This window comes from Mobula birostris, chromosome 12 (assembly GCF_030028105.1).
Source record: "Mobula birostris isolate sMobBir1 chromosome 12, sMobBir1.hap1, whole genome shotgun sequence".
Classification (NCBI taxonomy): Eukaryota; Metazoa; Chordata; class Chondrichthyes; order Myliobatiformes; family Myliobatidae; genus Mobula; species Mobula birostris.
The window spans coordinates 5,390,224-5,534,402 of record NC_092381.1 but is presented as its reverse complement, the minus strand read 5'-3'; the positions used below and the strand labels follow the sequence as shown (position 1 = coordinate 5,534,402).

The 144,179-nt window shown below is 47.9% G+C and overlaps 2 protein-coding genes across 3 annotated transcripts; both read right to left on the bottom strand.

The window, feature by feature from the left end:
* Window positions 1-42,103: 42,103 nt before the first annotated feature.
* Window positions 42,104-54,697, bottom strand: c12h1orf52 (chromosome 12 C1orf52 homolog). Its single transcript, XM_072273278.1, has 3 exons — window positions 54,358-54,697; window positions 47,258-47,450; window positions 42,104-43,012 (listed from the first exon to the last, which is right to left on the bottom strand). The coding sequence occupies exons 1-3, from the start codon at window positions 54,613-54,615 to the stop codon at window positions 42,852-42,854; spliced, it is 612 nt and encodes a 203-aa protein (XP_072129379.1). The 5' UTR covers window positions 54,616-54,697; the 3' UTR covers window positions 42,104-42,851.
* Window positions 54,698-63,638: 8,941 nt separating this feature from the next.
* bcl10 (BCL10 immune signaling adaptor) lies at window positions 63,639-138,540 on the bottom strand. Of its 2 annotated transcripts, XM_072273276.1 has the most exons (4): window positions 138,292-138,539; window positions 113,173-113,257; window positions 74,097-74,382; window positions 63,639-68,110 (listed from the first exon to the last, which is right to left on the bottom strand). In XM_072273276.1, exons 1-4 carry the CDS (start codon window positions 138,315-138,317, stop codon window positions 67,740-67,742), a joined length of 768 nt encoding a protein of 255 aa, XP_072129377.1. In that variant the 5' UTR covers window positions 138,318-138,539; the 3' UTR covers window positions 63,639-67,739. The 2 variants fall into 2 exon arrangements, with proteins under 2 accessions (XP_072129377.1, XP_072129378.1); XM_072273277.1 differs by lacking the exon at window positions 113,173-113,257 and having other exon boundaries at window positions 138,292-138,540.
* Between the last annotated feature and the right edge of the window lie 5,639 nt (window positions 138,541-144,179).

Sequence of the window (144,179 nt, the reverse complement as noted above, 5' to 3'; positions counted from 1 at the left end):
ACACTGCACTCCCTCAATAGCAAGAATGTTCTTCCTCAAATTTGGAGACCAAAACTGCACACAGTACTCCAGGTGTAGTCTCACCAGGGCCCTGTACAGCTGCAGAAGGACCTCTTTGCTCTTATACTCAATTCCCCTTGTTATGAAGGCCAGCATGCCATTAGCTTTCTTCACTGCCTGCTGTACTTGCATGCTTGCTTTCAGTGACTGATGTACAAGAACACTTAGATCTCGTTGTACTTCCCCTTTTCCTAACTTGACTCCATTTAGATAATAATCTGCCTTCCTGTTCTTACCACCAAAGTGGATAACCTCACATTTATCCACATTAAACTGCATCTGCCATGCATCTGCCCACTCACCCAGCCTGTCCAAGTCACCCTGCATTCTCATAACATCCTCCTCACATTTCACACTGCCACCCAGCTTTGTGTCATTAGCAAATTTGCTAAATGTTACTTTTAATTTCCTCATCTAAATCATTAATATATATTGTAAACGGCTGCGGTCCCAGCACTGAACCCTGCGGTACCCCACTGGTCACCGCCTGCCATTCCGAAAGGGACCCGTTAATCGTTACTCTTTGTTTTCTGTCAGCCAGCCAATTTTCAATCCATGTCAGTACTCTGCCCCCAATACCATGTGCCCTAATTTTGCCCACTAATCTCCTATGTGGGACTTTATCAAAGTCTTTTTGAAGGTCCAGGTACACTACATCCACTGGCTCTTCCTTGTCCATTTTCATAGTCACATTCTCAATAAATTCCAGAAGATTAGTTAAGCACGATTTCCCCTTCGTAAATCCATGCTGACTCGGACCGATCCTGTTACTGCTATCCAGATTGAGTGTCCCTCTATTCTGAGGCTGTATCCTCAGACAAAACCAGTCTCCTCAAACTCCTAATGAAATATAGACAGTGTCGTAACTTCTTTTTGATTCTGTCATATTGGGCCCAGGACAGATCCTCGGAGATGTTGACACCCAGGAACTTGAAACTGCTCACCCTTTCATTATTTGGAGACTTTGCATATATAATTTGGAGTTTGTAGAACTGTTGCATCTCAGTTCCAGAGACCCCAGGTTCGATCGCAACCTCTGGTACTGTCTGTGTGGTGTTTGCACAGGTGAGGAAGGAGGAATCAATGGGAATGTGGGGAGAATGAAATGGAGTTAGAGTAGGGTTAAAGTAAATAGGTGGTTGATAGACCCAATGGGCCATATGGCCTGTTTGTGTGCTGTGTGATTACATGACTCTATGAATACAAAACTCAGACATTTATTGCATGTGTTGGATTCTGATGTTTTGAATCCAAGTTTCTATCGTGTCAGGAAAAACGTTCAAAACTTGTTCCTTCTTGATCTTTTTGTTAAACGTTAATGGGCAAAGGAAGTTGAAAATGGACAGTGACAGAGGTTCAGGATGTGAAGAGAAGGAGAGGCAAAAGAGAAAAAGAAAAAGACAAAAGGAGAAGAGTCAAAAAAGGGCACCTCTTTTATATGCATAGATAGGAAACATCCCATTCAAATTTGTTAATAAAAGTTAGCCAATCAGATAGCCCTTACTTAAATTATACAACACCAGAGAAGCTTCCAGAGCTTTCCGGAATGATACAAAGAACTGTAACCATGAGAGGACACACTGAACAACTGCATATACATACCGTGACCACTAGGGGGACACACTGAACAACTGCATATACATACTGTGACCACTAGGGGACATACTGAACAACTGCATATACAGGCAACACACAAAATGCTGGAGGAACTCGCTGGCCAGGCAGCATCTATGGAAAAGAGTAAACAGTCAACATTTCAGGCTGAAACCCTTTATCAGGACAGGAAAAAAAGATGAGAAGTCAGAGCAATAAAATGGGGAGAGGGGAGGAAGAAGAACAAGGTGGTAGGTTACAGAAGAAACCGGGAGGGGGGAGGGATGAAGTAAAAAACTGAGAAGTTGATTGGTGAAAGAGATAAAGGGTTGGAGAAGTGGGAATCTGATAGAAAGGGTAGAAGACCATGGAAGAAATGGAAGGGGGAGGAGCACTTGAGGGAGGTGATAGCCAGGCAAGGAGATAAGGTGAGAGAGGGAACGAGAGTGGGGGAATGGTGAAAGGTGGGCAATTACAGGAAGTTTGAAAAATCAATGTTCGTGCTGTCAGGTTGGAGGCTACAAGGTGTTGTTCCTCTTACCTGAGTGTGGCCTCATCGCGCTAATAGCGGAGGCCATGGACATGTGAGAATGAGAATGGAAAATAGAATTGAAATGGGTGGCCACTGGGAGATTCTGCTTTTTCGGACAGGTGAAGCAGTCTCCCAATCTACATCGGATCTCACCAATATACAGGAGGCCACACTGGGAGCACCGGATATAGTAGATGTCCCCAACATATACATATTGTGACCACTAGGGGACACACTGAACAACTGCATATACATACTGTGACCACTAGGGGACACACTGAACAACTGCATGTACATACTATGACTACTAGGGGACACACTGAACAACTGCATTTACATACTGTGACCACTAGGGGACACACTGAACAACTGCATTTACATATTGTGACCACTAGGGGACACACTGAACAACTGCATGTACATACTGTGACCACTAGGGGACACACTGAACAACTGCATTTACATACTGTGACCACTAGGGGACACACTGTACAACTGCATTTACATACTGTGACCACTAGGGGACACACTGAACAACTGCATATACATACTGTGACCACTAGGACAGTTACATGCACCTAAAATACAAGCAGGTCATTAATTGTTAAGATGCAAAGAAAATAACAAACACTCTAATCCAACACATTGATTGTTAATGGGAACGCCATGTGGTTCAATTTTATAGATACTAAGAACAAACATAAACATTCAGGAATACATAAATTAAGGGAATGGTGAAGACAAAATCATTACTAGAGAAACGGGGCAAGTACTTGAAGAATGTTAACAGGGCTACAATTAAAATAAAATGAGAATATAGATAGTGAGCTGTAAAGATTAAAGATCTTTAAAGATTAGCTTTATTTGTCAGATGTACATCAAGACAATGAAACACACAGTGAAATGCATTATTTGCATTAACAACTATCACAAGTGCCATTACAACAAAGGCACTGAAGCATCTTTGCTTTCTTAAAGGTTTGTACAGATTCAGCACATAATCTAAAATTTTGACAAATTTCTATAGATACGCAGTGGAGAGTATCCTGATTAGTTGCAACAGGGCCTGGTACAGAAACACCAAAGTCCATGAATGTAAAGTCCTATTAAAAATGGCGAATGCAGCCCAGTCCATCACAGGAAAAGCCTTCCCCACCATTGAGCACACCTAAAAGGAGCACTGCCAGAAGAAAGTAGCATCTGTCATTAAGGATCCCACCCATGCTCCCTTCTCAACGCTGCCATCAGGAAGGAAATACAGGAGCCTAGGGGCCCACATCACCAGGTTCAGGAACAGTTATTACCCCTCAACCATCAGACTCTTGAACCAGCATGGGTAACTTCACTCACCTCAACTCTGAACTGGTAGCATCTGCACGATTTTCTCTTGTTTGTGATTGGACCACAACCTATGGACTCACTTTCGAGGACTCTACAACTCACTTTCTCAGTATTATTTATTTGTTTGTTTTTATTTACACAGATTGTTTACTTTTGTACATTGGCTGATAGTCAGTCTGTTTATTATTGATTCTATTGCATTTCTCAGTTCTACTGTGAATGCTCGCAGAAAATAAATCCCACGGTAGTATAAGGTGGCATGCATGCTTTGATAATAAATTTATTTTTAACTTTGAACAATTAACACAGTCCAAAGATGTGCTGGGGGCAGCCCACAAGTGTCACCAAGCTTCTGGCAGCAACATAACATGCTCACGACTAACCCTACCCTGTATATCTCTAGAAAGTGGGAGGAAACCGGAGCACCCAGAAAGGACATACACAGTCACGAGGAGAACACACAAACAACGGCAGAAATTGAACCCCGATCGGAGATCACTAATGCTGTAAAGCAATACGTTAACCACTACATTACTGTATCTGTACCCAGCATACATGTGATGGAGTGAATGGTGCATCTCGTATTGTATCGTTCTGCGGCTGGACAGCTGGACGTGTTTTTGAGCTGTTTGACCAGGAGAACACACAGGCTTTTGGTATTTCCAATGGAATCAAAAACTTTGAAAATTCACCTCGATGTTTCAGAGAATTGGGTAGCATTTGCAGGTATAGAACATTGAATAGTACAGCACAGTACAGGCCCTTCAGTCCACGATGTTGTGCCGATCCTCTAACCTGCTCTAAATTCAATGTAATCCTTCCATAGTCATAGTCATAGTCATACTTTATTGATCCCGGGGGAAATTGGTTAAAATTCCCTCTCACATATCCCTCATTCTCCTATCATCCTTTTGCCTATCCACAAGTCTCTTAAATGTTCCTAATGTATTTGCCTCTTCCATCACCCACCACATACTGTATAAAGAGACCCACCTCTGACACCACCCCCCCCCCACCGTACTTTCATCCAATCACATTAAAATTATACTCTTTTGTATTAGCCATTTCCACCCTGGGAAAACCTCTGTCTATGCCTCTTGTACATCTCTATCAAGTCACCTGTCATCCTCCTTCACTCCAAGAAGAAAAGCCCTAGCTCGCTCATCCTATCCTTATACGACAAGCTCTCTAATCCAGGCAGCATCCCGGTAAGTCTCCTCTGCACCCTCTCTAAAGCTTCCACATCCTTCCTATAATGAAGTGATTATTAACAAATCATTAAAGCAGGTGTTGTGAGTTGGAAAGGTCGGGATCTTTACACACAGGAAATGTGAATGAATTAATAATGCCCCCACCCCCGTTAAATGTCAGGCTACAATTTCAAATTTCCCAATTTTTAGTGGCTGGTTTGTCCATGGAGTTCAACACATTTTGCATTCAGTGCACCTGGTAAGGCAGGAGTGTTCCAAAACATTTTGGGTCTCTCATTGCTGCAGTCGAAAGTTCTGACCTGCTTCAAAAGGGCAACAATTATGCCAGTGCCCAAGAAGAGTAGTGTGAGTGGCCTTAATGATTATTGTCCAGTAGCACTCACATCTACAGTCGTAAAGTGGTTATGGCTAGAATCAGCTCCTGCCTCAGCAAGGACCTATTGCTACAATGGGTCAATGGCAGATGAGATATCATTGGTCTCAACAGGCCTTGGGTTACCTGGACAATACAAATACCAATGTCAGAATGCTTTTATTGAGTATAGCTCAGCATTTAACACCATCATTCCTACAATTCTGATCAAAAAGCTCAGAAACGTAGGCTTCTGTACCTCCCTCTGCAACTGGATACTTGACTCCCTAACCCGAAGACCATGATCTGTGCGGATTGGAAATAACATCTCCACTCACTGATAATCGACAATGGTGCATCACAGGGACGTGTGCTTACCCCACTGTTCTACTCTCTCTACATCCATGACCCTGTGGCTAGACACATCTCACATATTATCTATAAGTTTGCTGATGATATAACCATTGTTGACAAAATTTCAGATGTTGAGGAGAAGGCGTACCAGAGTGAGATATGCCAACCAGTTGAGTGGTGTTGAAGCAACAACCTCAAGTCAAGACAAGTTACTTTTTATTGTCATTTCGACCATAACTGCTGGTACAGCACACGGTAAAAACAAGACGATGTTTTTCAGGACCATGGTGCTACATGAAACAATACAAAAACTACACTGAACTATGTAAAACAACACAAAACTACACTGGACTATGGACCTACCTGGGACTGCATAAAGTGCACAAAACAGTGCAGGCATTACAATAAATAATAAGCAAGACAATAGGCACAGTAGAGGGCAGTAGGTTGGTGTCAGTCCAGGCTCTGGGTATTGAGGAGTCTGATAGCTTGGACGAAGAAACTGTTACATAGTCTGGTCCTTGCTCTCAATGTCAGTAAGACCAAAGAACTGATTGTGAACCTCAGAAAGGTAAGATGAGGGAACACACAGCAGTCCTCATTGAGGGATCAGAAGTGGAAAAGGTGAGCAGTTTCAATTTCCTGGGTGTCAATATCTCTGAGGACCTAACCTGGGCACAATATCGTAGCCAGCTATAAAGAATGCAAGACAGCAGCTCGATTTCAATAGAAGTTGTGGAGATTTGGTATGTCACCAAAAGCACTCAAAAATTTCTACAGATGTACTGGCATTCTAATTGGCTGCATCACCATCGGGTATGGGGGGAGGTGTGGGGCTACTGCACGGTATTGAAATAAGCTGTAGAGAGTTGTAAAATTAGTCAGCTCCATCATGGACACTAGCCTCTGTAGTATCCAGGATATCTTCAAGGAGTGGTGCCTCAAAAAAGGAGGCGTCCATCATTAAAGACCTCCATCACTCTGGACACGCCCTCTTCTCATTGCTACCATCGGGAAGGAGATACAGAAGCCTAAAGGCACATATATAACAGCTCAGGAATAGATTCTTCCCCTCTGCCATCGGATTTCTAAATGGACACTGAACCCATGAAGACTACCTCACTTTTTTTTTTGCACTATTTATTTAATGGTTTGTTCTTCATCAAATTATGGTATTGCTTTACACTGCTGTAACTATATGTTATAATTATGTGGTTCTGTCAGTGTTATTCTTTGGTTTGTCCCGTTTTCTGTGATATCACTCTGGAGAAACATTGTATCGTTTCTTAATGCATGTGTGCATTTCTAAATGACAATGAAAGAGGACTGAGCGTTCTCATAATCTAACTTTAATTATTTAATATGTATGCTTCCTGTAATTCAGTTTTCCTCTCTATTGAACTGCTGCTGCAAAGTGAACAAATTTCATGACATGTGACAATGATATTAAACCTGATTCTGATGCTGATTCATATTAGCCACTTTTGCCCAAGTATTTGAACAACTATTAAAAAAAAAGATAAAAGCAAAATATTGCTGATTCTGTAAATTTAAAAATGGGTTTCAGAACCGATTCAGGGGAGTTTATTGTCACAGGCACCTTCTTCTTAAACCTGTCACTCTGGGGGTACAGGCTGCCAACAGCAGCCCAGCTGAGTCTGACCTCTGTCCTGGGCCACTCTTCCAGGTTTTCGAGCTGCCACCCATCGAAGATACTTCCTCCCTGCGGGATGAGGTCTTTGGAGCTACTTCTGGCATTTCTGTAGCTCTGGGTTTTTACAGGATGGGGCTACTCACACCATGCCCAACCCTCCTCCTTTGGCAGCCGGGCTTGGGGCCGTCCATGCCACACTCACACTTGGTCACAATGAAATTCCTTGCTCGTGTGAAGTTCGCAGAGGGAAGAGCCAACACAGTTACAATATATTCAGCAATAAGCACAATAACAGTGGAATAGTGCAAAGTATAGAACTGAGGGAGTGAAAAGTGAAATGTCAAAGTGACAATACTGAAATGCTGGAAAGATTCCATTACGCTGGAAAGAGAGAAAAGTAAATTTACAAACTTGCTGCTGAGTTATGGAAAGGTACTGAGTTATGGAAAGAGGTTGAGCAGGTTTGGGCTTTATTTTTTGAAGAACAGAAGAAAAGGGGGTGATTTTATAGAGATGTGTACAATTATGAGGGACAAAAATAAGATGAATGTCATAGAATCATCAACCGCTACAGCACAAAGACAGGCCTTTCGCCCCATCTAGTCCATGCTGAACTATTACTTTGCACTGGCACTAGCCTCCCCGGTTTCAATAGACAATGCCCCAAAAAGACAATATCCATCATTAAAGACCCACCATCACCCAGGACATGCCCTCTTCTGATTGCTACCATCAGGGAGGAGGTATAGGAGCCTGAAGACTCACACTCAATGATTCAGGAACAGCTTCATCCCATAAGACCATAAGACAAAGGAGCAGAAGTCGGCCATTTGGCCCATCGAGTCTGCTCCGCCATTTTATCATGAGCTGATCCATTTTATCCTATTTAGTCCCACTGCCCCGCCTTCTCACCATAACCTTTGATGCCCTGGCTACTCAGATACCTATCAATCTCTGCCTTAAAGACACCCAATGACTTGGCCTCCACTGCTGCCCGTGGCAACAAATTCCATAGATTCACCACCCTCTGACTAAAAAAATTTTTTCGCATTTCTGTTCTGAAAGGGCACCCTTCAATCCTGAAGTCATGCCCTCTCGTACTAGACTCCCCCATCATGGGAAACAACTTTGCCACATCCACTCTGTCCATGCCTTCTAACATTCGAAATGTTTCTATGAGGTCTCCCCTCATTCTTCTAAACTCCAAGGAATACAGCCCAAGAGTGGACAAACGTTCCTCATATGTTAACCCTCTCATTCCCGGAATCATTCTAGTGAATCTCCTCTGTACCCTCTCCAACGTCAGCACATCCTTTCTTAAATAAGGAGACCAAAACTGCCCACAGTACTCCAAGTGAGGTCTCACCAGCGCCTTATAGAGCCTCAACATCACATCCCTGCTCCTATACTCTATTCCTCTAGAAATGAATGCCAACATTGCATTCGCCTTCTTCACTACCGACTCAACCTGGATGTTAACTTTAAGGGAATCCTGTACGAGGACTCCCAAGTCCCGTTGCATCTCAGAACTTTGAATTCTTTCCCAATTTAAATAATAGTCTGCCCGTTTATTTTTTCTGCCAAAGTGCATAACCATACACTTTCCAACATTGTACTTCATTTGCCACTTCTTTGCCCATTCTGCCAATCTATCCAAGTCTCTCTGCAGACTGTCCGTTTCCTCAGCACTACCGGCCCCTCCACCTATCTTCGTATCGTCAGCAAACTTAGCCACAAAGCTACCTATTCCATAATCCAAATCGTTGATGTACAATGTAAAAAGCAGCGGCCCCAACACGGACCCCAGTGGAACACCACTGGTAACCGGCAGCCAACCAGAATAGGATCCCTTTATTCCCACTCTCTGTTTCCTGCCAATCAGCCGACGCTCTATCCATGTATGTAACTTTCCTGTAATTCCATGGGCTCTTATCTTGTTAAGCAGCCTCATGTGTGGCACCTTGTTAAAGGCCTTCTGAAAATCCAAATATACAACATCCACTGCATCTCCCTTGTCTAGCCTACTGGTAATTTCCTCAAAAAATTGTAATAGGTTTGTCAGGCAGGATTTTCCTTTAAGGAATCCATGCTGAGTTCTGCCTATCTTGTCATATGCCTCCAGGTACTCTGTAACCTCATCCTTGACAATCGACTCCAACAACTTCCCAACCACCGACGTCAAGCTATCAGGTCTATAATTTCCTTTTTCCTTCCTTGCCCCCTTCTTAAATAGCGGAGCAACATTTGCAATCTTCCAGTCCTCTGGAACCATGCCAGAATCTATCGACTTTTGAAAGATCATCGCTAATGCCTCCGCAATCTCCACAGCTACTTCCTTCAGAACACGAGGGTGCATTCCATCTGGTCCAGGAGATTTATTGACCTTTAGCCTATTCAGCTTCCTGAGTACTTTCTCTGTCGTAATTGTGACTGTGCACACTTCTCTTCCCTGCCACCCTTGAGTGTCCGGTATCCTGCTGTCTTCCTCAGTGAAGACTGATGCAAAATACTTGTTCAGGTCCTCTGCCATCTCCTCATCTCCCATTACAATTTCTCCAGTATCATTTTCTATCGGTCCTATATCTACTCTCACCCGTCTTTTACTCTTTATATACTTGAAAAAGCTAGTATCCTCTTCGATATTATTTGCTAGTTTCCTTTCATAGTTAAACTTTTCTCTCTTAATGACCTTCTTGGTTTCCTTTTGTAAGGTTTTAAAGACTTCCCAATCCTCTGTCTTCCAACTAATTTTTGCTTCCTTGTATGCCCTCTCCTTAGCTTTAACTTTGGCTTTGACTTCTCTTGTCAACCACGGTTGCATCCTTTTTCCACTCGAAAATTTCTTCTTTTTTGGAATATACCTGTCTTGCACATTCCTCATTTCTCGCATAAACTCCAGCCACTGCTGCTCTGCCATCTTTCCCGCCAGTATCTCTTTCCAGTCAACTTTGGCCAGTTCCTCTCTCATGCCACTGTAATTTCCTTTACTCCACTGAAACACCGACACATCAGATTTCAGCTTCTCTTTTTCTAATTTCACAGTGAACTCAATCATGTTATGATCACTGCCTCCTAAGGGTTCCTTCACCTCAATCTCTCCAATCACCTCTGGTTCATTACACAATACCCAATCCAGAACAGCCGATCCCCTAGTGGGCTCAACAACAAGCTGTTCTAAAAAAGCCATCTCACAGACATTCTACAAATTCTCTCTCTTGAGATCCAGTGCCGACCTGATTTTTCCAATCTACTCGCATGCTAAAATCCCCCACAATTATCATAACACTGCCCTTCTGACAAGCCTTTTCTATTTCCAGTTGTAATTTGTAGTCCACATCCCTGCAGCTGTTTGGAGGCCTATAAATAACTGCCATCAGGGTCCTTTTACCCCTGCTATTCCTTAGCTCAACCCATAAAGATTCTGCACCTTCCGATCCTATATCACCTCTTTCTAATGACTTAATATCATTTCTTACCAATAAAGCCACGCCTCCCCCTCTGCCTACCTTCCTATCTTCCGATACACCGTGTATCCTTGGACGTTCAGCTCCCAGAGACATGCATCCTTTAGCCAGGTCTCAGTGATGGCCACAATATCATACCTGCCAATCTGTAGCTGTACAACAAGATCATCCACCTTATTCCTTATGCTGCTTGCATTTAAGTACAACACCTTAAGACCAGTATTTGATACTTTTTGCTTTGATTTCACTGCAACTTTATTGCACTGCAACTCTGACATCAGATTCTGAATGGGCATTCAGCCGTGTACACTACCTCACTACTTTCCCTCTTTTTGCACTGCATATTCAATTTAATATTTTAAATATGTGTACATACTATAATTTATAGCTTTTATTGTTATGTATTTCACTGTACTGCTGCTGAAAAACAACAAATTTCACAACACTTGCCGGTGATAATAAACTTGATTCTGAAGATTTCCAGCATCTGCCAAATCTGTTGTGATGAGATAAGCTGTTTTCTTGGTTAGCTGAGACATGAACTGGGGTAGATTAATTCAAACTATCATTGCCTTGGGATTATAGGGGTTTTATCCATGGCAGGTTCAGTCTGCCCTCACTGTTATTTGCAGGACAGAGCCTGCGGGCCTGGAGAGTAATGGACCATCTTCATTTGAAGTTCACCCTATCGCCTTTACGATCTATCCAGACCAGTTTAACAAGCACACTCCTGAACTGCTGCAGCTTTGCCAGGAAAAAAAGCTATTGTCTCACATTCTCATCAATGCAACCAGCATGATCCAATCTTGTATTCTGTTCTGTTGACCGGTTGGCACACTGGTACTGAAGCTCGATCAGACCACGGCTGGAGTCATGAGTACAATTAATGGACATTGCATTTTTGAAAGGGTGGCCTTGCGAAGAGTACAGAGCAGATGCAATATCAGAATCAGATTTATTAACACTGACAGATATCATGAAATTTGGCATTTTGGAGCAGTGGTACTGTGTAATACATAAAATATACTATAACTTACAATAAAAATATATTTTGCACTGCTAATTTTAAATTTTATAATATGTGTAAGTATAATATATCAGGGTTGCTTGATGTTATTTTTATACACAACTGTAAGAAGGACTAAATAATTGCTACTCCGGATCCGATGCAGCACAAAGTAAGACTATAGAACTATCCAACCAAAAGATACAGTATAGGAGAAGTAGGACATTGTGCCGATCGAGTCTTTTCTGCCATTTCATAATGGCTGATCCAGTTCTCCCCTCAGTCACAATCTCCTGCCATCTCCCCCCGTATCCCTTCATACCCAAACCAATCAGGAATCTATCAACCTCTGCCTTAAATATACATAAAGACTAGGCCTCCACAGTTGCCTGTGGCAAAGAATTCCACAGATTCATCACTCTCTGGCTAAAGAAATTCCTCCTCGTCTCCATTCTATAAGGCTGCCCCTCTATTCAGAGGCTGTATCCTCTGGTCTTAGACTCTCCCACCATAGGAAACATCCTCTCCACATCTACTCTATCAAGCCCTTTCACCATTCAACACACATCAAAGTTGCTGGTGAATGCAGCAGGCCAGGCAGCATCTCTAGGAAGAGGGACTGTATTGGCGCTGCTTCCTGCGCGCATGCTGAGCTCGTTGACTTTATTAACTTTGCCTCCAACTTTCACCCTCCCCTCAAGTTTACCTGGTCCATTTCTGACACCTCCCTCCCCTTTCTAGATCTTTCTGTCTCCATCTCTGGAGACAGCTTATCTACTGATGTCTACTATAAGCCTACTGACTCTCACAGCTATCTGGACTATTCCTCTTCTCACCCTGTCTCTTGCAAAAATGCCGTCCCCTTCTCGTAATTCCTCCGTCTCTGCTGCATCTGCTCTCAGGATGAGGCTTTTCATTCCAGGACAAGGGAGATGTCCTCCTTTTTTAAAGAAAGGGGCTTCCCTTCCTCCACCATCAACTCTGCTCTCAAATGCATCTTCCCCATTTCACGCACATCTGCTCTCACTCCATCCTCCCGCCACCCCACTAGGAATAGGGTTCCCCTGGTCCTCACCTACCACCCCACCAGCCTCCGGGTCCAACATATTATTCTCCGTAACTTCCGCCACCCCCAATGGGATCCCACCACTAAGCACATCTTTCCCTCCCCCCCCCCCGCTTTCTGCAGGGATCGCTCCCTATGCGACTCCCTTGTCCATTCGCCCTCCCCACTGATCTCCCTCCTAGCACTTATCCTTGTAAGCGGAACAAATGCTACACATGCCCTTACACTTCCTCCCTCACCACCATTCAGGGCCCCAGACAGTCCTTCCAGGTGAGGCAACACTTCACCTGTGAGTCGGCTGGGGTGATATACTGCGTCCGGTGCTCCCGATGTGGCCCTCTCTATATTGGCGAGACCTGACACAGACTGGGAGACTGCTTTGCTGAACACCTATGCTCTGTCTGCCAGAGAAAGCAGGATCTCCCGGTGGTCACACATTTTAATTCCACATCCCAATCCCATTCCCATTCTGACATGTCTATCCACGGCCTCCTCTACTGTAAAGATGAAGCCACACTCAGGTTAGAGGAACAACACCTTACATTCTGGGTAGCCTCCAACCTGATGGCATGAACATTGACTTCTCTAACTTCTACTAATGTCCCACCTCCCCCTCGTACCCCATCCATTATTTATATACACACATTCTTTCTCTCTCTCTCCTTTTCCTCCCTCCGTCCCTCTGACTATACCCCTTGCCCATCTTCCCCCCCTCCCCCTTTTCTTTCTCCCTGGGCCTCCTGTCCCGTGATCCTCTCATATCCCTTTCACCAATCACCCGTCCAGCTCCTGGCTCCATCCCTCCCCCTCCTGTCTTCTCCTATCATTTTGGATCTTCCCTCCCCCTCCCCCTCCCACTTTTAAATCTCTTACTAGCTCTTCCTTCAGTTAGTCCTGACGAAGAGTCTCGGCCCGAAACGTCGACTGTACCTCTTCCTAGAGATGCTGCCTGGCCTGCTGAGTTCACCAGCAATGTTGATGTGTGTTGCTTGAATTTCCAGCATCTGCAGAATTCCTCGTGTTTGCCTTTCACCATTCAATAGGTTTCAATGAGGTCACCCTCATTCTTCTGAATTCCAGTGAATGCAGGCCCAGAGTCATCAAATGCTCTTCATATGAAAAGCTGTTCAATCCTAGAATCATTTTCAAAACCTCCTTTGAACCCCCTCCAGTTTCAACACATAAAGGGCCCAAACCTGCTCACAATACTCCAAATGAAGCCTCAGCGGTGCTTTATAAAGTCTCAACATTACATCCTTGCTTTTATATTCCAGTCCTCTTGGAATGAATGCTAACATTGCATTTGCCTTCCTCCCCACAGACACAACCTGCAAATTAACCTTTAGGGAATCCTGCACAAGCTCCCAAGTCCCTTTGTGCCTCAGTTTTTTGTATTTTCTCTCCAATTAGAAAATAGTCAACTCTTTCACTTCTATCAAAATGCATGACCATATACTTCCCGACACTGTATTCCATCTGCTGCTTCACTGCCAGTTCCCCTAATCTGTCTAAGTCCTCCTGTAGCCTCTCTACTTCCTCAAAACTACCTGCCTCTCCACCTATTTCGTATTACCTGCAAACTTTGCAACAAAGCCATCAATTCCATCATCTAAATCATTGACATATAATGTAAAAAGAATCGGTCTCAACACAGACCCCTGTGGAACACCACTAGTCACCGGCAGCCAGTCAGAAAAGACTCCCTTTATTCCCACGCTTTGCCTCCTGCCAATCTGCCAGTGCTTTATCTATGCGAGAATCTTTCCTGTAATACCATCGGCTTGTAGCTTGTTAAGCAGCCTCATGTGTGGCACCTTGTCAAGGGCCTTTTGAAAATCTAAGTACACAACATCAGCGATTCTCTTTTGTCTATCCTGCTTGTTATTTCTTCAAAAAATTCCAACGGATTTGTCAGGCAAGATATTTTCTTGAGTAAACCATGATGACTACGGCCTATTTTATCATGTGGAGGTATTAGTAATAGAGTCCCCTGAGACTCCAACATCTTCCCAACCACTGAGTTCAGACAAACTGGCCTATAATTTCATTTTTTCTGCCTCTATTCCTTCTTGAAGAGTGGAGTGGCATTTGCAATTTTCCAGTCTACCATAACTATTGCAGATTCTAGTGATTCTTGAAAGATCATTACTATACTGTACCTTCCTCTGCAATTGGATCCTCAACTTCCTAACCGGAAGACCACAGTCTGTGTGGATTGGTGATAACATCTCCTCCTCGCTGACGATCAACACTGGCGCACCTCAGGGGTGCGTGCTTAGCCCACTGCTCTACTCTCTGTATATACACATGACTGTGTGACCAGGCATAGCTCAAATACCATCTATAAATTTGCTGATGATAAAACCATTGTTGGTAGAATCTCAGGTGGTGATGGGAGGGCGTACAGGAGTGAGATATGCCAACTAGTGGAGTGGTGCCGCAGCAACAACCTGGCACTCAGTGTCAGTAAGACGAAAGAGCTGATTGTGGACTTCAGGAAGGGCAAGACAAAGGAACACACACCAATCCTCATAGAGGGACCGGAAGTAGAGAGAGTGAGCAGCTTCCTGGGTATCAAGATCTCTGAGAATCTAACCTGGTCCCAATATATTGATGTATTTATAAAGAAGGCAAGACAGCGACTATACTTCATTTGGAGCTTGGCATGTCAACAAATATACCCAAAAACTTCTATAGATATATCATGGAGAGCATTCTGACAGTCTGGTATGGAGGGGCTACTGCACAGGACCGAAAGAGGCTGCAGAGGGTTATAAATCTAGTCCTCTTCATCTTGGGCACTAGCCAACAAAGTACCCAGGCCATCTTCAAGGAGTGGTGTCTCAGAAAGGCAGTGTCCATTATTAAGGACCTCCAGCACTCAAGGCATGCCCTTTTCTCATTGTTACAATCAGGTAGGAGATACAGAAGCCTGAAAGCACACACTCAGCGATTCAGGAACAGCTTCTTCCCCTCTGTCATCCGATTCCTAAATGGACACTGAACCCTTGGACACTACCTCACTTCTTTTAATTACAGTATTTCTGTTTTTTTGCAATTTTTTTAATCTATTCAATACACATATACTGTAATTGAATTACTTATTTTTTTCTTCAAATTTTGTTTTTTTTCTTCTATATTATGTATTGCATTGGATGTTCGAAATTCTGTGTTCTATATTCGGTGTTCTATGTTCTATGTTCTCTGTTCGAAGTTCTGATTTTGATGTTCTATGTTCGATGTTTTATGTTCAATGTTCTGTGTTCTATGTTTGATGTTATGTGAAGTCCTGTGTTCTGTGTTCTATGTTCAATGTTTGATGATCTATGTTCTATGTTCTGTGTTCCCTGTTCTATTACACAGTGTGGCTTGCATTGCCTTGACTCTGGCGATGTGCTGGGAGCCACCCACAGGTGTCACCATGCCACAGGTGTCAACATAGCATGCTCACAACTTAATAGCCCTTACTAATCCATACATCTTTGGGATGCATCTTTGGGTTAAGGGTGAAAGGTGAAGTGTTTAAGGGGAACCTGAGGGAAAATTAATCATTCAATGGATGGTGAGGGTGTGGAACAATCTGCCAGTGGAAGTGATAGATATGGATTCAATTTCAACATTTAAGAGAAATTTGGATCGGTACATGGATGGTGGGGGTATGGAGGGTGATGGTCCAGGCACAGGTCGATGGGGACCAGGCAAAGTAATAGATCTGCACAGACTAGATGAGCCAAATAGCCTGTTTCTGTGTGTAGTGTTCTAAGACTCTAATCGCATCAGGTGCCAAGTTCAAATACTCGGATCTCCTCTGAAGGATTTAGAGATTGGAAAAGAGTCAGTGCTAGTGGTCAACAAACAAACGACAGTGTCACACATTGATACATTCTCATCCTGTTCACTTTCCTCTGGTGGCAACAGAAAGATCTCCTCTTGTTATTTTTGGTTGAGTATTATTTCCTCTACGGAAACAGTCAATGTATGATGACTTCCCGAGCAGAACTGTAGAATTGTATGGCAATTTGAAATGCACTTAAGATGAGAGAGGCAAGTTCTTTTACACAGAGTGGTGGTTGTCTGGAATGTGCTGCCTGGGGTGGCAGTAGAGGCAGAAATATTAGAAACTTTTAAGACTCTAATGAATGGGAGGAAATTGGAAGGATAGGGAGATTGTGTAGCCAGAGGAGATCAGTTTAGAATACTGATTTATTTGATTTGGTATAACATTGTGGGCCGAAGAGCCCGTTCTTGTTCTTGTTCTATGTTCTATGTTCTCAGTTGGATTGTCTTGCTCACATGTGAGGGGGTTAATATTTCACCCAGTGTAACTTCCAATAACCATGGGGCAGGACTTTCTCTGCTGGGGATAAGTTACTGAGAAGCTAGAATGAGGGGATTAAACATAGAACACAGAACATAAAACATGGAACACTACAGCACAGTACAGCCCCTTTGGCCAACAACGTGAGGCAGCACAGTGGTGTAGTGGTTAGCAGGGTTCAATTCCCACTGCCGCCTGTAAGGAGTTGAATATTCTCCCTGTGACCACATGGGTTTCCCCCAGCTACTCTGTTTTTTTTCCCCATCATCCAAAGATGTTCCAGTTGGTAGGTTAATTGGTCATTGTAAATTATCCCATAATTAGACTGGGGTTGAAGTGAGGAATTGCTGGGCAGCACGGCTCGAAGGGCCAGAAGGGCCCTGGGGTCCACACAGTTTCTCAATAAATAATAAAAAAAACAGCGTTACACTGACCCTTTTGACCTACTCTAAGATCAATCCAACCCTTCTATCCTGCATAACCACCCACGTTTTCTTTCATCCATGCCCCTGGCAGTCACACACCCACCACACTATGTAAAAAAAAACTACCTCTGATATCCCCCCTATACTTTCCTACAGTCACCATGTCCTCTCATATGGAAAATGCCTTTGGCTGTCTACTCAGTTATGCTTCTGATCATCTTGTAAACCTCTATCAATGTTATGTTTTGTAACTCCAAAACTAATGGAAAGAAAAACAGAGGAGTCTGGGAAGACATGTCTCTGATTCGTTTTACTTTAGTGAGATGAGCACAAATAATGTGGTGGTGTAATGACGTATGCCATTCACTTACTTCTTACATCTAACCCATCATGAATTATGTAAACAAAGAAAGAATGCTTAATCAAAACAATATATTTACAATATCTCTCAAATATTACAGAAATATTAAATACACAACTCTCCCCCCTGTTTAGCTATAAACTCCAACTCAATATAGAATGCACCTCAACTACAATACGTTACGTATTGCTCTCTATATATACTGTAAACAATGTACAGCAACTATTATATAGACATCAACAGCATAATAAACTTTAAACTGTCTCAATCAGGCCTAAAGATTTAATTGCTGTGGAGGCTTTCTTACTCTTGTGGGATAATATTGTTCCTGACGAGAGAGGTCATTCTGCTTGGCAGGTGTGACCATAAGACCATAAGACATAGGAGGAGAATTAGGCCATTCAGCCCATCAAGTTTGCACCACCTTTCCATTATTGCTGATCCTGGATCCCACTCAACCCCATACACCTCCCTTATCGCCATATTCTTTGATGCCCTGACCGATCAGGAAATGATCAACTTCCACCTTAAATATACGCACGGACTTGGTCTCCACTGCAGGTTGTGGCAGAGCATTGCACAGATTCACTACTCTCCGGCTAAAGAAATTCTTCCTTGCCTCTGTTCTAAAGGGTCGCCCCTCAATTTTGAGGCTGTGCCCTCTAGTTCTAGATACCCCCATCATAGGAAACATCCTTTCCATATCCACCCTATCCAGTCCTTTCAACATTCAGTGGGTTTCAATAAGATCCCACCCCCTCCATTCTTCTAAATTCCAGTGAGTACAGGCCCAAAGCTGCCAAACGCTCCTCATATGTTAACCCCTTCGTTCCTGGAATCATCCTCGTGAACCTCCTCTGGACTCTCTCCAATGACAACACATCCTTTCTGAGATATGGGGCCCAAAATTGTTGACAATACTCCAAGTGCAGCCTGACTAGTGTCTCATAAAGCCTCAGCATTATCTTCTGCTTTTATATTCTATTCCTCTTGAAATAAATGCCAACATTGCATTTGCCTTCTCTACCACAGATTAAACCTGTAAATTAACATTCTGGGAGTCTTGCACAAGGTCTCCCAAGACCCTCTGCACCTCTGATGTTAGAAACTTCTCCTCATTTAGATAATAGTCCCCACTGTTGTTCCTTTTACCAAAATGTGTTATCATACATTTCCCAGCGCTGTATTCCATCTGCCACTTTTTTGCCCATTCGTCCAATTTGTCTAGGTCCTGCTGCATTTGCATTGCTTCCTCAGCACTACCTACCCCTCCACCTATATCATCTGCAAACTTCACCACAAAGCCACCAATTCCATTATCCAAGTCATCGACAAACAATTGGAAAAGTAACGGTCCCAATACTGACCCCTGAAGAACACAACTAGTCACTGGCAGCCAACCAAAAAAGACTCCCTTTATTCCCAATTGCTACCTCCTGCCTGTCAGCCATTCCTCTATCCATGTCAGTAGCTTTCCTGCAACACCATAGGATTTTATCTTGTTAAGCAGCCTCATGTGTGGCACCTTATCAAGTGCCTTCTGAAAATCCAAGTGAATGACATCCACTGCCTCTCCTTTGTCCACCCTACTTGTTATTTCCTCAAAGGACTCTAACAGATTTGTCAGGCAAGATTTGCCTTTACAGAAACAATGCTGACTTTGACTTATATTATCATTAGTCTTCAAGTACCTTGAAACCTCATCCTTAATAATAGATTCCAACACTTTCCCAAGCTCTGACGTTAGGCTAACTGGCCTATAATTTCCTTTCTTTTGCCTTCCTCCCTTCTTAAAGAGTGGAGTAACATTTGCAATCTTTCAGTCCTCCGGGACCATGCCAGAATCAGGTGATTCTTTTTTTTTTTTGGTAATATAATTTTTATTGAATTTTCAAAAGGAATACATGAAAAAATAGAATCTACCCTCCCCCCTCCCCTTAACCCTCCTCCCCCCCCCCCATATATAGTCCTACCTGAAAAGAAAGAAAGGAAAAAAGGAACCGCCTGGGTATTGGAAGGTTTCCACATGCTCCATGGGATTCAAAATAAATTTGGTATAATTATTCGTTACTTTCCCCAAGTGACCAGTCTTTATCGGAGCACTTAAATATGCCATCCTATCTTTTGTAAATAAGGGCGCCAAATATTCAAAAATGTTATATATTCGTCTCTTAAATTATAAGTAATTTTTTCGAGTGGAACAGAACTAGCCATTTCATTATTCCAACGATCCATACTTAAATACGAATCAGATTTCCAAGTAACTGCTATAGTCTTCTTAGCTACTGCCAATGCAATTTTTATAAACTCTTTCTGATACTTATTCAATTTAAGTTTCGGTTTTATCCCTTCAATATCACCTAATAGAAATAATACAGGGTTATGTGGAAGTTGAGTTCCAGTAATTTGTTCCAATAAGATTCTTAAATTTATCCAAAAGGGTTGAATTTTAAAACAAGACCAAGTAGAATGTAAAAAAGTACCAATTTCTTGATTACACCGAAAACATTTATCAGATAGGTTTGAATTTAATCTATTTATTTTTTGCAGTGTAATATATAATTGGTGTAAAAAATTATATTGTACTAATGTAAGTCGAACATTTATTGTATTTGTCATACTGTCAAGACAAAGTCTTGACCAATTTGTTTCATCAATATTAATATTCAGATCTGTTTCCCATTTTTGCTTTGACTTATGGGTTCCTTGTTTAATTGTCTGTTCTTGAATCAAATTATACATACAAGAAATAAATTTTTTAATTTTCCCTTTTTGTATTAAAATTTCAATTTCATTAGGTTTTGGCAAAAGGTGATTCTTGAAAGATCATGACCAATGCAACGTTATCTCTTCAGCAAATTCTTTCAAGACTCTGGGATGTAGTCCATCTGGTCCAGATGACCTATCCACCTTAAGACCTTTGAGTTTGCCTAGTATTTTTTCCTTTGTAATGGCAATGCCACTCGCTCCTGCTCCCTGACACTCATGGACCTTGGGAACACTGCTAGTGTCTTCCACAGTGAAGATAGATGCAAAGTACCTGTTAAATTCATCTGCCATTTCTTTGTCTCCCACTACTACCTCACCAGCATCATTTTCCAGTTGTCGAATATCAACTTTCACCTCTGTTTTACTCTTTATATAACTGAAAATACTTTTGATATCCTGCTTTATACTATTGGCTAGTCTGTCCTCGTATTTCATCTTTTCCCTTCTTATAGATTTTTTTAGTTGCCTCTTGTTGGATTTTAAAAGCTTCCCAATCATCCAACTTCCCACTCACTTTTGCTGTCTGTATGTGCCCTTTCCTTGGCTTTTATGCAGTCCTTAACTTCCTTTGTCAGCCACAGTTGCCTACCCCTGCCCATTTGAGAACTTCTTCCTCTGTGGTACATTTCTATCCTGTACCTTGTGAACTATTCCCAGAAACTTCAGCCATCTCTGCTCTGCCAGCATCCTCCTCCAATCCACCTGGGCAAGCTCCTTTCTCATGCCTCTGTAATTCCTTTTATTCCGTTGCAATAAAGATACATGTGAATTACATTTCTCCCTCTCAAATTGCAGTACGATTTCAGTCATATTATGATCACTGCCTCCTAAGGGTTCCTTTACATTAAGCTCCCTAATAAGATCCGGGTTATTACACAACACCCAGACTTGTGACTGTGAAATAATCTCAGGTCCTGGGGCATCTTCCATGGTGGTTATGGGAGTTGACTTTGGGTCTGCAGGAAGTAGTTCTGAATGGTCCGGCAAAGCATACACGGATCCTCTGCCAGAACAATGCAGGCCATTCCAGGAATGGAGAGGCACTGCTCTTGGCATCCGGAACAGTGCATGGCAAGCTGCTCAATCCGCTGATCTATCCCAGGCCACCAATCAAAGCTTTGAGCTAATAGCCAATGCTTTCATTGTGACTACACCCAGGTGACCAGCATGTAGCTCCTCCGACTCTTTAGATCTCAGCTTGCATGACATAACTCTCAATTGCCAAAGAAGGCAACCTCCGTCAAGGGCAAATTCATACCAGCGCTGGATTTTATGCTGTACATTCCAGCCATGCATGTCTGAGACAGTGTGGGGTCCTTCCTGGTTTCCCTTTGGATCATCTCTGCTGTAAAGTGGAGACTTTCGATTTGTATTGGGGAGAATTCGTCAAGAGGGGTGTTCTCTTTCGTAAAGTTTTCAGGTGTTTCCTTTTCCAAGGTACAGTGCCCATAAAAAGTATTCACCCCCCTACCCCGCCGGAAGTTTTCATGTTTTATTGTTTTACAGCATTGAATCACAGTGGATTTAATTTGACTTTTTTTGACACTGATCAACAAAACAAGACTCATGTGTCAAAGTGAAAACAGATCTCTACAAAGTGATCTAGATTAATTACAAATATAAAACACTAAATAATTGATTGCATAAACATTCACCCCCTTTAATATGACATACCAAATCATCACACGTGCAGCCAAATTGGTTTTAGAAGTCACATAATTAGTTAAGTGGAGATCACCTGTGTGCAGTCAGGGTGTTTCAATTGATTGTAGTAAAATACACCAGTATCTGGAAGGTCCAACTGCTGCTGAGTCAGTATCCCGGCAAAAACTACACCATGAAGACAAAGGAACACTCCAGACAACTCCACAAAAAGGTTATTGAAAAGCACAGGTCAGGAGATGGATACAAGAAAATTTCTGAGTGACTGAATGTCCCTTGTAGTACAATAAAATCAATAATCAAGAACCGGAAAGAATATGGCACAGCTGTAAATCTGCCTAGAGCAGGCCGTCCTGAAAAACTGAGTGACCGTGCAGGCAGGGGACTAGTGAGAGAGGCCACCAAGCGACCTATGGCAACTCTGGAGGAGTTACAAGCTTCAGTGGCTGAGACAGGAGAGACTGCACATAGAACAACTGTTGCTCGGGGGCTTCACCAATTGCAGCTTTATGGAGAGTAGCAAAGAGAAAGCCATTGTTGAAAAATAAACTCACATGAAATCTCACCTAGAGTTTGCCAGAAGGAATGTGGGAGACTCTGAAGTCCGCTGGAAGAAGGCTTTATGGTCTGATGAAACCAAAATTGAGCTTTTTGGTCATCAGACTAAATGATATGTTTGGCGTAAGCTAAAGACTGCACATCATCAAAAACGCTCCATCCCTACCATGAAGCTTGGCAGTGGCTGCACCATGCTGTGGGGATGCTTCACTGCTGTAGGCCCTGGAAGGCTTGTGAAGGTAGAGGATAAAATTAATGCAGCAAAATACAGGGAAATACTGGAGGAAAACCTGATGCAGTCTGCAAGGGGACTGCGACTTGGCAGAAGATTTGTTTTCCAGCAAGACAGTGACCCCAAGCGTAAAACCAAAGCTACACAGGGATGGCTTAAAAACAACAAAGTTAATGTCCTGAAGTGGCCAAGTCAGAGTCCAGACCTCAATCCAATTGAGAATTTGTGGCTGGACTTGAAAAGGCCTGTTCACTTACGATCCCTCTGCAATCTGACAGAACTTGAGCAGTTTTGTAAGGGAGAATGGAGAAAACTTGCAGTGTCCAGATGTGCAAAGCTGCTGGAGACCTATCCACACAGACTCAAGGCTGTAATTGCTGCCAAAGGTGCATCTCCTAGATACTGAGTTGAAGGGGGTGAGTAATTATGCAATCAATTATCTTGTGTTTAATATTTGTAATTAATTTAGATCACTTTGTAGAGATCTGTTTTTATTTTGACACGAAAGACTCTTTTTCTGTTGATCAGTGTCAAAAAAGCCACATTAAATCCACTGTGTTTCAATGTTGTAAAACAATAAAACAAGAAAACTTCCCGGGGGGGGGGGCGGTGGTGAATACATTTTACAGGCACTGCATCTGGAACAGTCCACTTGGAACGGTGTTGTTAATCTTCCTTCTCTGATTCTGACGAAAGGAGAACAAAATGATGGCAGATCACCTTCCTATCAATTCTCTCCACTCTTCTTCCCCTTCTCTCTCTCTTTATCTCTCTCTCAGCCCCTCCTTGTCCCTCTCTTCCTCATCCCTTGTCCTTCCTCCCTTTGACTCTCCTCCCCTCCATTTGCCCTCATCTCCTCTCTTCACTTCCTTCTACACCCTCTCCCACCCTCTCCTTTTCCCGTCCCCTCCTCCCCGCTTCCTTTGTATTTGCCAAGTTTATTGGCTGTTTGTCTGTCCCGTTGGGTGCAGCCTTTCACTGATTCTATTATCCCTGAATGTCTTTACTGTGAATGTCCATAAGAAAATAAATCTCAGGGTAGTATACGTACCTTAATAATAAAGTTACCTTGTTTCAAACAAAAGGAATGGTACATTACAAGATCAGACAGCAAGCTGATGGGTTCATCTCACGCTGCTGTCACGAACTGCCTTTATCTGGCAGCAAAATACTGGTGGAGAGCCTGTGCTTTCAGACTGCGGAGAACGTCAGGCTGACAGGCTTTCCCCTTCAAATTATCAGCGAAATATAACTGGGAAACAGTTCTAATCCCCACTCTGACACCACCTAGCGCAGTGCATACAGCTGCTCCGTCACGATTTCAGAGACCCGGGATCAATCCTGACCTCTGTCTCTGTCTGTATGGAGTTTGCACATAGTTGTGTGCCCATGTGGGTTTCCCCAGGTGCCCCCACACCCCAAAGATGTGCGGGTCTGTGGGGAAATTGTCCTTGATGTGAGTGAGGAGTGGAACCTGAGGTGAGCTAATGGGAATGTGGGGGTTAGTATAGGACTGGGGTCAATGGGGGCTTCTGTTGGTGAGAGTGGGGAAGTAAGGTGGGGTGGTCAGTCCTTCTGTTGTCAGTGGGGGAGTGGAGTGGTCAGTCATTCTGCTAGGGTCAGTGGGGAGTGGGGTGGGCTGGTCAGCTTTCTGCTGGTGTCAGTGGGGTTGGCGTTGTCGGTCCTTCTGATGGGGGTGGGGTAGTCGGTCCTTCTGCTAGGGTCAGTGGGGGAGTGGGGTGGTCAGTTCTTCTGTCAGTGGGGAGCGGGGTTGGGTGGTCGTTGCTTCTGAGGGTGTCAGTGGGGAGTGGTTTCTTGGTCCTTCTGCTGCTGTCAGTGGGGAGTCGAGTAGGGTGATTGGTCCTTCTGTTGGTGTCAGTGGGGGAGTGGATTTGTCTGTCCTGGTGGTGTCAGTGTGGGAGTGGGGTGGTTGTTCCTTCTAGTGTCAGTGGGGTGTGGTGTGGGGTGGTCAGTCCTTCTGCTGGTGTCAGTGGGGGTCGGATGGGGTGGTCAGTGCTTCTGGTGTCAGTGGGGGTGGGGTAGTCAACGCTTCTGCTTGTGTAGTGGAGGTGGGGTGGTTGGTCCTTCTGCTGGTGTCAGTGGGTCAGGGGTGGTCGGTCCCCACTGACACCAGCAAATCTCTGCCCTTACCAGTCCTGCACTGAGCATTATTGAACCAGGTTCCGCCTCCCATTGAGACAGCTCACTGCTCAACGACCTCTGGACCCATGACCCTCCTCTGTGTGCGTGAGTGATAATAAACCCGATTCCAATTCCGATTGAGAGTGTGTTCAGAGGGAAACCAACTCATTGCCTCCCCTTGAATTCTTTCTCCAAACCGATATCCCTCCGAAGGGTTAAGAGGGGATGTTTCTTGTCACACAACAGTTCTTGCAGAATATATCATTAGGTTGGGGTCACTAGAATAATACTGGAATGAAGGGTTTGATGTATGAGGGGTGTTTGATGGCTCTGGGCCTGTACTCACTGGAGTTTAGACAAATGAGGGGAGGATTTCATTGAAAGGACTAGATAGAGTGAATATGGAGAGGATATTTCCTATAGTGAGGGAGTCTAGGACCAGTGCGCACATTCTCAGATTAGAGGGACGTCCATTTAGAACAGTGGTGAGCAATTTGTTCAACCAGAGGGTGGTGAATCTGGAATTCATTGCCACAGATGGCTGAGGAGGCCAGCCACTGGGTATTAAAGTGGAGATTTATAGGTTTACGATTAGTCAGGGTGTCAAAGGTTACGAGAAGACAGGAGAATAGGGTTGAGGGGGATAATAAATCAGTCATGATGGAATGGTGGAGCAGAATTGATGGGCCGAATGGTTTAAATCTGCTCCTGTATCTTATAGTATAAAACCATGAACTGATCCCACTCCACTAGGTTAAGAGGGAGTTTTTTACCTCATGCAACAGATCTGTGGAATATACCCACCCTGCTCATGGACTGTTTGTCCCACTCCCATCTGGGAGGTTACACAGCATCCACACCAGGACCACCAGACTCAAAACCAGCTACTTTCCCCAGGCAGTGAGGCTGATCAACACCTCCACCCACTAACCCACCCTCCACACCCCCAACCACCACTACTTTATCATTTCCTGTCAGTCACCTTATGTACAGACACTCCTGTGCCTAGCGTCACTTTATGGAGATACATTTGATCTAGTTCCTAGTGCTAGTTTAATTGTCACTCAACCATGAATACAGACAAATGAAGCAGCATTACACTGGGGCCAAGGTGCAAAACACAGTACCAACAGCACATAGCACAAGGCATGTATAGCACATATCAGTAAAATACAGCCACACAAAAAAATTTGTACATGAATGTTGCAGAAATCTGCATTTGAACACAATACGGCTTGTCTCCTGCTAAGCAAGCACTGGGGGAAGGCACTGACTCCAGCTCTGATGCCACAACACACCACCTCCGGTGAAGCGCATCGACTCCCGTGCCTCCCTCCTAAACAGCTGTAAACAGGCAACACCGTGGCTTGAGGTCACACAGCTGTCCTGCCATCCGCCAACAAACCAGTGAATCAGACATGCAGTATTCCATATTGCCAATGTCCAGCAGGGTCTTGTGATCACAAGGAAAACAACTAAAACAATCACTGGCTATTAGACCGCACATTGCCTTCGCACACCAATTCTGATGCCTCTCTGCAGCACCACGGTCTGCACCAAGTCCAGCTCCTTCACTTCCTCCACCAACAAGCAACTTGCAGATGGGGTGGACCCATAGAAGCTGCTGCACCGCCATCTTTACTGGACGTGTGTGTGTGTGAATGTATATATGTATGTCAGCCATCTTAAGTGTTTATATTTATTTTGTTCCTTATCTTATTGTGTGTTTTTTGTGCTGTGTCAGATCTGGAGTAGACAATTATTTTGTTCTCCTTTACACTTGTGTTCTGGAAATGACGTCACACAATCTCAAATCACCAGATTGTGTCACATTTTCAGAATCAGGTTTACTATCACTGGCATATGTTGTGAAATTTGTTGTTTGTGGCAACCATACATTGCAATGCATAGTAATAAAAACTATAAGTTACAAGAAATATATGTAAAATTGTAGTGCAAGAAGAGAGTGAGAAGTAGTGAGATATTGAATTGACTTTATTTCTTACATCTTTCACATACACGAGCAGTAAAAATCTTTACGTTAGTCTCTGTCTAAATGTGCAATGTGCAATTATAGTAATTTATAATAAATTGAACAGTCATTGTAATATAGAGTAAACTCAAATCAGCGTGAGTTTTCATAAACAAGAGAAAATCTGCAGAAGCTGGAAATCCAGAGGAACTCAACAGGCCAGGCAGCATCTATGGAAAGGAGTATAGTCAACATTTTGGGCCGAGACCCTTTATCAGGACTGGAGAACAAAGATGAGGAGTCAGGTGGGGGGAGGGGAGGAAGAAACACAAGGTGATGGGTGAAAGTGGGGGGGGGGGGAAGGTGAAATAAAAAACTGGGAAGCTGATTGTTGGAAGAGGTACAGGGCTAGAGAAGGGGGAATCTGATAGGAGAGGACAGAAGGCCATGGAAGAAAGAGAAGAGGGGCGAATGAGCACCAGAGGGAGGCGATCAGCAGGCAAGGAGATAAGGTGAGAGAGGAAAAAGGGAGTGGGAAACAGTGAAGGGGGGAGGCATTACTGGAACGTTGGTTCTCAAGGGATATTGCAACTCTGATAAAGAAGAAGAGAGAGTTGTATGACATGTATAGGAAGCAGGGAGTAAATAAGGTGCTTGAGTATAAGAAGTGCAGGAAAATACTTAAGAAAGAAATCAGGAGGGCTAAAAGAAGACATGAGGTTGCCTTGGCAGTCAAAGTGAAGGATAATCCAAAGAGCTTTTACAGGTATATTAAGAGCAAAAGGATTGTAAGGGATAAAATTGGTCCTCTTGAAGATCAGAGTGGTCGCCTATGTGCGGAACCAAAGGAAATGGGGGAGATCTTAAATAATTTTTTTGTGTCTGTATTTACTAAGGAAACTGGCATGAAGTCTATGGAATTAGGGGAAACAAGTAGTGAGATCATGGAAACTGTACAGATTGAAAAGGTGGAGGTGCTTGCTGTCTTGAGGAAAATTAAAGTGGATAAATCCCTGGGACCTGACAGGGTGTTCCCTCGGACCTTGAAGGAGACTAGCGTTGAAATTGCAGGGGCCCTGGCAGAAATATTTAAAATGTCGCTGTCTACAGGTGAGGTGCTGGAGGATTGGAGAGTGGCTCATGTTGTTCAGTTGTTTAAAAAAGGATCGAAAAGTAATCCGGGAAATTATAGGCCGGTAAATTTAACGTCGGTAGTAGGTAAGTTATTGGAGGGAGTACTAAGAGACAGAATCTACAAGCATTTGGATAGACAGGGACTTATTAGGGAGAGTCAACATGGCTTTGTGCGTGGCAGGTCATGTTTGACCAATCTATTGGAGTTTTTCGAGGAGGTTACCAGGAAAGTGGATGAAGGGAAGGCAGTGGATGTTGTCTACATGGACTTCAGTAAGACCTTTGACAAGGTCCTGCATGGGAGGTTAGTTAGGAAAATTCAGTCGCTAGGTATACATGGAGAGGTGGTAAATTGGATCAGACATTGGTTCAATGGAAGAAGCCAGAGAGTGGTAGTAGAGAATTGCTTCTCCGAGTGGAGGCCTGTGACTAGTGGTGTGCCACAGAGATCAGTGCTGGGTCCATTGTTATTTGTCATCTATATCAATGATCTGGTTGATAATGTGGTAAATTGGATCAGCAAATTTGCTAATGATACAAACATTGGAGGTGTAGTAGACAGCGAGGAAGGTTTTCAGAGCCTGCAGAGGGACTTGGACCAGCTGGAAAAATGGGCTGAAAAATGGCAGATGGAGTTTAATGCAGACAAGTGTGAGGTATTGCACGTTGGAAGGACGAACCAAGGTAAAACATACAGGGTTAATGGTAAGGCACTGAGGAGTGCAGTGGAACAGAGGGATCTGGGAATACAGATACAAAATTCCCTAAAAGTGTCGTCACAGGTAGATAGGGTCATAAAGAGAGCTTTTGGTACATTGGCCTTTATTAATCGAAGTATTGAGTATAAGAGCTGGAATGTTATGATGAGGTTGTATAAGGCATTGGTGAGGCCGAATCTGGAGTATTGTGTTCAGTTTTGGTCACCAAATTACAGGAAGGATATAAATAAGGTTGAAAGAGTGCAGAGAAGGTTTACACGGATGTCGCCAGGACTTGAGAAACTCAGTTACAGAGAAGGGTTGAATAGGTTAGGACTTTATTCCTTGGAGCGTAGAAGAATGAGGGGAGATTTGATAGAGGTATATAAAATTATGATGGGTATAGATAGAGTGAATGCAAGCAGGCTTTTTCCACTGAGGCAAGGGGAGAAAAAAACCAGAGGACATGGGTTAAGGGTGAGGGGGGAAAAGTTTAAAGGGAACATTAGAGGGGGCTTCTTCACACAGAGAGTGGTGGGAGTATGGAATGAGCTGCCAGACAAGATGGTAAATGCGGGTTCTTTTTTAACATTTAAGAATAAATTGGACAGATACAGTGGGACTCGGCAGAAAATGGTTTGGCACAGCCAAGAAGGGCCAAAAGGCCTGTTTCTGTGCTGTAGTTTCTATGGTTCTATGGTTCTAAATCAATGTTCATGCCATTAGGTTGGAGGCTACCCAGACAGAATATAAGGTGTTGCTCCTTCAACCTGAGTGTGGCCTCATCGCGACAGTAGAGGAGGCCATGGATGGACATTTTGGAATGGGAATAGGAAATGGAATCAAAATGGGTGGCCACTGGAAGATCCCACTTCTGGAAGACGGAGCATAGGTGCTCGGCGTGGCAGTCTCCAAATCTACATCTGGGAGGCCACACCGGGAGCACCAAATACAATAGATAGAAACATAGAAGACCTACAGCACAATATAGATCCTTCGGCCCACAAAGCTGAACGTGTCCTTACCTTAGAACTACCTAGGCTTACCCATAGCCCTCTATTTTTATAAGCTCCGTGTACCTGTCCAGGAGTCTCTTAAAAGACCCTATCGTTTCCACCATCACCACCGGCAGCTCATTCCATGCACACACTTACGCGTAAAAACTTACCCCTGACAGCTCCTCTGTACCTCCTTCCAAGCACCTTAAAACAATGCCCTCTCGTGCTAGCCATTTCAGCCCTGGGGAAAAGCCTCTGATTATCCACACAATCAATGCCTCTCATTATCTTGTACACCTCTATCAAGTCACCTCCAATCTTTGGTCGTTCCAAGGAGAAAAGGCCGAGTTCACTCAACCTGTTTTCATAAGGCATGCTCCCCAATCCAGGCAACATCCTTGTAAATCTCCTCTGCACCTTTCTATGGTTTCCACATCCTTCCTGCAGTGAGATGACCAGAACTGAGCACAGTACTCCAAGTGGGGTCTGACCAGGGTCCTATATAGCTGCAACATTACCTCTCGGCTCTTAAACTCAATCCCACGGTTGATGAAGGCCAATGCACTGTATGCCTTCTTAACCAAACAGGCAACCTGCACAGCAGCCTTGAGTGTCCTATGGACTCGGACCCCAAGATCCCTCTGATCCTCCACACTGCCAAGAGTCTTACCATTAATACTATATTCTGCCATCATATTTGACCTACCAAAATGAACCACCTCACACTTATCTGGGTTGAACTTCATCTGCCACTTTTCAGCCCAGTTTTGCATCCTATCAATGTCCCGCTGTAACATCTGGCAGCCCTTCACACTATCCACAACACCTCCAACCTTTGTGTCATCAGCAAATTTACTAACCTATCCCTCCACCTCCTTATCCAGGTCATTTATAAAAATTACAAAGAGTAGGGGTCCCAGAACAGATCCCTGAGGCACTCCACTGGTCACCAAACTCCATGCAGGATATGACCCGTTTACAACCACTCTCTGCCTTCTGTGGGCAAGCTAGTTCTGGTTCCTCAAAGCAATGTCCCCTTGGATCCCGTGCCTCCTTACTTTCTCAATAAGCCTTGCATGGGGTACCTTATCAAATGCCTTGCTGAAATCCATAAACACAACATCTACTGCTTTACCTTCATCAATGTGTTTAGTCACATCCTCAAAAAATTCTATCAGGCTCGTAAGGCACGACCTGCCTTTGACAAAGCCATGCTGACTATTCCTAATCATATGCCTCTCCAAATGTTCATAAATCCTGCCTCTCAGGATCTTCTCCATCAGCTTACCAACCACTGAAGCAAGACTCACTGGTCTATAATTTCCTGGGCTATCTCTACTCCCTTTCCTGAATAAGGGAACAACATCCGCAACCCTCCAATCCTCCGGAACCTCTCCCGTCTTCATTGATGATGCAAAGATCATTGCCAGAGGCTCAGCAATCTCCTCCCTCTCTTCCCACAGTAGCCTGGGGTACATCCCGTCCGGTCCCGGTGATGTATCCAACTTGATGCTTTCCAAAAGCTCCAGCACATCCTCTTCCTTAATACCTGCATGCTCAAGCTTTTCAGATGACCCCAACAGACTCACAGGTGACGCATCGCCTCATCTGGAAGGACTGTTTGGGTCCCTGAATGGTAGTGAGGGAGGAAGTGAGGTACTTGTTCTGCTTGCAAGGATAAGTGCTAGGAGGGAGATCAGTGGGGAGGGATGAATGGACAAGGGAGTTACGTAGAGAGCGATCCCTGTGGAAAGTAGCAAGTGCTTGGTGGTGGGATCCCGTTGGAGATAGCGGAAATTTCAGAGAATTATGTGCTGGATGCGGAGGCTGGTGTGGTGGTAGGTGAGGACAAGAGAAACCATCTCCCTGGTGGAGTGGCAGAGGATGGGGTGAGGGCAGATATGCACGAAATGGAAGAGATGCGATTGAGGGCAGTGTTGATGGTGGAGGAAGGGAAACTCCTTTCTTTGAAGAAGGAACACATCTCTTTTATTCTGGAATGAAAAGCCTCATCCTGACAGCAAATGTGGTGGAGATGGGGGAATTGAGAGAGGGGGATGGAGTTTTACAAGCAACAGGGTGGGAAGAGGGATAGTCCAGGTAGCTGTGAGAGTACGTGGGTTTATAAAAGACATCAGTAGATAAGCTGTCTCCAGAGATAGAGACAGTGAAATCGAGAAAGGGGAGGGAGGTGTTGGAAATGGACCAGGTAAATTTGAGGGCCGGGTGAAGGTCGGAGGCAAAGTTGATGAGGTCGATGAGGTCTGCATGGGTGCGAGAAGCAGCACTACATCGATGTAGTGTAGGAAAAGTTGGGGAGTGACACCAGTGTAGGCTTGGAACATGGACTGTTCCAGGAAACCGGCAAGCAGGCAGGCATAGCTGGGACCCATATGAGAACCCATGGCTACACCTTTTGTTTGTAGGAAGTGGGAGCCAAAGGAGAACTTACTGAGAGTGAGGACAAGTTCGGCTAGACGGAGGAGAGTGGTGGTGGAGAGGAACCGGGTTCCTCTGGTATCCAGAAAGAAACGGAAAGCTTTGAGACCTTCCTGATATGGGATGGAAGTGTATAGGGACTGGACATCCATAGTGAAAATAAGATGATGGGGCCAGGGAATTTGAAATCATTGAAAAGATCAAGATAGTGTTCATGGTCCATTCAGAAAACTGATGGTGCAGGGGAAGAGCTGTTTCTAAAATGTTGAGTGTGTGTCTTCAAGCTCCTATATCTCGTCCTCGATGAAGAAGAGAGCATGTCCTTGGTGGGGGTCCTTAATGATAGATGCCACCTTCTTAAGGCATTGCCTTTTGCCAGGCTAGAGAAAACATACAGTGGACTGAAAGCTTTCTTTGAAAACCTCTCACTGAAGACAAAGGGGCCTCTGTGATTTACAACATCTGTTTGACATTATCTACACACACAACACATTCCACTCCGCTAACCGTCACAGACTCCCAGAACGGGCTTTAGGAGACCACCTGCCACTCACTGTGCCGAGCGCGTTGAGCGTGAGAGCAAACCGGCCGGTTGGCAGGGACTCAACAGGCTGTCACCTGGCTGATACAGAGCCGAGAGGGAGGGAGGGCATGGGGTGCAGGCTTTTCTTAAACCTATTCTGGGCCCGTAGCAATAACTGATACATATCCTCTTCTCATTGCTACATCAAGGTGGAGGGTCAAGAAACTAAAGACACACACCTAATTGTTGTGTGTTCAGTTATTTCAGGAATATCTGAGTGATCTTGTATGCATATTGTTTGATTATGCATTCTTGTTTGTTTAAATAATTCATGGTGGGTTATATGCATAAAGACAGGAATAGTATATGTCATCACGCCACCACATGATGCGTGCCAGCCTCACTTAACGTAAACATGAAGTTAGACCTGCATTTTGCACTCCCGTGTATTTCTGTCAACTAGTTTAACATTTCAAAGTTACAAAACATAACACCAGAGTTTCAGGAAATCTCCTCCCCCTCCATTGTCTGACTTCCAGATGGACAATGACCCATGAACACTACCTCACTTTTTTCTCTCTTTTTGTACTATGTACTTAATTGAATTTATATATATATATATATATATATATATATATAGTTATTGATTGGTTTTATTTATTTGTTTGTTTACTTACCTGTTCATTTGTTTATTGAGACCCAGCACAGTATAGGCCCTTTCAGCCCTTCGAGACACTGCCCCGCAACCCTCAATTTAACCCTAGCCTAATCACAGGACCATTTACAATGACTAACCTACCGACCCCCACGTCTTTGGATTGTGGGAGGAAACCAGAGCACCCAGAGGAAACCCACACAGTCATGGGGAGAACGTACAAATTCCTTACAGACAGTGGTGGGAATTGAACCAGAGTCGCTGGTACTGCGCTATGCTAACGTGCCACCCCATTGCATCGCAATGTATGGCTGCCACAAACCAATACATTTCACGACATATACCACTGACTTTAAACCTGATTCTGGGGATGGCAGCAGCAACAATAACCAGATTGACTGGATGCACCCAGTTTCAACAAATACGTACTCCGGCTGGAGGGAAAGGTCGTAAAACAACTGGAGTAGTTTTCTGTGGAGCGTCGGAGGCCAAGGTGAAACAGGGCCGAAGTTTATAACATTATGAGAGGTGTGGAGAGGGTAGAGAGTCAGAGAATTTTTGCCAGCGTGGGAATGTCTTGTACTAGAGCATATAGTTTGAGGTGATAGAAAATGCTTTCTGTGGCCACTTTATTGTGTACAGCTGCTCATTAATGCAAATAGTGGGCCGAAGGGTTTGTACTGTGCTGTAGTGTCCAGTGTTTGATGTTCACTGTCACATGACCCCTCTTTCCCAAATACACACAGCTAGACGTATTCAGCTGGGGTTCCCTTGTTTCTATTTCATCTCATGAATATTTTACTTACGGCTTTTAAACCTTTTGTGTCGAGTTGATTGGTGATGGGGCAGACTCGCCAGCTAACGCCAGCTCTCTGTCCAATGTTATAATTGCTCTGTGCGGTTAATCAACACAGAATATTCAGCTACCTCACCTCGCCTGCTGATGTGGACCCTCTGACCCGTCTCAGAGCTGTGAGCTTATCATGTACTTATCACCAGTGTTAAGAAATACCGATGTGAGATCTAATGAGCTTGTTGAAAGCTCTGCATTCGGTGGTAGCAAAATGGACTTCTTCATGTGCTGACACGAGGAAATCTGCAGATGCTGGAAATTCAAGCAACACACACAAAATGCTGGTGAACGCAGCAGGCCAGGCAGCATCTATAGTAAGAGGTACAGTCGACGTTTTGGGCCAAGACCCCTCGTTAGGACTAACTGAAAGAACAGCGAGTAAGAGATTTGAGAGGGGGAGGGGGAGATCTGAAATGATAGGAGAAGACAGGAGGGGGAGGGATGGAGCCAAGAGCTGGACAGGTGATTGGCAAAAGGGATATGAGAGGATCATGGGACAGGAGGCCCAGGGAGAAGGAAAGGGTGAGGAGAGCACCAGAGGAAGATGGAGAGCAGGCAAGGAGTTATTGTGAGAGGGACAGAGGGGAAAAAAGAGAGAGGGGGGAAAAAAAAGGGAAAATAAATAAATAAGAGATGGGGTGAGAACAGGAGGAGGGGCATTAACGGAAGTTAGAGAGGTCAATGTTCATGCCATCAGGTTGGAGGCTACCCAGACGGAATATAAGGTGTTGTTCCTCCAACCTGAGTGTGGCTTCATCTTTACAGTAGAGGAGGCCGTGGATAGACATATCAGAATGGGAATGGGATGTGGAATTAAAATGCGTGACCACTGGGAGATCCTGCTTTCTCTGGCGGACAGAGCATAGGTGTTCAGCGAAACGGTCTCCCAGTCTGTGTCGGGTCTCGCCAATATATAGAAGGCCACATCGGGAGCACCGGACGCAGTATATCACCCCAGCTGACTCACAGGTGAAGTGTCGCCTCACCTGGAAGGACTGTTTGGGGCCCTGAATGGTGGTAAGGGAGGAAGTGTAAGGGCATGTGTAGCACTTGTTCTGCTTACACGGATAAGTGCCAGGAGGGAGATCAGTGGGGAGGGATGGGGGAGAGGAATGGACAAGGGAGCCGCGTAGGGAGCGATCCCTGCGGAAAGCGGGGGGGGGGGAATGTGCTTAGCGGTGGGATCCAGTCAGAGGTGGCGGAAGTTACGGAGAATTATATGTTGGACCCAGTGGCTGGTGGGGTAGTAGGTCCCACCACCCTACTAGGGATAGAGTTCCCCTTGTCCTCACCTACCATCCCACCAGCCTCCGGGTCCAACATGTAATTCTCCATAACTTCCACCACATCCAACAGAATCACACCACCAAGCACATCCTTCCCTTCCCCCTCCCTTTCTGCTTTCCACAGGGATCGCTCCCTACGCGACTCCCTTGTCCATTTGTCCACCCCATCCCGCCCCACCAATCTCCCTCCTGACACTTTTCCTTGTAAGCGGAACAAGTGCTACACATGCCCAAACAGGAGGAATTCTGCCCATGCTGGAACTTCAAGCAACACATATCAAAGTTGCTGGTGAATGCAGCAGCAACTTTAATGTGTGTTGCTACACATGTCCTTACACTTCCTCCCTCACCACCATTCAGGGCCCCAGACTTCCTTCCAGGTGAGGTGACACTTCACCTGTGAGTCGGCTGGGGTGATATACTGCGTCCGGTGCTCCCGATGTGGCCTTCTATATATTGGCGAGACCCGACGCAGACTGGGAGACCGCTTTGCTGAACATCTACGCTCTGTCCGCCAGAGAAAGCAGGATCTCCCAGTGGCCACACATTTTAATTCCACATCCCATTCCCATTCTGACATGTCTATCCACGGCCTCCTCTACTGTAAAGATGAAGCCTCACTCAGGTTGGAGGAACAACACCTTATATTCCGTCTGGGTAGCCTCCAACCTGATGGCATGAACATTGACTTCTCAAACTTCCGTTAATGCCCCACCTCCCGTTCTCACCCCATTCCCTATTTATTTATTTATTTATTTCTCCATCCATCCATCCATCCCTTTTCCCCCCTTTTTTTTCTTTCTGTCCCTCTCAAAATAACTCACTTCCTGCTGTCCATCTTCCTCTGGTGCTCCCCTCCCCCTTTCTTTCTCCCTGGCCCTCCTGTCCCATGATCCTCCCCCTTCTCCAGCCTCGTGTACCTTTTGCCAATCAACTTTCCAGCTCTTGGCTCCATCCCTCCCCCTCCTGTCTTCTCCTATCATTTCGGATCTCCCCCTCTCCCTCCCACTTTCAAATCTCTTACTATCTGTTCTTTCAGTTAGCGCTGACGAAGGGTCTCGGCCCAAAACGTTGACTGTACTCCTTCCTAGAGATGCTGCCTGGCCTGCTGCATTTTGTGTGTGTTGCTTCATGCGCTGACGTTACACTGCCATCTAGTGTATCAGTGAGTCTTCCTTCTGAATCCCAGCATCCGCAACCCGAACTTTGTCTGCGTGTAAGTGAATGTGTTTCTATCTGTACGTATGTGTGTGTTTATCAATATGTCTATCTGTTTGTAACTGTGTGTGTATGTGTCCATAACTCCTTATTAATGTCGGTGAGCATATCTGTGTAACTGTGTGTGTGTAAGTAACTCTCTGTGGGTGTAACTGTGTGTGTGTGTAAGTAACTCTCTGTGGGTGTAACTGTGTGTGTGTGTGTGTAAGTAACTCTCTGTGGGTGTAACTGTGTGTGTGTGTGTGTGTAAGTAACTCCCTGTGGGTGTAACTGTGTGTGTGTGTGTGTGTGTGTGTGTGTGTGTAGCTCTTGTACAGTTGTAACTCCCTACAATTCGCCTACCGACACAACCAATCGACAGATGACGCAGAAGCCACTGCTCTACATACCGTCCTTACACATCTGGAGAAGAAGGATGCTTATGTGAGAATGCTGTTCTTGGACTACAGTTCAGCATTCAACACCATAGTTCCATCCAGGCTCGACAAGAAGCTCAGAGACATCGGCCTTGACTCTGCCTTGTGCAGCTGGATCCTGGACTTCCTGTCAGATCGCCGGCAGGTGGTAAGAGTGAGCTCCCTCACCTCCAACCCTCTGACTCTCAACACAGGAGCCCCTCAGGGCTGTGTCCTAAACCCCTTCCTTTCCTCTCTATGTACCCATGGCTGTGTTGCCACCCACAGCTCCAAACTGCTAATTACATTTGCCGATGACACTACATTGATTGGTCTAATCTCAAACATTAACAAGGTGGCCTACAGGGAAGAAGTCATCTCTCTGATACAGAAAAAAATTTCTCCCTCATTGTTGCAAAAACAAAGGAGCTGGTTGTGGATTACAGAAAGAATGGAGACATGCTAGCCCCTATTGACATCACTGAATTTGGGGTTGAGAGCATGAACAGCTTTAAGTTCCTCAGCATAAACATCACCGAGGACCTCACGTGGTCTGTACATATCAGCTGTGTGGTGAAAAAGGTACAACAGCGCCTCTTTCATCTCAGACGGTTGAAGAAGTTTGGCATGAGCTCCCAAATCCTAAGAACTTCCTACTGGGGCACAATTGAGAGCATCCTGACCGACTGCATCACTGCCTGGTATGGGAACTGTACCTCCCTCAATTACAGAACTCTGCAGAGAGTGGTGTGGATGGCCCAGGACATCTGTAGATGTGAATCTCCTGCTGTTCAGGACATTTACAAAGACAGGTGTGTAAAAAGGGCCCAAAGAATCATTGGTGATCCGAGTCACCCCAACCACAAACTGTTCCAGCTGCTACCATCCGGGAAACAGTACCGCAGCATAAAAGCCAGGACAAACGGGCTCCGGGACAGCTTCTTCCACCAGGCCATCAGACAGATTAATTCATGCTGATACAATTATATTTCTATGTCATGTTGACTGTCCTGTTGTACATATTATTTATTATAAATTACGATAAATTGCATATTGCACATTTAGATGGACACGTAACTTAAAGATTTTTATTCCTCATGTATATGAAGGATGTAAGTAATAGTCAATTCAATTCATTTTTAACGCCATGTGTGTAACACTGTGTCTGTAACTGTGTATGTATAATGCTGTATGTGTGACTCTGCGTGTATCCATGCCTGTGTATTTACATGTCTGTACTTCATTTTTTGTGTGTGTGTGCACGCGCACATGTGTGTGTATATGTATGTAGTGTGCCATGCGGTGTGTATCTATGTGTTATGTTTGTGTGGTGTGTATCTCTGTGCTTGTGTGCATCTGTGTGTGTCTGGGTGTGTATGTGTGTAGTGTGTGTCTGTGTGTATATATGTGTGTGTGAGTGTAAGTGTGTAATATACAAACGTATATCTGCATGTGTGTGGTGTGGAGGTGTATGTGGTGTGTGTATGTATGTATGTGTGCATGTGGTGTGTCTAAGTGTGTAATATATATCTGCGTGTGTGGTGTGGGTGTATATGTGGTGTGTGTGTATGTGTGTGAGTGTGTAGTATATATCTGTGTATGTGCGGTGTGGGTGTGTATGTGGTGTGTTTGTGTGCATGTGGTGTGAGTGTGCAATATAGATCTATATGTGTGGTGTGGGTGTGTATGTGGTGTGTGTGCATATGGTGTATGTGTTGTGTGAGTGTGCAATATAGATCTGTATGTGGGTGTGTATGTGGTGTGTTTGTGTGCGTATGTTTTCAATGTGGGGTGTGTGTGTGAGTGTGTAATATAAATCTGCATGTGTGTGTGTTTTGAAGATTTGCTCAGCACACATTAACAGCCAAACATCTCAGTCGAGGGAAAGATCTGGGGGCCTGATAGCTAGAGAACACATACAGTTCTCACGCTATCCAGCCCAAGGGGGGGGTTCGGAACATGTTGCAACATGGAGGCTCCCTGGGACAGAAACTTGTGCTTCTTACTGTCGAGGGCAGATAATAACAACCTCTCCTCAGGCAAAACCGTTCCGTGGGCAGAGGCCGGTGACTTACACTCCAACCTCCCTGAGTGACTCCGTGTACAGGGGGACCCTGGCAGCTGCAGGGATGCTGGAGTTTCTCTGACATATAGATATAAAGATGAAAGATTCGCTTCAGTTGTCACAGTATCTTTGATCAAAATCCGGAGACAGAAAACACAGATCACAAGTGATGTGAATCTCAATCCAGGTAGAAGAGTTGAATGTTTATTTTTTTTTGAATTTAGAGATCCAGCACGGTGACTGGCCCCTTCTGGTCCAATGAGCCCATGCTGCCCTGTTACACCCACGTGACCAAATAACCTACTGACCCCTACATCTTTGGAGTGTGGGAGGAAACCAGAGCACCTGGAGGAAACCCACATGGTCACGGAGAGAACGTACAAACTCCTTACAGAGAGCGGCTGAAATTGAACCTGGGTCGCTGGCTCTGTGAAGCGATGTGTTAACCACTGCACTACCGTACTGCCTTCTAATGTCTAATACCAGAGCGCAAGCATTTAAAGTGAGAGGGGTTAAGTTCAAAGGAGATGCAGGTTCGATTGAGAGGTTTGGATAGGTACGTGGATGGGAGGCGTACAGAGGGCTCCGGTCCAGGTGCCGTTGGGACGAGACAGAATAATAGTTCAACATGGACGAGATGGGCCAAAGGGTCGGTTTCGGTTCTATGAGGTGTGATGGGCAAGTTATTTTACACAGAGGGAGGAGGGTGCCTGGAATGCGTTGCCTGGGTTGGTGGTGGAGTCACCTACAATCAAGGCATTTAACAGGTTCTCAGACAGGCACAAGGATGTTCAGAGAATGGCTAACACAAGGGGCACTATTTTACCGTGATTGGAGGAGAGGACGAGGATGTGAGAGGTAGGGTTTTGTTTACACAGAGACTGGTGGGTGTGTAAAATGCCCTGGCAAGGGTGACGGTAGAGGCAGGCGCATTAAGGACATTTAAGAAACTCTAAAATAATCACATGGAGGATAGAAAAATGGAGGGTTATGTGGGAGGGAAGGGTTAGATGGCACTTGCAAGACATGGCGACACTGCAGGCAGCTAACAAAACTACTAATAATTCCACTCAATATACTTCAGAACGACAATCACTGTAATCTGCAGCCTGAAATTTCCTGCTGCAAGAGGTTATTTTGAACCATCTGTATGACCTGGTATTTTTGTGGTCCCTGACCGGCCTCTCAAGAATGCAGGTACGGCCCCAGCAGCCATTGCTGGAGCAGATTTAGGGCCAGGCCTGCAACAGCAGGGCCCAGGCTCAAGAATGGACAATGAACTGATTTGAATGAAATAGCCGATTTAAGCGCCAAGCTACATTAAAAAGATGAAGGCATTGAGGCCAACTGTGGAGGACAAACTGGTGTTCAGCTCACTGCTTTGTGAGGTTTTACTCACCTCAGCACTGAACTGACTCTGCAGCTGAGGCCTGCAGCCATCCACACTCGCCTTAGTGCTGAACCTGGCTCTGTGGCTGGGGCCTGCAGCCATTCAGTTCCTGGACCAGTTATTGTGTTGAACTGGCTCAGTGGCACTGAACTCACTTTCGGGGACTCTAGTCCAGATTCTGTGGTTTGTTTGCTTTTTTTTTAAATTGTTTGCACAATTTGTTCTTTCTTTTTCACACATTGGATGTTTGGTCTTTATGCTGTGGGATTTTTTATGGATTCTATTGTGCTTCTTTGCCTTGTGACTGCCTGTATGAAAATGAATCTGAAGGTTGTATATGGTATACATACTTTGATAACAATTGTACTTTGAACACTGTATATAATAAATATAGAAACACTCAGCACGTCAGTCAGCATCTGTACAGAGAGGAACAGTACATTCTTCATTTCCACGTTAACTTTTTCTCAGTTACAAGTTTGGCAAAACATCATGGCTGAAGGGCCTGTAATGTTCTATGTTATAGGTTGATAGATTAGCAAGTGTGTCGAATGTTACAGAAAGAAGGCAGAGGAATGGTGTTCAGAGGGAAAGTACACTCTGTGGCCAGGTTATTAGGTACAGCTGCTCATTAATGTAAGTATCAGCCAATCATGTATCAGCCACTTGATGCATAAGAGCATGCAGACATGGTCAAGAGGTTCAATTGCTCTTCAGACCAAACTTCAGAATGGGGACAAGTGTGATCTCAGTGACTTTGGCTGTTGGTGCCAGACAGGGTGGTTTGACTATCTCAAAAACTGCTCATCTCCTGGGGTTTTCATGCGTAATTATCTCTGGAGTTCACAGAGAATTATGTGGAAAAACAAAAAAAAAATACAGTGAGTGGTAGATTGTGGGCAAATACACCTTGTTCATGAGAGATGTCAGAGAAAAATAGCCAGATTGGTTTAAGCGACAGTAGTTCAAACTGACATTACACAGTAATCTCTAAACACACGTATCAAAAGTTAAAGTGGAAGGTCTACGGCAAAGAAGGAACAGGAGGAACCTAATAAAGTGGCCACTGAGTATAAATCAGCCATGATCGAATGGTGGAGCAGACTTAATGGGCCCAGTAGCCTAATTCTGCTCCAGTGTCTTAGGGTCTGTTCAACGCCCCTGGCAAGCAAGTCAAACACCTTCCTTACCACTTTATCCACTTACATTACAGACAAATTCCAGTAGCCATGATGGTAATATAGTTTTTGTTGATGATGTTTATATGCTATCTGTGCTGTGTGTGACTGTTGGTACAGTGGTTTTGCACCTTGGCCCCAGAGGTTTAGCTATGTCCATGTGTATGGTTGAACTTAAACTCGTTACATATTCAACATTCAGCAGACTAGGAATGCTGGAAAAAATACCTTTAATAGTAAATGCATGAAGAAAGTGGATCATGTTGTTAAGATGCCAGTTCACCAGTTACACAACAGAAAATGTGACCAGTCAACCTTCCGTTTGAGCAGTACTCTCTTCACTGCACCGTGCCCAGAAAACATCTCACGGTGCTTGTTAAATTAACAATGCGGTATCAAGTCTGTGTCGCAACGTTTGATAGTTTGCCTGCTATTGGCACGGCTTAAAGGAGTCTCTTCCCTATACACCTGAAGGAATCCAGTAATCGATACACACACTTCACCGGATATTTCATGTTCCACATGGAGTTGTATGAGGAGCGTTTGGTGGCTCTGGGCCTGTACTCAATGGAATTTAGAAAAATGAGGGGGGATCTCATTGAAAATTATCGCATTATGAAAGTGGACAGGACTTTTCCTGTAGTGGGAGAGTCTAGGACCAGAGGGCACAGCCTCAGAATAGAGGTTACAGGGAAAAAGTAGGAGATTGAGGTTGAGAGAGATAATAAATCAGCCGTGGTGGAATGGCAGAACAGAATTGATGGCCCAAATGGCCTAATATTGCTCCATGTCTTATGTCCCTTTGGCTGTGTCTTCCACACACAATTGACAGTCTGGCTCTGGCTTTGTGACAATAACGAAGCCTCTGGTTTGCGAGGACAGCAGCCACTGTGATTGTGGACAAGCAGAGGGAACTCAGTGTATGCTACGTTCAGCCACAGGTCACTTCACTCCTTGAAGCAGAACTCCTGCCTGAGGATTCGCTTTTCTTCCTCAACAAAACTCTTCTCCCTGTTGGCCTGCCCCTCATTCCGTTTCCTCTTCTCCTTCTGCTGGAACGTCTCCACTTTACGTTTCTTGCCAGAAGGTTCCTCGCTATTCTCCTCATCTGAAAGGCAGAGAAAATACCCGTCAATAACACCATAAGATATAGAAGCAGAATTGGGCTACTGGCCCATCAAGTCTGCTCCGCCATTCCATCCTGGCTGATTTATTAACCCTCTCAATCCCATTCTCCTGCCTTCTCCCCGTAACCTTTGATGCCCTGACTAATCAATAATCCCTGCTTTAAATGTTCCCAATGACTTGGCCTCCACAGTCGTCTGTGGGAATGGATTGCACTGATTCCCTACCCTCTGGTTAAAGAAATTTCTCTTCATCTCTGTTCTAAAAGGATGTCCCTTTGTTCCAAGGCTGTTCCCTCTGGCCCAAGACTCCCCCGCTATAGGAAACATCTTCTCCACATCCACTCTATCGAGGCCTTTCAATATTCAATAGGTTTCCATGAGATTTCCCCTCATTCTTCTGAACTCCAGCAAGTACAGGCCCAGCGCCATGAAATGTACCTCGTACATAAACCCTTTCATTACCGGAATCATTCTCGTGAACCCCCTCTGGACCCTCTCCAATGCCAGCACATCCTTTCTTAGAAAAGGGGCCCAAAACTGCTCACTAGCACCAGTAGCACTAGAGGTCCCAACAAACGAAACCTCTGTTGTAAGGAGTTTGTACCAGACAGCATTTCAGAAAATCTCATCACTTGGCTATCCTTCTCCCACCCACATAAGATAAGATAAAACTTTATTTATCCCAAAGGAAATTATTGTTGCAGGTTGCTCAGTCAGAAATATATACTTTAAAATACAAAACATAAACATTGAGGTATGAAAAAACACCATGTGCATTAAAAAGTAATAGTGCAAAATACAGACGTGCAATGAAACCATACACTTGTATACTTGAGGAGTTGTAGTCTTATAGCCATAGGGGGAAAGGATCTCCTGTGGTGTTCAGCGGTGAGCCTCGGTGGACTAAAGATGCTGCTCTGTTTGTCCAGTACGTCATGGAGGGGTGAGAGGGATGGTCCATAATGCTCCTCTCAGACACAGCCACCAGGGAACCCAGTTCCACCCCAGAACAGAAGCAGCCTTCCTGATGAGCTTCTCAATCTCCTTGGCATCAGCTGCTCTCACCCTGCTGCCCCAGCAGACCACAGCGTAGAACAGAACGCTGGCCACCACTGACTCGTAGAACATCTGCAGCATAGCACTGCAGACGTTGAATGACCGGAGCCTCCTCAGGAAGTACAGTCGGCTCTGTCCTTTCTAGTACCAGCCCCTATATTTTTAGTCCAGTCTAGTTTATTGTCCAGGCGAGTTCCCAGGTATTTGTAGTCCCAGATGACTTCCATATCCGTTCCCTTGATGGAGATGGGCATACAGGGTGGTTTCACCTTCCTGAAGTCCACCACCAAACTCCTTTGACTTAGTGATGTTGAGCTGCAGGTAATTCAGCCCAAACCACTCAACAAAATTGTCCACCACTCTTCTGTACTCAGCCTCTTGACCCCGACTGATACAGCCCACAACCACCGAATCGTCCCAAAACTTCTGAAGGCGGCATGAATCCGAGTTGTATCCGAAGTCCAAGGTGTAGACGGTGAACAGAAGGGGGCAGGACAGTCCCCTGAGGCGTCCCTGAACTACTAACCAGAGCTCACGTAGAGGCAGAGTAGAGCAAGCCTCCAGAATTAGGACAACCAAGAGGTGTTCGTGGGAGGCAGAGGAGAGGCTATGGGATTACTCTGAGTCGGCGGGCTGGGCCGTGTTCAAGGACTCGTCAGCGGATCTGAATGAATACACCACAGTTGTCATGGACTTTATAAAAACAGTCGTAGACGAGAGCATCCCCACAAAATCACTCAAGGTCTTCCCAACCATTTACTGACGGCCAGCTCAGAGGCATTCAGGCCTGGCGACCGAGTAAGAAACAAGAAGTCTAGGTAGGATCTCAGGAAAGCCATGTCACAGGCAAAGTGATAATTCCAGACGAAACCAAATCAGTGAGGAACGCTCGACAACTGTGGCAGGGCTTGCACGCTATTACCTCTTCCAAAGTGAAACCGAGCAGCATAGGTGACAACAGGGCTTCGCTTCCAGACGAGCTCAACGCCTTCCATGCTGGCTTTGACCGTTAACACCGTGATTTCAGTCTCTGAGGCCAACATAAGGTCTTCCCTCAGGAGGGTGAACTCAGGCCGGTCCGTGAGCCAGTCCTCATCGGAGGATCAGAGGTGGAGAGGATCAGCAACTTTAAATTTCTCGGTGTTATCATTTCAGGGGACCTGTCCTGGGCCCAGCACGGAAGTGCCCTTACAAAGAAAGCACGGCAGTGCCTCTATGTCTGTATATATAGCAGAGAGGAAGAAGCTGTTCCTGAATTGCGGACTGTACCTCCTACCTGATTGTAACAGTGAGAAAAGGGCATGCCCTGGGTGATGGGGGTCCTTAATAATGGACGCTGCCTTTCTGAGACACCTTTACTTGAAGATGTCCTGGGTACTTTGTAGGCTAGTACCCAAGATGGAACTGACTAGATTTACAACTTTCTGCAGCTTCTTTCAGTCCTGTGCAGTAGCCCCTCCACACCAGACAGTGATGCAGACCGTCAGAATGCTCTCCACAGCCATCTATAGAAGTTTTCGAGTGTCTTAGGTAACAAACCAAATCTCCTCACTCTTAATGAAGTATAGCTGCTGACTTGCCTTCCTTATAGGTGTATTGATAGGATGGGACAAAGTTCGATCCTCCGAGATCTTGACACACAGGAACTTGAAATTGCTCACTCTCTTCACTTCTCATCTCTGAGTATTGGTTCGTGCTCCCTCATCCTACCCTTTCTGAAGTCTACGATCAGCTCTTTGGTCTTACTGAAACTGAGTGCAAGGTTGTTGCTGCGACATCTAGCTGGTATATCTCGCTCCTGTACACCCTCTCTCTCGTTTCCACCCGAGATTCTGTACATCTATATGGAATGCTGTCGCAAGAAAGCAGCATCCGTCATCCGGGACTCTCACCACCCAGGTCATGCTCTCTCCTCACTGCTGCCATCAGGAAGAAGGTACAGGTGCCTTAGAACCCTCAGCACCAGGTTCAGGAACAATTATTACCCCTCAGCCATCAGGCTCGTGAACCAGAGGGGTAACTCACCCCATCACTGAACTGTTCCCAGCTCAAGATGGCAAAACCAGAGGGATGGGCATAGCCAAGCACACTCATTTGTCAATTGTTAGGAACTTTCAGACTATTCTAGTGAGTTTAGTATTGTAACTTTCCAGAGATTTACGTAAATATTGCTGCGTAGGTCTAATTGTTTAATGCTGCTTTAAAGTGACTTCGGGATGATATCAGTTGTAGATATTACTATCAGGACAATATACACCCTGTTCATGGTCCAAAGTTTTCAATTGCTCTTCTAATTCAGCATATTTCTGGTGTTTTCACTTACTGATCTCTGTATGGTATGTGCGTTTGGAATGGCTATATCTATTAAGTTCTTGATTGTTTATCCTGTAATATTATATCCAGCCGGTTATTATGGACTGTCCTATCTGTAATGACAGATCAGTCATAATATAATTTATAGGACTCTGAACCTAAAACTGCATCAGACTTTTATTTATAGTAAGGTATTTTGTCTCTTTTGAGTTTGTACTTTAAAGCAAGATTTTGGTGAATGATGCTGGCCACTTGATTGTGCTTGTATCATTATTTTTTTTCTCTTTGTACTTGTGGTTTGTGCACTGGTTGTCCGCCCTGTTGGTGCAGTCATTCACTGATTCTATTATAGTTACTGGATTTATTGAGTATGCCCACAAGAAAATGAATCTCAGGGCTGTACACCGTGACACATATAGGCATCTGTTAGTCTCGTGAGACCATGGATTTGCGCCTTGGAAGGTTTCCAGGGTGCAGGCCTGGGCAAAGTTGTATGGAAGACCAGCAGTTGCCCATGCTGCAAGTCTCCCCTCTCCACGACACCAATGTTGTCCAAGGGAAGGGCATTAGGACCCATACAGCTTGGCACCAGCATCGTCGCAGAGCAATGTGTGATTAAGTGCCTCGCTCAAGGACATATGGTGACATATATGTACTTTGATATTATGAAATTTGAACTCAGTGCTCAGTGTTGATTTTTGCACAGTGGTTGTCGAGTGCAGTCTTCCATCGATTCTATTGTGTGTCTTTGTAGTTATTGTAAATGCCTGCAAGAAAATGAACCTTGGGATTGTGTATGGTGATGTATATGTACTTTCATAATAAGTTCACTGAACTGTGATTGGGGCTGCACCCACCTGACCCAGTGACCTCTGCTGCCTCAGCAAGTAGGCCTGATGTGCGCTGAGGAGCATCCTCCCCATTGTCCTGGTACATGCTGGACCACCTCACCGCCATGTCTGCACCCGATGGCGCCTTCCTCTCCTCCACCGTGTAGGTTTCCGGTGGCGGTACGGCATTGCTTCTCCACACCTTGAACTCTCTCGGTGGCTGGCAATTTGAACAGAATATATAGGAGCAGAATTAGCCCATTTGGCCCATCAAATCTGCTCCGCTATTTCATCACGGCTGATCCAATTTTCCTCTCGGCCCCGATCTCCTGTCTTATCCCATTATGCCCCAACCAATGAAGAATCTATCAACCTCTGCCTTAAATATGCATAAAGACTTGGCCTCCACAGCTGCCTGTGGCAAAGAATTCCACAGATTCACCACTCTCTGGCAAAAGAAATTCCTCCTCATCTCCGTTCTAAGAGGATGTCCCTCTATTCTGAGGCTGTCTCCTCTGGTCTTAGACTCCCCCCCCCCCCCCCATAGGAAACATCCTCTCCACATCCACTGTATCAAGGACTTTCACCATTTGTTAGGTTTCAATTAGGTTTCTAGTGAATACAGGCCCAGAGACATCAAATGCTCTTCATAAGACAAGGCATTCAATACTGAAATGCTGATTAGAAATGAACTGAGCAGCCACAGAAATAAGGACGTTTTCTCGAGTTTTTACTAATCCCAAAGTACCAGTTAAGCAATTGTATATCGCAAGGTTGGTTTTGTGAAGCGACAGCTGCTTACTTTACAGCAGCCTCCCAGAAGGCGCCATGGTACTGTAACGGTTAACACAACCCTGTTACAGCTCAGGGCATCCGAGTCTGGCACCCTCTAAGGAGTTTGCATGCCCTCCCCATGGACTCTGCGGGTTTGCTCCAGGTGTTCCGGTTTCCTCCCGCAGCCCAAAGAATTACCGGTGAGTAGGTTAATTGGTCATTGTAAGTTGCCTTGTGATTAGGCTAGGGTTAAATAGATAACCCTAGTCCACACTGTAGCTGTAAATAAAGAAAACTAAACAGCAATGTGATAATAACTACATCTCGTCCTTCTGCCACCATGACAAATGCATGGTAGCGAAGTGGTGAGTACAACAGCATCAGCGATCTGGGTTCAATTCCCACCACTGTCTGTAAGGAGCCTGCACGTTCTCCCAGTGATCGCCTGCCCACCAGGTACTCTCGTTTCCTCCCACAGTCCAAAGTGAGTTTTGGTTATATTATGTTGGTGCCAGAAGCATGGTGACCCAGCACATCGTCGGACTGTGTTAGTCAGTGACACAATTGCTGCATTTCACTGTATGCGTTGATGTTTCTACGTACATGTGACAAATAAAGATCATCAGCCAGGACTTTTGGGTATCATCAACATTTCTAACTACCCAGCAGAGGGCTTTGTTTTGATGTCTTGTTGCCCCACTCAATACCACCTGACTCTACCCTGAGACTACTGACACCCGGACCTCGCCCTGCCCATTCTCCTAACCTCAGTCCTTCTGTAGCCTCTCTACATCCTCAAAACTACCTGTCCCTCCACCTATCTTCATATAGTCTGCAAATATGGCCGCATGCCAAACCATTGACATATAACGTAGAATCAGTCCCAACACAGACCGCTGTGGAACACCACGAGTCAATGGCAGCTTTATCTATACTAGAATCTTTCCTGTAACAGCATGGGCTCGCAGCTTGTTAAGCAGCCTTATAAGTAGCACCTTATAAAATGCCTTTTGAAAATCCAAGTACACAACATCAACAGTTCTCTTTTGTCTATCCTGCTTGTTAGTTCTTCAAAGAATTCCAACAGATTTGTCTGGCAAGATTTTCCCTTGAGGAAACCGTGCTACGGTCTATTTTATCGTGTGCCTCAAAATACCCTGAGACCTCATCATTAATAATTACTCCAACATCCTCCCAACCACTAAGGTCAGACTACCTGTCCTATTGTTTCCTTTCTTCTGCCTTTCTCCTTTCTTGAAGAGTGGAATGACATTTGCAATTTTCCAGTCTTCCGGAACCATTCCAGAATCTAGTGATCCTTGAAAGATCATTACTAATGCCTCTACGATCTCTTCAGCCACCTTTCAGAACTCTGGGGTGTAGACCATCTGGTCCAGGTGACTTATCTACCGTCAGACCTTTCAGTTTTCCCCAAGAATCTTCTCTCTAGTTATGGTAACTTCACACACCTCATAATCCCTGACACCTGGAACTTCCACCAAACTGCTAGTGTCTTCCACAGTGAAGGCTGATGCAAAACACTTATTCAGTTCATCCGCCATTTCCTTGTCCCCAATTACTACACCTCCAGCATCATTTTCCAGCAGTCCAATATCCCACTCTCCTCTCTCTTTTACACTTTATGCATCTGAAGAAATATTTGCTATCCTCCTCAATATTATTGACTAGCTTATTTTTATATACCATCTTTACCTTCTTAATGATTTTCTTAGTCGCCTTCTGTTGGTTTTTAAAAACTTCCCAATCCTCTGCCTCCCACTAATTTTTGCTCTATTATATGCCCTCTATTTGGCTTTTATGTTGGCTTTGACTTGTCCTATTAGCCATGGTTGTGTCATCTTTCCTTTAGAATATTTCTTCCTCTTCGAGCTGTCCTTATCCTGAGCCTTCTGAATTGCTTCCAGAAATTCCAGCCATTGCTGCTCTGCCATCATCCCTGCCAGTGTTCTTTTCCGCTCAGTTTTGGCCAGACTGATCCTCTCTCGTGCCTCTGTAATTCCCTTTACTCCACTGCAATGCTGATACATCTGACTTTAGCTTCTCCTTCTCAAATTTTAGGGTGAATGCAATCATCCCTAAGGTTTCTTTTACCTTGAGCTCTCTAATCAATTCCAGTTCATTGCACAACACCCAATGCAGAGTAGCTGATCCCCTGGAGGGCTCAATCACAAACTGCTTAAAAAAGCTTACTTGTAGGCACTCTAGAAAATCCTCCTCCTGTAATCCAGCGCCAACCTGATTTTCCCACTCTGCCTGCATATTGAAATCCCCCGTGACTATTGTAACATTGCCCTTTGCATTGCATTTTCTATCTCCCACTATAACTTGTCGGCCACATCCTTACTACTGCAGTTGGGAGTCTGTATACAACTCCCATCAGGGTCTTTTTACTTAGTTCTATCCACAATGATTCAACACCTTCTAACCCTTTGTCACCTCTTTCTAATGATTTGATTTCATTTTTTACCAACAGAGCAGCACCTTCCTGCCTGTCCTTTCAATAAAATGTGTATCCTTGGACATTAAGCTCCCAGTTATAATCTTTCAGCCATCATTCAGTGATGCCTACAACATCATACCTGCCAATCTGCAACTGTGCTGCAAGTTCATCGACCTTATTCCATATACTGTACGTATTCAGATACAACACCTTCAGTCCTGTATTCACCCTTTTTGACTTAGTCCCTCTTACACTGCAACTCATCCTGTTGACTGCCCTATCAACAGCCTCTCCTCACTGCACATTGCCACTGTCACCACATCTTCAGCACTATCACTCCAGTTCCCATCCCCCTGCCAAATTAGTTTAAACCCTCCCAAACAACTCTCACCAACCAGATGGTCTCTGGCCTAAGCTCCACGGCCTGTACTCTACGGTCTGTGGTCTATGATCTCTGGACTGAGGTCCACGGCCTGTGCTCTACGGTTTGACCCTCTGGTTTAGGTGTAACCTGTCCCTTTTGTACAGGTCATATCTTTCCCAGAAAAGATCCCAATGATCCATAAATCTGAACCCCTGCCCCCTGCACCAGTTCCTCAGCCACGCACTCACCTGCATATTCATCCTAGTCCTACCCTCAGTGGCATGTGGCACATGCAGCAATCCAGAGATTACTACCATAGAGGTCCCGTTTCTCAGCTTTCTACCTAACTCCCTAAGATCTCTCTTCAGGACCTCCTCACCTTGTTTACCAATGGCACTGGTGCCAATATGTACCTCGACTTCTGGCTGATCACGCTCACCTTTGACAATGCCATGGACACGATCTGAGATATCCCAGATCCTGGCACCAGGGAGTCAACATACCATCTGGATGTCTCTATCACACCCACTGAACCTCATCTCTGTTCCTCTGACTCCTATCACCACTACAGTCCTCTTCACCACTCTGCTCTTCTGACTGGGTGCCAGAGACCCGGTCATCGTGGCTTCACCTGGGTGGCCGTGCTCCTCTGGTATCTCAAGTTGTGTACTTACTACTGAGGGGAACGGTCACAGGGGTGCTCTGCACTGGCTGTGTGCTTCCCCTCCTTGTCCAGTTACTCACCTGCAGCATTCTCGCCTCTCCTTATTTGCACTACGTATTTATTAACGTGTATCTTCCTGTGGTTCATAGTTTTTATTGCACTGCTGTGGCAAAACAACAAATTTGACAATCTATGCTAATGATCCCTGTGGAATGCGTGGCATTTTTCCAGGCAGTCTGGTTTCTTCTCACAGTATAGTTTAGTATTTATTTGTCTATTTAGAGATACCACGTGGAGTAGGCCCTTCCTCCCTTCGAGCTGGGCCACCAGCAACCCCTGACAACCCCAATTTAACCCGAACCTAATCACAGGACAATTTATAATGACTAATAAACCTACCCGTTTCATCACTGGACCGCAGGAAGAAACCGAAGCATTCCACAGGGAGAACGTACGGAGACTCCTTACAGAGGACGAGGACACCAGGACTGAACTTCCAACTCTCGACGCCTTGCGCTAACCACCATTCCATGACACCCTCAGTAGGTTCATTAGTCATTGTAAATTGTCCCATAATTAGGTTAGAGTTAAATCAGGGCTTGCTGGTTGGCACGGCTCAAAGGGCACAATGGGCCTGTTCTGCACCATATTGCTAAATAAAATAAATATATTTTCAATCCGATATTCTGACCCTGAAACCACCCTCCAGGGACCCTGGCATCACCACCTCGATCTGTGACCCCCGCCCCGTCCCCTCCTCTCCTCTAGCCTCAGAGTCAGGTGTAATATCACCGGCATATGTCATGAAATTTGGTGACTTGGTGGCAACAGGACAATGCAATACACAATAATACAAAAAAACTGAATTACAGTAAATATATATTAAATTGTTAAGTTACTAGTGCAAAAATAGAAATAGAAAGGGTGGCGCAGTAGCACAGTGGTGAGCACAACACTTCCACAGTACCAGCGACCCAGGTTCAATTCCCACCACTGCCTGTAAGGAGTCTCTGCATTCTCCCTGTGACTGCACAGGTTTCCTCTGGGAGCTCCAGTTTCCTCCCACAGTCCAAAGATGTACCGGTTAGTAGGTTAATTGGTCATTGTAAATTGTCCCGTGATTAGGCTAGAATTAAATTGGGATTGCTGGGTAGCATTGCTCAAAGGACCAGACAGCCTCTCCCATGCTGTATCTCAATAAAAATAGTGAGGTGGTGGTCATGGGTGATTCAATGCCCATTCGGAAATCAGACTGCAGAGGGGAGGAAGGTGTCCCTGAATCATTGAGTGTGTGCCTTCAGGTTTTCTGTACCTCCTTCCTGTTGATAGCAATAAGAGGGCATGTCCTGGGTGGTGGTGGTCCTTAATGATGGCCGCTGCCTTTCTGAGGCATCACTCCCTGAAGATGTTGTGGATACTACAGAGGCTAGTGCCCATGATGGAGCTGACTGAGTTTACAACTCTCTGCAGCTTACTTCCATCCTGTCCACTCACCCCCCCACCACCATACCAGACAGCGATGCAGCCTGTTAGAATGCTCTCCACAGTACATCTGTTAAAATTTGAGAAAGTCTTTGGTGATATGCCAAATCTCCTCAAACTCCTAACGAAACGTAGCCACTGTTGTGCCTGCTTCACTGCTGCATTGATATACAGGACCCTGGTCAGACCCCACTTGGAGTACGGTGCTCAGTTCTGGTCGCCTCACTACAGGAAGGATGTGGAAGCCATAGAAAAGGTGCAGAGGAGATTTACAAGGATGTTGCCTGGATTGGGGAGCATGCCCTATGAGAATAGGTTGACTGAACTCGGCCTTTTTTCCTTGAAGTGGCGGAGGAGGAGAGGTGACGTGATAGAGGTGTATAAGATGATGAGAGGCATTGATCGTGTGGATAGTCAGAGCGTTGTCTGTGGTGGCCAGTGCTTTCATGTTTGCTGTTGTGTGCTGGGGCAGCAGGCTGAGGGTAGCAGACACCAACAAAATCAACAAACTCATTCGTAAGGCCAGTGATGTTGTGGGGATGGAACTGGACTCTCTGATGGTGGTGTCTGAAAAGGGGATGCTGTCCAAGTTGCATGCCATCTTGGACAATGTCTCCCATCCACTACATAATGTACTGGGTGGGCACAGGAGTACATTCAGCCAGAGACTCATTCCACCGAGATGCAACACAGAGCGTCATAGGAAGTCATTCCTGCCTGTGGCCATCAAACTTTACAGCTCCTCCCTTGGAGGGTCAGACACCCTGAGCCAATAGGCTGGTCCTGGACTTATTTCCTGGCATAATTTACATATTACTATTTAACTATTTATGGTGCAACTATAACGAAAACCAGTTTCCCTGGGGATCAATAAAGTATGACTATGAAATAGCAACACTAGAGGTCACAGTTTTAAGATGCTTGGAAGTAGGTACAGAGGAGATGTCAGGGGTAAGTTTTTTTACACAGAGAGTGGTGAGTGTGTGGAATGGGCTGCCTGTGGCGGTGGTGGAGACGGAAACGATAGGGTCTTTTCAGAGACTCCTGGATGGATACATGGAGCTTAGAAAAATAGAGGGCTATGGGTAAAGCCTAGGTAGCTCTAAGGCAGGGACATGTTCGGCACAGCTTTGTGGGCCGAAGGGCCTGTATTGTGCTGTAGATGTAGGTTTTCCATAAAAAGATGCTGATTCCATGATATACCCGGTCTCCACATCCCAGATTCCTTACGCTGCCCACAGATCCTCGGGATTCGGGACACGGACCATTGCTCCGCCCAGAGCCTCTGGCCCCGCCCCTTTGGCATGGCCCCGCCCACGCCGGTTGCTCCGCCCACGGACCTATGACCCCTCCTTTATGGACCCCTTTCCGCTCCCCCTCACCTCCTCCGGGGCTCGCACCAGCCGGCGCTCCCAGTCGATGCGACCCTTCCGCGGGTCGCTCAAGAAGCTGGGCCGGGACACGTGGCCGAACAGCTCTTCGGGGCCGGGGAGAGCGAGGCGCGGGCCCGGGAGCGCGTTGCTCTCGGCAACCCGGGGTTCCGGCGAGACCGGCTCCGGCTCCGGCTCCGTGTCCGACTCCGAGTCCGAGCTCCCATAGGCAGCGAAGTAGGACAGGGGGTCACTCGGCCCGTCTGCCATGCTGACCCTCAGCGCCGTTCAGAGCGGCAAGTAGCAGCCCGAGGCGGACTGTTGCGAGTACATAGAGATCCCGCGACGTCCCCCTCTGCCGGTTGGCGCCTGTAGCTGCACATTCCTCCTGGTAAGGCCCCCTCTGCTGCTTGGTACCGGTAGCTGCTCAGACATCCTGGTACAGCCCCCTCTGCCGGTTGGCGCCTGTACTTGTACAGACCTCCTTCCACATCTCCCTCTGCCGGTTGGCGCCTGTACTTGTACAGACCTCCTTCCACATCTCCCTCTGCCGGTTGGCGCCTGTACTTGTACAGACCTCCTTCCACATCTCCCTCTGCCGGTTGGCGCCTGTACTTGTACAGACCTCCTTCCACATCTCCCTCTGCCGGTTGGCGCCTGTACTTGTACAGACCTCCTTCCACATCTCCCTCTGCCGGTTGGCGCCTGTACTTGTACAGACCTCCTTAAACATCTCCCTCTGCCGGTTAGCGCCTGTAATTGTACAGGCAACACACATCAAAGTTGCTGGTGAATGCAGCAGGCCAGGCAGCATCTCCAGGAAGAGGCGCAGTCGACGTTTCAGGCCGAGACCCTTCGGGTCGACTGCGCCTCTTCCTAGAGATGCTGCCTGGCCTGCTGCGTTCACCAGCAACTTTGATGTGTGTTGCTTGAATTTCCAGCATCTGCAGAATTCCTGTTGTTTGTAATTGTACAGACCTCCTTCTACATCTCCCTCTGCCGGTTGGCGCCTGTGCCTACACAGATCTGGTACGGCCCCCCCCTCTGAATTGAATTCAAATTATTACTTACATCCTTCGTATGTATGAGGAGTAAATATCTTTAGGTTACATCTTCGTCCAAATGTGCAATTTATAGTAATTTGTAATAAATTCTACGTACAACAGGATAGTGAAGATAGCATAGAAATACAGCATGAATTAATCAATCTGATGGCCTGGTGGAAGAAGCTGTCCCGGAGCCTGTTGGCACTGACTCTTATGCTGCGGTAATGATCCTTCGGGCCCATTTCACACATCAGTCTTTGTAAATGTCCTGAATAGTGGGAAGTTCACAATTACAGATGCGCTGGGCTGTCCACACCACTCTCTGCAGAGTCCTGCGATTGAGTTCCCATACCAGGCAGTGATGTGGCCAGACAGGGTGCTCTCAGTTGTTCCCCTGTAGAAAGTTTTTAGGATTTGGAGGCTCATACCAACCTTCAACTGTCTGCACTGGTGTGTACAGACCACATGAGGTCCTCGGTGATGTAGATGCCGAGGAACTTAAAGCTGTTCGCCCTCTCAACCCCAGATCCATTGATGCCCGTTTCCATTCCTCCTGTAATCCACAACCAGCTCCTTTGCTTTTGCAACATTGAGGGAGAGGTTGTTTTCTTGATAACGTGTTGGCACCTGTACCTGCTCAAACCTGATGAAGGGACTTGGCCCAAAACGTTGACTATACTCTTACATTGTTACCTGTCCCGGGAGTATCTTGTGAGCATGATGTAATGGTCGTGATACTGGGATGATGTGATGGCATGTTCCAATCGGTATAAAAGGGGAGACCGCAGTTTGTTGCGTAGTTGTTTTGTTGGGGAGTCACAGTCAGTGGTTAGGTAATTGAGGAAAGAGAGAGAGCAAGAGTGAAGAATTTGCCAGCTTCGTACGCACCTAAGAAATCAATGGCGTTCTGTGTGCCTTGAATGTGACTGACATTTGGTATGGTCCATACGGGTATTGTGGCACGCACTTTTGGTTAACATCTGATGGTCTCGGGTGTTGTGTGTTGACCACCTCCTGCGAAAGGTCGGTTACTGTGAGAAATCTTATTCTTCGTGATTTCTACAGACAAGGCATTTCTCGGCTGGGATCTGCGTCAGCAGTTTCGTCTTTTCTTCATTGCTGGTTTGGGAAGTCTCTCCTCTCACTGTGTCAGCACCCTGACCTCCCCCTATCTCCCCCTCTATCGGTCAGTGACTGTGTCGGCACCTTGCCCTCCCTCTATCTCCCCCTCTATCGGTCAGTGACTGTGTCGGCACCCTGACCTCCCTCTATCTCCCTCTCTATCGGTCAGTGACTGTGTTGGCACCCTGACCTCCCTCTATCTCCCTCTCTATCAGTCAGTGACTGTATTGGCACCCAGACCTCGCTCTATCTCCCTCTCTATCGGTCAGTGACTGTATTGGCACCCTGACCTCCCTCTATCTCCCCCTCTATCGGTCAGTGACTGTGTCGGCACCCTGACCGCCCTCTATCTCCCTCTCTATTGGTCAGTGACTGTATCAGCACCCAGACCTCCCTCTCTATCGGTCAGTGACTGTGTTGGCACCCTGACCTCCCTCTATCGGTCAGTGACTGTGTCGGCACCCTGACCTCCCTCTATCTCCCTCTCTATTGGTCAGTGACTGTATCAGCACCCAGACCTCCCTCTATCTCCCTCTCTATCGGTCAGTGACTGTGTCGGCACCCTGACCTCCCTCTATCGGTCAGTGACTGTGTCGGCACCCTGACCTCCCTCTATCGGTCAGTGACTGTGTCGGCACCCTGACCTCCCTCTATCGGTCAGTGACTGTGTCGGCACCCTGACCTCCATCTATCGGTCAGTGACTGTGTCGGCACCCTGACCTCCCTCTATCTCCCTCTCTATCGGTCAGTGACTGTGTCGGCACCCTGACCTCCCTCTCTATTGGTCAGTGACTGTATCAGCACCCAGACCTCCCTCTATCTCCCTCTCTATCGGTCAGTGACTGTGTCGGCACCCTGACCTCCCTCTATCTCCCCCTCTATCGGTCAGTGACTGTATTGGCACCCTGACCTCCCTCTATCAGTCAGTGACTGTATCAGCACCCAGATCTCCCTCTAACTCCCCCTCTATTGGTCAGTGACTGTATTGGCACCCTGACCTCCCTCTATCAGTCAGTGACTGTGTCGGCACCCTGACCTCCATCTATCTCCCTCTCTATCGGTCAGTGACTGTATTGGCACCCTGGCCTCCCTCTATCGGTCAGTGACTGTATCAGCACCCAGATCTCCCTCTAACTCCCCCTCTATTGGTCAGTGACTGTATTGGCACCCAGATCTCCCTCTAACTCCCCCTCTATTGGTCAGTGACTGTATTGGCACCCTGACCTCCCTCTATCAGTCAGTGACTGTGTCGGCACCCTGACCTCCATCTATCTCCCTCTCTATCGGTCAGTGACTGTATTGGCACCCTGGCCTCCCTCTATTGGTCAGTGACTGTATTGGCACCCTGACCTCCCTCTAACAACCCCTCTATTGGTCAGTGACTGTATTGACACCCTGACCTCCCTGTATCGGTCAGTGACTGTATCGGCACCCAGACCTCCCTCTATCTCCCCCTCTATCGGTCAGTGACTGTATTGGCACCCTGACCTCCCTCTATCAGTCAGTGACTGTGTCGGCACCCTGACCTCCCTCTAACTCTCCCTGTATCGGTCAGTGACTGTATCGGCACCCAGACCTCCCTCTATCTCCCTCTCTATTGGTCAGTGACTGTATCGGCACCCAGACCTCCCTCTATCGGTCAGTGACTGTATCAGCATCCTGACCTCCCTCTATCTTGCTCTCTATCGGTCAGTGACTATATGCACTCTGTCTACCTGGTCTGAAACCGGATTTCCACCCTCCCCCTCTCTCCCACCGGCCCTTTGCCGGTTGCTGACTGTACTTACATGCCGGCCTCTCACTGTGACCCCTCTACCGGGCAGCAAACCTCCCATTACTGCACCCTCTGTTGGTCCTTGGAACCTCCGGCTCTGCTAGTTGTGAGGTGGGCAGATGGCGCTGAATGGAACAGGCAAAGGGACGGTTAGTGAGGTGGTACTAATGACCCAGACCCTCCATGTGGTCTCACTGGATTGGCCAGCAGGTCGCAGCTAAACACAAGGCCACCTTTCTTATATATTAGAAAGTGAGAAAATCAGAGAGGGAGTTCCAGAATTTGGGAATAAAATGCTATTAAACTGGAAAGTGGACAGAAAAGATTCATGAGGACGTTGCCAGGACTCGAGGGATTGGGTTATGTTGAGAGGATGAGCAGATTTCACTGGGGTACAACAGACTGAGGGGTGATCTTACAGAGGTGTAAAAAGACACTGTCTTTTTCTCGGGGTTTGGGAATCAAGAATTCAAGGGCAGAGGTGAGAAGGAAGAGCTTTAATAGGAACCTGAGGGGCAACATTTACACCAAGATGGTGGTATGTTTATGTAGCGAGTTACCAGGGGAAGTGTTGGAGGCAGCTGCATTAACAATATTTGCAAGACACCTGGATAGGTACACGAGATTCTGCAGGTGCTGGAAATCCAGAGCAACATGGAGGATGTGCTGGAGGAACTCAGCAGGTCAGGCAGCATCTGTAGAAATGAATAAACTGTTGCTGTTTGGGGCCAAAGGGCCTGTTTCTGTGCTGTATGACTCTGTGACTCTACAGGACAGTTATACATTGTCAATGTCAGCTGTCAGATCTGAAGTGATCAAGTGGCTGGGATTGACCGTGGGGATCTCAGGGAGTTGTGAGACAATGAAAGCAGTCACGAAACCAAAACAAGGGCAAAATATTTAACATCTGAGTCAGGAGGCTATAAGGCTCTTACTGTAATCACAAGTAAAAGATTGTTGTTCTTTAAACTTTAGAAACTAGTTGGGAAATTTAGTGAGAGTATCTGGGCAGATGGGGCTCATCTCAAAGAAGAAAGACTCTGATCTGAAACCTCTGCTGCCTTGTGCCTATACCCACTCATGGGGAAGGCTTTGGGAGTAAGTGCTGAAGCTGGAGTCCCTGAGGCAGTCCTACGTCAAGTTCAGCGCTGACTGGCAACTCCTGTGACACCACTGGTGCCAAACTGTATCGGTCTCTGTTGTTCCTTTGAAATGATCAGCTGAGTGGAAAAGGGGGAGCCTGCTGCATGGGCAACAGTACGATACAGAGAGCGAGCTGCCCTGGCTAGGCTATCATATAGACAGCGTGGACCCAACGGCCATGGTCGAGCCCCAAGCAAATTTATCCAGAGTGTCCCTATTGAGAGCAGTAGTTGATGGCTGTAGAAAAATCCCAGAGGAAGATAAACAAGGAAATATGGAAATTAAGAGTTGGTAAAAAGAGATGTTTATTTTAACCAATCAAATCCCATCACCCTTTGACTAGACACATTGATTGTGTAGAATGCAGGCGATTGTTAATCAATACATCACACAGAACTCATACAAGTCAAGTAATGATTGATAGAAGTGAGAAATTCCCACTGCCTTTGTTAACCTGAGTTAACTCTCAACTGATGCTACAGGTCAATGGGAAAGTCTTTGACACGTTACAGCAATTGTTCATGGTTTCAGTGACCCTACAAAATACACAAACTTTAAACACAACACATGACAGTTCTGGTCACTCCATTACTAGTCGAGGCACTGAGTGCAAAAGTCAGTAAGTTATGTTGCAGCTGTATAAAACTCTAGTTAGACCGCATCTGGAGTTCCGGTCACCCCAGTATGGGAAGGGTGCCAAGGCTTCGGAGAAGGTGCGGAAGAGGTTCACTAGGGTGCTGCCTGGATTAGAGGTCGTGGGCTATAATGAGAAGTTGGACAAACTTGGCTTGTTTTCTCTGGAGTGATGGAGGCTGGGGGGAGATCTGATAGAGGTTTATAAGATTATGAGAGGGATAGATAGAGCAGAAAGAGTATCTTTTTTTCCCAGGGTTGAAATGTCTAATACCAGAGGGCATGCATTTGAGGTGAGAGGGGTAATTTCAAAGGGGATGTCAGGGGCAAGTTGTTTTTACACAGAGTGGTGGGTGCTTGGAGTGGTGGTAGAGACAGATACATGAGGGACTTTTAAGAGGCGTTTAGATAGCTGCATGAGTGTGAGGAAAATGGAAGGATAGGGGCATTGTGTAGGTAGAGGGGATTAGTTTAGCTGGCCATTTAATTACTAATTGAACTGGGTCAGCACAACGTTGTGGGCGGTTGTGTCCCTGTGCTGCACTGTCCGATGAGATTCTGCAGATGCTGGAAATCCAAAGCAACACACACAAAGTGCTGGCCAACAGATCAAGCAGCGTCTATGGAGGGAACACACAGTCGATGTTTCGGGCTGAAAACTGTGTCTTCATTACCGAGCCAACTGTTTGCAAAAACGATGCCGCAGAACCGCAGTAGTGTAGCAGTTTAGAGCAACACTCCAACAGCTGAGCGTGTTGGAATTCGGAGTTCAATCCCGGCGCGTGTTCCTTCCTGTGTGCATGGGCTTTCTTTGGGTGCTCCGGTTTCCTGCCACAGTGCAGAGACATACTGGTCAGAAGGTTGTAAACTGTCCTGGGTTAAAATGGGTGGCTTACTGGGCGTGAAGAGCCTGTTCTGCACTGCCTCTCTAAATTTAAAAGAAAAGCTCCTTTCCTTCAGATTAGGTTCTGATGGTAATTAAATTGTGGGTCAGTAGAACCAGGGGTCATGCAATACCTTACAAGGGCCCATTTAATTCACAGCAGCCTGGTGGGGATGGCTGACCGATACCAGAAGCCACTGTTTCACAAATATCGGACAAGAAAGCTGCTTCCTGAATTCAAGTATTCAGTTACACAACTGTAAGTTCAGCCACAGATCGATCGGTTCGGAGCATGTCACAGCGAATTAAGCATTAAGAGAATTCTAGTTATCCAAATAAAGACTCAATTAATCGTCCCTGCTGTGGGAAAATTATATCCTCATTCACATCCGCCTTAAGTTAACGACAGAAAAACTGCAGTTTGAGCACTGAGGACATAGAAACATAGAAAATAGGTGCAGGAGTAGGCCATTCGACCCTTTGAGCCTGCACCGCCATTTATTATGATCATGGCTGATCATCCAACTCAGAACCCTGCCCCAGCCTTCCCTCCATACCCCCTGATCCCCATAGCCACAAGGGCCATATCTAACTCACTCTTAAATATAGCCAATGAACTGGCCTCAACTGTTTCCTGTGGCAGAGAATTCCACAGATTCACCACTCTCTGTGTGAAGAAGTTTTTCCTAATCTCGGTCCTAAAAGGCTTCCCCTCTATCCTCAAACTGTGGCCCCTTGTTCTGGACTTCCCCAACATCGGGAACAATCTTCCTGCATCTAGCCTGTCCAATCCCTTTAGGATCTTATACGTTTCAATCAGATCCCCCCTCAATCTTCTAAATTCCAACGAGTACAAGCCCAGTTCATCCAGTCTTTCTTCATATGAAAGTCCTGTCATCCCAGGAATCAATCTGGTGAACCTTCTTTGTACTCCCTCTATGGCAAGGATGTCTTTCCTCAGATTAGGGGACCAAAACTGCACACAATACTCCAGGTGTGGTCTCACCAAGGCCTTGTACAACTGCAGTAGTACCTCCCTGCTCCTGTACTCGAATCCTCTCGCTATAAATGCCAGCATACCATTTGCCTTTTTCACCGCCTGCTGTACCTGCATGCCCACTTTCAATGACTGGTATATAATGACACCCAGATCTCGTTGCATCACATCAAAATCTGATCTGAGTCTTTCTTATTCCAGCCTCTGGTTTGTTATTAACAGAAGTGATGCTGGAAATCCAGAGTAACACACACACCCACAAAATGCAGGAGGAACTCAGCAGGTCAGGCAGCATCTATGAAAATGAATAAACGTTTGAGGAAGGATCTTGGCTCAAAATGGCGACTTTTTATTCCATTCCATAGAGCTGCCTGACCTGCTGAGTTCCTCCAACTCATTAGTTCATTGATAGCATCTTTACATATCCACACATCCTTTTTTCCATTAGAGAAAAGCATTGTTCCTGCTCTAGAATCTCACGACACAGAAACTGGCCCTTTGGCCCATCTTGCCCATGCTAACCATGCCCAGTGAGCTAGTCCCATCTCCCCACGTTTGGCCCACAGCTCTCCAAACCTCTCCCACCAATGTACTTGGACGTGGACCCAGGGAGACTGTGGTGTCTTGGACACATGCTAGATAGAGTGGTGTGGGGAGGACGTTTGCTATAGAGGGGGGAGTCTAGGACCAGAGGGCACAGCCACAGAATAGAGGGGCATCCATTTAGAACAGAGATGAGGAATGTCTTTAGCCAGAGAATGGTGAATCTGTGGAATTCATTGCTACAGACGGCTGTGGAGGCCAAGTCATTGGGTATATTTAAAGCAGAGGTTGACAGGTTCTTGATCAGTTGGGGGTAAAAGGTTATACGGAGAAGGCAACAGAACATGGCCTTCTATCTAGAACCCATGAGAGACATTACAGAAATGGCAAAGAAAGGAGAACCCTTGCTTTCCAGTCCTGCTGAAGGGTCTTGGCCTGAAACATCAACTGTTTATTCCCCTCCATAGATGCTGCCTGACCTGCTGAGTTTCTCCAGCATTTGTGTTGCTCAGCATCTTCTCACCTGCCTATCACCTCTTTCCCTTTCTCCCATGGTTCAGTCTCCTCTCCGATCAGATTCCTTCCTCTACAGCCCTTTACCTATCCTGCCCTCCTGGCTTCACCAATCACCTTCTAGCTACCCTCCTTCCCCTCTCCTGACATCTTCCCTCTCCCTTCAGTCCTGAAGAAGGCTCTTGGCCCGAAATGTCGGCTGTTTAGTCATTTCCACTGGTGCTGCCAGATATTTAACAGAGGTATGGACAGTTACATGGAGGGTAGGGGTATGGAAGGCTATTGTCTCGGTGCAGGTCGATGGGAGTAGGAGGTTTAAATGGTTCAGCACAGACTAGATGGGCTGAATGGAATGTTTCTGTGCTGTACTTTTCTATGAATCTATGTGCTGGTGGCAGAAATCTCATCGCTGTGATTCTCTGTGAATGAATCATCTTGAAACATTGGCCCACCCTCAAACAGGTTCAGACAGGTTACACCGTCAGTACATGCCAGGAAGTGTGCTCATTCTTTCGAGGTAGATCAGCTGTGAATATACCGGATGAAAAATACAGCGGATTAACTCTTTCTACCTCCCAGCTTCTCCCATCATCTCCTCCCTCCCCTCCCCCCCCAGCATCACCATCACCCTCCAGCTTGTCGTCCCTTCCCTCCCCCCAGCTGTTTTGCTGTACTACCTTCCCCTTCCCCTCCAGTCCTGATGAAGGGTCTCGGCCTGAAACTTCCACTGTCGATTCCTCTTCCTAGATGCTGCCTGACCTGTTGAGTTCCTCCAGCAGTTTGTGTGTGCTACTCGAAACCACTGCACAAGTTGATAGGTGTTTAAGAAGGTGTATGGGGTTCTGTCCTCTAGTAGTCGGCAGACTGAGTTAAGGGCTGCAAGGTAATGCTGCAGCTCTATGAAACCCTGGTCAGACCACTCCTGGAGTACTGCGTTCAGTTCTGCTCACCTCACCATAGGAAGGATGTGGGTTTTCGAGAGGGTGCAGAGGCGATTTACCAGGATGCTGTCTGGATTAGACAGCGTGTCTCATGAGGACAGGTTGAGCGAGCTAGGGCTTTTCTCTTTGGATCAAAGGAGAATGAGAGGTGACTTGATAGAGCTGTACAAGACGGTGAGAGGCGTTGATCAACTGGTCACCAGCACGTGGAAATGGCTAATACAAGGGGGCATAAATTGATTGGAGGAAAGTACAGGGGACATGTTAGAAACATACATAGAAAATAGGTGCAGGAGTAGGCCATTCGGCCCTTTGAGCCTGCACCGCCATTTATTATGATCATGGCTGATCATCCAACTCAGAACACCGCCCCAGCCTTCCCTCCATACCCCCTGACCCCCGTAGCCACAAGGGCCATATCTAACTCCCTCTTAAATATAGCCAATGAACTGGCCTCAACTGTTTCCTGTGGCAGAGAATTCCACAGATTCACCACTCTCTGTGTGAAGAAGTTTTTCCTAATCTCGGTCCTAAAAGGCTTCCCCTCTATCCTCAAACTGTGGCCCCTCGTTCTGGACTTCCCCAACATCGGGAACAATCTTCCTGCATCTAGCCTGTCCAATCCCTTTAGGATCTTATACGTTTCAATCAGATCCCCCCTCAATCTTCTAAATTCCAACGAGTACAAGCCCAGTTCATCCAGTCTTTCTTCATATGAAAGTCCTGCCATCCCAGGAATCGATCTGGTGAACCTTCTTTGTTAGAGACAGGAATTTTTTTTCCACAGAGACTGTGGTACGCCCTACCAGGGATGGTAGAGGCAGATACATTAGGGACATTGAAGAAACTTAGAGAGGCAAGTAGATAATAGAAAAATGGGACAGCTATGTAGGAGGGAAGGGTTAGGTTGATCTTGGGGAAGGTTAAAAATCAGCACAGCACTGTGGGCCAAAGGGCTTGCACTGTGCTGTAACGTTCTGTGTCCTATGCTCTAATTTGGAATTCCTGGAGACACGAGAGACTGCAAACACTGGAATGTAGAGCGACACACAATCAGCCAGCCGAGCAACCCCTGGGTGAGGGGAGGAGCTGCTAATGTTTTGGGTTGAGACTCTGAACTGTGACCCCACAAGACACATCAGGCTGTCATCTCTCGCAGCACCACAGACCTTTACACGTCAGGTGACTCTCCCCTCCGAAACCCCACTTCCGTCTCCAACACAAGACCCCAGGTACAGGGTTCTGCACTGAAACTTCTTCATTCCCTTCCCCTCCCCGTGCATTCTGCTTGGGTCTCTGAGGTTCTCCCACATATTGTTTACAATTCCCATTTGATAAGCACTAAGATGACACCAAATGGCTGCCTCTTCGAGCTCATCTGTGAAGCAGTTTAAACTCCTCTCTTTAAATGTCTCTTCTTTTCTTTTCAGGGTGGCTGGGGTTCAGTCAGAGATCCCTGATCTGTAACGACATTTGAACTACGGTTTTTTACAGTGATGAATTCCCATTCTTGGAGCTCACCGACTAAACGGCCATTTTCCGCCATTCTCCCTGTGGACAACAGATTCCATGGTGGTGCCGCTGACTGAGGAACATCCGGATTTTGCAACAGGCAGAGGCCTCTGTAGTCGAGTGATCGTGCTCTCTCAATGGTGGTGGGGAGGAGTGGGGGAAAAGATTTTGCTGCCAATTCCGGAGTCGGAGAATTTTGAAATGAAAAGCAACCCAGCAGACTAACATTGTAACAGTGACTGTTGTTTTATTCTCCCATTTGTTGTGAAATGGGTGATATCTCTCTGTCCCTTGTTAGTCCGAGAGAGAGAGAGAGACACACAGACGGGGTGAGAGAGAGACACACACAGACGGACAGAGAGAGAGAGAAAGACACAGACGGGGGGGGAGACAGAGAGAGAGAGAGAGAGAGAGAGAGACACAGACACAGACATCGAGAGAGACACTCAGAGGGTTCTGTTTCTTGCAGATGTCTGTGAAGAGTGAGAATTTCCATTTACATTCTCTGATCATAAATGGAACCACCTGAACCACTTGAAGCTCAAAGCCTCACCCCCAGCCCTGTGGGGAGGACTGGGGCCTCTTTCAAAGAGGGACACCACCACCCCATGTTCCCCACTGGGCCGCACACCCCGCTGGCAGGGGAAAGTGTCACTTTTTTTTCACCTTCACTGGGTCTGAACGCTGGAAATTGCTCCCCAAAGACTACAGCAGTTTCTGAAGGCAGCTCATCCCTCCTCCCTCCCCACATGGTCCTGATGATAGTACACATGGCAGACAGTCATAGTAACCCAGGACAGTGACCTCAGTGACCCCAGTCTGTGGTAGTAACCAAGGAGAGTGACCTCAGACTGTCGTGGTAACCCGGGAGAGTGACCTCAGTGACCCCAGACAGTCGTAGTAACCCAGGACAGTGACCTCAGACTGTGGTAGTAACCCGGGAGAGTGACCTCAGTGACCTCAGACTGTCGTATAACCCAGGACAGTGACCTCAGTGACCCCAGTCGTAGTAACCCAGGGGAGTGACCTCAGTGACCCCAGACTGTCGTAGTGAACCAGGAGAGTGACCTCAGACTGTGGTAGTAATCCAGGAGAGTGACCTCAGTGACCTCAGACTGTCATGGTAACCCGGGAGAGTGACCTCAGTGACCCCAGTCGTAGTAACCCAGGAGAGTGACCTCAGTGACCCCAGTCCTAGTAACCCAGGAGAGTGACCTCAGTGACCCCAGACTGTCGTAGTGAACCAGGAGAGTGACCTCAGACTGTCATGGTAACCTGGGAGAGTGACCTCAGACTGTCATGGTAACCCGGGAGAGTGACCTCAGTGCATCTTGTAGGTGGTGCAGACGGCAGCCACGGTGCACTGGTGGGGAGAGATGAAACTCTGGGCTTGTGAACGATCAAACAGGCTTAACTCTTAAGCTCGTACTTTGATGGCTCTGGGCCTGTACTTGCTGGAGTTTAGAAGAATCGGGCGGGGGGGGGGCGCCACAGTCTCATTGAAACCTATCGAATATTGAAAGGCTAGATAGAGTAGATGTGGAGAGGTTGTTTCTTATAGTGGTGGAGTTTAGGACCAGAGGGCACCACCTCAGAATGGAAGGACATCCACTTAGAACAGAGATGAGGAGGAATTTCCTTAGCCAGAGGCTGGTAAATCTGTGGAATTCACTGCCACAGGTGGCTGTGGAGGTGAAGTGACTGGGTAGATTTACAGCAGAGGTTGATAGGTTCTTGATTAATCAGGGCGTCAAAGGTTACAGGAAGAAGGCAGGAGAATGGGGTTAAGAGGGATAATAAATCAGCCATGATGGAATGTCAGATCAGACTCGATGGACTGAATGGCCCAATTCTGCTCCTTTGTCTTATGGTCTCTTTGTCCTGGACAGTATTGAGTTTCTTGAGTACAGCTGATGCTGAGGTGATCAAGTGAGATGGCGAACAGTTCCTCACACCCCAGAGACTTGTGGATGACGGATAGACATTGTGATGAGGAAACGCTAACCACAGGCACTCATCTGCTCCCAAAGACCCAGGTGCTTCCGAGCAACGTTGAGCCGCCCTTGCCAGGACGGTGTAGATAGGCAGCACCAACCGCAGTCGTTGGCCCTCAGTAAAACCAAAATCCCAAAGAAGAAAGAAAGAAATTGTGTGGTTCTGAACCAGAATATAACAAAGATACAGAGAATGCCACGAGAATTCAAACCACGTAACCTCACTCCTCCATTCCCCCACAATCCACCGCAGACCTTCGAAAGACCTCTGCTCTTGTCGGGGCCGTGACAGGTCATGGGGAGCGGGACCGCAGGGGCAAGAATTCGGAGTCACTGGGGCTGCTGGAGGATCCCGTGGATTCGGTCTGGAGTTTGGGGGGGAGAGGTGGAGCTCCGGGCTCTCCTGGTCTGGGCAGAGTCAATGTCGTGGCCATGGTCTCCAAGTTGCTCATGACTGCAGTGTTCTCCAACGACGAGGTGGACTGTAGCTCCAGAGGGGAGAGGAGGGGCGAGGCAGACGGCTCAGGACTGAACTCCCCCTCTGGGTGACACAGAATGTTCACCTCCATCCCCTTCAAACTATTGGAGTCAGTCGAGCAGAACCTGGAGAGGTTGTTTCTTTTGGACATGTCTTCCGCTGGGTCATAGCTGCTCGAGAAGACTCCTGCAATGAAAGGGGATAAAACCAGTGTCAGCAAACACGTGCCACGAGGTTAGAATGCTTGCAAACATTCTCAAATTGGTGGAGTTGTGGATAGTGAGGACAAGATAGTCAACGGACACATCAAGACGTAGATCAACTGGAGATCTGGGCGGAGGAATGGCAGGCGGTCTTTAATCCATCCTCATGTGAGTTGCTGCACTCTGGGAAGACTAATGGAAGAGGAAGGGAACCAGTATGCAACGGGTTGTCTCGTATTGCTAGCACCGGAGGGCATCATTCGAAGGTGATTGGAAGCAAGTATAGGGGGCGGATGTCAGAGGTAGAGGCAGATACATTAGGGACATTTGAGAGACTGTTAGATAAGCACATGGATAATTGAAAAAATGGGGGCTATGTGGGGGGGGGGGGGAAGGGATAGATTAAGATTAGAGTAGGTTCAAGCAGACATCTCACCTCTCCCGGACGTTCCGGGAGTCTCCCGCATATTAATAGTGGCTCCCTGATGCCCGCAAATTATATACAATATCACAGAAATCAAATTTTTTGAGAGCGAGTGAGAGAAAGCAAGAGAGAGCGTGAGAGCAACCACGAGAGAGAGCACACACGAGAGAGAGAGCACACCATGGCAGAGTGTTCCAAAAAAAAATAAAATGTACGTCACCCCAGACTACACTAAAGTGTACCCCTGCCTAATAGGGGTCAAAATAATGACAGTGTTGCTCACTGCACTGTTTGCAACAGTGACTTTTCTATTGCCCATGGTGGGTTAAGACTGTAAAAGATGTGTTGAGGTGAGTTTAACAGGTGTCATTCGTTCATTAGCATAGATAATATTATTTAAACTAGCTGGCTAAGGAGCTACTCTATTGCAGACATCCCACCTCTCCCGGAAGTCTCCTGCAAATTGATGGTGCTACCTCCCTGAAATGAGCTTTTGCAGGGTGGGATGTCTTTTAAAGGATCAGCACAATGCTGTGGGACGAAGAGCCTGTGACGTTCTATGTTCTAAGTTGCAAGACCTTAAGGAGCACTGATGTACAGAGGGATCTTGGAGTGCAAATCCACTGCTTCCTGTAAGTACCTACACAAGTCGATATAGTGGTAAAGCAAGTTACCTTCATCAGTCAGGGCATTGGGAACAAGAGTCAGGGAGTCCCATTGCAGCCGTATCACACACTAGTCGGACCACACTTGGAGTACCGGGTGTGGTTCTGGTCACCACATTACAGGAAGGATGTCGGGGCTTTGGGGAGGGTGCAGAAGAGGTTCACCAGGACGCTGCCTGGATCAGAGAGGTTGGACAAACTTGAGTTGTTTTCTCTGGAGCGCCGGAGGCCGAGGGGAGATCTGATTGAGGTTTATAAGATCACGAGAGGCATGCATAACAGGAGACAGAAATAACCTTTTTTCCCTCCAGGGTTGAAGTATCAAATACCAAAGGACATTGGGTTTAAGGTAAGGGGGGGGGGGGTGGTTAAAGGAGATGTGTGGGGCAGCTGCTTTTACACAGAGAGTGGTGGCTGCCCAGTACAGATACGAAAGTGCTGTTTGAAGGGTTGTCCTTTTACAGGGTCAGTAGCGGAAAGGGTGATGAACTTCAGGTTTCTGGGTGTCAACATCTTTGAAGATCTATTCTGGGCACAAGTTACTGATACAATCATGAAGGAGACACGCCAGCACAACTAGATTTCATTAGGAGTTTGAAGAGGTTTGGTATGTCACCAAAGAGTCTTACAAATAGTGCCATGGTGAGCATTCTGACTGGCTGCATCACCCCTGATGTGGAGGCTCCCACGCACAGTGACAAGCGGCTGACGTGGGAGAAAACCGGGGCACCCGGAGGAAACCCATGTAGCCACAGGGAGAATGGACAAACCCTTCACAGAGAGCAGCAGGAATTGAACCAGGATCTCCTGCACACGAAAGCGGTGTACTACTGCTCTGTCCCACACATGCTGTATGACTTTCTTTTGAGAGGAAAAGAAAGCTCTCACAACACAAAGAGATTTGGTTGCATCAGCAATGAACAGGAGCGAGGGTAAGGTGGGGATTTCCCGGTGGCCAAACATTTCAATTCGTATCCCTGTTCCCGTTCCAACAAGTTGATTCATGGCCTCTTCTGCCATGGTGAGGCCACTCTCAGGTTGGAGAAGCAACATCTCGTATTCCTTCTGGGTAGCCTCCAACATGATGTCACGAAGATTGACTTCCCAGCTTCTGGTCATTTTATCCCCTCCCCCTTCTCTCTTCTTCTATTCCCAACTCTGGCCTCTTACCTCTTCTCCTCACCTGCCTATCACCTCCCCCACACCGCTGCCTATCACCTCCTCCCCCCACCGCTGCCTATCACCTCTCTTCCCCCCCCCCCCCCGGTGCCTATCACCTCCCCCCACCCAGTGCCCATCACCTCTCCCCAGTGCCACTCCTCTTTCCCTTTCTCTCATGGTCAGCTCTCCTCTCCTATCAGATTTCTTCTTCTTCAGCCCTTTACCTTTTCCACCTATCACCTCCCAGCTTCTTACTGCACGCCCCAGTGTCACATTATCAATTGTCAGCTTGTCCTCCTTCCCTCTTCCTTCCCAGTCCTGATGAAGGGTTTCAGCCTGATATCATTTCCGTTGATGCTGCCTGACCTGCTGAGTTCCTCCAGCATTTTCTGTGTGTGTTACACTCCCAGGAGACACAGCAATCCCATGGCAAGAATGTGGAACTGACCATCAAACACTGCAGATCTGTCAGGAGCTCAGCGGCTGTTTGTCAGTATGAGTAGACTTTACTCATCTGACTGACTGGCCAAGGCCTAGGGAGCCAGAAACCCATTTAAACAATTAATGTAGTGGGGTGGGGGGGAGGAAGTAGCAGAAATTTCCAGGTCAGCAGCACAGAAACTGCAGAGCCATGTCCTTTGCTTGTAAAACTATGGGAGGCATAGATACAGTGGTCAGAATCATTTACCCAGGGTTGAAATGCTGAATACCAAAGGGCAGAGATTTAAAGTGAGATGAGGAAAGTTTAAAGTGGTGTGTGGGGCTTATCAACAGAGAGTGGTCGGGGCCTGTACCCGCTGGAGTTTAGAAAGAATGGGGAGGATCTCATTGAAAACTTTCAAATATTGAAAGGCCTGGACAGAGTGGATATGGAGAGGATGTTTCCTATAGTGGGAGAGTCTCGGATCAGAGAGCACGCCCTCAGATTAGAGGGCTATCAATTTAGAACAAAGATGAGGAAGAATTTCTTTAACTAGAGGGTGGTGAATCTGAAATTCATCGACACTGATGGCAGTGCAGGCCAAGTCACTGGGTGTATTTAAAGCTGAGGTTGATAGGGTCTTGCTTAGTCAGGGCGTCAAAAGTTTCGGGGAGAAGACAGCAGAATGGAGTTGAGAGGATAATAAATCAGCCACGATGGATGGCGAAGCAGACTCGACGGGCCGAATGGCCTTATTCTGCTCCTGTGCCTTGTGCTGTTATGGACCAGAATGGGCTGCCAGGATTATCTGTGGAATTTGTTGCCACGAGCGACTGTGGAGGCCAAGTCATTGGGTGCATTTAAGGCAGAGATATTTTGATTAGGCAGGGCATCAAAGGTTATGGGGTGAAGGCAGGGGAGTGGGGATGACTGGATCAGCCCATGATTGAATGGCGAAGCAGACTCGATGGGCCGAATGGCCTACTTCTGCTCCTGTATCTTATGGTCTTACGGAGTGTATAGTGTAGAATATCAGGAGAGGTTGGACAAAGTTGGGCTGTTTTCTGTGGAGCACCGTAGGCTGAGGGGAGATCTGATAGAGGTCTGTATGATTACGAGAGGCACAGATAAGTCGGGTAGCAAGATGAGTTTTATTTGTCAGCTCTACGCAGTGAAATGTGTCATTTGCATCAACAATAAACACAGTCAGTAGATGTGCTGGGGGGTGGGGGGCAGCCTGCAAATGTCACCACACTTCCAACGCCGACAGATTACTAAACCCCAATGTTGAACACCCCTGGAACATGGGAGGAGACTGGAGCACCCGGAGGAAACCCACGCAGTCATGGAGAGAACACAGGTGCCATGTAGCGTAGTGGTTAGCGTGACGCTGTTACAGGTCGGGGTGTCGGAGTTCAGAGTTCAATCCCGGCTTCCCCTGAAAGGAGCGACTGTACGTCCTCCCTGTGGAATGTGTGGGTTTTCCATGGGTCCTCCAGTTTCCTGTCACAGTCCAAATCCACAGCGGCTAGGTGAATTGGTCATTGTAAAGTGTCCTGTGGTTAGGCAGGGGTTAATCAGGTTTGCTGGGGGTGTGGTTCAAAGGGGTGATAGGACCTTTTCCGTGCCTTATTGGTAAATTTATAAATAAATAACGCTCAAACTCCTTGCAGACCATTTCAGGAATTAAACCTCACTGGCACTGTGAAGCATTGTACTGAACACTACACTGTGCCCCTAAGTGCGACAGAGTTTGTATTTAAAGCAAGTGCAGGAAATGTGAAAAGGCCATTTTTACCCAGGGAGTGGTGGACGCCTGGAACTGGGGTGCTGGTGCAACTAGATACCACAGAGGCATTTAAGAGTCTTTTCGGCAGACACACGACAGGCAGAAAATGGAGGGTGATACAGAACACGTGCAGGCTGGTGGGATTCGTTAGTTTAGCATCACACAGCGTGGGCTGAAGAGCCTAGGGTTAGGGGTCTGTCTGTCTGTGAGAATATGTTGTGTGTGTGTGTGTGTGTGTGTCTGTTTCTGTGAGTGTATGTTGTGTGTGTGACTGAGTGTTTCTGTTGTATGTGTGTCTTTGTGTGTATGTTGCGTGTGTGGTTGTGTGTGTGGGAGAAAAGGGGGCTGTTTTGCTGTTGTTCGTGTAGTTCCACCAAGCAATGTGGGTAGGCTATGTTGGTGGTGGAATGTGTGGTGACATTGTGGGCTAAACGACACACTTCACTGTGTGTTCCCATGTGTGTGTGATAAGTGAACAATCTGAATCCGACCTGTTCCTGTTCTCTTTTATATTTTATTTTATTAACTCGCTGTGGCACTGGTGCAGGAGGTGCAGGAGCTCGAAGATTCAGGAACAGCTTCTCCCCCTCAGCCATCACACTTTTGAATGGTCCATGAGCCCATGAACGTGACCTTGGTATCCCTCTTTTACAGTATTTATTTATATACAGTACTATGCAAAATCCTTAGAGTCAAAGTACAGCACAGAAACAGGCCCTTCAGCCCATCTGGTCCATGCCGAACCTTTTCAACTGCCTGCTCCCATCAACCTGCACTGGGACCATAGACCTGCATACCCCTCCCACCCATGTACCTATCCAAACTTTGAAATCAAGCTCGCATGCACCCTTCATTCAACACCCTCATGACATATAAATCAGGGTGCCTAATACCTTTGCACAATACTATTTGTCACTGTGGACTAGAGAGTGAATTTGTAAATCTGGCGAGAGGAAAGAATGTTGGGAATGGTGAGGGTGGAGTGCCGTGGGGGGAGGGTGGTGGGACAGGTGGCAGAGGAGTGCCGGGGCCAGGGGGAGGCACAGTTGCAAACACACCCAGCCCTGAGACACCAGGCAAGGTCATTCGCTTTATGGATCATTACAGAATGTCTCTCCGGTGCTTCCCACTTCCTCCCATCTCGCTTCCCCTTTTCCTAACCGTGATTCGCCTCTCCCTTCCCCCTTCCCACCCTCGGTCCACAATAGAGACCCGTATCAGAATCAGGTTTATCACTCATGTATGTCATAAAACTTGTTTTGTTTAGCAGCAGTAGTACAGTGCAATACATAAAATTACTACAGTACTGTGCAAACGTATTAGGCACATAGTGGATATCTATAGTAGCTCAGTCACCTGAGCCTTTTGCACAGTACTGTAACTTTTGGAACACACTGTAATTTTCATGTCTTTACTTTGTACTGCTGCTTCACAGTGTATGCCAGTGTTAACAGAGTAGATTCTGACCAACCCTTCCAATGCCAGAGAGAACGAGGTCGAGTAATTTACCTTTCTGGAATAGTTTCTCATTTTTGATTTTCTGAACTTCATCTGTTATCTTCTGCACCAGGAAGTTCTGTGTTCCTTCCCTTCGGATGGAACAGATGAGAGTGTCCAGGCCCTTGGGGTTCTCTGTGAGATGGTCCAGCAGCTTTCCTGCCTTCCGCCGGCTCGATACCTGGAAAGAGATCTCCTCTGTGTCCTCCTTGCACAGGATCTTCTTTGCTCGCAGGTAATCGAAGTGTCGTTCGGCGATGAGCTTATCGCACAGGTAGGGGCGGAGTTTCTCGAGGGTCTACAAACACAAGGTTCACTCGTGAATACACACAGTTCTCGCTCCTGAACACTGTGACCCATTTTTATGCATGCACGTTTATGGCGGCAGCTTCTGAAAACCTTCACTAGTACCAGAACAAAAAAAATGCACCACCAGAGGAGGCCACTCAGCTCCTCGGACCTATCCCAGCATTCAGTGTGACCATGACTAATCTACCCCAGGACACACCTCCCTTTATGAACCAGTTCTCCATCGCCCTCAGTCCCCGATCTGTCCAACACTTTTTAAACCACCAAAGCCCCAGTGATCCAATCTCCACACCCTCTGGGGTGGAGAATTCCGGACATTCCCCTTGCCTCTGACCGAAGAAGAGCATTACAGCCTACGATGTTGTGCCAACCTTTTAACCTACTCTGAAAGGGCGTAGTGGTGTAGTGGTTAGCACAACGCTTTACAGTACAGATGACTCGGGTTCAATTCCCGCCACTGCCCGTAAGGAGTTTATACGTTCTCTCTCCGTGACCGCGTGGGTTTCCTCCGGGTGCTCTGGTTTCCTCCCGCAGTCCAAAGACGTACCAGTTGGCAGGTGAATTGGTCATTGTAAATTGTCCTGTGATTGGGCTAAGGTTAAATCCGGGGGGGGGGGAGGGGGTTGTTGCTGGGTGATACGGCTCGAAGGCCCAGAGGGCCTGTTCTGCACTTTATTTATCTCAATAAATACAGGAAGATCAATTTCATCCTTCCCTCTCACATAATCCTCCATTTCTATCATCTGTGTGCCTATAGGAGTCTCTTAAATGCCTCCTCCCTCTGTTACTTTACACTCCCTAGAGCCTTACCATTCACAGCATAGGTCCAGTGCTGGTGTGCATCACCTCACACTTAACCTGTATTGGAATCTATTTGCCATTTCCCTCACTGATCGAGATCCCCCTGTAATCTACAATAACCTTCTTCACTATTAACGCTGCCTAATTCCATATCATCCACAAACTTTTTGACCAAGCCTTGTACATTCGCATCCATAACACTGGTATAAATAACAAAGGTCCCATTCGACCATAAGCCGTTGGAGCACAATTAGGCCATTCAGCACATGGCATCTGCTCCATCACTCCATTATGGCTGATTTATTTTCCCTCCGAACTCCATTCCCCTGCCTTCTCCCCTTAACCTTTGACGCCCTGATTGATCACGAACCAATCAATCCCCACTTTAAATATACCCATTCATTTGGTCTTCACAGCTGTCTGTGGTAATGACTCTGGCTAAAGAAATTCCTCCTCATCTCTGTTCCCTGTTCTAACAGAACATCCCTCTATTCTGAGGCTGTGTCCTCTAGTCCTAGACCCTCCAACTAATGAATATATTCTCTCCAAGTTCATCCTATCATGATTTTCAACTAGGGCAACACTCACAACACGCTGGAGCAACTCAGCAGGTCGGGCAGCATCCGCGGAAAAGATCAGTCAACGTTTCAGGCCAGAACCCTTCGTCAGGACTGTAGAGGGAAGGGGCAGAGGCCCTATAAAGAAGGTGGGGGGAGGGTGGGAAGGAGAAGGCTGGTAGGTTCCAGGTGAAAAACCAGTAAGGGGAAAGATAAAGGGGTGGAAGATGGGAAGCAGGGAAGTGACAGGCAGGAAAGGTGAAGAAGGAATAGGGGAAAACACAATGGGTAGTAGAAGGAGGTGGAACCATGAGGGAGGTGATAGGCAGCTGGGGAGGGGGCAGAATGACATAGGGATAGGGGAAGGGAGGGGGAGGGAATTACCGGAAGTTGGAGAATTCTGTGTTCATACCAAGGGGCTGGAGACTACCTAGACGGTATATGAGGTGTTGCTCCTCCAACCTGAGTTTAGCCTCATCATGGCAGTCAACTAGGGATTTTGTGAGAGATCGTGATCTTAAAAAATAAACATTGTTTTTTGAACTTGGCGTGATGCTAGCGCTGGCCAGTGACCGAGAAGCGCCATTAGCAATCTCGTTGGCGGCCTCTCAGCCCAGTATGACAGTGCGCAGTAGGACCCTGTTTACTTGGCTGAGTCCCTTCTCAGTTATTGACACAAAGTAGGGGAGGCTGTTGATAATTGGTGAGCACTGTGTTGCAGGAGGGGAGAACGGTAGGATGATGGAAAGCGTGAAGTGCATTTTCCCAGCATCGAATGGAATTGTACGACTTAGGCTGTGACATCAGCCTTCCTCTGCCGAATTACTTCCCCCAACTTCCCCTTATGTGCCACTGACTGACTTACAGGAGTGAACAAACACTACTGGCGTAGTAGAAAATTGGAGGGAAATTTTCATTCTCAAGACGGTCCAATGTGGCGATTTTTGAAGAGGAGGCCTCGGCCTATGGACAATTCTGATAAGGTTGATAATGAAGAACTACAATCTTCTGAGTCATTTCACTGCACTAGTACAACAATGGACACAAAAAAGTCTGTCTTTACAATGAAAGCTTCTTGTCAATGGATATACATGGACTGGTGATCCAAGTTGTCCTATTTCACTGTGCCTGGTATGCAGGGGCGGCGCTAAGGTGGTGCTAGCTGGGGCTATAGCCCCAGCAGAAATTGCAATAGCACCAACGTAGCACCACCAAGAAATTAACTGCTTTGCTTTGCTTTGCTTTCTCTGTATAGTTTTGAATACAGCTTGTTTCTCCAGTTGATCTAGTGAAACAGCGCCCACAATTACCATAGCACTCACGCAGCAATAAAGTTATAAGCTCTCTCCGATCCACTCTACACTTCAGCTTATTCGTTCATTGTCAATGTCTTGCCGTTGCTGTCCACAGATCAGTTAAGCTGATCTAAGATCACCTAAGGTGGTGATGTCACTCACTCTCACTCACGCGAGAGATTGATAGTATACATCCAGGCGCAGATCCGTGGTCTCGTAAGACTGATGGATGCCACACGCGCAGATCGTGCTTTTACAAGCAAGCGTGGGCCTGGCACGTGCATTATTTTGGCCGGCGTGAAAAATGGATCGATTTTTAGTCAGAAAACGACCTCATCCAGAGGAATCAGTGGTGTCTCAGCCTGAGCCTGTCTTAATTGAAAGTGACATGCAGAAAGAAGTAAGTGGGGATGAGGACGACAACGGTTCATTGAAGGAGTGTGAGGGCGAAGTAGAGGAACAAGAAATGGAGCGGGATTCGGAAGAGAACGTGGATGAAGCTGCTCTTAGTGCTAGTGGGAATACTGTTAGCGATGTTAGCCAGCAGCCTGAGGAAGGACCTCATCGGCCAGCGTTGAAAAAGTACCCTTCGCAACAGTTTGGCAATCAGCAAAGGAGTTTTATTCATGGCTGGTTTGACCTGTACTCCTGGCTGGAATACTCAATCACAAAAGATGCTACATTCTGCTTCGCATGCAGGCATTTCCTGTGTGGAGGACATGGGTTCCATTCTGAGTCTACCTTCACTGTCACTGGTTACCGCAACTGGCGGAAAGCTACAACAGCTTTCAAAACCCACCATGTAAGTGCAGCTCATAAGTTTGCGATGGAGGCATGGGCCGAATTCAGATTGAGAAAATAAGACGGTTCAAGATTGGGAAATATGCTTGATAAAGGGCATGCAAAGATTGTCCAAGAAAATCATGAGTATATGAGAGCAACACACATCAAAGTTGCTGGTGAACGCAGCAGGCCAGGCAGCATCTCTAGGAAGAGGTGCAGTCGACGTTTCAGGCCGAGACCCTTCGTCAGGACTAACTGAAGGAAGTACATGAGAGCAGTGGTTGAGTCTCTACGCTATACTGCGTGCCAAGGCATTGCCCAGCGAGGACACCGGGAGGATGATAGATCTGGCAATAGGAGAAACTTTGTTGAGTTGCTCAGTGTAATTGGGAAGTTTGATAAGACTGTCGCTTAAAAAAATAGAGGACAATCCTGGAAATGCAAAAAACACCCATCACGATATCCAAAATGAAATTATGGGTATTATGGCAGATATGGTCAGATGTCAAATAAGTGCAGAAATCAAGGAGGCTGGATATTTTGCCATCATGGTGGAGGAAAGTAAAGACTTGAGTGAAAAGGAGCAAATATCAGTGGTGGTGCGGTATTTGAATAACGAAACAGTGCTTGAAGAATTCTTGCACTTCACTCCAGCAGAAGGGTTGGACGCAGAGTCGCTTCTTAAAAGCATTGAACAGACACTCGCCCAGTGTGTTATTGATAGAACGCATGTATGGGTCAGTGTTATGACGGGGCAGCAGTGATGTCTGGGTGCAATAACAGGGTACAAGAGAGGTTCAGGAAAGTGGTCCTGCAGGCATTTTTTATACACTGCCGTGCTCACAGACTTAACCTTGTTTTAGTGGATGTTGTGAGCAATGTACCACAAGCCAGTGAGTATTTTGAAACTGTAGCTGCTTTACAACTTGTTTCCAAACTCTGTTGCCCACGCTCTTTTCATGAAGAAACAGAGAGAACTGGAATCACCTGCACAGCCCGTGGAGTTGAAGAAATTGTCAGATACACGCTGGGCATGGCAGTATACAGCTTTGTGGGCAAGAAGGAAATGACTCCCTGCCATTCTAGCTACACTACAGGATATTATGGGTCAACCAAATGCACGGAGGCCAGAGCTGTAAATGGACTGATTGACGAGCAGTTTGCTTTACTTCTCACTCCATTTAAAGATTTATTCCGAATCACCAAGTTCATGTCAGACCAGCTACAATCTCCCAGTTTGGAGCTTTCAACCACTGTGGACTTGGCTCAGTCTGTTATCGATGCACTCAGCAAAACGGGGAGAGGAATCATGGAGTGAAATTCAGACAAGAGCCAGGGACCTGTGTGTCAAGGCCGGTATACAGAGCAGACCACATGAAAGGAGACAGGCCCAGCCACCCCGCCGCCTACATGATTTTGTTGTTGAGGCCTAAACTGAACGCACACCTGTCACATCCTCTGATGACCTTCACAAGCACTGTTTCTATCCGGTTATAGACAGACTTCTGACTGAAATGAAAAGATGGTTCTCAATTGAGACTGGGGGTGTTCTGACTGGAGTCTCAGCATTGAGACCCAAGAATTGTCTTTGGCCATTGGCCCAATACTATGGAGTGACTGAAGTGAACCTGACTGCAGAGCTGCATCAGGTTCGGCGTCTGCTGGAAATAAAACAAAAGTAGGAACAGACATTGAATGACACAGTGGAAATTCTAGCTCTAATGAGACCCTACCGCGATGCATTTATAGATTTATACAAACTAATCTACATATCACTGACTCTGCCTGTTACATCTGCCTCATGCAAACGGAGTTTCTCTTGCCTCAGACACCTCAAAAACTACCTAAGGAACAGCAGCAGTGATGTTCGGAACAGCAACTTGGCCCTGTTGGCCATAAACAGCTGGAGGACCAAAGCACTTGACATTCAGAAAATCATTGATGCTTTCGCCACCAATCACAACAACAGACAGATTGTGCTTCTCTGAAAACAGCAATGGTGAGTGCAGTTGATTTTTTAAAAATTTGGGCCAAGACTAATGCTGATTATTATTATTATTTTGTGGTGGGTACCACATAGTCCTTATGTTTCCAGCAGATACTAAAATATTACATTTACTGCTATTAAGCCAACTGGCTTTGCTTAGACTTCCAAGCGGTGATTCTGTTGAATTTTGTTTTAAGTTCAGTAGCTGAATTAATTGAGGTATGGCATGGTCAGAGTACGATTTGTCCAACTCCTGGTAAAGCCTTGCATCGGTTGTTTGCCTTATTTGACTTTAATAACGGTGTATCTTTTGGCATTGCTGTCTATGTAATGCGAATAGTAGAGGGTTCGTTTTGTGTTTTTCAGTCAAAAAGCACGCATTTGAAGCTGATTGCGGGGTTGGTGCGTGATTCACGTTGTCCGCTGTGGCTTGGATGCTCTGTTTGGTTTTTTTTTAGTTTATGCTCCGTGTCGCCCAGGTTGTCTCCGATGCCGTTGACACTGTCACAGTTCATTTCTATATTATATTTATCAATTGCTGTTGCTTGTGAATCAACACAGGCATTTACAGTAGGCACATAATGCTTGAAACTGACTTCTTAACGCCACGCGTCTGGCCTTGCGAATACATATTACCATACAGTGCATCCCTCAGCACCATCACTGAATCATTCAGCCCCACTGTAGCACCAGCAAGAAAAAATCTCTGGCGCTGCCACTGCTGGTATGTAACAAGCAACAAGCACAGATTTCAGAAGCTAGGCCTATGTTTAAGCCTGATCATGTCACTTGGTAAGAAAATGTTTTTTCAAAGTTTTGTATAAAATTGTGTCTTAGGCAATATTTTTATTCATATTGCTTTGGCTTTTGTTTTTTAGTAACTTTTTACTATTCAACACTGTCAATAATTTTCCTGTTGTAAATAGCATTAATGAAAGTCAATTTACAATGATTTAAATTAAATCTACAGAGTCTACCTTTAGAAAAATTTAATCCCATTTTGGCTTAAACCAGTTATTTGTCAGAAATTTATTATATCCTCATGAGTTTTTAAAATTTATGAAAGGGAAAGGAAGGTTAATTCAAGAAAGGTACGCTAAGCTTAACTACCTGTTTTTTCAAGAAAGGTTGGCTAAAAAATTCATTCTCTACTCAAAAGAGCATTGACAATTATTTTTGGATCATTATTTCGACAAATCACTGATCATGCTAACGCACCATGAGCTGTAGATACAATAATTTTTATGCAGGGGTTCCCTGAGACCTGAAAATTATTTCATGGGATCCTCCAGCGCAAGGTGGTTGAGAAAGGCCGATCTAGGCCATTCAACATTCGATAGGTTTCAATGACTCCCATGGACAATCCTTTCAACCAGAACTCTGAAGTGAGATGAAGTCTGACAAGATACTGACGTGAAACATTCACCTAGTTCCTCTCTCATGTAACATCTGCCCGATAATTTCTTTTTATACTCCACATAATATATGCAGCTTCCTTTTTATACATTTCCCAAGACGGTTTAAATCCATTTTCTCAGCCAACAGTAAATTAACTCTCTTGTGACATAATTATTAAGGAAGTCACCTTCAAAACACAAAATCTGAATAGGAATTCGGCATGCTTTGTTGTGCCGAATGGCCTGTTCCCATCAAAAACTTTCTAATCTTCTAAAAATAACCAGCCTTAAAACACTCATAGCATATTTGCATACGATAGGGTCTTTTAAGGGGCTCTTAGATAGGTACATGGAGCTTAGTAAAATAGAGGGCTATAGGTAAGCCTAGGTAGTTCTAAGGTAGGGACATGTTCGGCACAGCTTTGTGGGCCAAAGGGCCTGTATTGTGCTGTAGGTTTTCTATGTTTCTATGTCATCAAACTCAGACATTTCCCTAAAGATCAAATTCCAGCAGAAATTGAACAATCGGGCACCTCCAGGCATTGGCACTTGCTTCAGCACTGAACTGGGTCCGTGACTGTGGCCTACAGCCATCAGGCTCCTAGATTGTGCACTTGCTTCAGCACTGAACCGGGTCCGTGACTGTGGCCTACAGCCATCGGGCTCCTGGACTGTGCACTTGCCTCAGTGCTGACTGGCTCTATGACTGTGGCCTGCAACCATTGGGCTCCTGGACTGTCTGCATTCGTCTCAGCACTGAACTGGGTCTGTGACTGTGGCCTACAGCCACTGGGCTCCTGGACTGTGCACTTGCTTCAGTGCTGACCGGCTCTGTGACTGTGGCCTGCAGCCACTGGGCTCCCGAATGGGCTCTGTGACTGTGGCTAGGGTTAAATCATTGGCTTTCTGGGTGGCATGGCTGAAAGGGCCAGAAGGGTCTACTCCACGTTGTATCTCAATAAAAATAAAAACTTTAACTGACCAACCAGTACATCCTTAGACTGTGGGAGGAAAGCAGAGCACCTAGAGGAAACCTACGTGGTCGCGGGGAGAACGTACAAACTCCTTACAGAGGATGCCGGGATTGAGCTCGGAATTCCAATGCTCCGAGCTGTAATAGTGTCCTGCTAGCCACCACAGACTTGTAGATAGTAAGTGATTAAGGAAGGAGGTACAGGAGCCTCAGGACCCACACCACCAGGTTCAGAAACAGTTATTACCCCTCAACCACCAGGTTCCTGAACCAGAGGGGATAACTTCACTCACCCCCATCACTAAACTGTTCCCACAACCTGTAGTCTCACTCTCTTCATCTCGTGTTCTTGATATTTGTTGCTTATTTATTTACTATTTTGTTTTTCTTTTCGTATTTGTACAGCTTGTTGTCTTTTGCACCTTGGTTGAACACCCAAGAAATGTGGTCTACCATTGATTCTACTATTGTTATTATTCTTTCACGGATTTATTGAGTATGCCCGCAAGACAATGAACCTCAGAGTTCTCAGGGTGACATATATGTACTTTGATGATAAATTAACTTTGAACTTTGATGTTGGACATCATCACTGATGAGCTCCGTTTCAACAGTCCGGTTCCTGGGCATTTGCCAGGGCCTGGTGTGGGAGAACCACATCTCCTGCATTAAAATAAAGGCTCGGCAGTCGACTGAATTCTTGCGGCAGTTGGTAAAATTCCATCTTCCGCAGAGCGTCCTGGTGTAATTCTACACTGCCATCACAGAGCGCATCCTCACGTCAGCCATCGCTGTCCGGTCTGGTACAGCGTCCTCTCACAATACACAAGAACTACAGCGAGCTGTCAGGTCAGCAGAGAAGGTCATTGGCTGCAGCCTACCGTCACGGCAGGACACGGGCACATGGGACACTGACCTCCATGAGTTATTCAGATGGAAGTACTTCAAAAGAACTTCTCCAGGAATTGTCACCCTGTCGTGTTTGGGCCACATGCCGGGTGGTGTGATGACCACTGGTTAGTGTGGACAGGATGGGCTGAGGGGCCTGTTCCCTGCTGCAGGACAACACTTGCATGATGTAACCTTGGCTGGCATGCTCAGCGCAAGTCCCCCTCACATTTCTCCGAGGAAGCCACGTCAAAACGAAACCAAAAAAAGTGAAGCGGATAGGGTGACTGAGCCGACGGGCAGCAGGGAGTGTGCAGATGATCAGGAGACTCCCCTCCCTCCCCAAGTCCAACCAATTTTACCAGAACACCATCCAGAGTGTCCCGAGCAGTCTGGTACGGGAATTACGAGGGATCCGACCGCAAGTCCCGACAAAGGATTGCAGAGACTGCGGAGAGGACCATCGGGGTTTCACTTCCACCCATTCGAGATATTTATCAGGAGCGCTGTGTACCCAGTGCCCTTAGCATTATCAATGATCCCTCCCATCCGTCCAACAGTCTGTTTGACCCCCCCCCACCATCAGGCAGGAGGTACCGTGGCATTAGGATAGAACAGTTAGGATGGGAAACAGCTTCTTGCCCCAGGCTGTGAGATTACTGAACTCCCTGCCACTACCCTGGCGCCAGTAGAGTTACACTGTTTACTTGCTCGTTACTTTTTGTTAATTAATTAATTTGTGGGAATATTAGCTTATATGTTGTGCACCTTGGTCCGGAGGAACGTTGTTCTGTTTTGGGGGTATACATGAGTACGGTTGTGTGGGAGTTATACGTACTGTGTTGTGCACCTTAGTCCGGAGGAACATCATTTCATCCGGTGGTGTATGCTCAAATGACAATAAAGTGAACTTGGACTTGAACCGTGTTATTTAACCACGACTGGCATGTTCAACGCAACTTTCTCAGATGGTGACACACAAGACGTGAGCTGGAAGACTGGCTGAGCTAACAGGCAGCTGGACGGGAGACAGTTGCAGACACTATGACCGTTCAGGGTCTCAGCACTGGACAGGGGTTCCGGGGTCGGAACAATCAGGGGGTCCCACGGCCTCCGGGGTGACGTCTTTGGGTCGAAACACTGCCATCAGGAACCGCCCAACCCGATGAGTTCACAGACCTCTGAACATACGTGGGACGTCACCGAGCAGAGCAGTTAGAGTGATGCTATTACAGCTCAGGGTGTCTGAGATCAGAGTTCAATTCCAGCGTCCTCTATATGTCCCTTCCTGTGATCGCATGGGTTTCCTCCGGGTGCTCTGGTTTCCTCCCACACTCCAAGGACGTACCAGTTGGTCACTGATTAGGCTGGGGTTAAATGAGTGGGTTGTGGGTGGTGTGGATCGGTGGGCCTATTCTGCACTGTAGCACTAAATAAATAAACAGGCCCACCTTGAAACGTACACCAAGATCAATCTAACCCTTCCACCCCCCCATATAGCTCTCCATTTTTCTATCATCCCTGTGACTTTCCAAGTGCTTCCAATGTATCTGTCTGCACCAGCAGGGGATTCTACACACCCAGCACTCTCTATGTAAAAAAAAAATCCCATCTCTGACATCACTCCAAGACGTCTCTCCAACCACCTTAAGTTAATTCCCCACATATTTGCCATTTCTGTTCTGCAAAACGGAGTTGTTTCAAACCCATTGTGAAATGTTCCCCTTTTAAGGGCATCGCTGTGACACAGATCACATCCCCAGCCGCACACATCAGCCTCAACCACTGCACTTCAAAGGCTGCAGGCCAGTAGTGGTCCGCGCCTCTGCAGAACTATCAAACACCCAAAACTAAATGTAAAAAGCAGAACAAAGACCTCACTTCATCCGTTTCTTTTCACAGCCCTGACCATTCACTTCCTCCCCATTCTGCTCTTTGCTTTTGACTTTTTTCCTGTGAGACCCACTGTCAACGCTGTGGTTTCGGGGCAGGAATCGCTGTCAAAGATAGAACATAGACCAGCACGGGATCAGGCCCTTTGGCCACAATGTTGTGCTGAACCAGTTAAAGGAGAAATCAAATGGCCAACTAATCTCTTCTGCCTACACGATGTCCATACCCTTCCATTTTCTTCACAATCATGGGCCTATCTAAATGTCTCCTAAAAGTCTCTAATGTTACCGCCTCTACCAGGCACACATCACACTCTGCATAAGAAAACTTACCCCTCACATCTCCTTTGAAATTACCCCTCTCATCTTACATGCATGCCTTCTGGTATTAGACATTAAAAGATACTGTCAACTCTATCTAAGCCTCTCATAATCTTATAAACCTCTATCAGATCTCCCTTCAGCCTCCGTCGCTCCAGAGAAGACAACCCAAGTTTGTCCAGCCTCTCGTTATAGCACACTCCCTCTAATCCAGGCAGCATCCTGGTAAACACGAGGAAATCTGCAGATGCTGGAATTTCAAGCAACACACACAAAAGTTGCTAGTGAACGCTTCTTTCAGTGAGTCCTGACGAAGGGTCTCGGCCCAAAACGTCGACTGTACCTCTTCCTAGAGATGCTGCCTGGCCTGCTGCATTCACCAGCAACTTTTAAGCATCCTGGTAAACCTCTTCTGTACCCTTTTGAAAGCCTCAACATCCTTCCTATGGTGGGGTGACCAGGGCTGTAAGCAATTAAGATTCAGTTAAAGTAACTGATCTTATTTTCACGTGCTACACACATATGCACACACACAAAATTCAGCAGGTAAGGCAGCATCTATTGCTCGTTCGTTACGTGCCATGTCATGACCATAATTGTCCTTGACAAATTTTTCTACAGAACTGGTTTACTATTGCTGCCTTCTGGGCAGTGTCTTTACAAGACAGGTGACCCCAGCCATTATCAATGAGATTGTCCTGATGAAGGGTCTCATCCCTTAACATCAACTGTTTACTCCTTTCCATAGATGCTGCCTGGCCTGCTGTGCTTTCCAGGATTTTGTGTGTGTTTCTTTGATTTCCAGTGTCTGCAGATTTTCTCTTGTCAGAGGTTGTCTGCCTGGCGTCAGTGGTCGCATAACCGGGTCTTGTGATGTGCACCAGCTGCTCGTACGGGCATCTACCACCAGCTCCCATGGCTTCACGTGACCCTGACTGGGCACTGAGCAGGTGCCACACCTTGCCCAAGGGTGACCTTCAGGCTTGCGGAGGGAAGGAGCACCTTACGCCTCCTTTGGTAGAGTCCTATCTCCACCTCACCACCCAATCAATTACTAATCCTATTAAATGTGCTTTGCTCTACAATATTCAGTTCTGTGAAGGACACGATGTTACAAATTTCAAACCACATCTCAGTCTCAACCTTAAGACCATGGACATAGGAGCAGAATAAGGCCATTTGGCCCATCGAGTCTGCTTTCTCCCTGTAACCTTTGATACCCTGACTGCTCAAGAACCTATCAACCTCGGCTTTAAATATACCCCTCGACTTGGCCTCCACAGCTGCCTGTGACAGTGAATTCCACAGATTCATTACCCTCTGGCTAAAGAAATTCCTCCTCATCTCTATTCTACAGGGACGTCCCTCTATTCTGAGGCTGTGTCCTCTGGTCCTAGACTCCCCCACTCCTGGATACATCCTCTCTACATCCACTCTATCAAGATATTTCAACATTCGATAGGTTTTAATGACGTCTTTCAATGAGAACTCTGGAATGAGATGAAGCCTGACAGGTTACTGACATGAAATATTGACCCAGTTCCCCTCTCATGTAACATCTGCTCCATAGTTTTGTTTTATACTCAACATAATACATGCAGCTTCCACAGATTCACCACCCTCTGGCCAAACCACTATGCTACCTCATTCATTTTTATGAAGGGTCTCCAATTTGAAACATTAACTCGGTTTCTCTCTCCATGGATACTGCCTGACCTTCTGAGTGTTTCTGGCATTTTCTGCTTTAATTGTAGATTGCGGATGACACGAAGCTGGGTGGCAGTGTTAGCTGTGAGGAGGATGCTAAGAGGATGCAGGGTGACTTGGATAGGTTGGGTGAGTGGGCAAATTCATGGCAGATGCAATTTAATGTGGATAAATGTGAAGTTATCCACTTTGGTGGCAAAAATAGGAAAACAGATTATTATCTGAATGGTGGCCGATTAGGAAAAGGGGAGATGCAACAAGACCTGGGTGTCATTATACACCAGTCATTGAAAGTGGGCATGCAGGTACAGCAGGCGGTGAAAAAGGCGAATGCTATGCTGGCATTTATAGCGAGAGGATTTGAGTACAGGAGCAGGGAGGTACTACTGCAGTTGTACAAGGCCTTGGTGAGACCGCACCTGGAGTATTGTGTGCAGTTTTGGTCCCCTAATCTGAGGAAAGACATCCTTGCCATAGAGGGAGTACAGAGAAGGTTCACCAGATTGATTCTTGGGATGGCAGGACTTTCATATGAAGAAAGAATGGAGGAACTGGGCTTGTACTCGTTGGAATTTAGAAGATTGAGGGGGGATCTGATTGAAACGTATAAGATCCTAAAGGGATTGGACAGGCTAGATGCAGGAAGATTGTTCCCGATGTTGGGGAAGTCCAGAACGAGGGGTCACAGTTTGAGGATAGAGGGGAAGCCTTTTAGGACTGAGATTAGGAAAAACTTCTTCACACAGAGAGTGGTGAATCTGTGGAATTCTCTGCCCCAGGAAACAGTTGAGGCCAGTTCATTGGCTATATTTAAGAGGGAGTTAGATATGGCCCTTGTGGCTACGGGGGTCAGGGGGTATGGAGGGAAGGCTGGGGCGGTGTTCTGAGTTGGATGATCAGCCATGATCATAATAAATGGCGGAGCAGGCTCGAAGGGCCGAATGGCCTACTCCTGCACCTATTTTCTATGTTTCTATGTTTCTATTCCAGACCTGTGGGTTTTTTTAAAAATACAAATTTCTTGCTATTTTGTTCCTATGTTAGACAGCAAATGTAATTATTTATATGGAATCTGAATGATTTTATTTTGAAAATAGGACAACTCTTGTCACAAAATAGAATCAATTCTTTCATCAACCACCCATTGACACCAATCCCATTTCATTCTCCCCACACCCCTCAGGTTTAACCCCTGCCCTCTCTCTGCCATACATGGGTGCATGGATCTCGAGTAGAGCAGGATCACAGCCCAGGCCTGTATTGCACTGTACTGCTGCCGCAAAAAAAACCCAGATTTCATGACATTTGTGAGTGATGATAAACCTGATTCTGATATGGGTCTCTGTTGTGGATTGAGAGTGGGAGGGGGGCAGGGAGAGGGGAATCATGGTTGGGAAAAGGGGAAGGGAGAGGGGAGGGAGCGGGAAGCACCAGAGAGGCAATCTGTAATGATCAACAAACCAGTTGTTTGGCGTCAAATGACCTTGCCTGTTGGCTCAGGGCTGGGAGTGTCTGCACCAATGCCACCTCCTGCCCCTGGCACTCCTTCTCTGCCACCTGTCCCACATCCTTCCTGTGGCACTCCACCCCTACCATTCCCAACATCCTTTGCTCATGCAAGATTTACAAACTCGCCCTCCACTCCACATTGACTAATACAGTACTGTATAACTGTATAGAAGCCTTAGGCACGCCAGCTATATCTATGTAGCTAAGACTTCTGCACAGTACTGTAGGTTTGAGGTGAGCTCGAGAGGCAGACCTGAGGGACAAGGTTTTCACACAGAGGGTAGTGGGTATATGCAGTGAGCTGCCAGAGGGAGATGAGGAGATCAGTACAGCTACAGCGTCTGGGGGAGATCTGGATTTGGTTTATGGGACAAATGCAGAGAAACAGGACTACCTCAAATAGACATCATGCTCAGTATGGATGAGTTAGGCCAAAGGGCATGTTTGTGTGCGATACAACCCTAAAAAAAGCTCAAAGTAAATTTATTATCAAACTATGTAGATTATGGTAATATATATGTCATCATATACTACCCTGTGATTCACTTTCTTGCAGGCATTTACAGGAAAATAAAGAAATACAATAGAATTTATGAAAAAACATCTATAAAGACTGACGACCAACCAATATGCAAAAGAAGACTGTGTGCAAATCAGAAGTAAATAATACTGGGAACATGAGTTGTCAAGAGTCCTTGAGAGTGAGTGTGTAGGTTATAGCGTCAGCTCAGAGCCCAGGTGAGTGAAGTCATTCCCACTGGTTCAGGAGCTTGTCCGTTGTAGGGTAATAACTGTCCTTGAACCTGGTGGTGTGTGACCAAAGGCTCCTGTACCTCCCTCATGAAGGTAGCAGTGAGGAGACCACGGTGTGGATGCTGGGGGTGCTGGGGGTCCCTGATGATGGATGCTGCTTTCCTGTGACAGCGCTCCTTGTAAACGTGCTCAGTGGTGGGAAGAGCTTTGCCTGTGATGGACTGAGCCGTGTCCACCTCTTTCTGTTGGGTTTTCCTTTCCTGGGCCCAAGATGCAACAAGAATCAGGTTTATTGTCACCGGCATGTGACGTGAAACTTGTTAACTTAGCGGCAGCAGTTCTGTGCAATATAGAAAAAAAAATAAATCAATTACAGTGCGTATATTGAATATATTAAAAATCGTGCAAAAACAGAAATAATATATTAAAAAAAGTGAGGTAGTGTTCACGGGTTCAATGTCCATTTAGGAATCAGATGGCAGAGGGGAAGAAGCTGTTCCTGAATCACTGAGTGTGTGCCTTCAGGCTTCTGTACCTCCTACCTGATGGTAACAGTGAGAAAAGGGCATGCCCTGCACTGTGAGAACTCTCCACTGTGTGTCCTTATATGATGTCAAAGTTTCCTCCTATGATTCTAGGATTAGTAATGCCACAAGATAGAAGATTACAGACCAGGTTATTTTACGTGGGATTAGTATGGGTGAGAAAGAGAGGGCCAGCATAGACGTGACAGGCCAAAAGGCCTGTTTCTGTACCATCTGGCTCAATGGTGTTTTGCAAGCAGCCGCAGAACGTCGCCATGATTCATTGGTGCCACCTTGAACCAGAGGGGATAACTTCACTCAACACCGAACTGCTCCCACAACCTACAAGCTCACTTTCAATGTCTCTTCATCTGATATTCTTGATATTTATCACTGATTTATTTTTCTCTTTTGTATTTGCACAGTCTGTTATTTTTTTTGCACACTGGTTGTTTGTCCGAACTGTTGGGTGTGGTCTTTCATTGATTCTATTGTGGTTCTTGTATTTACTGTGAATACCGGCAAGAAAACGAATCTCATGGTGACATGTATGTAACCTGATAATAAATTTACTTTGAATTTTAGTTCCATCACGAAAAGAGGTCCCTTTGTCTCCCACACAGCACAACCCTTGGGAGGGCTGAGCCAACTCCGAATATCCTGGCTTGTAAGGGCTTAAAAACTGATAACCCGACTGGCTGTCCTGCCTCGAAAGATGAAAGGTGAGCTTCATTTGCCACTGGTACATTGAAATATCAAAACATACAGTGAAAAGCGTCGTTAACGTGAACAACCGACAGAGTCTGAGAATGTGGTGAGGGCAGCCTGCAAATGTCGCCATTTTCCAGCATCAACACTGCATGCCCACAGGCCACCTAACCCGCACACCGCACCCACACACCGCAGGACACCTATCCCGCACCCCGTACACCGCAGGACACCTAACCCGCGCACCGCAGGACACTTAACCCGCACACCGCAGGACACCTATTCCGCACCCCGCGCACCGCAGGCCACCTAACCCGCACACCAGACACCACAGGCCACCTAACCCGCACCCCGTACACCGCAGGACACCTAACCCGTACACCGCAGGCCACCTAACCCGCACACCAGACACCACAGGCCACCTAACCCGCACCCCGTACACCGCAGGACACCTAACCCGTACACCGCAGGACACCTAACCCGTACAACGTACACCGCAGGACACCTAATCCGTACATCCTACACTGCAGGACACCTAACCCGCACACCGCGCACCACAGGACACCTAACCCGCACACCGCACCCGCACACCGCAGGACACCTATCCCGCACCCCGTACACCTCAGGACACCTAACCCGCACACCGCAGGACACTTAACCCGCACACCGCAGGACACCTATCCCGCACACCAGACACCGCAGGCCACCTAACCCGCACACCAGACACCACAGGCCACCTAACCCGCACCCCGTACACCGCAGGACACCTAACCCGCACACCGCAGGACACCTAACCCGTACAACGTATACCGCAGGACACCTAATCCGTACACCCTACACTGCAGGACACCTAACCCTTACACTGTACGACACCTAACCCGCACCCCGTACACTGCACACTGCAGGACACCTAACCCGCACCCCATACACCGCAGAACTCCTAACCCGCACACCGTGCACCGCAGGACACCTAACCCTTACACTGTACGACACCTAACCCGCACCCCGTACACCGCAGGACACCTAACCCGCACACCGCGCACTGCAGGACACCTATCCCGCACACCGCGCACCGCAGGACACCTAACCCGCACACCGCGCACCACAGGACACTTAACCCGCACACCGCAGGACACCTAACCCGCACACCAGACACCACAGGCCACCTAACCCGCACCCCGTACACCGCAGGACACCTAACCCGGACACCGCAGGACACCTAACCCGTACAACGTACACCGCAGGACACCTAACCCGTACACCCTACACCGCAGGACACCTAACCTGCACCCCGTGCACCGCAGGACACCTAACCCGGACACTGTGCACCGCAGGACACCTAACCCGTACACCGTAGGACACCTAACCCGGACACCGTGCACCGCAGGACACCTAACCCTTACACGGTATGACACCTAACCCACACACCGTACACCGCAGGACACCTAACCCTTACACCGCAGGATACCTAACCCGGACACCGTGCACCGCAGGACACCTAACCCTTACACTGTACGACACCTAACCCGCACCCCGTACACCGCACACTGCAGGACACCTAACCCTTACACCGCACCCGCACACCGCAGGACACCTATCCCGCACCCCGTACACCGCAGGACACCTAACCCGCACACCGCGCACCACAGGACACCTAACACGTACACTGCACCCGCACACCGCAGGACACCTATCCCACACCCCGTACACCGCAGGACACCTAACCCGCACACCGCGCACTGCAGGACACTTAACCCGCACACCACAGGACACCTATTCCGCACCCCGCGCACCGCAGGCCACCTAACCCGTACACCGCAGGACACCTAATCCGGACACAGTACACCGCAGGACACCTAACCCGGACACCGTGCACCGCAGGACAGAGAGGAGCTGTGCTGACTGAGCTGGGAGAAATCGAGGCAAAACTACTGGATAAAGTTCGTGGAATACTTTGGAGGTGGCTCTAAAAGTCTCTTGGACAACTGAGTGAGTGACGGCGCTGGTGTGGAAACTCGGTGTGGAGTTTTACTGCCGGTTTGGGCTGGGTTTGTTGGCGGCTGCTAACTGCGTAGTTCCCAGCTGTGGCCGCTGGCAACTCGCCAGGAAGCCGGTTCGCTCCAAAACCGGAAGCAAACGCCGTCGTTCCCCCCCATTGACATCGGGGCAACGTTCCTCCTCCATTGTTTTCCTGATTTTCGGCCTCTCCCGGCCTGGGTCTCTGCAAGTCCGATGGAGCCTTTCCTGGCGCCGAGCCAGCGAGGAATTGTCGACTGCAAATTTTCCCGGCCAGTTATTCGACTCGTTCCAGGACTTCTAACCGGCACCGCTGTAGGATTCTCGGACTGGAAAGAGCGCCAGCATGCCGGACCGGTCTCCAGGGAGTCGCGGGCCTTCGGGGAGTTACACAAGGGCGGCTGCCTCCCCGGCCTCGGACAACGCCCTGTTTCGGTCGGTGAAGGTGGAACGTGGGGTGCAATGTATTTTGCGCCCTGGAATGACACTAGACAAGTGTACGGAGGCAATGGAGGACCTTGTGGGGAAAGGTGGTATTCTGGCCACCGAGAAGGAGTTCGGAAAGGCGGTGTTCTATCTGGCGAATGAAGAGCTAGTGCACCGGGCCCTAAGCAGGGGAGTCACGGTAGACAACATCTTTTTACCTATGGAGCTGGTGACGGCCCCCACGCAACGTATCGTGCTTGGGCATGTTAAGCCTTTCATTCCAAATGAGGACTTGCTTCCCCCACTGGCCCGTTTAGGGCAAGTAAGGTCGGAGATCACTGCCATCCGACACAATTTTTTAAGAGACGCACCCTCCGCACCGTAATCTCTTTCCGGCGTCGGGTATTCATGCAGCTGGAAAGGGAGGACGATGTTGGGGGCCGGTTTACTGTCCGGCACGAGGGAGTAGATTATCAGGTGTACTGGAGCTCCGAGTGCCCACGGTGCCATGCGTGCAGGGAGGTGGGGCACTTTCAGAGGGACTGTCCTGCCGCCCGGAACCCGAGGGAGCCCACTTCGGGCACCAGTGCCCCAGCTACCTCTGCCCCTGATCCGACTCCTGCGTGTGCGCCTGCATCTGACCCTGCCCCCGCCCGTGATCCTGCCCCAGCCCCTCACCCTGCCCCTACCCCTACCCCTGTCCCTACTCCTATGGTTGGGTCGGTCCCTGCTCCTCTCCCTGTGGTTCAGGTGGGGGACGGGGTGGAGCGTGGGGCTCGGGGAGGTGCGCAAGCAGACGGGGCGATGGAAACAGAAAGCGCCGCCCCATCGGTGAAGCCTGCACCTGTGTGCTCCTCCGGCGTGAAGAGGAGAAGGGAACGTTCCCGCAAGAGGGCAGGGGATGTAGATGCGGGGAAGTCCCAGGAAGGGGTGGGAATCCGGGTAGGGGTTGGTTCTAAACCTGAGTCCCCAGATGTAGCCACCAGTCCTGGGGTAGATGGTGTGGTTGTGCAAAAAGCTTGTGATAGCCCTGTTTGCACAAATGAGGCAGCCCTGGAGGCCTCCACCCAGGACTTACAAGTCAGCGCCTCTCTGGAGGCCAGTGTACCGAATAGTGATAGAGGAGACGAGACAAAGCTCTCTCATTCTCAGCACCAGGTGGCTTGTGAATCCCTTGGACCAAAGGTGCCGGGTTCCCCTCTATGCCTGCCCCCTGGGGAGGGCGATATTCTGTGCACGTTGACCCCAGCAATTAATAACTTGCAGGGAGTCCCTGGGGATTGTCCCTCCACTGTCGCAAATGTGGATGAGGCTGATGCGACGGTGGAGCGGGCAGGTAAGAGCGAGGTGCCCGCTGCGCGGTATGGGTCACAAGCGCAGCCATCTATTGGAACATGCGGGGAGGCCGATGGGGATTCTGTCTGCAGTGACGGGTTGGAGGGGGACTCTTTCGATAGTGAAACAATGGACATCCTCACCCCTCCTGAGAAGTCCCCATTGATACCTGTAGAGGAAATTAAGCATTTTATTCTCACCTCTGAGGGTGCCAAGCACCGGCCTCAACTAGCCTCGCTACGCTGACCCAGCATGCCGAGGCTGGTGAGGTCCCTGCGAGTCATCCTCGGACGAAAGGGAAAGGGAAAGAGGAATGCGGTGGCGGGGAACGACAGACGGCAACTAAAATCTTTCCTAGATGACCTGGTAAGGGACATCAGAGGGAGAAGCAGCCTCGCTCCTACGGGGGATGGTGGGTCACAGGGTGTCGCTGGTACCGCTCGAGCCTGGAAGGCAAAAAGTATCCTTGCTTTCTTTCCGGACAGTGTGGTGGAGGGCGCCTCCGCTCTCACCGAAATGGGCACAGCTGCTGAGACCTAGTGTGCTCCCGCCATGAAACTTACCATAGCTAGTCTCAACGTAAACGGCAGCAGGGGTCCTCCTCGCAGGCATAACAATCTCTCAGTCCTCAGGGATGGGCGGTATATGGTGAGTTTCCTGCAGGAAACCCATACCATCCCTGGGGACGAGTCTGCTTGGCTCCTGGAGTGGCGGGGCAGGGTCTTCATGAGCCACCTCAGCTCCATTTCTAGCGGGGTGGCGATCCTGTTGGCCCCGACCTTCCAGCCAGTAATTGAAAGAGTCCAGGACGTTGTGCCCGGCCGTCTGCTCCACCTGGTTGTGCGCCTGGATGGCGTACCATTGCATTTTATCAATGTGTATGCTCCCAGGCGCGGTGTGATGCAGACGCGCCTATTCTGCCAGCTGTCCACCCTGCTGAGCTCCATCGATCCTGGGGATTGCGTCATCCTCGGGGGAGACTTCAATTGTACCCTCGAGGCGGAGGACCGATTCGGGCCTCCAACGCAACCCAGCATCAGCAAAAAAGTTAAAGGAGCTAGTTGGCTCCTTTGACTTGGTGGACAGCTGGCGGAATTTTCACCCCAACTCTAGCGCCTTCTCGAGAAGGTCTAGAGAAGGAGGTTCCAGGATAGACCGCTTTTACATCTCTCAGGCCTACGTCTCCCGCGTGTCGGCGTCCTCCATGCGGCCAGTGTCGTGCTCGGATCATCACCTTGTGTGGATGGAATTTATTCCACTACACCCTCGGGTGGGATCCGGGTATTGGCATTTTAACAACCGGCTGCTGGAGGACAGCCGTTTTCGAGATTCGTTCCCAGTGTTCTGGGTCTCCTGGAAGGAAAGGCAGAGAGAGTTCTGCTCCCTACGGCTATGGTGGGATGTGGGCAAAGCCCACATCCGGTTTTTATGTTGGGAGTACACTAGGGGGTCGACAAAGAGGCGGAGCTCTGAGGTTGAGCGGCTTGAGAGAGCATTGCTTGACCTGGAGTCCCGCCTTGGTCCGACCGCTGGAGACCAGCAGCTGTGGCAGGAATACCAGGAGAAGAAGGACGCACTAAGGAACCTGCAGCTCCAGCAGTCCCGAGGTGCGTACGTGAGGTCACGGATCCAAATGCTGCAGGATTTGGACCGTGGCTCACCCTTCTTCTACTCGTTGGAAAGGTGGCGGGGAGTTCAAAAGCAGCTAGTGGAGCTGCTGGCTGCCGATGGCTCCTCCATCACGGATCCTGATGGAATTAACAACGAAGTCCGTTCATTCTATCGGTCCTTATTCTCGCCCGATCCGTCAAATGCGGAGGCGTGTAATGAGGTCTGGAAGGATTTGCCTAAGGTCAGCCCAGAGGACACAGTGCGTCTGGATGCCCCCCTGACTCGGGAGGAGCTGTCCACTGCCCTTCGGCAACTCCGGAGGGGCAAGTCCCCTGGTCTGGATGGACTGAGTGTTGAGTTTTATCAGGCTTTTTGGGATGTCCTGGGGGATGATTACAGCCTTGTCCTAGGGGAGAGCCTAGCCGCCGGAGAAATGCCCCTCTCATGGCGAAGAGCTGTTGTGGTCTTACTGCCCAAGAAGGGAGACCTCCGCCTGCTAAAGAACTGGCGGCCGGTCTCCCGCTTGTGCGCGGACTACAAGATCTTCGCCCGGGCAATGGCCAACCGTCTGGGTTCGGTAATTGGACAGGTGGTCCATCCTGACCAATCTTACACAGTCCCGGGCCGCTCCATCCAGGACAATGTCCACCTAGTACGGGACCTGATCCACCTACTCCAGGAGACTGGGACCCCGGCAGCATTTCTTTCTCTTGACCAGGAGAAGGCTTTTGACCGGGTGGACCACAGTTTCCTGGTGGGCACCCTGCAGGCTTTTGGGCTCGGACCACACTTTGTGGCCCGAGTTTGGCTCCTGTACTCTGCCGCAGAGTGCCTAGTTAAGATTAATGGATCATTGACAGGACCTATCCACTTCCGAAGAGGAGCGCGTCAAGCGTGCCCCATGTCCGGTCAACTGTATGCGATCTGTGTCGAGCCATTCCTCAGCCTTCTTCGGCGAAGGCTTACAGGTCTGGTTCTGCGTGAACCGGACATGGGGGTCGTCCTCTCGGCCTACGCCGATGACGTACTCCTCATGATGACAGACCCCTGTGACCTGCGGAGGATGCGCGAGTGCCAAGATGTTTTCTCGGCGGCATCTTCCGCCAGGATCAACTGGGCCAAATGTTCCGGACTCTTAGTAGGCCAGTGGCAGGTGGACTCCCTGCCGGAGGAGATGAGAGCTTTTGAGTGGAGCACCAGACGTCTTCTCTATCTGGGAGTCTACCTGAGTCCTTCTGGGGAGACCTGGCTGGCGAACTGGCAGGACCTGGAGACAAAGGTCATGGCCCGGCTAGGGCGCTGGTCAGGCCTTCTCAGGGTGCTTTCCTATCGAGGCAGGGTGGTGGTCATAAACCAGCTGGTGGCCTCCATGTTGTGGTACCGGATGGTCACCTTGGCCCCCCCCTGCCCCTTTTGTCGCGAGAATGCAGAGGAAGCTAGTGGACTTCTTCTGGGGAAACAGGAAACACTGGGTCTCTGCAGCGGTTCTGAGTCTCCCAGTAGGAGAGGGCGGACAGTCGCTGGTGTGTGTACGCACACGACTGGCGGCTCTCCGCCTCAGGACTCTGGAGAGATTCCTGTACGCCGAGCGCCCTCCCAGGTGGCACGTGTTGGCGACTTTCTTCCTCCGGAGGGGCTGCTGTCTTGCCGAAGATATGCAGCTACTGCCGGCGGGCGTCAGCCATGCTGCCTTGCAGAGGCTGCCCGGCTTCTATCAGGACCCACTGAGAGTCTGGAACATGGTTGCCTCAGGCCGGGAATCCCCTCCTCTGGCAGAGGGCGGGGTCCTGGCCGACCCTTGCCCTGTCTCAACGGATGTCGGTGCGGCTCAGGTGTGTGGAACGACTCGGGCTGAGCTGCTCGCCAGGCCCAGCCCCCGCAGCCTTACCCGAGAGACGAATCCACACAACTTGAGCCGTCTTTCATCGACACCCACAATCCCATTCAGGGATGCAGGCAGGAGGTACCTTTATCGGCTGTTGCTCCACACCCTCCACTTCCTAGCCCTTGTCCACCGTCCCGACACGCCATGGCGGTCGGTCTTCCCACCTGGAGGTGAGGGGGGTCTCCAATGGAAGTCCCTTTACAAGGGAGTCCTCCCCATGCACCTTGGGGATCTCGGCTGGAGGGTGCTGCACAAAGCGGTGCCCTGCAATAAGTTCTTTCGTCTGTACACGGATCTCCCAGCCGCGTGTCACTTCTGCGGGCTGGAGGAGACCGTGTACCATATGTACGTGGAGTGTGTGAGGCTGCAGCCCCTTTTCGCGTATTTGCGTGGGCTGCTTCTCGCCTTCTGGTTGCATTTCAGTCCCACCCTATTCATATATGGTCATCCAGTAAGGAGGGGGGCACAGAGGGATGAAAATGTCCTTGTCAACTTGCTCCTGGGACTGGCGAAAATTGCCATCCGTGGCTCCTGGAAAAGGGTGGCAGGAGGTTCTCCCGGGTGGACTGCCTGGCTATGTTTAGGGGGTATGTTCGTGCCCGGGTGAACATTGAAAAGGAATACGCACAGTCCACGGCGACCGTCGAGATGTTCCGGGACCGTTGGGCTCCGCGGGGTGTAAATGCCATCATTGATGAGGATGGCAATATATTGGTTTAACATGTATTGTCTGTTTGTAGTGTAGTAAATGTGTTAGTCACTGGTTTTGTAAATATTGTATAGCACCGACATTTGTAATAAAGAATCTTGTAAAAAAAAAACAACCCTTACACTGTACGACACCTAACCCGTACACCGTACACCGCAGGACACCTAACCCTTACACCGCAGGACACCTCACCCGCACCCCGTACACCGCAGGACACCTAACCCGCACCCCGTACACCGCAGGACACCTAACCCGTACACCGTACACCGCAGGACACCTAACCCGGACACCGGACACCGCAGGACACCTAACCCGCACACCGTGCACCACAGGACACTTAACCCGCACACCCCAGGACACCTAACCCGCACACCGCAGGACACCTAACCCGGACACCGTGCACCGCAGGACACCTAACCCTTACACCGCAGGACACCTAACCCGCACCCCGTACACCGCAGGACACCTAACCCGCACCCCGTACACCGCAGGACACCTAACCCGCACACCGTACACCGCAGGACACCTAACCCGGACACCGGACACCGCAGGACACCTAACCCGCACACCGTGCACCACAGGACACTTAACCCGCACACCCCAGGACACCTAACCCGCACACCGCAGGACACCTAACCCGGACACCGTGCACCGCAGGACACCTAACCCTTACACCGCAGGACACCTAACCCGCACCCCGTACACCGCAGGACACCTAACCCGCACACCGCAGGACACCTATCCCGCACCCCGTGCACCGCAGGACACCTAACCCGGACACCGCACACTGCAGGACACCTAACCCTTACACCGCAGGACACCTCACCCGCACCCCGTACACCACAGGACACCTAACCCGGACACCGTGCACCGCAGGACACCTGACCCGTACACCGCACACCGCAGGACACCTAACCCGTACACCGCAGGACACCTAACCCGGACACCGCACACTGCAGGACACCTAACCCTTACACCGCAGGACACATAACCCGCACCCCGTACACCACAGGACACCTAACCCGTACACCGTACACCGCAGGACACCTAACCCGGACACCGTGCACCGCAGGACACCTAACCCGCACACCGTACACCGCAGGACACCAAACCGGACACCGTGCACCGCAGGACACCTAACCCGTACACCGCAGGACACCTAACCCGGACACCGCACACTGCAGGACACCTAACCCTTACACCGCAGGACACATAACCCGCACCCCGTACACCGCAGGACACCTAACCCGCACCCCGCACCCGCACACCGCAGGACACCTATCCCGCACCCCGTGCACCGCAGGACACCTAACCCGCACCCCGTGCACCGCAGGACACCTATCCCGCACCCCGTGCACCGCAGGACACCTAACCCGGACACCGCACACTGCAGGACACCTAACCCTTACACCGCAGGACACCTAACCCGCACCCCGTACACCGCAGGACACCTAACCCGCACCCCGCACCCGCACACCGCAGGACACCTATCCCGCACCCCGTGCACCGTAGGACACCTAACCCGCACCCCGTGCACCGCAGGACACCTAACCTGCACCCCGTACACCGCAGGACACCTAACCCTTACACTGTACGACACCTAACCCGCACCCTGTACACCACAGGACAACTAACCGGCACACCGTACACCGCAGGACACCTAACCCGCACCCCGTACACCACAGGACACCTAACCCTTACACTGTACGACACCTATCCCGCGCACCGCAGGACACCTAACCCGTACACCGCACACCGCAGGACACCTAACCCTTACACCGTGCACCGCAGGACACCTAACCCGTACACCGCAGGACACCTAACCCGGACACTGCAGGACACCTAACCCGGACACCGCACACTGCAGGACACCTAACCCTTACACCGCAGGACACATAACCCGCACCCCGTACACCACAGGACACCTAACCCGCACCCTGTGCACCGCAGGACACCTAACCCGTACACCGTACACCGCAGGACACCTAACCCGGACACCGTGCACCGCAGGACACCTAACCCGCACACCGTACACCGCAGGACACCAAACCGGACACCGTGCACCGCAGGACACCTAACCCGTACACCGCAGGACACCTAACCCGTACACCGCAGGACACCTAACCCGGACACCGCACACTGCAGGACACCTAACCCTTACACCGCAGGACACCTAACCCGCACCCCGTACACCGCAGGACACCTAACCCGCACCCCGCACCCGCACACCGCAGGACACCTATCCCGCACCCCGTGCACCGCAGGACACCTAACCCGCACCCCGTGCACCGCAGGACACCTAACCTGCACACCGCACACCACAGGACACTTAACCCGCACACCGCAGGCCACCTAACTCGCACCCCACACACCACAGGACACCTAACCTGCACCCCGTGCACCGCAGGACACCTAACCCTTACACTGTACGACACCTAACCCGCACCCTGTACACCACAGGACAACTAACCGGCACACCGTACACCGCAGGACACCTAATCCGCACCCTGTACACCACAGGACAACTAACCGGCACACCGTACACCACAGGACACCTAACCCTTACACTGTACGACACCTATCCCGCGCACCGCAGGACACCTAACCCGTACACCGCACACCGCAGGACACCTAACCCTTACACCGTACACCGCAGGACACCTAACCCGGACACCGTGCACCGCAGGACACCTAACCCGTACACCGCAGGACACCTAACCCGGACACTGCAGGACACCTAACCCGGACACCGTACACTGCAGGACACCTAACCCGGACACCGCACACTGCAGGACACCTAACCCTTACACCGCAGGACACCTAACCCGCACCCCGTACACCGCAGGACACCTAACCCGCACCCCGCACCCGCACACCGCAGGACACCTATCCCGCACCCCGTGCACCGCAGGACACCTAACCTGCACACCGCACACCACAGGACACTTAACCCGCACACCGCAGGCCACCTAACTCGCACCCCACACACCACAGGACAACTAACCGGCACACCGTACACCGCAGGACACCTAACCCGCACCCCGTACACCACAGGACACCTAACCCTTACACTGTACGACACCTATCCCGCGCACCGCAGGACACCTAACCCGCGCACCGCAGGACACCTAACTTGCACCCCGTACACCGCAGGACACCTAACCCGCACCCCGTGCACCGCAGGACACCTAACCCACACCCCGTACACCGCAGGACACCTAACCTGCACACCGCGCACCGCAGGACACCTAACCCACACACCAGACACCACAGGCCACCTAACCCGCACCCCGTACACTGCAGGACACCTAACCCATACACCGCAGGACACCTAACCCACACCCAGTACACCGCTTGTACCTAACCCGGACACCGTGCACCGCAGGACACCTAACCCGGACACCGTGCACCGCAGGACACCTAACCCGTACACCGCAGGACACCTAACCCGTACACCGCAGGACACCTAACCCGGACACCGCACACTGCAGGACACTTAACCCGCACACCCCAGGACACCTAACCCGCACCCCGCACCCGCACACCGCTGGACACCTATCCCGCACCCCGTGCACCGCAGGACACCTAACCCGCACCCCGTGCACCGCAGGACACCTAACCCGTACACCGCAGGACACCTAACCCGTACACCGCAGGACACCTAACCCGGACACCGCACACTGCAGGACACTTAACCCGCACACCCCAGGACACCTAACCCGCACCCCGCACCCGCACACCGCTGGACACCTATCCCGCACCCCGTGCACCGCAGGACACCTAACCCGTACACCGTGCACCGCAGGACACCTAACCCGTGCACCGCAGGACACCTAACCCGTACACCGTGCACCGCAGGACACCCAACCCGGACACCGTGCACCGCATTACACCTAACCCGGACACCGTACACCGCAGGACACCTAACCCGGACACCGTGAACCGCAGGACACCTAACCCGTACACCGCAGGACACCTAACCCGGACACCGCACACTGCAGGACACTTAACCCGCACACCCCAGGACACCTAACCCGCACCCCGCACCCGCACACCGCTGGACACCTATCCCGCACCCCGTGCACCGCAGGACACCTAACCCGCACCCCGTGCACCGCAGGACACCTAACCCGTACACCGCAGGACACCTAACCCGTACACCGCAGGACACCTAACCCGGACACCGCACACTGCAGGACACTTAACCCGCACACCCCAGGACACCTAACCCGCACCCCGCACCCGCACACCGCTGGACACCTATCCCGCACCCCGTGCACCGCAGGACACCTAACCCGTACACCGTGCACCGCAGGACACCTAACCCGTGCACCGCAGGACACCTAACCCGTACACCGTGCACCGCAGGACACCCAACCCGGACACCGTGCACCGCATTACACCTAACCCGGACACCGTACACCGCAGGACACCTAACCCGGACACCGTGAACCGCAGGACACCTAACCCGTACACCGTACACCGCAGGCCACCTAACTCGCACCCCACACACCACAGGACACCTAACCCGCACCCCGTGCACCACAGGACACCTAACCCGCACCCCGTGCACCGCAGGACACCTAACCCGTACACCGTACACCGCAGGACACCTAACCCGGACACCGTGCACCGCAGGACACCTAACCCGGACACCGTACACCGCAGGACACCTAACCCGGACACCGTACACCGCAGGACACCTAACCCGGACACCGTACACCGCAGGACACCTAACCCGGACACCGCACACTGCAGGACACCTAACCCTTACACCGCAGGACACCTAACCCTTACACTGTACGACACCTAACCCGCACCCTGTACACCGCAGGACACCTAACCCGCACCCCATACACCGCAGGACACCTAACCCGCACACCGCGCACCGCAGGACACCTAACCCGCACACCGCGCACCGCAGGACACCTAACCCTTACACCGTACACCGCAGGACACCTAACCCGTACACCGTGCACCGCAGGACACCCAACCCGTACACCGCAGGACACCTAACCCGCACCCCGTACACCGCAGGACACCTAACCCGTACACCGTACACCGCAGGACACCTAACCCGGACACCGTACACCGCAGGACACCCAACCCGTACACCGTGCACCGCAGGACACCCAACCCGGACACCGTGCACCGCATTACACCTAACCCGGACACCGTACACCGCAGGACACCTAACCCGGACACCGTGAACCGCAGGACACCTAACCCGTACACCGTACACCGCAGGCCACCTAACTCGCACCCCACACACCACAGGACACCTAACCCGCACCCCGTGCACCACAGGACACCTAACCCTTACACCGCAGGACACCTAACCCTTACACTGTACGACACCTAACCCGCACCCTGTACACCGCAGGACACCTAACCCGCACCCCATACATCGCAGGACACCTAACCCACACACCAGACACCGCAGGCCACCTAACCCGCACCCCGTACACTGCAGGACACCTAACCCATACACCGCAGGACACCTAACCCACACCCAGTACACCGCTTGTACCTAACCCGGACACCGTGCACCGCAGGACACCTAACCCGCACATCGTACGACACCTAACCCGTACACCGTACACCGCAGAACACCTAACCCCGACACTGTACACCGCAGGAAACCTAACCCGGACACCGTACACCGCAGGACACCTAACCCGGACACCGTACACCGCAGGACACCCAACCCGTACACCGTGAACCGCAGGACACCTAACCCGTACACCGTACACCGCAGGCCACCTAACTCGCACCCCACACACCACAGGACACCTAACCCGCACCCCGTGCACCGCAGGACACCTAACCCGTACACCGTACACCGCAGGACACCTAACCCGGACACCGTGCACCGCAGGACACCTAACCCGGACACCGTGCACCGCAGGACACCTAACCCGGACACCGCACACTGCAGGACACCTAACCCTTACACCGCAGGACACCTAACCCTTATACTGTACGACACCTAACCCGCACCCTGTACACCACAGGACACCTAACCCGCACCCCATACACCGCAGGACACCTAACCCGCACACCGCGCACCGCAGGACACCTAACCCACACACCAGACACCGCAGGCCACCTAACCCGCACCCCGTACACTGCAGGACACCTAACCCATACACCGCAGGACACCTAACCCAGACACCGCAGGACACGTAACCCGGACACCGTGCACCGCAGGACACCTAACCCGCACACCGTACACCGCAGGACACCTAACCCGGACACCGTGCACCGCACACTGCAGGACACCTAACCCTTACACCGCAGGACACCTAACCCGCACCCCGTACACCGCAGGACACCTAACCCGGACACCGTACACCGCAGGACACCTAACCCGTACACCGTACACCGCAGGACACCTAACCCGGACACCGTACACCGCAGGACACCTAACCCGGACACCGTGCACCGCAGGACACCTAACCCGGACACCGGACACCGCAGGACACCTAACCCGCACACCGTACACCGCAGGACACCTAACCCCGACACTGTACACCGCAGGACACCTAACCCGCACCCCGTACACCGCAGGACACCTAACCCGGACACCGTACACCGCAGGACACCTAACCCGTACACCGTACACCGCAGGACACCTAACCCGGACACCGTACACCGCAGGACACCTAACCCGGACACCGTGCACCGCAGGACACCTAACCCGGACACCGGACACCGCAGGACACCTAACCCGCACACCGTACACCGCAGGACACCTAACCCCGACACTGTACACCGCAGGACACCTAACCCGCACCCCGTACACCGCAGGACACCTAACCCGGACACCGTACACCGCAGGACACCTAACCCGTACACCGTAGGACACCTAACCCGGACACCGTACACCGCAGGACACCTAACCCGGACACCGTGCACCGCAGGACACCTAACCCGGACACCGTACACCGCAGGACACCTAACCCGGACACCGTGCACCGCAGGACACCGAACCCTTACACTGTACGACACCTAACCCGCACACCGTACACCGCAGGACACCTAACCTGCACACCGTACACCGCAGGACACCTATTCCGCACACCGTACACCGCAGGACACCTAACCCGCACCCCATACACCGCAGGACACCTAACCCGGACACCGTACACCGCAGGACACCTAACCCGTACACCGTACACCGCAGGACACCTAACCTGCACACCGTACACCGCAGGACACCTAACCTGCACACCGTACACCGCAGGACACCTAACCCCGACACTGTACACCGCAGGACACCTAACCCGCACCCCGTACACCACAGGACACCTAACCGGCACACCGTGCACCGCAGGACACCGAACCCTTACACTGTACGACACCTAACCCGCACACCGTACACCGCAGGACACCTATCCCGCACACCGTGCACCGCAGGACACCTAACCCCGACACCGTACACCGCAGGACACCTAACCCGGACACCGTGCACCGCAGGACACCTAACCCGGACACCGTGCACCGCAGGACACCTAACCCGGACACCGCACACTGCAGGACACCTAACCCTTACACCGCAGGACACCTAACCCTTATACTGTACGACACCTAACCCGCACCCTGTACACCACAGGACACCTAACCCGCACCCCATACACCGCAGGACACCTAACCCGCACACCGCGCACCGCAGGACACCTAACCCACACACCAGACACCGCAGGCCACCTAACCCGCACCCCGTACACTGCAGGACACCTAACCCATACACCGCAGGACACCTAACCCAGACACCGCAGGACACGTAACCCGGACACCGTGCACCGCAGGACACCTAACCCGCACACCGTACACCGCAGGACACCTAACCCGGACACCGTGCACCGCACACTGCAGGACACCTAACCCTTACACCGCAGGACACCTAACCCGCACCCCGTACACCGCAGGACACCTAACCCGGACACCGTACACCGCAGGACACCTAACCCGTACACCGTACACCGCAGGACACCTAACCCGGACACCGTACACCGCAGGACACCTAACCCGGACACCGTGCACCGCAGGACACCTAACCCGGACACCGGACACCGCAGGACACCTAACCCGCACACCGTACACCGCAGGACACCTAACCCCGACACTGTACACCGCAGGACACCTAACCCGCACCCCGTACACCGCAGGACACCTAACCCGGACACCGTACACCGCAGGACACCTAACCCGTACACCGTAGGACACCTAACCCGGACACCGTACACCGCAGGACACCTAACCCGGACACCGTGCACCGCAGGACACCTAACCCGGACACCGTACACCGCAGGACACCTAACCCGGACACCGTGCACCGCAGGACACCGAACCCTTACACTGTACGACACCTAACCCGCACACCGTACACCGCAGGACACCTAACCTGCACACCGTACACCGCAGGACACCTATTCCGCACACCGTACACCGCAGGACACCTAACCCGCACCCCATACACCGCAGGACACCTAACCCGGACACCGTACACCGCAGGACACCTAACCCGTACACCGTACACCGCAGGACACCTAACCTGCACACCGTACACCGCAGGACACCTAACCCCGACACTGTACACCGCAGGACACCTAACCCGCACCCCGTACACCACAGGACACCTAACCGGCACACCGTGCACCGCAGGACACCGAACCCTTACACTGTACGACACCTAACCCGCACACCGTACACCGCAGGACACCTATCCCGCACACCGTGCACCGCAGGACACCTAACCCCGACACCGTACACCGCAGGACACCTAACCCGGACACCGTGCACCGCAGGACACCGAACCCTTACACTGTACGACACCTAACCTGCACACCGTACACCGCAGGACACCTATTCCGCACACCGTACACCGCAGGACACCTAACCCGCACCCCATACACCGCAGGACACCTAACCCGGACACCGTACACCGCAGGACACCTAACCCGCACACCGTGCACCGCAGGACACCTAACCCCGACACCGTACACCGCAGGACACCTAACCCCGACACTGTACACCACAGGACACCTAACCCGCACACCGTGCACCGCAGGACACCTAACCCCGACACCGTACACCGCAGGACACCTAACCCGCACACCGTACATCGCAGGACACCTAACCCGCACCCTGTACACCGCAGGACACCTAACCCGTACACCGTACACCACAGGACACCTAACCCGTATCCTGCACACCGTAGGACACCTATCCCACACCCCGCACACCGCAGGACACCTAACCCGCACACCGTAGGACACCTGTCCCGCACCCCGTACACCGCAGGACACCTAACCCGTACACCGTACACCACAGGACACCTAACCCGCACCCCGTACACCGCAGGACACCTATCCCGCACCCCGTACACCGCAGGACACCTAACCCGGACACCTTTGGAATGTGGGAGGAAACCAGAGCACCCGGAGGAAACCCACGCAGACACGGGAAGCGTGAACAACTCATTCCAGACAGCAGCAGGAACTGAACCCACGCCACTGGCTCTGTCAAGTGTTGTGCTAACCTCTATGACCTCATGCCTCTCTAATCGAACGCTATCACAATATTCTTGTTTTGCACTATTATCTATTCCTTTATGTAACCTTCAGTGATATTTTATATATTCCATTGCACTGTTGCCATAAAACAACAATTTTTACAACATACATCAGTGATAATTAACCAGACTCTCATCTTTTAGTCCTCATGAAAGATTTTGACCAGAAATGTCAACTGTCCATCTCCCTCAACAAAAGGAAGTTTATTTGTTTATTGAGATACAGCACAGAACAGGCCCTTCTGGCCTGTCGAGTCGGGTCACCCAGCTACCCCCAATTTAACCCCAGCCTGACCACAGGACAATTTCCAATGACCAATCAATCTACCGACCGGTCTGTCTTTGGACTGTGGGCAGAAACCGGTGTACCCGGGTAAAACCCACACATTCCACAGGGAGAATGTACAGATTTCTTACAGATGACATCAGAATCGAACCCTGAACTCCGGTGCCCCGGGATGTAATAGCATTACGCTAACCCATTAACAGTGTCGCAGTTTAGGTTCTAAACTATGAAGGGCATCAATAGTTACCGGGAGAAGGCAGGAGAATGTGGTTCAGAGGGATAATAAATGAGATATGATGGAATGGTGAAGCAGACTCGATGGGCTGAATGGCCTAATTTGGCTCCTCTCTCCCTCCACAGAGTTGATTAGTCCCGCTGAGTTGCTGCAGCTCCTTGCTGACATTGAAACCAATACAGCCTTTCCAACTAACTGGAACTGAAATTCCAAATCACCAGCTTCAGGAACAGCTATCTTCCTTCATTGTCCAGTTCTGAGCACTTAGATGATACAGGCTTAAAGATTAGCTTAATCTGTCATATGTACAGTAAAATGCATTGTTCGCGTTAACGAATAAGACAGGATGTGCTGGGGGCAAGCGTTGCTGTGCCTCTGGTGCCAATTCACTCAGCCTAACCCGGACACCTTTGGACTGTGGGAGGAAACCAGAGGACCTGGAGGAAACCCACGTGGTCACAGGGAGAGCCTGCAAACTCCTTACAGACAGCAGCAGAATGGAAGCGGGTCGCTGACGCCGTAATAGCATTATCCTAACCGCTATGCCGCTGTGTTGCCAAAAGCTTCAGTGCACTTTGCACTGAAATATATTTTTTTAAAAATTCTAATTGTGTTCTCTGCGGTGGCGGGGTGGAGATACACCTCCTTCCCTCTGCTGGCCTGCAGGTCACCCTTGGACAAGGTGTGGCATCTGCTTAGCCCACCCCCCGCCAACCAGGGTCACGTGAAACCATGGGAGCCAGTGCTGGATGGGCGTACGAGCAGCTGGTGCATATCTCACGTGCTGGTTCTGCGACCACTCAAGCCAGGCAGACGATCTCTGAAGGGTATTGTTAATGGCTGGGGTCACCCGTCTTGTAAAGACACTGCCACTTCTGTAGGAAAATTTGCCAAGAACAATCACGGTCATGGAAAGACCAAGATCGCCCACGTCATACAACATGGCACATAATGATGAGGATGAACTGTGTCTTTCTTGTTAAAATTGTGTTTGTTAGGTATAACTGATGTTTTCCATATAAATGTTGTCTATCTGATGATCTGTGCCTGTGATGTAGGGAGTTTTCCATCGCACCTGTGTGTACTTGTGCAGATGACAGTGAACTTGACATTGACCAGCAAGGCTGAATGATCCTCATAATGACTATGAACCTATGTCTTTCACTTGCTCCTTACGCTTGTTCTCAGTATTTTTTATTTATTATTTGTTTTTATATATATATATATCTGCAGTTTAACTTCTTTTGCACATTAGTTGTTTGTCAGTCTTTGTTTGACCATAAGATATAGGAGCAGGAGAAGGCCATTCAGCCCATCAAGTCTGTTCTGCCATTCCATCATGGCTGAACCCTGATCCCACTCAACCCCTTATACCTGCCTTCTTGCCAGATCCTTTGATACCCTGACCGATCAGGAAATGATCAATTTTCCCTTTAAAGATACCCATGGTCTCGGCCTCCACAGCTGTCTGTAGCAGAACATTCCACAGATTCACTACTCTCTGGCTAAAATTCCCTCCTAAACTGTGTAAAGACCATAAGATATAGGAGCAGAAGTAGGCCATTCGGCCCATCGAGTCTGCTCCACCATTCAATCATGAGCTGATACAATTCTTCCAGTCATCCCCACCACCCTGCCTTCTCCCCATACCCTTTGATGCCCAGGCTAATCAGGAACCTATCTATCTCTGCCTTCAGTACTCCCAATGACTTGGCCTCCACAGCCGCTCGTGGCAACAAATTTCACAGATCTACCACCCTCTGACTAAATTAATTTCTCCGCATCTCTGTTCTAAATGGATGTCCTTCAATCCTGAAGTTGTGCCCTCTTGTCCTGGAAATAACTTTACCATATCTAATCTGTTCAGGTCTTTTACATTTGGAATGCTTCTATGAGATCCCCCTCATTCTCCTGAACTCCAGGGAATGCAGCCCAAGAGCTGCCAGACGTTCCTCATACGGTAACCCTTTCATTCCTGGAATCATTCTCATGAATCTTCTCTGAACCCTCGCCAATGTCAGTATATCCTTTCTAAAATAAGGAACCCAAAACTGCACATAATACTCCAAGTGTGGTCTCACGAGTGCCTTATAGAGCCTCAACATCACATCCCTGCTCTTATATTCTGTACCTCCAGAAAGGAATGTCAACATTGCATTCACCCTCTTCACAACTGAATCCATCTGGAGGTTAACCTTTAGAGTATCCTTCACAAGGACTCCCTAGTCCCTTTACATCTCTGCATTTTGAATTCTCTCCCCATCTAAATAATAGTCTGCCCATTTATTTTTTCTACCAAAGAACATGACCATACACTTTCCAACATTGTATTTCATTTGCCACTTCTTTGCCCATTCCCCTAAACTATCCAAGTCTTTCTGCAGGCTCTCTGCTTCTCAACACTACCCGCTCCTCCATCTATCTTTGTATCATTGGCAAATTTAGCCACAAATCCATTAATCCCATCGTCTAAATCACTGACATACATTGTAAAAAGCAGCACCAACCCCTGTGGAACTCCACTGGTAACCAGCAGCCAGCCAGAATAGGATCCCTTTATTCCCACTCTCTGTTTTCTGCCGACCAGCCAATGCTCCACCCATGCTAGTAACCCCCCTGTAATTCCATGGGCTCTTATCTTGCTAAGCAGCCTCATGTGCGGCACCTTGTCAAAGGCCTTCTGAAAATCCAAGTACACCACATCTACTGCATCTCCTTTCTCTACCCTGCTTGTAATTTCCTCAAAAAATTGCAGTAGGTTAGTCAGGCAGGATTTTCCTTTCAGGAAACCATGCTGGCTTTGGCCTATCTTGTCATGTGCCTCCAGGTACTCCGTAATCTCATCCCTAACAATCAATTCCAACAACTTCCCAACCACTGATGTCAGGCTAACAGGTCTATAGTTTCCTTTCTGCTGCCTCCCAACCTTCTTAAATAGTGGAGTAACATTTGCAATTTTCCAGTCATCCGGTACAATGCCAGAATCTATCGATTCTTGAAAGATCATTGTTAATGCCTCTGCAATCTCTCCAGCTACTTCCTTCAGAACCTGAGGATGCATTCTATCAGGTCCAGGAGATTTATCCACCCTCAGACCATTAAACTTCCTGAGCACCTTCTCTGTTGGAATTTTCTCTGTACATTCTGCACTTCCCTGACACTCTTGAATGTTCAGTATACTGCATATGTCTTCCACTGTGAAGACTGATGCAAAATACGCTTTCAGTTCCTCTGCCATCTCTGCTTCTCATTACAATATCTCCAGCATCTTTTTGTATTGGTCCTATATCTACCCTCAACTGTCTTTTACCCTGTATATACTTAAAAAAGCTTTTAGTATCTTCGCTTTAGTATTCTAAATGATCCCCCTTAATTTTGAAGCTGTGCTCTCCAGCTCCAGATACCCTTCCTCACCACCCCCCAACCATATGAAGCTTACTTTCCACATCCATCTTATCTCGCCCCTTCAACATTCAGTAGATTTCAATGAGATCCCCCCACATTCCTCTAAATTCCAGTGAGCACAGGACCAAAGTTCCTCTATGTTAACCCCTTCATTCCTGGGATCATCCACCTGACCCTCCTGTGGACTCTCTCCAATGACAACACATCCTTTCTGAGATATGGGGCACAAACTGTTGACAATACTCCAAGTGCAGCCTGACTAGTGTCTTATAAAGGCTCAGCATTATCTCCTCCCTTTTATATTCTATTCCCCTTGAAATAAATGCCAACATTACATTTGCCTTCTTTACCACAGACTCAACCTGCAAATTAGCCTTCTGGGAGTCTTGCACAAGGACTCCTAAGTCCATCCGTACCTCTGATGTTTGAATTTTCTCCCTATTTAGATAATAGTCTGCACTATTGTTTCTTTTACCAAAACGCATTACCATATATTTCCCAACACTGTACAGTATTCCATCTGCCACTTTTTTGCCCATTTTTCCAACTTGTCTAAGTCCTTCTGCATTCGCATTGCTTCCTCAGCACTACCCACCCCTCCATCTATCTCCGTATCATCTGCAAACCTTGCCACAAAGCCATCAATTCCATTATCCAACTCACTGACAGACGATGTGAAAAGTAGCAGTCCCAATACTGACCCCTGAAGAACCCCACCAGTGGCTGGCAGTAAACCAGAAAAAGCCCCCTTTATTCCCACTCGCTGCCTCTTGCCTGTTACCATTCCGTTATCCATGCCAATATCTTTCCCATAATGCCACAGGATCTTATCTTGTTAAGCGGCCTCATGCGTGGCACCTTATCAAATGCCCTCTGAAAATCCAAGCAAGTGACAGCCACTGCCTCTCCCTTGTCCACCCTGCTTGTTACTTCCTCAAAGAACTCTTAACAGATTTGTCAGGCAAGATTTCCCTATACAGAAACCATGCTGACTTTGACTTATTTTATCATTAGTCCCCAAGTACCCCGAAACTTCATCCTTAATCCTTAAGGTATTTAAAATTATCAGGGGGATAGATAGAGTTGACGTGGATAGGCTTTTTCCACTGAGAGTGGGGGAGATTCAAACAAGAGGACATGAGTTGAGAGTTAAAGGGCAAAAGTTTCGGGGTAACATGAGGGGGAACTTCTTTACTCACAGAGTGGTAGCTGTGTGGAACGAGCTTCCAGCAGAAGTGGTTGAGGCAGGTTTGATGTTGTCGTTTAAAGTTAAATTGGATAGCTCTGTGGACAGGAAAGGAATGGAGGGTTATGGGCTGAGGGCAGGTCGGTGGGACTAGGTGAGAGTAAGCGTTCGGCACGGACTAGAAGGGCCAAGGTGGCCTGTTTCTGTGCTGTAATTGTTATATGTTATATGGTTAATAATAGACTCCAACACTTTCCCAACCACTGAGATTAGGCTAACTGGCTTTTAATTTCCTTTCTTTTGCCTCCTCCCTTCTTAAAGAGTGGAGTGACATTTGCATGGCTGATTCATTTTCCTGCCTCCTCCCCTTTACATTTGACACTCTGACTAACCAAGACCCACTTTAAATATATCCAATGAATACCTGTCTGTAGTTTTTCATTGATTCTACTGTACTTCTCTGTTCCACTTGTAAGAAAATGATTTTATGGTTTGGATATGGTGATATATACATAATTTGATATAAACTTGGTTTGAACTTTGATATTTTTTCTCTGTTCTCTTGGCTGGGTAAGTTCTCCACGCCAACCTGACTTCATAAACCCTCAGCATAACAAGCTGCTTTTGTGGATCTTTTATTCTGTTACTTCACTAATTTTTAACCACCAGAAATGGATTCCACCCACCCTTTCTACTGTATCACCTTCACCTCCACTTCCTCCCCATCTGTGTCCTGGCTGACTCAACGAGCTCTCTTCTGACTCACAGACTGAGTCCACAGAAGAGTACTTTGCTTCGTCGCTGACAGCGCAGCAGAGTGACTGTGGGGTACCTGGGGCCCTGTACCCAAGGAAAACTCAATAAAAGGTTTACCGTGCGAGGAATGTTTGATGGCTCTGGGCCAGTGCTCACAGGGTTTCAAAAAAGAATGAGAGGGGACCTCACTGAAACCCATCAAATATTGAAAGGCCTAGATAGAGAGGATGTGGAGACGATGTTTCCAATAGGGGGGGCAGTCAAGGACAAGAGGGCACAGACTCAGAATAGAGAGATGAGGAGGAATTGCTTTACCCAGAGGATGGGGTATCTGTGAAATTCATTGCCACGGATGGCTCTGGAGGTCAAGTTATTGAGCATATTTAAAGCAGAGAGGTCGTAAAGTTTTGATCAGTCAGGACATCAAATGTTATGGGGAGAAAGGGGTTGAGAGGGAAAATAAGTCAGCCATGATGGAATGGTAGAGGAGACTAATGGTCTAATCCTGCTCCTATGTCTGATGGTCATATTTCTTTCCTGGTTAAAGAATCATAGGGACATGGAAAGAGGCCATTCTGGGCCACTGAGTCCACGCCGACCATTTATGGGAGCACGCGGGGGAACCTGCATGGTCGTAGGGAAACCGTGCAAACTCCACACAGAGAGTGCAGGAGTTTGGGATTGCTTCTACCCACTGCACTTCTGAAATGTAAATTCTGTTTCTCTCTCCACCCAGTGCGTGTTTACAACCTTTCCTTACAAGTCAAAGATGCTTTGGTGGTGTGGACACCCCTGCACACACACAGACACCAGTCAATGCTGGGATGGTAGAGAGGTCGGCTGTACATTGAAACACGCATTTCCTCGATGATAAATACAGTCCGAGGGCGTGCTGGGGGCAGTCTGCAAGCGTCGCTACTCTTCCGGCACCAACACGGCATGCCCACAACTCACTAATCCTCACCCACACGTCTTTGGAAAATGGGAGGACACCGCAGCACCCACAGGAAACCCGCTCAGTCATGGGGAGAACGGACAAACTCCTCGCAAGCAACTATGGGAATTGAACCCCGATCACTGCGTTGCAAAGTGTTACAGTAAATCGTGCTGCCTGATATGTATACATACAGTCAGTGGCCATTTTATTAGGTACACCTGTACACCTGCTCATAAATCTAATCAGCCAATCACATGGCAGCAACTCAATGCATAAGAGCATGCAGACATGGTCAAGAGGTCCAGTTGTTTCTCAGAGCAAACATCAAAATAGGGAAGAACTATAATCTAAGTGACTTTAACTGTGGAATGATTGTTGGAGCCAGAGTCAGAAACTGCTGATAGTCTGGGTTTTTACATACAACAGTCTCTAGAGATTACAGAGGATGGTGTGAAAAACAAAAAAAAAACAACCAGTAAGCAGCGGTTCTGTGGACGAAAATACCTTGTTAGTGAGAGAGGTCAGAGGAGAATGGCCAGACTAGTTCAAGCTGACTGGAAGGTGACAGTAACTCAAATAACCACAACAGTGGTTTGCAGAAGAGCACCTCTGAATGCACAACACATCGAATCTTGAAGTGGATGGGCTACGGCAGCAGAAGATCACAAACAGACACTCCACGGCCACTTTATGAGGTACAAGAGGTGCACAATAAAGCGCCGAATGAGTGTATGATATCCTTTACACCTGAACAAACAACAGTATCATCAGTGAGTCAGACTCGCCAATACCATGTGATCTCAGCTATGAAAAGCTGAGAACAGCGTCTGGCGTGAGTACACAGAATAAGCCACTGTTACCTCCTTAAACAAGTTCAACTTTAGTCTATTGTCATTCAACCGTACACATGCACACCACCAAGTGAAACAATGTTCCTCCAGACCAACAATATACCTCTCATCCATATGTATTTACCGTTTATCTCCAAATGGATCAAGGTGCACAGTTCGTATAACTCACACACACAAACATCAGCACAAATGATAACATATATTGCTGAGGATTGACATTGTCAATGTGGGTAGGAGGGAGAAATGGGGGTTGTTTTGCTGTTGTTTTCACTTCTGTTGTTCTGCCAAGCATTGTGGGCACACCACACTCGCGGGCTGCCCCCGGCACATCCTGCGGTTACGTCGGTTGCTAACGCAAACGACACATTTCACCGCATGTTTCCAGGTACAGGCGATAAAGAAATGTGAATGTGGTCTGGTCGGAATCTGAACTTCGACTGAATCAGCCCATGTGACAGGTAGACAGGGAGGTGAAGGTGACCCTCAGTCAGGGCACAGGGTGCAGAGTGATGTTGCAGTTGTACCAAGTTGTGAGGGAGGCTGAACCGTACAGTGTTGGTCACCCTGGCACAGGTTCAGCTGCAGAGGGCACAGACACGGTCTGCGAGGATGTTGCCGGGACTGGAGGGCCTGAGTTGGCCAGGATGAGTCTTTATTCCTTGGAATGTGGAATGAGGGGCGACCTTATAAAGATGTTTAAAATTATGAGAGACAAAGATAAGGTGCCTGGGGTTAGAGTGAGAGGGAATTACTCCAATTCCTCGGTGTTATCATTTCAGAGGATCCGTCCCGGGCCCAGCATTCAAATGCCATTACAAAGCTCCTCTACTTCCTCAGGACTTTGTGAAGGTTCGGCAGGTTATCTAAAACTCTGACAAACTTCTGTCGCTGTGTGGTTCATCACAGCCTGGTATGGAAACACCAAAGGCCTTGAACAAAAGTACTTACAAAGCTAGTGGATACAGCCCAGTCCATAATGGGTAAAACCCGCCCCACCGTCGAGCACATCTACACAGAGAGTTATCGCAGGAAAGCAGCATCCGTCGTCAGGGACCCCCACCACCCAGGCCACGCTCTCCTCTCTCTGCTGCCATTGGAAAAGAGGTACAAGAGCCTCAGGTACAATCACCAGGTTTCTAAACCAGTGAGGATAACTTCACTCACCCCAACGATGAACTCAGTCCACAACTTAAGGACTCATTTTAAGGACTCTAAACCTCATGTTCTCAATATTTATTGCTTATTTATTTATTATTATCATTTTTTCTTTTTGTATCCACACGTCTTTTGCACATTGGTTGTTTGTCCACCTCCGTCACAGTTTTACATTGATTCTATTGTGTTTCTTTTTACGTACAAGGAATGCCCACAAGAAAATCAATCTCTGGGTAGAACATGGTGAGATATACGTACTTTGCTAATAAATTTACTCTGAACCTGTGGTGAGTACATGGAACAAGCTGCCAGAGAAGTGTTAGTAATGAAATCTCTCGTCTTGGTTCTAAAGGCCCGGTCCCTGACCTGTGACAATGATATTTGGACAGGTCCTGTTTAGTGTGTAAGGGCTAAGTGCCGGCAAAGGGGACTAACTTCAGTGGGCATCTTGATCAGCAGGAAGAGTGAGGCCAAGGGACCAGATTCTATGCTCTGTGACTCTGATCCCGAACTTCATGGAGAAGCATATGTACATACACTCAAGAATGAATTCAGGCACACGTGAATGTGCAGACAACACCACCCACACTACACACTTCCTTTCTCTCTCTCTCTCTCTCTCTCTCTCTCTCTCTCTCTCACAATGGAGAGTGACAGCCTGTCGGTCCTTGAGACAGGGAAGGGGGTGTGCTTGGAGTAGCGAAGCAGAAGATTGTAACACGAGAACAGCGAGCTGCTGGTCTCCACTCTCCACGCTGCAGGAAAGCAACCTCCCTCGCTGGGAGAGACAGCCTGTCTGAGGTATGGAGGTGCTCGTTTGTGGACTGTATAGTTCTGATGGACTCTGCACCAAGGACTCTTTGGGGCTGCTACTGTTGCTTGCATGGTGGGGGGCTGCCATAAGTGAGGGGATGTCGACAATGCTCTTGCTGCTGCTTGTGAGAACGGAGGGGAGCTGTAGGGCTTTGATATTTCTAACATTCATTCTATGGGGTTTCTTGTTTTGTGGGTGTCTGTGAAGAGTACGAATTTCAGGTTGTATACCGTATAAAGTAAAGGCATCTGTTAGTCTTGCGAGACCATGGAGCTGCGCCTCGAAAGTCTTCACTCTCCAGGGCGCAGGCCTGGGCAAGGTTGTATGGAAGACCAGCAGTTGCCCATGCTGCAAGTCTCCCCTCTCCACGACACCAACGTTGTCCAAGGGAAGGGCATTCGGACCCATACAGCTTGGCACCAGTGTCGTCACAGAGCAATGTGTGATTAAGTGCCTTGCTCAAGGACACAACATGTTCCCTCAGCTGGGGCTCGAACTCATGACCTTCAGGTCGCTAGTCCAATGCCTTAACCACTTGGCCACGTGCCTACCGTATACATACTGTGACATTAAGTGAACCTTTGCATGCGCATAGGCACTCGCCCATGGGCACCTGCACACACGGGTTCATTTATTAATGATGGTGAGGGAGGAGGGGTTGAGGAGCGAGGTGTCAGAGATCATGACCATAGGTGGGAGTCACGGTGTGACGATGACTCTGTGGCGTGGCTGCACAGAGCAGGAACACCCGGCGAGCGTGGGAAGTGTTAGGTCTGGCACCTTGCTGGGAGGAACTCAAAGATTATTACCGCGATGGAAAAAGGCTGCAAGTGATGCCGGTATCAGTACAGCTCGGGAACAGGACCTTCGGCCCACGATGTTATGACGATCCAATCAAACGGCCATCTAAACCAATCTCTTCTGCCTACATAATACCCATATCCTTCCACTTTCCTCACATCCATGTGCCTGTCTAAACGGCTCTCAAAGCCCCTCATGTATCTGCCTCGTCTGCCACCCCAGGCACCCACCACTCCATGTGTACAAAAAACTTGCCCCTCACACCTCCTTAGAAATTATCCCCTCTCACCTTAAATGCAAGCCCTCTGGTATTTGACATTTTAAACCTGGGAAAAATATACTGTCCGTCTACTCTATCCATGCCTCTATTAATCTTACAAACCTCCTTCAGGTCTCCCCTTAGCCTTTGGTGCTCCAGAGAAAACAATCCAAGTTATAGCACGTGTCCTCTAATCCTGGCAGCATCCTGATAAATCTCTTCTGCACCCTCTCCAAAGCCTTGACATCTTTCTTCTATTGGATGACCACAGCTCTTTGCAATTCTCCAGATGTGGCCTAACCGGAGATTTATTAAGCCTTTGTCATGCATGAATCACAGAATGTTCGCAGAGGATGATATGATAGAACAGGCTAAAGGGGCCAAGTGGCCTATTCCTGCTCCTGCAATAATAATGGCATAGAGTTATACAGCATTGGGGCAGGCCTTTCAGCCCATCTGATTCATGCTTCGTCCATTTGCCAGCCTTTGGCCCGTAAGCTTTCAGCATACTACTTCAGATGTGTAGTGGAGAGTATATCGGGTTACATCACAGCCTGGTGTTGAAACTCTGATGCCCTTGAATGGAAACTCCTTAAAAAAAAAGTAGTGGATATGGCTTCTATCAAATCACCCCTCAATCTCCTACATGCCAGAGAATAAAAGTCCTATTCTACACAGCCTCTCCTTGTATCTCAGGCGCCCAAGTCCAGGCAACACCATCCATCACGGATAAAGCCCTCCCCACCATTGAGCACATCTACACGGAGCATTGTCACAGAAAACAGCATCCATCTTCAGGGATATCCACCACCCAGGCCAGGCTCTCTTCTCACTGAGACAATCAGGGAAGAGATACTGGACCCTCAGGACCCACACCACCCGGTTCAGGAACAGTTATTACCCCTCAACCATCGGGAAGAAGGTACAGGAGCCTCAGGACCCACATCACCAGGTTCAGGAACAGTTATTACCCCTCAACCATCGGGAAGAAGGTACAGGAGCCTCAGGACCCTCACCACCAGGTTCAGGAACAATTATTACCCCTCAACCATCGGGAAGAAGGTACAGGAGCCTCAGGGCTCACACCACCAGGTTCAGGAACAGTTATTACCCTTCAACCATCAGGAAGAAGGTACAGGAGCCTCAGGACCCACACCACCAGGTTCAGGAACAGTTATTACCCCTCAACCATCAGGCTCTTGGATAACTTCACTCATCTTCACTCACCCCAACACTAAACTGTTCCCACAACCTATGGATTCACTTGCAAGGACTCTTCATCTCATGTTCTCAATATTTATTACGTACACGTAATAAATATTATGTAACTATTTATTATCATTATTTCTTTTTCCCTTACAGTTTGTTGTTTTCTGCACATTGGTTGATTGTCGGCCCAGTTGGGTGTGGTGTTTTATTGATCCTATTGTGCTTCTTGTATTTACTAAGAATGCCCGCAGGGCTGTATATGGTGACATATATGTACTTTGATAATAAACTTACTTTCAACTTTCCTATCCATGTACCTTTCCAACTGTCCTTATAACGTTATTATTGAACCTAACTCAACCACTTTCTCTGGCAGCTCAATCCACATAGATAGAACCCTTTGCCCCCCAAGTTCCTATTAAATCTTTCCCTCTCACCTTAGGTTAGTCCCATTGCCTGCATTTGACTCACATCCTCGAATCCCTCCCTATCCAAATACCTCTCAAACTCATCCGATACGCGGACTACCTTCTGGATGGAAAATGTTGCCACTCACTTCCAAGTATGTCTCTGCTCTCTGACCTTAAACTGGTGACCTCTAATTCTTCATTGCAAAACCCTGGAGAAGACGACTGAGTGTTTTCACCTTATCCATGCCCCTCATTTTATACACCTCTCGGTATCCTGCCTCACTTCTCCTTCTGACTCAGTCCCTCAAATCCTGGCAGCATCCCTTTTCTGCACTCTCCCCAGTTAAATAACATCTTTCCTTTAGCAAGGCAACCAAAACTGAACACAATACTCCAAATGTGGTGTCGCCAGCATCCCGGACAACCACACCATGACCTCCCAACCGTAAAACTCCATCCCCTGACTGATGAAAGCCAGTGTGCCAAAAGCCTCCTTTGTTTATCAATGACCACACTTTCATGGTGATATGTACTTTTATACCCCCCTGAACAAGAAGGCATAGCAGTTCCTCCATTTCCTAAGAAGACTGAGGCAAGCAAAGCTCCACCCTGCCCCTACCCACCCATCTTATCGGTGTTTTACAGGAGCACCACTGAGAGCATCCTGACAAGTTGCATCTCCATCTGGTATGGGAGCAGTTGGGCATCGGACCAGACAGTGAGAACAGCTGAGAGGATCATAGTGGTCTCCCTACATCCACCGGGGACATTTATCAGGAGCACTACATACGCAGAGCCCTTAGTATTATCAAGGATCCCACCCATCCATCCAGCATTCTCTTTGACTTTCTACCATCAGGCAGGAGACTATGAAGCATAAAGACAAGAACGGTCAGGATGGGAAACTCCCTGCTGCATCGTATTCGAAATGTCACTGGTTAATCTGTTCCGTATCTTACATAAGTAACATTAATGCACTTTAGTTTGTTATTTTTGTATGATTCATCTGTAGATTTTACCCTTAGCTTCAAAAGTTATTGTGTGTTATGCATACTACTGAGCTTTAGACCCTGGTTAGGAGAAACCTTGTCTCGTTTCTATACACATTACATGGTTCTCAACGTTATATACATGTACATAGTTAAATAAGAATAAACTCGACTTAACTTGACCTGCTCTCCAAGTCTCCTCTGTTCTACAACACTACCCAGGGCCCTGCCGTTCACTGTGAAGGTCTTCATTATTAAAGTACATATATGCCACCAGATACAATACAGAGATCCATTTTCTTGTGGGCATACTCAATAAATATATAGTAGAATAATAACCATAATAGAATCAATGAAAGACTGCACCAACTTGGGCATCCAACCAGTATGCTGAAGACAATAAACTGCAAATATAAAAAGAAGAAATAATAATAATAAATAAATAGATAATCAATATATATTGAAAACGAGATGAAGTGTCCTTGAAAATGAGCCCATTAGTTGATGAAACATTTCAATGGTATGGCAAGTGACGTTGAGTGAACTTATATCCACTTTAGTTCTGGAGCCTGATAACTGTTCCTGAACCTGGTGGTGTGGGACCTGAGGCTCCTGTACCTCCTCCCTGATGGCAGCAGCGAGAAGAGAGCATAGCCTGGGCGGTGGGGCCCCTGATAAAGGATGCTGCTTTCTTGTGCCAACGCTCCGTGAAAATGCGCTCACACAGGAGGGCTTTACCCTGCTGTAATGGGTTGCATCCACTACTTTTTGAAGGATTTTCAGTTCAAGAGCATCGGTGTTTCCATACCAGGTTGTGATGCAGCCAGTCAATAGAAGATTGTCAAAGTTTTAGATGTCACAAACTCTGAAGGAAGTAGAGGTGCAGCCGTGTTTTCTTCGTATTTGCACTTAATGCGGAGCCCAGGACAGGTCCTGTGAAATGGATCGAGGAATTTAAAATTGTTGACCCCCTCCACCTCTGATGAGGATGGTTCATGGAGCTCTGGTTCCCTTGACCTGAAGTCAATAACTTGGTCCTGCTGACAGTGAGTAAGCGGTTGTTGTGACACCACTCAACCAGATTTTCAACTTCCCTCCTATATGCTGATACATCACCACCTTTGGTTCAGCTGAAGACAGTGAGTCGTCAGCAGACTCAAAAATGGCATGGGAGCTGTGCTTGACCACACAGTCATAGGTGTAAAGTGAGTAGAGCAGGGGGCTTGTGGTGCACCTGTGCTGATGGAGATGGAGCAGATTCAAGTTCGATTAATGTCATTTCCAGTACACAAGTGTAAAGGGGAATGAAATAATTGTTACTCTGGATATGATACACCACAAAAAAAAACACACAAAAGATAAATAACACAATAAATATAAAGGCACAAGACAGCTTATCTCCATAGATTGATTGTTTGTCCATAAAGTGACGCTAGGCACAGGAGTGTCTGTACATAAGGTGACTGACAGGAAATGATAAAGTCGTGGTGACTGGGGTGAGTTAGTAGGAGGAGGTGTTGATCGGCCTTACTGCTTGGTGAAAATAACAGGTTTTGAGTCTGCTGGTCCTGACGTGGGTGCTATGGAGCTTCCTCCCTCATGGGAGTGGGACAAGCTATCCACCAGCAAGGTGGGGAGGGTGGATTTTACTGGCCCTTTTCCAGCATGTTGGGACTTTTTCTCCACTTCCCTTCAGACATTGCCAAGTAGCAGAATAAATCTTTCACTGAACCCAGTGAGCTTAAAGGGAGGTGAGTCTGAGTGTGTAGCTATTCAGACTTTATTCCCTGGGGCGCAGGAGATTCCATAGAGGTATACAAGATTATCAGGGGCATAGATAGGGTAAATGCAAGCAGGCTTTTTCCACTGAGGCTGGGTGAGGCAAGAGGTTATGGGTTAAGTGTGAAAGGTGAAATGTTTCAGGGGAATAATGAGGAGGAACTTCTTCACTCAAAGGATGGTGAGAGTGTGGAACGAGCTGCCAGAGGAAGTGGGTTCAATTTCAGCATTTCAGAGAAGTTCAGCTAAGTACAAGGATGGGAGGGGTATGGAGGGCTCTAATCCTGGTGCAGGTCAATGGGACAAGGCAGAATGACAGTCTGGCATGAACTAGATGGGCTGAAGGGCCTGTTTCCGAGCTGGAGCATTCTATGACTCTATTCTCCTATGCTCCAGAAAATAAAGTCCTAATCTATCTGACCTTTTCATACAACTTCCTATCGTATGTTTGCAGAGAATAGGAATTAGTAGAGTTATGGACAGGCTATCAATGGATTCAACAGTATTTAGTTCAAAGTGCATTTATTAACAGATTTATTACATATATTGATGCCATAATATACTACCCTGAGATTCATTTTCTTGTGGGTATTTACAGTTGTTTTTATTGTAATATATTTTTTCATGATGTACTGCAATGTACTGCTGATGTAAAATAACATATTTCATGGTATATGGGTCTGTACCCGCTGGAATTCAGAAGGATGAGGGGGGGGAATCTCATTGAAATGTTGAAAGGCCAAGACAGAGTAGATGCAGAAAGGATGTTTCCCATGGTGGGAGAGTCTAGGACAAGAGGGCACAGTCTCAGGATAGAGGGGTGCCCTTTCAAAACAGAGATGTGGAAAAATTTCTTTAGCCAAAGGGTGATGAATTTGTAGAATTTGTGGCCACGTGTAGCAGTGGAGGCCAGGTCATTGTGTGTATTTAAGGCAGAGATTGATAGGTTCTTGATTGGACATGGCATCAAAGGTTACGGGGAGAAGGCCGGGAAACTGGGGTTGAGGAGGGATAAAAAAGGATCAGCCATGATTGAATGGCAGAGCAGACTCGATGGGCCAGATGGCCTAATTCTGCTCCTATATCTTATGGTCTTATATACTTCCAATATTAAACATGAATATGATAGAACGCAGAAATACAATAGAATCAATGAAAAACTACACACAAAGACTGAGGCTCCCAGCTTCAGCAAGGGGGATGAGGCTGAGTACAGGGCTACGGTAGGAAACTTTGTCACATGGTGTGAGCAGAATTATCTGCAGCTTAATGTGAAAAAGACTAAGGAGCTGGTGGTAGATCTGAGGAGAGCTAAGGTACAAGGCCTTGGTGAGACCACACCTGGAGTGTTGTGTGCAGTTTTGGTCCCCTAATCTGAGGAAAGACATCCTTGCCATAGAGGGAGTACAAAGAAGGTTCACCAGGTTGATTCCTGGGATGGCAGGACTTTCATATGAAGAAAGACTGGATGAACTGGGCTTGTACTTGTTGGAATTTAGAAGATTGAGGGGGGGGATCTGATTGAAACGTATAAGATCCTAAAGGGATTGGACAGGCTAGATGCAGGAAGATTGTTCCCGATGTTGGGGAAGTCCAGAACGAGGGGCCACAGTTTGAGGATAGAGGGGAAGCCTTTTAGGACCGAGATCAGGAAAAACTTCTTCACACAGAGAGTAGTGAATCTGTGGAATTCTCTGCCACAGGAAACAGTTGAGGCCAGTTCATTGGCTATATTTAAGAGGGAGTTAGATATGGCCCTTGTGGCTACGGGGGTCAGGGGGTATGGAGGGAAGGCTGGAGCGGGGTTCTGAGTTGGATGATCAGCCATGATCATAATAAATGGCGGTGCAGGCTCGAAGGGCCGAATGGCCTACTCCTGCACCTATTTTCTATGTTTCTATGTAACGGTGACCCGTTTCCATCCATGGTGGAGGATTACAAATACCTGGGGATACGAATTGACAATAAACTGGATTGGTCAAAGGACACTGAGGCTGTCTACAAGAAGGGTCAGAGCCGTCTCTATTTCCTGAGGAGACTGAGGTCCTTTAACATCTGCCGGACGATGCTGAGGATGTTCTACGAGTCTGTGGTGGCCAGTGCGATCATGTTTGCTGTTGTGTGCTGGGACAGCAGGCTGAGGGTAGCAGACACCAACAGAATCAACAAACTCATTCGTAAGGCCAGTGATGTTGTGGGGATGGAACTGGACTCTCTAACGGTGGTGTCTGAAAAGAGGATGCTGTCCAAGTTGCATGCCATCTTGGACAATGTCTCCCATCCACTACATAATGTACTGGGTGGGCACAGGAGTACATTCAGCCAGAGACTCATTCCACCGAGATGCAACACAGAGCGTCATAGGAAGTCATTCCTGCCTGTAGCCATCAAACTTTACAACTCCTCCCTTGGAGGGTCAGACACCCTGAGCCAATAGGCTGGTCCTGGACTTATTTCATAATTTCCTGGCATAATTTACATATTACTATTTAACTATTTATGGTTCTATTACTATTCATTATTTATGGTGCAACTGTAATGAAAACCAATTTCCCCCGGGATCAATAAAGTATGACTATGACTATGACAAACAACCAATGTGCAAATGAAGACAAACTGTGTAAATAATTAATAGATAGAAATTACTGAGAACACAAGTTGTAGAGTCCTTGAAAGTGAGTGTGTAGGTTGTGTAATCAGTTCGGAGTTGTGGTGAGTGAAGTTATCCACGCTGGTTCAGGAACCTGATGGCTGAAGGGTTGTAACTGTTCCACAACCTGGTGGTGTGGGATCTATGGCTCCCGTACTTTCTTCTGGTGTTTGTAATGAGAGGAGAGCACGGCCTTCATGGTGGGAATCCCTGATGATGGATGCTGCTTTCCTGAATCAGTGCTCCTTGTAGATGTGCTCAATGGTGGGGAGGACTTTGTCTCTGATGGACTGGGCTGTGTCCACTACTTTTTGTTGGCTTTTCTGTTCTTGGATATTGGTGTGTCGATTCCAAGCTCTGGTACAACCAGTCAGTATACTCTCCACTGTGCATCTATAGGAGGTCATCAACAATTACATGGCAAGCTGACTAACACACACTTCTAAGAAAATAGGGGTGCTGTCATGACATTTTTGTAATGGCACTTACTTGCTGGTCCCAGGACAGATTGTCTGGTATTAAAATTCAAAGTGCATTTATTATCAAAGTATGTATAGATTATACAACCTTGAGATTCATCTTCTAACAGGCGTCCACAAAACAGAGAAAACCAAAAAAAAAACAAAAATAGAGAAGGCTATCAAACACCCAATGTGCAGAGAGAAAAATAAAACAAATTATGCAAACAGTAAACACAAACAAAGAGCCTCTGAGCTGAAGTTTACAAAAGAAAGTTTGTCCCCTGACCCCTCGGCCAGCACAGAGCAGAACTGGCCGAACCCTCATCTCGGGCCCCAACACCCTGACCTTTCCGATCCGGCTGGTCACCTAAACCATTGTCCAAACATTGAGTTCAGTCACCTCGACACGCTCTGAGACCCCACTGCCCTGATTCGGACTGTAGCCGACCTTACTCATTCGGCCTAGTGCTTCAATCACTCCCTGGTGAGGACTGGCTCATGGACTACCAGTCTCCTCCTCCTGAAGTCAATAATCAGCTCCTTGGTTTTGCTGACGTTGACTGAGAGGTTGTTGTTGTGAGACCACTCAGCTGTATTTTCATTCCCCTTGCTATATGTTACAGACGTCAATGATCTACAGAGAAATCTTTGAGTCATAGTTCATAGTTCACTAAAAGTGGCCATTCAAGTAGATAGCATCAGCTTATATGCCATGACGTTTGATGTGGGCGATCTTGGTCTTTCCATGACCATGATTGTTCTTGGAAACTTTTTCCTACAAAAGTGGTTTTCCATTGCCTTCTTCTGGGCAGTGTCTTTGCAAGACGGGTGAACTCACCCACTACCAATGCTCTTCAGAGATTGTCTGCTTGGCATCTGTGGTCACATGACCAGTACTTGCGATATGCACCAGCTGCTCATACAACCATCCACCACCTGCTCCCATGGCTTCAAGTAACCCTGATTGGGGGGCCGAGCAGGTGCCACATCTTGCCCGAGGGTGACCTGCAGGCTAGCGGAGGGAAGGAGCACCTTACACCTCCTTTGGTAGAGATGTACCTCCACCCTGTCACCTGTGCAAGTAGATAGGGTGGTAAAAGTGGCAGAGTTGATTTCACTGGTTGGCATATTGAGTGATGTCACGCTGTAGCTCTATAAAACCTTGGTTAGAGAATTGCATGCAGTTCTGGTTGCTCTAGAAGAATGTGGAGACTTTGCAGAAGATTCAGTGGTTCACCAGAATGTTGCTGGATTAGAAGGCATGAACTACAAGGGTAAGGTTAGAGAAACTCATCAGATTGTCCTTCCTAGAGTGCCAGAGGCTGAGGCAACATCTGATAGAGGTTTCTCAGAGGCATATTTTGGGTAGACAGTCAGAATCTCCTTCTTGTCTGTAATCAGCACTTGTATACCAGCTTAGCCCAGTGCTCTACTCTCTCTGCACTCATGATCGTGTGGTTTTCAAATGTCATCTATAAGTTCGCCAGTGACACATCTGTTGTCAGCACAATCTCAAATGGTGACAAAGAGGTGTACGGCAGTGAAACCTTGTGTAAACGTCCAAAGTGCTGGTTGAGTGCTGTCACAATGACAACCTTGCACTCGACTTCAGTAAGACCTAGGAATTGGTTATGGACTTCAGGAAGGGGAAGTCAAGGGAACACACACCAGACCTCATTCTTCTCCGGAGGAGAAGGCCCCGAGTCCTCGGCTTTGCTTGTCGCTCGGCGGCCGGGGCGGGGTCGAAGTGCTCGGCAGAGATGGTGCTCGGTGCTCGGTGTCGGAGGCTCGAAGTTTTCGGACGGACTCAGAGTTGGCTGTGGTCGGCTGCTTCCAACGCATCGGCAGTTGTCGGCGCCTTGAGGTTTATGGCAGGGAGAGTTTCTCCCTTTCGCCGCCTGCTACCGGGGACTATCTGGAGTTGATCGGGACTTTGAGGCTTTTTTTTACCGTTCCCATGGTCTGCTCTTCATCAAATTATGGTATTGCTTTGCACTGCTGTAACTATATGTTATAATTATGTGGTCTTGTCAGTGCTAGTCTTTGGTTTGTCCTGTTTTTTTTGTAATATCACTCTGGAGGAACGTTGTATCATTTCTTAATACATACATTTCTAAATGACAATAAACGAGGACTGAGTGTCCTCATAATCTAATCTAATCTAAATTGACAGATCAGCAGTTTCAAATTCCTGGGTGTCAACATCTTTGAAGATCTATCCTGGGTCCAACATATTGATGTAATTACAAAGAAGGCATGACAGTGGCTATATTTCATTAGGAGTTTGAGGAGATTTGGTACATCACCAAAGACTCTAGCAGGTTTCTACAGATGTACCATGGAGAGCATTCTAACTGGTTACGTCACCGTCTGGTACGGAGGGGCCACTGGATAGGATCGGAAAAGGCTGCAGGAAGTTGTAAACTCAGCCAGCTCCATCATGAGCACTCGCCTCCCCAGCACCCAGGACACTTTCAGAAGGAGGTGTTGCCACCCAGGACATGCCCTCTTCTCTCTGCCACCATCACAGAGGAGGTATAGGGGCTTGTCAACACAGGAAAAGTCTGAACCCATGCACACAACCCGACTGCAGAGATCAGGATTAGTAAGGACAAGATCTGTTCATATTTTGTCACAGTAGGCATGGAATTAAGATTTATTTAATTGACTGAGTGTGGAACAAAGCGCTGGTATCACTATTGAAGACTGTGTGTGGGAGAAAAATGGCAGAGACGCCACAACTGTCTGCATGGAGTTTGCATCTTCTCCCTGTGACGGTCTAGTTCGCCTGCAGATACTCCAGTTTCCTTCCTCGTTACTTACAGAAAGTATGATATTTAATATACAAACATATATCTTGCTGTAATTCATAGCATATTTTATGTATTGCATTGTACTGCAGCCACAAAACAACAAATTTCATGCCATACGTCAGTGACAATAAACCTGTTATCCCTCCCCCAGTGTAAAAATATCAAATGTTACAGGACAGGCATTTAAGGTCAGAGGGGAAAAGATCAAAGCAGATGTTCAGGGCAGGTTCATAATCAGAATCTCAGAAGTGTGAGGCACATCGGCTTGTATTCAAAACACAATTGGGTAAGTTTGCAGATGACATAAAAGTTGGTGATGTTGCGGACAGTGTGGAAGGGTGCTGTAGATTACAACAAGACACTGATAGGATGCAGAGCTAAAATGAGAATTAGCAGATGCAGTTCAACCTAGAGAAGTGTGAAGTGATTCACTTTAGAAGTTCAAACTTGAAGGCAGAGTGTGTGAGGAACAAAGGAATCTTAGGGCCCAACTCTACAGATCCCTCAAAGTTGCAGCACAAGTTGATAGGGTTGTTAAGAAGGCATGTGGTGTGTTGCTTCAGTAATCAAGGAAATGAGTTCAAGACCTGCAAGGTGATGTTGCAGCTCTATAAAACCCTGGCCAGACCACCCCTAGAGTATTGGGTTCAGTTCTGGTCACCTCATTATAGGAAGGGTATAGAGAGGGTGCAGAGGAGATTTGCTGGGATGCTGCCTGGATTAGAGAGAATAGGTTATGAGGACAGATTAAGTGAGCTAGGTTTTTCTCTTTGGAGTGAAGGAGTTTGAGGGTGACTTGATAAAGGTGTATAAGATTACAGGAGACATAGATTGAGAGGATAATCAGCGTCTTTTCCAGGGCTCCAATGACATCAGCTTAAAGTGAATGGGGGAAAGTATAGGGGAGACGTCAGAGAGTGGTGATGCCATGGTTAGCATGGCTGAGATGGGCCAAAGGGCCTATTCCCTGTTGTATAACTTCACTCGCCCATCACTGAAATGTTCCCACAAGCAGCAGGCTCACTTTCGAGGACTCTTCATCTCATGTTCTTGATATTTATTGTTCATCGATTATTATTACTTCTTTCTTTTTGTAGTTGCACACTGGTTGAAAGCTTCAGTTGGACAGGTCTATTATGGTTATTATTCCATTATGGATTTATTGAGTATGCCCACAAGAAAATGAAACCTCAGGTTTGTATATGGTGACATATATGATAATACATTTACAGTACTTTGAACTTTTTAACTCTATGATTCTAGCTACCCCCCCCTTACTCCTGGCCCCTTACTCACCCCCTCCCTTACTCCAACATAATCAACTACAGCCAATTACTCGTATGTCTTTGGATCATGGGAAACTTTCCACAGCAGGGCCAGGGGTCAGGGTCGAACCTGCGTCTCTGGTGCTGTGAGGCAGTGACTCTACCCACTGCGCCACCTTGTTTCCACACCCACACACAGAGTCTTCAATAATGATACCAGCTGGTCGTTCCACCATCACTGTCAATTAAACAAATTTTAACACCAAGCCCTCTCTAACAAAATCTGATCTTTACCTTACTAATCCAAAATCTAATTCATTAGTTCACTGGTATCATCCTTACATATCCACACAGCTTTCTTTTTTTCATTCAAGAAAAACATTCAAGGAAAGATGGAAACGAGGTTGAAAGGGTACAGAGAAAATTTACAAGGATGTTGCCGGGTCTGGAGGACCTGAGTTATAAGGAAAGATTGAATAGGTTAGGACCTTATTCTTCAGAATGTAGAAGATTGAGAGGAGACTTGATGAAGGTATACAGAATTATGAGGGGTATAGATAGGGTAAATGCAATCAGGCTTTTTCCACTGACGTTGGGTGGAATGCCAACCAGAAGTCATGGGTTAAGGGTGAAAGGTGAAATGCTTAAGGGGAACATGAGGGGAAATTTCTTCACTTAAGAGGGTTGTGAGAATGTGGAAAGAGCTGCCAGCAATGTTTAAGAGAAGATTGGATAGGTACATGGATGTAGGTACATGGAGGGGTATGGTCCCAGTGCAAGGTGATGGGAGTAGGCAGTAGATGGGAATAGATTTAGTGTGGACTAGATGGGCTGAAGAGCCTGTTTCTATGCTGTACTGTTCTATGACTCTACTATTGTTAATATGTTAAAATAATTCCTTTAGAGCAGGGGTTCCCAGCCTTTTCATGCTAATGAGCCTTACTATTAACCCCAGGGTTGGGAACCCCCGCTTTAGAGTCTCAGAGCACAGAAACAGGCCCTTCGGCCCATCTCACCCATGCCAACTGTGTTGCCTAGTGAGGTAGTACCATCTGCCCACCTGTCCTCTCCTGTCCCTGTACTGATCTGGATGGGTTTTAAATGTAGCTAGTATACCTCCCTAACCACCATTTCTGGCCTCTCAATCCAAATACACACCACACTTTGCATGAAGAAGCTGCCCCTGATGTCCTTTTTAAACCTCTCGTCTCTGACCTTAAACCTCTGCCCTCTTGTTTTTTAGCATCTCCTCCCTGAGGAAAAAGACTAAGTGTTTCCACCCTGGCTGCACCCCTCATGATTTTATATATCTCTGTCACGTCACCTCTCAATCCCCTGCATTCCAGGGAATAAAATCCTACACGACCTCTCCTCCCCTCCCCACCTTTGAGTACATCCACATGGAGTGCGTCACAGGAAGGCAGCATTCATCATCAAGGACCCCCCGCCCTCCAGGCCAGGCTCTTTTCTCCCTGCTGCCATCCGGGAGGTACAGGAGCCACACCACCAGGCTCAGGAACAGTTATTACCCCTCAACCATCAGGGTCCTGAACCAGAGGGGATAACTTCACTCACCCCAACACTGAACTGTTCCCACAATCTATGGACTCACTTTCAAGGACATCTCATGTTCTCAATATTTATTGCTTACTTATTTATATTATTTTGTTTCTTTGTACTTACTGTGAATGCCCACAAGAAAATGAATCTCAGGGTGGTATAAATTTACTTTGAACTTTGAACATCCTGATAAATCTTTTCTGCAGTCTTTCTAGTTTAGTAACATCTTCCTATAGCAGGGTGACCAGAACTGCAAACGATACTCCAAATCCAACACCTTGTACAGCTGCAACATAATTTCCCAACTCCTATACTCAGAGCCCTGACTGACGAAAGCCAGTGTTGTAAGCACCTCCTTCACCACCCTGTTTACATGAGACGTTCCTTTCAGCAAATGATGCATTTATACTCCTACACGAGGAAATCTGCAGATGCTGGAAATTTAAGCAACACACACAAAGTGCTGGTGGAATGCAACAGGCCAGGCAGCACCTCTAGGAAGAGGTACAGTCGACGTTTTGGGCCGAGACCCTTCGTCAGGACTAACTGAAGGAAGAGCTAGTAAGAGATTTGAAAGTGGGAGGGGGAGGGGAGATCCGAAATGATAGGAGAAGACAGGACGGGGAGGGATGGAGCCAAGAGCTGGACAGGTGATTGGCGAAAGGGATATGAGAGGATCATGGATCATGGGACAGGATGCCCAGGGAGAAAGAAAGGGGGAGGGGAGCACTAGAGGAAGGTGGAAAGCAGGCAAGGAGTTATTCTGAGAGGGACAGAGAGAGAAAAAGGGGATGGATAGATAGATAAATAAATAAATAAGGGATGGGGTAAGAAGGGGAGGAGGGGCATTAACGGAAGTTAGAGAAGTCAATGTTCATGCCATCAGGTTGGAAGCTACCCAGCCAGAATATAAGGTGTTGTTCCTCTAACCTGAGTGTGGCTTCATCTTTACAGTAGAGGAGGCCGTGGATAGACATATTAGAATGGGAATGGGATGTGGAATTAAAATGTGTGGCCACTAGGAGATCCTGCTTTCTCTGGTGGACAGAACAAGAACAGGAAGGCAAACTACTATCTGAATGGTGTCAAGTTAGGAAAAGGGGAAGTACAACAAGATTCATTCGTAAGGCCAGTGATGTTGTGGGGATGGAACTGGACTCTCTGCTGGTGGTGTCTGAAAAGAGGATGCTGTCTAAGTTGCAGGCCATCTTGGACAGTGTCTCCCATCCACTACATAATGTACTGGTTGGGCACAGGAGTACATTCAGCCAGAGACTCATTCCACTGAGATGCAACACAGAGCGTCATAGGAAGTCATTCCTGCCTGTGGCCATCAAACTTTACAACTCCTCCCTTGGAGGGTCAGACACCCTGAGCCAATAGGCTGGTCCTGGACTTATTTCATAATGTCCTGGCATAATTTACATATTACTATTTAACTATTTATGGTTCTATTACTATTTATTATTTATGGTGCAACTGTAACAAAAACCAATTTCCCCCGGGATCAATAAAGTATGACTGTGACTATCTAGGTGTCCTTGTTCATCAGTCACTGAAAGTAAGCAGACAGGTACAGCAGGCAGTGAAGAAAGATAACACAAAATACTCTGCAGCTGCTGGGGTCAAAGCAACACTCACAACAAGCTGGAGGATGCCCCTCCTCCCGTTCTTACCGGATCCCTTATTTATTTATTGTTTTTTATTTTTTCCTTTTTTTTTCTCTCTCTGTCCCTCTCACAATAATTCCCTGCCTACTCTCCATCTTTCTCTGGTGCTCCCCTCCTGCTTTTCTTTCTCCCTAGGCCTCCCGTCCCATGATCCTCTCGTATCCCTTTTGCCAATCACCTGTCCAGCTCTTGGCTCCATCCCTCCCCCTCCTGTCTTCTCCTATCATTTTGGATCTCCCCCTCCCCCTCCCACTTTCAAATCTCTTACTCACTCTTCCTTCAGTTAGTCCTGACGAAGGGTCTCGGCCTGAAACGTCGACTGCACCTCTTCCTAGAGATGCTGCCTGGCCTGCTGCATTCACCAGCATTTTGTGTGTGTCACTTATACTCCTATGTCCCTCTGTTCCCTTATACAACTCAGACATCCCACCTCTCCCGGGAGTTCCGGGAGTCTCCCGCATATCGATAGTAGCTCCCTGATGCCCGCAATTTATATACAATATCCCGGAAATCAATTTTTTAGAGAAGGAGAAGGAGAGGGAAAAAAGAAAGAAAGAAAATGAATGAATCCTGCTTGATCTCTCTTTGTGCTAAGTAGACCTATCAGTTTTCTCTGTGGGTGGGCTTTACAGTCAACCTCTCTCTCTCTTCCATAGTCCATCAGTTCAGTTACTGCCGTCTGTAATGACGCTAAAATGATCCGGACAACTGTCGGTGATGAAGTACAAAAGCCTGGCGAAGAAATTCCCAAGGCTGGCGGTGACAACCTGACTACGCGAGGCTGTCCTGTATGGGCCGGGCGCATTGGCATCTTAAAGGGGATTAGAGCGGGGCTTAAATTGGAGCGAAATTCCAAAATCGTCCGCTAAGACATCTTTAAAAACGCGCTCGCAGCAAGCAAATTCTTTGGGGTTTTTTTTCCTGAAACACTTCCACTTACAAGTACATCAAAGCCCGCGATGGGCTGGGTTTAAGTGCAGCTGTTTTCAGAAGAAAAAACGATCTAAATAAATACCCGGCCCCCACCGAGGTCTCATCATTAGAATAGCAAACTGTTTACCTGTGCTGTGCACTTTATATGCATCTTGAATTACACTTTATTAGATAATATGGTAATATATTGTTTTATACGGTGTGCGTGATATATCTATTGTGGCTACACTGTGGTCCGGACAGAGGTTGTTTCAACAGACAATAGACAATAGGTGCAGGAGTAGGCCATCTGGCCCTTCGAGCCAGCACCGCCATTCACTGTGATCATGGCTGATCATCCACAATCAGTACCCCGTTCCTGCCTTCTCCCCATATCCCTTGACTCCACTATTTTTAAGAGCTCTATCTAACTCTTTCTTGAAAGAATCCAGAGACTTGGCCTCCACTGCCTTCTGGGGCAGAGCATTCCACATATCCCCAACTCTGGGTGAAAAAGTTTTTCCTCAACTCCGTTCTAAATGGCCTACCTCTTATTCTTAAACTGTGGCCTCTGGTTCTGGACTCCCCCAACATCGGGAACATGTTTCCTGCCTCTAGTGTGTCCAATCCCTTAATAATCTTATATGTTTCAATCAAATCCCTCTCATCCTTCTAAATTCCAGTGTATACAAGCCCAGTCGCTCCAATCTTTCAACATATGACATTCCTGCCATCCCTGGAGTTAACCCAGTGAACCTACACTGCACTCCCTCCATAGCAAGAATGTCCTTCCTCAAATTTGGAGACCAAAACTGCACACAATACTCCAGGTGCAGTCTCACCAGGGCCCTGTACAGCTGCAGAAGGACCTCTTTGCTCTTATACTCAACTCCCCTTGTTATGAAGGCCAACATGCCATTAGCTTTCTTAACTCACAACACACTGGAGGAACTCAGCAGGTCGGGCAGAATCCGTGGAAACGATCAGTCAACGTTTCCACAGATGCTGCCCGACCTGCTGAGTTCCTCCAGCTTGTTGTGAGTGTTGCTTTGACCCCAGCAGCTGCAGAGTATTTTGTGTTAGCTTTCTTCACTGCCTGCTGTACCTACATGCTTACTTTCAGTGACTGATGAACAAGGACACCTAGATCTCATTGTACTTCCCCTTTCCTAACTTGACACCATTCAGATAGTAATCTGCCTTCCTGTTCTTGCCACCAAAGTGGATAACCTCACATTTATCCACATTAAACTGCATCTGCCCACTCACCCAGCCTGTCCAAGTCACCCTGTATTCTTGTAACATCCTCCTCACATTTCACACTGCCACCCAGCTTTGTGTCATCGGCAAATTTGCTAATGTTACTTTTAATCCCTTCATCTAAATCATTAATGTATATTGTAAACAGCTGCAGTCCCAGCACCGAGCCTTGCGGTACCCCGCTAGTCACTGCCTGCTATTCTAAAAAGGACCCGTTAATCCCTACTCTTTGTTTCCTGTCTGCCAACCAATTTTCTATCTTTTCGTTTGTGGACAATCAGCCAGATGACAATAAACTTGAACTTGAAGATACAGAACTTCTAAATCACTCATTTAAAATCCCCCATTTCCATGTCAAAAAGTAACTTCTGATCCCGACGATCGCAGGGGGTGGGTGGGTGTGTGTGTGTGTGTGTGTGTGTGTGTGTGTGAGAGAGAGAGACTACGGATGTATATGTGATCGGACGTTGTCCGAATGGACGTTAAGTGGCGCACACCTGTAATAAGGATACACCTTATGCTTTTATTTCTTTTAGAGACCACAGCATATTAGGGAGGCTAAGTGCAGGGAAGGCTGCTCAAGTATTTCACAGTTCTTTTCAGCAGAAAAGCAAAGTCTGACAGAGAAGGTCACTGGAGCTGGGGTGTACTTTACATCTTGCATCGTTGAGCATAACCTGCCATTCCAGGTGTGGAAGCACACAGGAAAGCTTTTCGCTTTTCATGAAAATGTTTCCTGATTCAGAAATAGCAAAAACCATGCCTGCTCATCAGCCAAGACAGCAGCTATTGTGAACACGGCACAGTAAGACAGAATTCAGAAATCAGCTGTCTCACAAAACACTTGTGAATCTGATGTCTTGCAAAATTAACAAATTCATTGACACAGACTGCTATGAGGTTGAGACTTCCGGTTGAGACCTCCCTGAAATGAGTTTTTGCAGAGTGGGATGTCTGACAACTTGAACACAAAAGTTTAAAGCTGTTGTCCAACTTTAGATAATATTTTGGAGGCAGAAATTGTACTGTATAATTCTGTCTTTGTTAGATACCTCCCCCAACAACCACACTTTCACGGGCTATTTTTAAAATTCAAATGCACTCTCCAATGCATGTGATGTATTTAAATAATACATTCGAACAGTTTTGTTTTAATTAAAGGAACACCACATGTCACTGTCAACCCTGAAGAATTGTTACTGATGCACCACAGAAAAAATGCACTCCGGATGCATCACAGCTCCTCCTGTGACTACAAGAAACTGCAGAGAGTTGTGGACACAGCTCAGCGACCAGAAACCAACCTCCCCTCCACACAGTCTACACTTCTCACTGCCTCAGTAAAGCCCCACCCACCCGACATTCTCTCTTCTTCCCTTCCCATTGATCAGCAGATACAAAAGCCTCCGGGTTCAAAGACAGCTTCTATTCTGCTATTGTAAAGACTATTGAACTGTTCCTTATTACAATAAGATAGATTCTTGACCTCACAATCTACCTTAGACCATGAGACCATAAGCAGAATTAGGCCATTCCATCATGGCTGATTTATTATCCCTCTCAACCCTATCCTCCTGCCTTCGTCCCGTAACCTTTGACATCCGACTAATCAATAACCTATCAACGCAAAACACGAGGAAATCCGCAGATGCTGGAAATTCAAGCAACACACATAAAAGTTGCTGGTGAACGCAGCAGGCCAGGCAGCATCTCTAGGAAGAGATACAGTCAACGTTTCGGGCCGAGACCCTTCGTCAGGACTGTACCTCTTCCTAGAGATGCAAACACGAGGAAATCTGCAGATGCTGGAAATTCAAGCAACGCACATCAAAGTTGCTGGTGAATGCAGCAGGCCAGGCAGCATCTCTAGGAAGAGGTACAGACCTGACGAAGGGTCTCAGCCTGAAACGTCGACTGTCCCTCTTCCTACAGACACTGCCTGGCCTGCTGCGTTCACCATCATTTTGTGTGTGTTGCTTGAATAACCTATCAACCTCCGCTTTGTATATATTTAATGACTTGGCTTCCATAGCTGTCTGTGACAATGAATTCCACAGATTCACCACCCTCTGGCTAAAGAAATTCCTCCTCATCTCTGTTCTAAATGGATGTCCCTCTATTCTGAGACCGTGCCCTCTGGTCCTAGACTCCCCGCTAGAAACCATAGAAACCATAGAAACTACAGCACAGAAACAGGCCTTTTGGGCCTTCTTGGCTCTGCCTCTATAGGAAACATCCTCTCCACATCCACTCTATCTAGCAGATACCCAACACACCACAGTCTCCCTGGGTCCATGTTGTGGGCTGGGTTACCTCGGCTCCCGCGCGTCTCAGACAACAAATTGCACCGCATATGCCGGTGATACTAAACCTGATTCTGATTTCTGATCTGGCCCAGGTTTTGGGCATCCCCGGGGGATCTGCCCCGGCTAATTTGAATTGGAATAATTTGGCTCCGATTATCTCTGCAGGCTTTCCCTGTCCCGGGTGGCTGTGGGCCCGGCTTCCCTCTCCCCGGATACGGGACGATCTCCAGCCCAGCCCTTCCCACCAACACACGGCGAGCGAGGCAACCACTTACTTCCTTCTTGATCTCGGCCATCTCATCCTCGCTGAGCGAGGCCGGATCCATCGGGCCGGTCCACCCGCTTGGGACGGGGTCCGAACCCGGCCCCCGCTCCGCCGTCCCGTTCCGGGATCGCCCTGGTGCCCGCAGAGAGTCGCCGTGCTCCGGCCGAGAGGCGAGCGGCCGCTTCCTTCCTGCGCTCTGATTTAGGGCTGTCCCGGCATGCGAACCCCTCCTTCGCGGCGCTGACGCAGGGTGAACCTCCCTCCCTCAGCCACACGCCCACCTCTCGCCGGGAACCCCGGCGCTAATCCAGCCCACAACGCTGATAAAACCACCTTCCGCGCTCCCCCGGCGTCTGATTGGCTTCGAAGTTTTCTGCTAGACCTTTACAACACGGAAGCATGCAGAATTGTTTCATGTCATTTCCAGCACACAAGTGTAAAGGAGAACGAAATAATCCAACGCAGCACAAAAACACAATAAGATAAATAATGCAATAATAATTTTAAAAATACATGTTAGCTTATACACATAGACGGATTGTACGTCCGTAAAGTGACGCTAGTACATAAGGTGACTGACAGGAAATGAAGTAGTGGTGGTTCCAAACCGGAATCAGAATCAGGTTTAAAATTTGTCGTTTTGCGGCTGTAGTACAGTGCAATACACAAAAAAACTATAAACTATAAATTACAAGATAACTATATATTTTTTAAAAGTAATGCAAAAAGAGAGAACTAAGTCGTGATGGGTTCATTGCCCATTCAGAAATCCAATGGCGGAGGGGAAGAAGCTGTTGCTGAAATGTGGAGTGTTGTACCTCCTCCCCGACGAGAAGAGGGCATGTCCTGGATGGTGGGGGTCCTTACAGATGGATGCCTCCTTCTTGAGGCATCACCTTTTGAAGATTTTGTCCTTCAGAATCGGGAGGAACTCAGCAGGTCAGGCAGTTCCCCTATGGAGGGAAATAGTCCACGTCTAGGGCCAAGACCCTTCAACAGGTCTGGAAAAGGACCCAGCTCCCCCCCCCCCCCCCACCAAACCACCTTCTAATTCTGGCTCTCCCTCCTTCCTTTCCATTCCTGATGAAGGGGCTCAGCCCAAAATGATGACTATTTAGTCTCAACTGACTGTTTATTCCCCTCCAGCATCTTGTGTGTGCTACTCTGCAGAATCTCTTGTGTTTAAGACTTAAGAATTAGGTTTGTTATCAGTGGCATACAGGGTACATGGTGAAATTTGTTGTTTTGTGGCAGCAGTATAGTGCAAGGCATGAAAGCTATTAGGAGTCACAAAACAAGGCGGCGGGACCAGACAGCATCCCAGGGTGAGTACTCAGGATGTGTGCAGAACAACTGGCAGGTGTGTTTACAGACATTTTTAATCTCTCCTTCTCCCAGTGTAGAGTGCCCTGCTGCTTCAAATTATCCACCATTGTCCCTGTACCTAAAAAGACCAAGGTAACATACCTGAATGACTGGCGTCCTGTCGCACTCACCTCAATAATAAGCAAATGCTTTGAGAGGCTGGTCAAGGATTCTATCTGCAGCTTGCTAACACACAAACTGGACCCCCTACAATTCACCTACCGACACAACCAATCAACAGATGACACAATAGCCACAGCTCTACATACCGTCCTTACACATCTGGAGAAGAAGGATGCTTATGTGAGAATGCTTTTCTTGGACTACAGTTTAGCATTCAACACCATAATTCCATCGAGGCTCGACAAGAAGCTCAGAGACCTTGGCCTTGACCCTGCCTTGTGCAGCTGGATCCTGGATTTCCTGTCAGATTGGTGGCTGATGGTAAGAGTGGGCTCCCTCACCTCCAGCCCTCTGACTCTCAATACAGGAGCCCCTCAGGGCTGCGTACTGAGTCCCCTCCTTTACTCCCTGTATCGCCACCCATAGCTCCAATCTGCTAATTAAATTTGCTGACGACACTACATTGATTGGCCTAATCTCAAACAATAAGGAAGAAGTCATCTCTCTGACACAGTGGTGTCAAGAAAATGACCTCTCCCTCAATGTCACAAAAACAAAGGAGCTGGTTGTGGATTACAGGAGGAATGGAGACGGACTAACCCCTATTGACATCAATGGATCTGGGGTTGAGAGGGTGAACAGCTTTAAGTTCCTCAGCATCCACATCACTGAGGACCTCACATGGTCTGTACATACTGGGTGTGTGGTGAAAAAGACACGACAGCGCCTCTTTCACCTCAGATAGTTGAGGAAGTTTGGTGTGGGCCCCCAGATCCTAAGAACTTTCTACAGAGGCACAATTGAGAGCATTCTCCTACGAAGACATTACTTCCTACAAAGCGAAACCCAATAGCATGAATGGCAGCGATGCTTCACTACCAGATGAGCTCAATGGCTTCTATGCCTGCTTTGAAAGGGAGAACACAACTACAGCTATGAAGATCCCTGCTGCACCTGATGACCCTGTGACCTCTGTCTCAGAGGCTGATGTTTGGCTGTCTTTAAAGAGAGTGAACCCTAGCAAGGCAGAAGATCCTGATGGAGTACTCGGTAAGGCTCTGAAAACCTGTGCCAACCAACTAGCAGGAGTTTTCAAGGACATTTTCAACCTCTCACTGCTACAGGCAGAAGTTCCTACTTGCTTCAAAAAAGCAACAATTATACCAGTGCCGAAGAAGAATAATGTGGGCTGCCTTAACGACTATCGCCCAGTAGCACTCACATCTACAGTGATGAAATGCTTTGAGAAGTTGGTTATGACTGGACTGAACTGCTGCCTCAGCAAGGACCTGGACCCATTGCAATTTGCCTATCGTCACAATAGGACAACGGCAGATGCAATCTCAATGGCTCTTCACAGGGCTTTAGACCACCTTGACAACACAAACACCCACGTCAGGATGCTGTTCATCGACTGTAGCTCAGCATTTAATACCATCAGTCCCACAATCCTGATTGAGAAGTTGCAGAATCTGGTCCTCTGTACTTCCCTCTGCAACTGGATCCTCAACTTTCTAACCGGAAGACCGCAATCTGTGCGGATTGGTGATAATATCTCCTCCTCACTGACGATCAACACTGGTGCACCTTAGTGGTGTGTGCTTAGCCCACTGCTCTACTCTCTCTATAACCATGACTGTGTGGCTAAGCATAGCTCAAATACCATCCATAAATTTGCTGACGATACCATTGTTGGTAGAATCTCAGGTGGTGATGGGAGGGCGTACAGGAGTGAGATATGCCAACTAGTGGAGTGGTGCTGCAGCAACAACCTGGCACTCAACATCAGTAAGACGAAAGAGCTGATTGTGGACTTCAGGAAGGGTAAGAAGAAGGAGCACCTACCAAAACACATAGAGGGAACAGAAGTGGAGAGAGTGAGCAGCTTCGAGCTCCTGGGCGTCAAGATCTCTGAGGATCTAACCTGGTCCCAACATATCGATGTAGTTATAAGGAAGGCAAAACAGCAGCTATACTTCATTAGGAATTTGAAGAGATTTGGCATGTCAACACATACACTCAGAAACTTCTATGGTTGTACCATGGAGAGAATTCTGACGGTCTGCATCACTGTCTGGTATGGAGGGGCTACTGCACAGGACCAAAAGAAGCTGCAAAAGGTTGTAAATCTAGTCAGCTCCATCTTGGGCACTAGCCTACAAAGTACCCAGGATATATTTAGGGAGATGTGTCTCAGAAAGGCAGCGTCCGTTATTAAGGACCTCCAGCACCCAGGACATGCCCTTTTCTCACTGTTACCATCAGGCAGGAGGTACAGAAGCCTGAAGGCACACACTCAGAGATTCAGGAACAGCTTCTTCCCCTCTGCCATCCGATTCCTAAATGGACATTGAACCCTTGGACACTACCTCACCTCTTTTAATGTACAGTATTTCTGTTTTTGCATATTTTTTAAAAAATCTATTCAATATACGTAATAGATTTACTTGTTTATTTACTATGTTTTATTTTATTTATTATTACTATTATTTTTTTCTCTCTCTGCTAGATTATTTATTGCATTGAACTGCTGCTGCTAAGTTAACAAATTTCACGTCACATGCCGGTGACAATAAACCTGATTCTGATTCTGACCTCCTGCATCACTGCCTGGCACGGGAACTGTACCTTCCTTAGCCACAGGACTCTGCAGAGAGTGGTGCAGATAGCCCAGTGCATCTGTAGTTGTGAACTTCCCATGGTTCAGGACATTTACAAAGACAGGTGTGTTAAAGGGGCCCAAAGGATCATTGGGGACCCAAGACACTCCAACCACAATCTATTCCAGCTGCTACCATCAGTACCACAGCATAAAAGCCAGGACCAACAGGCTCGGGGACAGCTTCTTCCACCGGGCCATCAGACTGATTAACTCACGCTGATTTGAATGTATTCCTATGTTACATTGACTGTTCTATTTAGTATAAATTACTATGATTGCACATTGCACATTGGTTGGTGCGGCTGTAATGAAACCCAATTTCCCTCGGGATCAATAAAGCATATCTATCTATCTATCTAGACGGAGAGGGAACGAAAAGATTTTTACTCCTCATGTATGTGAAGGATGTAAGAAATAAAGTTCCATTCAATTCATAAATAGTGCAAAAGAGGACACATGGACGATAGAGAAATGGAAGGCTATGTAGAAGGGATGGGGGGTTAGATTGATTTTGAGGCGGCTAGAGGGTCGCCACAATATGGTGGGCCAAAGGGCCTGTACTGTGCTGTACTGTTCTATGCTCTAAGTAACTAAGGTGTCTCATTCAGAAACCTGATGGCAGAGGAGAATAAGCTATTCCTGAATTCCTCAATGTGTGTCTTCTGGCTCCTGTACCCCCTCCCTATTGGTTGTAATGAGAAGACAGCATGTCCCGGAGGATGCTTAACGATGGATGCCGCCCTCCTGAGGTATTGCCTTTGAAGATGTCCTTGATGGTGGGGAGGCTAGTGCCCATGATGGATGAGACTACAGCCTCTTGTCATCCTGTGCATTGGAGCATCCATACCAGTCAGGAAGCTCGTCTCATTTGCCACATTTGACCCATATCCCCTTAAACCAGGGCTTCCCAATCTTTCCATGCCATGAAGTCTTACCATTAACCCAGGGATCCATGCACCCCAGGATGGAAACCCCTGCTCTAAACCTTTCCTATCCACGTGCCTGTCTGAGCAAAACACACAAAACGCCGGAGGAGCTCAGCGGGCCAAGCAGCTTCTATGGAAACAAGATCCTGAAATGTTGATTGTGTACTCTTCTCCTCAGATGCTGCCTGGCTGCTGAGTTCCTCCAGCATTTTGTGTGTGTTGCTCGGATTTCCAGCATCAGCAGGTTTTCTTGTCTATGTACCTGTCCAAGTATCTTTTGAATATTGTTTATTACGAGCTTGAGGAGACTTTGTATGTCACCAAAGACTCTCACAAATTTCTGCAGATGCACTGTGGAGAGCATTCCAACTGGTTCTATCACTATCTGGTGTGGTGGGACCACTGCACGGGATTGGAAAAAGCTGCAGAATGTTGTAAACTCAGCTAGCTCCATCATGGGCACCAGCCTCCCCAGCGTCCAGGACACCTTCAAAAGGAGATACCTCAAAAAGGCAGCATCCTTCATTAAGGACCTCATCACCCAGGACATGCCCTCTTCTCATTGCTACCATCAAGGTGCGGGTACAGGAGTCCGAAGACACATAATCAACGTTTCAGGAACAGCTTCTTCCCTCCGCTAGCAGATTTCTGAATAGACTATCAACCCATAAACACTGCTCACTACTTTTTGCTCTCTTTTTGTACGACTCATTTAATTTAAATATAGAGTATTTTATAGTTTTTTTATTATGTACTACTGCTACAAAACAACAAATTTTACGACATATGCCAATGATATTAAACCTGATCCTGATTTTGTCT

Coding starts and splice junctions, on each gene's coding strand:
- c12h1orf52 (XM_072273278.1), bottom strand. CDS start 54,615: ATGGCAGACGGGCCGAGTGACCCCCTGTCCTACTTCGCTGCCTATGGG. Junction 47,451..54,357: donor TGGTGCGAGCCCCGGAGGAG/GTGAGGGGGAGC, acceptor TCAAATTGCCAG/CCACCGAGAGAGTTCAAGGT. Junction 43,013..47,257: donor AGCAGAGGTCACTGGGTCAG/GTGGGTGCAGCC, acceptor TCTGCCTTTCAG/ATGAGGAGAATAGCGAGGAA.
- bcl10 (XM_072273276.1), bottom strand. CDS start 138,317: ATGAGATGGCCGAGATCAAGAAGGAA. Junction 74,383..113,172: donor TTCCACACAGCTACCACTCT/GTGAGTAAAGAA, acceptor TTGTGTTTGTAG/ACCCTCGAGAAACTCCGCCC. Junction 68,111..74,096: donor TGAGAAACTATTCCAGAAAG/GTAAATTACTCG, acceptor CTTTCATTGCAG/GAGTCTTCTCGAGCAGCTAT.